Below are 144179 nucleotides of genomic sequence, written 5' to 3'. Positions count from 1 at the left end.
TCCAGAAGGCGACAGAGTTGACATGCAAGGGAGGAAGGGGCTATGTTAGAGAATTGACTCTTCCTAGAGCAGTCAAATACAGTATCAAGTGTTACATCAACATATGCAAATAATTGCCATTGAAAAGGTACAGGAGCATAAGAACAACAAGCTCAACAGTACCTGTATACATATTTAGAGCCAATACATATCTTTACAGATTCATGACACAGGTTTACACACAGCGAATACACAGAGGTACCATTATGTGAAGAAGAGATTATTTTGTTAGCTCTGCTGCAGCCAAGCAGCAGGGCTAAAGTTTTTTTCTGTTTTTAGATGTTAACCACTTCTATGTCGGGCACTTGCACCCCCCCCACCCATGCTGTCGCACTGTGAATGACAATTGTGCAGTGTATTTTTGAAGAGGGATATCTCGGTAACGGCAGCAGCTGCTGCCACAACCGAGATATCCATCTCTTCAGGCGGCGGTCGGCTGTAGGATAACGGTGGTCTCCGCGGATTCGCCGCGAGATCACCGCTATCGGCGGCGGGTGAGGTGCCACCCCCCTCCCGCACCTTCCGCCGCTTACCGGAGCCGTCGGTAGCGGCGGAGGCGATCGGGTCCTTTCGCTAGCTGGTTATGGAGACGAGTGAGGCTAAGATGGCCCCCACTCGTCTCTATACCATAGGAGGGCGGAAGCGACGTCAAAACGTCACTTCAGCCCATACCTCTTAAAAGGTATATTTTTTTTTAAAATGTCATTTTTTATTTTTTTTTCTTTTCTTTTTTTATTTTTTTTGCATTTTAGTCCAAATATGAGATCTGAGGACTTTTTGACCCCAGATCTCATATTTAAGAGGACCTGTGATGCTTTTTTCTATTACAAGGGATGTTTACATTCCTTGTAATAGGAATAAAAGTGATCCATTTAAAAAAAAAAAAAAAACAGTGTAAAAATAAATAAAATCAATTAAAATAAATAAGAAAAAAAAAGGTTTTTAAAAACACCCCGTCACGACGAGCTTGCGCACAGAAGCGAGCGCATGTGTGAGTAGTGCCCGCATATGAAAACGGTGGTCAAACCACACATGTGAGGTATCGCCGCGATCGGTAGAGCGAGATCAATAATTCTAGCCCTAGACCTCCTCTGTCACGCAAAAAATGCAACCTGTAGAATTTTTTAAATGTCGCTTATGGAGATTTTTGAGGCTAAAAGTTTGACGCCATTCCACGAGCAGGCGCAATTTTGAAGCGTGACATGTTGGGTATCAATTTACTCGGCGTACCATTATCTTTCACAATATAATTTTTTTTTTACTGTTGTCTTATTTTTTTATTCAAAAAAGTGATTTTTTTTCCAAATAAAGTGCGCTTGTAAGACCGCTGCGCGAATACGGTGTGAAAAAAAGTATTTCAATGACCGCCATTTTATTCTCTATGGTGTTAGAAAAAAAACAATATAAAATGTTTGGGGGTTCTAAATAATTTTCTAGCAAAAAAAAACTGTTTTAAACATGTAAACACCAAATCTGAAAAAGAGGCCTGGTCCTTAAGTGGTTAAAAAGATTTTTTTTTCTTAATTACTGTTAGCAAATGTAACAAATAAGTATTTTTTCTTCACTGATGGGCACTGATAATCAATGTAAATGTGTGTCCGAATTGCCGGTTACCGGCTCTACTTTCCTCACGCTGTGAAAATGCTGAGGAAAGTACTTGCCGATAACCGGCAAGTACTTTCCTCACGCTGTGAAAATGCTGAGGAAAGTACTTGCCGATAACCGGCAAGTCTGTTTACAATGTGATCAGCTGTGATTGGACACAGCTGATCATATGGTAAAGGGCTGCTGTGATTGCCCCTTTACCTCGATCACAGAGCACGCCTGATTTACAAGATGGCAACCAGCTGCCTGGCCCCTTGAACTTCATGTCTGGTGTGTCGGGAATGGGATGACAAAAGCCCAGGTGCCAGATCCCAATGGCGACCTAGTGTCTGGGATTTTTTGAGTCCTGGTATAAGTAATGAGAGAGCTATGGAGCATCTTGGTTAGAAGTCATGCCTCCAGGAAGGATTCCAAGTAGTCCCATTTTCCAGCGTTTATAAAAAGGAGAGACACTGAAGTAAGTTTTTAATATAACTTTATTTCAGTACGCATTAAAGTGAATGTAAAGGCTAAATTTTTTTACTAACATAACAAACATGTTATACATACCTGCTCTATGCAATGGTTTTACACAGAGCAGCCCTGATCCTCCTCTTCTCGGGTTCCCTGCTGGCACTCCTGGCTTCTCCCTCCTTGGGAGTGCCTCAATAGCAAGCCGCTTGCTATGGGGGGCACTTGTACATACACATGCCTGAGCCCCACTCTGTGTCCATAGGACACACAGAATAGGGCTTGTCTCTGCCCCCCACTCCCTCCTAACTGCCTCTGATTGACAGGAGTGGGAGCTCTAGTGTTTGCTGCAGACACTAGGGTTATGAATTAAAATTCAAGGAGGCCCATCAGTTGTTCCCATCACAGTATTCCCTCATATCCGTTATTCCCATCAGAGTGGCCCAAACATCAAATTTCCCCATCAAAGTCCCTACTTACATCATGTGTCCTCAGAGAGCCCCCATACATCTGGTGTTCCCATCAGAGTGCCCCCATAGATCTGATGTCCCCATTAGTGCCTCCTTACATAATGTGTCCTCATCAGAGTGCTCCCATATATCAGATTGTCCCATTAGAGTCTCACTATGGCTCTGTAGACTCCAATAGAGCCAGGCTGGTAGGGGCGGGAGCTAGGATGAGAAGTGTGCTGCAGGGGGCAGGGCACACGTGACATCATTTCTGTGATGCCGGCGGTCCTAGCAACCAATAACTTCAGCTTAGTGAGGATCCAGCTAATTGTAAAAGGAAATATTCCTGCGCCTAATCAGAAAGTAATCTAATTGTTGTACCGCTGCACACACTGAGATGGGGTACTCGAACCCCAATTAAAGAAAACAGAGGGTAAAAAAGTAGTGGTGCGCAGTACTATGGTGAAGAATCTTAGTCAGAACAGGTTTAATACATTCAATAAGTGCTCAAAAGATTAGGTGATAAATATAATGTCGTCTCCACTAAAAGATAATAAATAGAACGTAGAAAAAGAGGAAACAATATATGTATAAAAAAAAAAAAAAAAAAAAAATATATATATATATATAGTGAGGAACTCTCACTACTATGCCGTAGTAGTATTTTGAGTGATGAACAAGTGGATAAGGGAAAATTACTAATAATTCAAGCTGGTGATTCCCAATGTCTCCGCCTAAAAAAAAAAAAAGAAGCTCTTTGTGCACAGGGTGATTATGGTGTGCCCAGGCACACCCCATGCTCAAGCATATGCGAGTACTTCATGGTATGTGTATATGGGGTTGATTTACTATAGGCCAATAGGCTGTTTATTGTGCAAGGGAAGCTTCCCCAGAGCTTAGCAAATGTGGTCAAGCTCTGCTGATTTCAATCATTTGCAAGCAAAATGCTGTTTTTTTTCTTTCATTTTCCTTGCATGTGATTGAGTATTCTGTTTAAAGTGAAATTTCACCACATTCGCTAAGCTCTGGGGAAAATTCTCTTGCAAGGTACAACTTCCCTTGCAAAGTGAACAGCCTATTTTCCCTTAGTATAGCAACCTAAGCTTTGATAAGCATGGCATCTGTGTACTCTGCAGTACATGGATAAGCGCTGCATTCCCCAGTGGCAATGCTTGGAGACATTCTTTGACTTTGCAGCAATGTCATGACTGCTGCCGAAATTAGACATCAGCTGTGATGTGGGTCAATGCAACACAATGTGCAGACACTACAAATCACTCTGGCATTGTTATGATACCTATCATACAAGTCAACTATGTAGTAGTGTCAGTATTATGTTTTTTTTTTTTTTTTTACAAAATATCCTTTTATTGTTGTTGTATAATCACAAGTGTAGTGCTACCCCCATAGGAGCTGTTAGTAATAACCAGTTCTTTCTTAAACAGGGCAATGTCCACCAATCACCCAAGCAACAGTCCATTTGTTTCCTGCTCCAATAAGCAGTCTAGGGGTTGACTTTTTATAGTTTATTGCTTGAAGAACTTTAAACAGGAGAGGGGTTAGAGTGGCATATGGGATACTCCACAAACCCTGAATAATAACAGGAGGACACACTTCACTAGGCTGGGCTTCTTTGAACAATCTTTAGGCTGGGGATCAAGGAGAATGGCCAGAACTGAGTGTCTACTGTACTCCTGCATTTGAGTGCCATTCAGCCCTGAAAAGAACAGAACAGCGTGCAATACCATGCTTAGATGTTAGAGGTGCACTGTCAAAATTACAGCAGGCTGTAGTTCTGGGAAAGGGGGAACTTCCCTCCCTCAATCAATATTGATTATTTTTAAAACAGATAGGAAAGTATATCATATTTACTTACTTCCAGGAAATAAATCACCTTCCCATACTCAACATGGCCATGGTCTGCAATGCTAGGGAGTGTTTTTCAAAGTGATTTCTCAGCAAAATAAACCATGAAGACATGGATGGATGGGTGAGATTGCTTTGAATATTAAAAATGAAATAAAAAGCATTTTTTGGTTGGTGGTGCTCAGATGCAGTGTTGTTCTGCTTTAAGGTCAGGGAGATTAGGCAGGAAGGAGAAGTACATTTTATGTAAAAGTTGACTTATCCTTGAAAGTTTCACTTTAGGCCCCTTTCACATGTGGACCATTCAGATCTGTCTGTCAGTTTTTTAGACAGATCTGAACGGTCGCTCCATACAGCTCTATGGAGCGACGGATGTCGGCGGCGACATGTCCGCTGACATCCGATCCACTAAATCCAGATGGATGGAAACCCTATTTTCCATCCGTCTGGCAGATCAGATCGGATGAAAACAGACAGGCGATCTGTAATAATCTGATCAGAGTGCAGATACAGACTTGTCATCCGCCGGCTCAGAGGGGATCAATGGAGTGATCCCCGCTGAGCAAGCAAATGCTAAATACGGACAACCCCACGTGAAAGGGACCTTAGGAGCAAGTAGTTTAACGGTTTGGGTAAGGTTAAGCCTAGAGTTATGCAGGCAGCTAAAGTGTATGCCAAGACAAAATAAAATAAAACAAATGTACATCTCTGCAGTACAGGAACATTTCCCCATGTTTAACGTTTTAACCTGCAAGTAGAGAAAATGAACTGCTAGATATTGACTAAGCTCTAAGCCCTCTTGTGGGACAATAGCACACATCCTTTTCATAGACTGGGTAGTGTCAGCCCTGAACTGTCTGTTTTGCTAAACTACTCAGCCACTCCCACTCTTAGATCTCTATGACATAAAGGCTAATCTAGTCCTAGCCTTTTGTGTTAGAACAAAAGCAAAACATTTTTTAAAAATTCAAAATTTGCTGGAAGTGTATCTTAAACCATAACCTAGAAAGAGAAAGGTGAAAAACAGACAACAAGATGAAATCCCCACCGTCACTGGAATAGGTATCCCCCATTTAAAGAGTTCCCCCTTACCTTCCGTTTCTGTAACAACCGTAAAAAGTTTGGCTTTCTCTTTGCTTTTTGTCTCACTGATTTCAGGATGATTAAAGTGGGTGAATTTCCACCAACCAGAACACAAACAGCAATACAAACCCGGCAGAGCTTCTGTTGCCCACTTTAAAAATACATTTGGTTTTAGATGTACCGTAACTTTAAACATTGAAACATAACTCATCTCTACTTTTTTTTTTTTATCCTGCATTAATAGCTTCCAGAGGCCCACACTGGAAAAAAAATATTGTGTAGAAAAGACAAAATTTATATTTTACAGATTCAGGTATAGTGCCAAAAAAATATTGTCTAATCAATTCCCGGGGTGCACCTACTAAAATAACTCTCTACTTACACCTTTAAATGGCAACATTGAGAGAACAAAATATTAAAGACCACGTGTATAGGAAATACGATTGTGGCATTACTCCATCTAAGATGACTAGTGTAGTAATTTCAGTGTTTGATTGTTAAAAAAAAAAAAAAAAAAAAAAATATATATATATATATATATATATATATCCTACTGTGCAAGGAAGCAATGAAAATGCTCAATAAACGCAAACTTGGTTAAGCATTGACTTAACTTTCTGCCATGTAATTGACATTGTCAGAAATAACAGCTTGTGTAATAGAGATGCTTATTTACCATATATTTTCCTCTCACACTACACACCTGTCTTTTATCCCCTCCCTATGTCTGGCAGAGCATCAACTCTATAAACATAGCCCTTGCCCTGAAATGGAATGACGCAGGGTTTCCGAGTTTGGAAAATTAAATAGTTTGGTTTAGAACAGACTTGGGGCTGGAAAAAAAAAATCTTGAGGGGCGAGGCAGGAGAATAGCATTATTCTACACGTATGTTTGTTACATGTTACGTGCAACACAGAATAAAATGAGAAAGTTTGTTGACTGTACTTGATCACCTCTGTTAACTGTTTGGTGAGGGCTTCACAATGTGATGGCTATATATAATCAGGTGATGTAACACACAGTACGTCTGCCATCTTCTTTTCTACTACCTACCTATTTATTTCTAGCCACGTTCCTAGGAAAATAGGTGCATACTTCAACTTTCCTACCTACACTCTCTGACGCTTCTCTCTAGTTACTGTATAATTCTCAGTCCGGTCAGTTCACTTCCTTCTGTAGTAGGCAATCTATAGCCTATCGGAGTTGATGCTTTAGTTTTCATACTGTGTAATGTACAGTATCTCACAAAAGTGAGTACACCCCTCACATTTTTGGGAATATTTTATTATATGTTGTGACAACACTGAAGAAATGACACTTCGCTACAATGTTAAGTAGTGAGTGTACAGCTTGTATTACAGTGTACATTTACTAGACATGTGCATTCGTTTTCGTCCGAATGCATTTTCGTCTGAATTTCAGCTATTTTCGTTTTCGTTTTGACAAACGATAACGAAAGCACAAAATCCGAAAAACGAAAGATCCGACATAAATAAATGCTTTATTTTCGTTTTCATTGTTACAACAGTTCGATATAGAATAGGAGATTCGACATGACTCTGACGATAACAATCTGTCTATAGAACCTGTGGTCGAATGTGCCTAACCTTACCTCTATTAGTCCAAGATTATATAGAGAAAATATTCGACAGAGAAAAAAGATTTGACAGAGAGAAAAGATTCTGCAAGTTACTGTCCTAAAAAGTGTTTGGGGACCCGGGTCCTGCCCCAGGTGACATGTATCAATGCAAAAAAAAGTTTTAAAAACGGCAGTTTTTTCGGGAGCAGTGATTTTAATAATGATTAAAGTGAAACAATAAAAGTGTAATATTCCTTTAAATTTCGTAGGGGGGGGGGTTGTCTATAGTATGCCTGTGAAGGGGCGCATGTTTCCCGTGCTTAGAACTGTCCCTGCACAAAGTGTCATTTATGCAGGAAAAAAAGTCCTTTAAAATCACTCGCAGCTATTATGAATTGTCGGCTCCCGTAATACAGAGAACACTCATTGAAAGTCATTGATAAAAAAATAAATAAATAAATAAAAAGCGTGGGGGTCCCCCAAATTCAATTACCAGGCCCTTCAGGTCTGGTATGGATATTAAGGGGAACCCTGCCTCAAATTTAAGAAAAAATTTGACGTGGGGTTCCCCCTAAATATCCATAACCAGACCCTTCAGGTCTGGTATGGATATTAAGGGGAACCCCGCGTCAAAAAAAAAAAAAAAATTGACGTGGGGTTCCCCCTAAAAATCCATACCAGACCCTTTATCCGAGCACGCAACCTGGCAGGCCGCAGGAAAAGAGGGGGGGGACGAGAGAGCGGCCCCCCCTCCCTCCTGAACCGTACCAGGCCACATGCCCTCAACATTGGGAGGATGCTTTGGGGGTCTGTGACCCCTCAAAGCGCCTTGTCCCCATGTTGATTAGGACAAGGGCCTCATCCCCACAACCCTGGCCGGTGGTTGTGAAGGTCTGCGGGCGGGGGGCTTATCAGAATCTGGAACACCCCTCTGATGTAACACAGGCAGGTTTCCGTTACATCAGAGGGGGCGGGGTCACCCATACGTCACGGGGAACCCCGGGTTTCCCCTTGCGTCAGAGGGGGGCGGGGTCAGGTGACGGGTGGCCCCGCCCTCCGTATATAAGAAACGTCAGCCGCCGGAATCCTTGCAGTGTCTCCTCCACGGAGACAGAAGAAGGATGGACGCTGCGCTGGATGAGATGAGACATCGATGGAGAGATGACCGTTCGTCGCTGGATAGCAAGAGTGGATTACCACCGCTGGAATCTTTTTTTTATTTTTTTATTTTTAATAAAGGAATTTTTCAAAAGTGTGTTTGTTTTATTTAACCATTTTTTACACTTTCTTTGTGAAATGGTAGGGGTACTTTTGTACCCCCTTACCATTTCAAACAGGGGGGGAGCCGGGATCTGGGGGTCCCCTTGTTAAAGGGGGCTTCCAGATTCTGATAAGCCCCCCGCCCGCAGACCTCCACAACCACCGGCCAGGGTTGTGGGGATGAGGCCCTTGTCCTCATCAACATGGGGACAAGGTGCTTTGAGGGGTCACAGACCCCCAAAGCATCCTCCCAATGTTGAGGGTATGTGGCCTGGTACGGTTCAGGAGGGAGGGGGGCCGCTCTCTCGTCCCCCCCTCTTTTCCTGTGGCCTGCCAGGTTACGTGCTCGGATAAAGGGTCTGGTATGGATTTTTAGGGGGAACCCCACGTCAATTTTTTTTTAAATTTGAGGCAGGGTTCCCCTTAATATCCATACCAGACCTGAAGGGCCTGGTAATTGAATTTGGGGGACCCCCACGCTTTTTTTATTTATTTATTTTTTTATTTTTTTATCAATGACTTTCAATGAGTGTTCTCTGTATTACGGAGCCGACAATTCATTATAGCTGCGAGTGATTTTAAAGGACTTTTTTTCCTGCATAAATGACACTTTGTGCAGGGACAGTTCTAAGCACGGGAAACATGCGCCCCTTCACAGGCATACTATAGACAACCCCCCCCTACGAAATTTAAAGGAATATTACACTTTTATTGTTTCACTTTAATCATTATTAAAATCACTGCTCCCGAAAAAACGGCCGTTTTAAAACTTTTTTTTTTGCATTGATACATCTCCCCTGGGGCAGGACCCGGGTCCCCAAACACTTTTTAGGACAGTAACTTGCAAATTAGCCTTTAAAATTAGCACTTTAGATTTTGAACGTTGGAGTCCCATAGACTTTAATAGGGTTCTAAAGTATGCTATATACTAGCTCCGTCGAATCTTCTTTATACATTCGACAGACACCATAAGCCTTCAAAGACAGATTCGACCGTAATTCATGTGGATTTTTGGACGAATGCAATTTTTGAACGAAAAACGAAATAAATAAAAACGAATTTCGGGAGTAACTAAATAAATTAAGTTTTCAGACGAAAACGAAATTCCGAAACGAAATATTTTACTCTGCACATGTCTAACATTTACTATCCCCTCAAAATAACACAAAGCCATTAATGTATAAACCGCTGGCAACACAAGTAGCAAAGTGTAATTTCTTTACATTGTAGCAAAGTGTAATTTCTTCAGTGTTGTCACATGAAAAGATATAATAAAGTATTTACAAAAATGTGAGGGGTGTACTCACTTTTGCGAGATACTGTATTTTATATTGAGTTATATTTTGGTATCATGCATTTTTAAAGTGTCATTAAACCCACATCATAAAAAAACTATTAATAAATACTTTACACACTATGAGGTTTGTTTTCTATACTCTGCAAAAAACCTGGTTGATCCACCTGTTCTCTGTCTACTCCTTTTATCCAAGTCCTCAATGCAGTTGGGGGCGTTGCAAAGCAGTGTTGGGAGCATTGCATATGCTCAGTTTTCAGCGAGTTTCTATACTGAACATTTCCTTCCCATTACATCTGAGCAGCACATGTGACAATAGACACAATTTACACAGTAGTAAATGACAGCCCACTCCTTTCTGCCTTCTCCATGCCCGTTAACCAGCTAAACACAAGCGGGATGGGATATTACATGTAGATTGATGAAGGCTTCAGCTTCCGGTTATTCTTAGACACAGGCTGGAGGGGTGTGACCCAGCCTGCGACTGGCAGAAATGCACCCACATCATGACATGTTATTGCCAAAAATAATAAAAGCTTTGATTTCAAATATATATTTGTATGACAAATTTAAAACAGTATTTATATTTTTACTCTGTATTTCAGGCTTTTTTTCATTTTGACCAGCAGCAGAGGACTAGAGGCTCCTCCTGCTTATGTTTCCCTGCAGACAGGTTGGGAAAGAGCTGGATCATGTGGCAGCTGTATATTGATTAGGGAAAAGGTATTTAGATGTGTTTTTTTATTAAAATAATTAATTAATGTCATCATCCATATACATCAATAGAAGGGACGATGTAAAATAAACAGTGTGTGTGTGTTTAGTATCATTTTAAACATTTGGCTGGTTTTGTAAAGGAGTTCCATTTTCTGCTTAGTCATTCCTCCTCTGGTGTATGTGTAACTTTCCACTTGTGAAGGGCATATATGCCAGCAAAGACAGTGTCTGGCACACTGTTCAACATGGGAATGGAAGTTAGAGGATTGGTTTTAACTTTGCTGGAAACAAACCTTTAAGCGGGACGCGATTCCAGGTTCCAAAAGCATGAACTGATAATCTCTGTGGACATTGCCCCTATCTTATGGTGCTGACTATACCTTATTTTGCAAAGAACAGCCAATAACAGCGCAGCCAATTGTAAAATCGCCAGAAGTATTGCACAGCTAGAATGTGTTGATGTTCTGTGTGTGATGCAGCTATCTCAACATGTTATGTGGAGACATTTATTCGGTAAATATAGTTTGCTTAAATGAACAGTTGCCTCGTATGAATTCTTATGAATTGATTAAGTGCATTACAGAAGTGTATATATAAGAACTGGGATCTACCAGCAAGCCATGTTTAACCCTCTGAGTTATGAAAAACAGTACCTATGTGGAAATTAGGTTAATCCTTGTAGTTACCAGTCTACAAGTGAATGTTCCAGTCAGCCTTTATGGTTGAAGAACAAAGATGTAACAAGGACTAGACAGTGGGGGAACAGTTAGTACTTCATGTTCCTCACTCAGTGGCAGGGCCTTCATATTGGAGCCCACTGTGGTAAAAGTCTCACCTGTGGACCAATCCTTTGGTCACGGCCTGCAAGGCCTTTGTGAAGCGAAGTACAATGTCTTCCCTGTGTGCCCAAGGGTGTATTGTGTCAAGGCAAGTGTCCAGTAAAGATGTGAGATAGGCTGGTGGAGTTAAGGACATACATGGTATTACTTTTTCAAAATGCTACAAGGTCTATTGTCAGAGCAGGTAGAAACAGACCTAGCCGACATTTTGGAGAGGAGCAGTCCTCCTGTAAGTGTGTCGGGCTCTAGTGTCAATTGGCCTCTGATTTGAGTGTTAATGCCCACATTAAGTAATCCAAGTCTACACATAACATAGCTTGCAGTATTCCTAGTGGCCGCTACGGGGCACACGCTTACACATTCCAACATGCCTGCTTTTACTGGGAACTAGAAGGCTGAGAAAAGTCCTCCCACTCTAACAAGTGGGAGCACACCTTCAATGGGAAGAGGGCTTAGAGCCAACTTTAAGGTCCACATCTTCTGGGTGTGCTCCAGACTTGCAAGGAAAACATTTCCTAATCTCAGGAATAGACAGGCATGCTTGCAGGAGAATGAGACACCTTTTTCTGAGGGAGGAGCATTTTCTTACACTCCTGTGATCTCCTTGATGTACTCGTCCAGGTGGTTTCCATTGAAGTAGCAACGAATAGATCTGCTCTCTTATGAATTACCAATATATGACGAAGAAAAAACAAATATAATATATACATACATACACCATATGAACCAGTGATAAGGAATTTGTACATAGTATAGTATTAATGATAATCCATTACATGCTCATAACCTATATACCAGTGATACATGAATCTATAATAGGGATATTGAGAGTCCACATGAACTGATATAGGCTAAAAAAAAATCCTTAGTGGGTAGCATATAGAAACATCACGCCACCCGTGCAGGTAAAAGGTGCATATATTCATTAGATAGGAATCCTCCTAGTGAGGATAGTGAATCACGCTGACACACAAGATGTTTATCCCCCATCACATGAATACCGCACTTACCAGCTAGCACAAGCTGAATTACCTGCGGCTAATACCCAGCCAGGGCCTTTTCCTCCAAGGATGCCGAGCAGATGGCAAATTAGACCAGATGAACTTTCATAACACACTGGCAAAGCAGATGATCATATCCTTCCACTAGGTACAAGGATCCTCCCTCAGACACCATATTCATGGCAATCCGAAAAAAAGAGATACTCGCCATAGTGTAAAACCAAACTATGCATTAATAAGGTAAAAAAATAATGCACTTACATCAAAGTGGAATGTATAGACGCAAGTGTAAAAAGCCATCCGGCAAGTTCCTTTATGGAACTGATCCTTTCCTGGGGCAAAAACACCCTCTTCTGAGTTGTATCTATGGTCAGCCCCAAGTACTGCAATCTCCTTGATGGTTTTAAGGATTTTTAAGGATTTCTCTAGGATGAGAATCCAACCAAGGTATTCCAGGTAGCGGACTGTGGTGACCAAAGCTTGGTTTAAGCGTGGAACCGATTGATCTATCAAGAGTAGATCGTCTAAGTAGGCTAGTATCGTTAGAGCGCTTAGCCTGGCTAAAGGAGCACTTGAGCCCTTAGCCTGGCTAAAGGAGGAGCCAGGACCTTTGTGAACACTCGAGGTGCAGTAGCTAGACCGAAAAGGCAGAGCTACAAACTGGAAATTAAGATTTTCTACCTCAAAGTGTAGAAATTTCTGGTGAGCAGAGAAAATTGGCACATGGAGATAAGCATGCTTGAAGTTGATTGACGCCCGAAGTTCTCCCCCTTGAAGGACTACTGATCGGATTGACTCCATTCGAAAAGAACGGATATTCAAAAACCGGTTTAGATCTTTGAGATCTAAAATGGGTCTGACATCCCAGTTTGGTTTTGGAACCGTGAACAGGTTTCAATAAAACCCCAAACCTTGCTCTTCCAATGGGACCATGATCTCACTCTTTGAGACAAGAGATGATTCAAAGCTAGAAAGAGAGACTTCTTTTTCACTGGATCTCTGGGAACGTTTGATCTAAAATGAGGAGACGGGAACTCTCGAAACTCTAGTTTGTAACTTAGAGAAATTGAGGAAGCTACCCATGTGTCTTGACATTGTTCCTGCCAGACTTTTGAAAACTGTAGAAGTCTTCCCTGCCACTTGAGCAAGCGGGGGCGCACCTTCATAAAGAGGCTTTAGTATTCTGTTTTGTGCGTTTCTTCCCCCAGGTCCTTTTTTGGCCCTGGGTGTGACCCTGAGGTTTAACTCTTGAACCTAACGGTGGAGGCCGTCATGACTGCCTGGAGGCTGATGCCCTTGGCACTGGAGAAGCACGTTTAAAAGAAAAATGCTTCTTAACCGGTAAAAGGAAACTTTTCCCATTAGAAATGCTTTGGATATACTTTTCCAGATCGTCTCCAAACAACCGTTCACCATAAAAAAGGGAAACTGGCCAATAGCTTTTTTCATGGCGCTTCGGCTGACCAATTTTTCAACCATAAGATTCTAAGCACATGTACCAGCCCTAGCATGAGCCGTGAGGCTTGGGGAATAGAATCTTTCACCGCGTCTACTGTAAAACACAACGCTTCTGCTATCCCGGCCAAATCCTGGGCCTGCTGATCAGGAATAACTTTGAGTACCTCTATAAACTGGTCCTTTAAGGACTGAGATACTCCAATCGCTGCCAGCACAGGCTGCCTGTGAGCGAAATAGTTTTTAAAAAGGAACTCCAACTTCTTATCTGTTGGATCCTTTAGCATATGAGCATTGTTTACTGGACAAGTCAGGTTTTTATTTACAGAGGATATAGCAGCGTCAATTGCTGGAATTCCCCATTTCTTATAAAACTCTTCCTTCATAGGATAAAGTATTATCTAGGTGCTCCCACTCAGAATACATTAGCTTCCTTAGCCAGGAATGTATAGGAAAAGAATGAACAGATTGGGGAAGCTTTAGTGAACCCAAACCAGAAGTGGGCTCATCGACAGACTGCGTTATTGGCAGTAAAAATGTGGAGCAGACCAATTCAGCGAGACTGTACCAACAATCTTTCCTGTAAAGCTGACACTTCCGTATAAGATTCTTCGGAAGAGGAGACTTCAGCCTCTTCCTGGTCTTTTGAAAGGAATTTGTCATTTCTCCCTTCTTGTTCCTCAGCAAGAAGGGTCCTGACTGATGGATAGGGACCTGCTGTGCTTAGTGCCACTCTGGGATGCAATTAAAGCATGCATTTTTTGCTCCATGCTTAAAATGGTTGAAGAAAAAAAAAAACTCCCTAGTAATATACACAAGGGCTGCAGTGTTAAGAGCAGCTGCAACACTTGTCCCTCCTGATGGCTCACACTGACCAGCCATATTACTCTCAGGGGAGGCTGTCATCTTTTTTGAGATGGTTCTAGGCTTCCATGTGACTGTATAAGTCTTTCTATAGCCCTTTTTTGAGGTGTTTTTACCCCCCTTCTGACCATAGCCCGATGGTGTGTTCAGGGTGATATAAAGTGATAGTTTTCCGCCACACATAGCGTTTTGCTTTTAGGCCAAAATGTTCAATTTGGTCTCGTCTGAACAAAGCACCTTCTTCCACGCGTTTGCTGTCCCCCACATGGCTTCTTATGGCTTTCTTCTTGCCACTCTTCCATAAATTCTAGATTTGTGGAGTGCACGTCTAATAGTTGTCTTGTAGACAGATTCTCACACCTAAGCTGTGGATCTCTGCAGCGCCTCCAGTTACCCTGGGCCGCTTGGCTGTTTCACTGAATAATGCAATCCTTGCCTGGCCTGTCAGTTTCGGTGGACAGCCAAACCTGTCTTGGTAGGTTTGCAGTTGTGCCATACGCTTTCCATTTTCAGATGAAGGATTGAACAGTGCTCTGTGACATGTTCAAAGCTTGGGATTTTTTTTTTTTTTTTTATAACCCAACCCCTGCTTTAAACTTCTCCACAACTTTATCCCTGACCTGTCTGGAGTGTTCCTTGGCCTTTATGATGCTGTGTGTTCACTAAGGTTCTCGAACAAACCTCTTCACAGAACAGCTATATTTATACTGAGATTAACCACTTCAAGACTGACCCACAGTACATTTATGTCATTTCTTTGAAGTTAAATACCCCAATATTTTCTTGTACTGTGGATTATTCTGCGTCTAAGAAAAGTGGTCCCAGCCGCAGATGAGCCACGGGATCACTTATAAATGGCGGCAGGTGGGATTTCCTCCCTCCTGCTGCTTCCTGGTCGTCTCCAGGCTTACCAGACCTTTCGGTTAGCTTGGAGCCGATCCTATCCTCAGTAGCTGGGCAGGAAGCTGAGTGAAGGCAAGATAGCCTCCACTCAGCTCTATGTCCTTGGAGGAACGGAGCGACGTCAGACATCACTTTCGCCTTCCTGCCTTAAAGAGGTTGTAAACAGAGTGGGAAAAAAAAAAAAAAACCTGCAAGACTAAGGCATAATGTGCTAGTATGCATCACCCCCAGTTCCAGCAAGAAGCTCTGTAGTTCTGGCACGCCTTCAGAGCGCATACGCTGCTGACGTCAGCGGCTGCATGCAGGGTGAATATCTCCTGAACCATGTTTAGGAGATATTCATTTTACCTACAGGTAAGCCTTATTATTATAGGCCTACCTGTAGGTAAAAATCACAAAGCAGAGTTTACAACTACTTTAAAAAGGGATGATTTTAATTTTTTTGCTTTTAAGTGTAAATGTGAGATCGGAGGTATTTTTGACCCAAGATCTTGCAATAAAGAGGCCCTGTCAGCTTATTTCTATGACAAGGGATGTTTACATTCCAATCAAAAGATTTTTTTAAATGGACAGCGTAAAAATAAAAAATATAAAAAAATAAAAAATAAAAAAACTTTAAAGCATCCCATCTATCCGAGCTCGCACACAAAGGTGAATGCATATGCAAGTCACGTCCACATATGTAAAGGGTAATCAAACCTCACGTGAGGAATCGCTGAGATCGTTGAGAGCAATAATTCTAGCACTATAACTCCTTTGTAATTCTAAACCGGTAACCTGTTATAAAAAAAAAAAAAATGTAAGCGTTTTAACCACTTCAGGACCGCTGTATTGCCAATGTACGTCAACACAATGGCACAGGCAGGCACAATCACGTAGATGTACGTGCCTGCCTTCCAGCGGGTGGGGGGTCCGATCGGACCCCCTCCCGCTGGATACGACGGTCCGGTTCGGTCCAGGAGCGCTCCGTGATGAGGGGATGGCCGTTGGTTTTCGGCCACCCCCTCTGGATCGCTCCTGGCCAATGAGAAGCTTCCTCCCACTGTGTATTGTTTACACAGGAAGGAGGAAGTGATGTCATTCTCCTCGGGGCGGTCTTTTTGACCGGACTACGAGGAGAAGACTAATAGTAAGTGTGCACCAACACTACACTGACATGTAGGTACACACAGGCACACAAACCGCCCCCGATCCCCCCCCACCCCCCCTCCCCCCCCCAGTCACAGTGTCACTGATTGCATTGATCATTTCTTTACTGATCAATGCATTCAGTGTCAGTTGTGACAATAAAAACTGTCAGGACAGTTAGTGTTAGGTCCAGGGTAGCCCCCTATCACCCCCCAATAAAGATTTAACCCCCTGATTGCCCCTAGAGTTAACCCTTTCACCCCCTTTTGCCAGTGTCACTAAGCGATCATTTTTCTGATCGCTGCATGTGTCGCTAGGTAACTAGTTATTTTTTTAGGTTCACCGCCAGGTTTTTATATCGCTAGGTACCCCGATATACTACCCAATAATGGTTTTAACCCCCTGATTGCCGCTAGTTAACCCTTTCACCCCCTTTTGCCAGTGTCACTAAGCGATCGTTTTTCTGATCGCTGCATTAGTGTCGCTACAGTCGCTAGTTATTTTTTTAGGTTCACCGCCAGGTTTTTATAGCGCTAGGTACCCCAATATACTACCCAATAATGGTTTTAACCCCCTGATTGCCGCTAGTTAACCCTTTCACCCCCTTTTGCCAGTGTCACTAAGCGATCATTTTTCTGATCGCTGCATGTGTCGCTAGGTAACTAGTTATTTTTTTAGGTTCACCGCCAGGTTTTTATAGCGCTAGGTACCCCGATATACTACCCAATAATGGTTTTAACCCCGATTGCCGCTAGTTAACCCTTTCACCCCCTTTTGCCAGTGTCACTAAGCGATCATTTTTCTGATCGCTGCATGTGTCGCTAGGTAGCTAGTTATTTTTTTAGGTTCACCGCCAGGTTTTTATAGCGCTAGGTACCCCGATATACTACCCAATAATGGTTTTAACCCCCTGATTGCCGCTAGTTAACCCTTTCACCCCCTTTTGCCAGTGTCACTAAGCGATCATTTTTCTGATCGCTGCATGTGTCGCTAGGTATCTAGTTATTTTTTTAGGTTCACCGCCAGGTTTTTATAGCGCTAGGTACCCCGATATACTACCCAATAATGGTTTTAACCCCCTGATTGCTGCTAGTTAACCCTTTCACCCCCTTTCACCAGCCATCACAGTATAAGTGTCACTGGTGACGCTGGTTAGCCAGTTAGTTATTTAGGTTCCCCGTCAGGTTTTTATATAGCGCCAGGGACCCCCATATACTACCTAATAAAAATTTGAACCCCCTGATTGCCCCTAGTTAACCCTTTCACCACTGATCACCGTATAAGTGTTACGGGTGACTCTGGTTAGTTTGTTTTTTATAGCATCAGGGCACCCACCATTTATTACCCAATAAAGGTTTAACCCCCTGATCACCCGGCGGGTGATATCAATTAGGTTTTAGGGTCAGGGTCTGCGTCGCCCCAGGCAGCGCTAGGTTAGTGCCAGTACCGCTAACACCCACACGCAAAGCATACACCTCCCGTAGTGCTATAGAATCTGAACAGATCAATATCTGATCTGATCAGATCTATACTAGCGTCCCCAGCAGTTTAGGGTTCCAAAAAAACGCATTGTTAGCGGGATCAGCCCAGATACCTGCTAGCACCTGCGTTTTGCCCCTCTGCCCAGCCCACCCAAGTGCAGTATCGATCGATCACTGTCACTTACAAAACACTAAACACATAACTGCAGCGATCGCAGAGTCAGGCCTGATCCCTGCCATCGCTAACAGGTTTTTTGGTAGCATTTTATATTTAAATCCGGAAGGCAGTGCTTGGTTTTCGGGGTTCCGTACGTGGCTAGGCTCCCAAAAAGTCCCCCACATGTGGTATCCCCGTACTCGGGAGAAGCAGCAGAATTTATTTTGGGGTGTAATTTGACTTCTGCCCATAGCATGTGTGAGCAATATATCATATAGTGACAACTTTGTGCAAAAAAAAAAAAGTTTGTAATATTCCCGCAACTTTTGGCAAAATATAAAATATTCCATGGACTCAACATGCCTCTCAGTAAATAGCTTGGGGTGTCTACTTTCCAAAATGGGGTCATTTGGGGGGGTTTTGTGCTATTTTGGCATTTTATGGCTTTCGAAACTGTGATAGGTAGTGAGGAGTTAAATCAAAAATTTGCACCCTTAGAAATCCTGAAGGTGGTGATTGGTTTTCGGGGTGCCGTGCGCGACTAGACTCCCAAAAAGTCCCACACATGTGGTACCCCCGTACTCAGGAGAAGCAGAATGTATTTTGGGGTGTCATTTCACATATGCCCATAGCATGTTTGAGCAATATATCATTTAGTGACAACTTTGTGCAAAAAAAAAAAAAGTTTGTAATATTCCCGCAACTTGTGGCAAAATATAAAATAATCCATGGACTCAACATGCCTCTCAGTAAATAGCTTGGGGTGTCTACTTTCCAAAATGGGGTCATTTTGGGGGGTTTTGTGCTATTTTGGCATTTTATGGCCTTCGAAACTGTGATAGGTAGTGAGGAGTTAAATCAAAAATTTGCACCCTTAGAAATCCTGAAGGTGGTGATTGGTTTTCGGGGTGCCGTGCGTGACTAGACTCCCAAAAAGTCCCACACATGTCGTATCCCCATACTCGGGAGAAGTAGCGGAATATATTTTGGGGTGCAATTCCACATATAACCATGGCATGTGTGAGCAATATATCATTTAGTGACAACTTTTTGTAAAAAAATTTTTTTTTTTTGTCATTATTCAATCCTTTAGGACAAAAAAAATAAATATTCAATGGGCTCAACATACCCATCAGCAATTTCCTTGGGGTGTCTACTTTCCAAAATGGGGTCATTTGGGGGGGATTTGTACTGCCCTGCCATTTTAGCACCTCAAGAAATGAGATCGGCAGTCATGAATTAAATGCTGTGTAAATTCCAGAAAATGTACTCTAGTTTGTAGACGCTATAACTTTTGCGCAAACCAAAAAATGTACGCTTATTGACATTTTTTTTACTAAAGACATGTGGCTGAATAAATTTTGCCCTCAATGTATGACTAAAATTTAGTTTATTCGATTTTTCTTATAACAAAAAGAAGAAAATATCTTTTTTTTTCAAAATTGTCGCTCTTTTTCCATTTATATCGCAAAAAAAAAAAATCGCAGAGGCAATCAAATACCATCAAAAGAAAGCTCTATTTGTGGGAAGAAAAGGACGCAAATTTCGTTTGGGTGCAATATTGCATGACCGCGCAATTACCAGTTAAAGCAGCGCAGTGCGAAATTGCAAAAAGACCTCTGGTCCTTAAGGTGTTTATTGGTCCGGAGCTGAAGTGGTTAAGTACTGTAGTTTGTCACCATTCCACAATTTTAAAGCATAACGTCATGGGTGTGTATTTACTTGGTGTAACATCTTTACCATTATCCCTTTCATAACTAAGCCTATTTTTGGCATTTGGTGTTTACAAGTTAAAATCCATATTTTTTGCTAGAAAATTACTTGGAACCCCCAAACATTATATATATATTTTTTTAACAGAGACTCTAGAGAATAAAACGGCGATTGTTGCAATATTTTATGTCACACGGTATCTGCGCAGCGGTGTTTTAAATGCAACTTTTTGGGGAAAGGGACACTTTCATGAATAAAAAAAAAAAAAAAAAAAAAAAACAGTAAAATTATCCCATTTTTTTTTTGCATAATGTGAAAGATAATGTTACGCTGAGTAAATAGATACCAAACATGTCACACTTTATATTTGCACACACTTGTGGATTGACGACAAAGTACGGTACCTAAAAATCTCAATAGGCGACGCTTTAAACATTTTTTATGGTTACCAGGTTAGCGTTACAGAGGAGGTCTAGTGCTAGAATTATTGCTCTCGCTCTGACGATCGCAGGAATACCTCACATGTGTGATTTGAACACCGTTTACATACGCGGGCGCGACTTCCGTATGCGTTTTCTTTGCTTCGCGAGCTCGTGGGGACGGCGGGCACTTTAAAAGTTTTTTTTATTTTTTTATTTATTTTAAAATGACTAAATTGTTTAAAAAAAAATAAATAAAAATTTGATCACTTTTATTGCTGTCACAAGGAATGTAAACATCCCTTGTGACAGTAATAGGCGGTGACAGGTACTCTTTATGGAGGGATCGGGGGTCTAAAAGACCCCCCACCCCTCCTTTACACTTCAGTGTATTCAGATCGCCGAAAACGGCGATTCTGAATACCGGATATTTTTTTTAAACCGGCGCCATTGGCAGCCGAGTAAACGGGAAGTGACGTCATGACGTCGCTTCCGTGTTTACTATGAGGAGACTGGAACGAAGCCGATTACGGCTTCGTTACAGTTCCTCCCCAGCGGCCGGAGGCATCGCACCAGGAATCGGTGCTCCCGATCAAGCGGGAGCACCGGTAACAGCGGCGGGAGGGGGGGACGTCCCCTCCCACTCCTCCGGCATAACAGCCGAGCGGCTTTTAGCCGCATCGGTTGTTATGGCTGGATAGCCAATCGCCCGCTGAACAAAACGGTACCGGGATGATGCCTGCAGGTGCGGGCATCATTCCGGTATACCCCCCGGAAGCCGAGTACGCACATCTGCGTACGCTCGGCGGGAAGGGGTTATACAAAAAAATTGGGCTAACAACTTTTTTTTTTTTATCAAAAAAGTGTATTTTTTCCCAAAAAAATGCGTTTGTAAGACCGCTGTGCAATTGCTGTATGACACAATATTGCAATGATCGCAATTTTATTCCCTAGGGCCTCTAAAAAAATTATATTATATTAGATATTTGCAAAAAAAACTGAAAACCATTTAAAAAACTTTCTTTCCACTTCACAATTATGTCACATTGTGTTGCTCTAGCTCATAAAATCTCAATAAAATACATTTACATTTTTGGTTGTAACCTGATAAAATGTGTATAATTCAAGGGGTACGAATACTTTTTCAAGGCATTGTATATACCCAGTGAAGTGACTAGCTTCAAGGGATACAGAGAGGAAACAAATCCTCCTATATATGCTGTACCTGTTTAAATTGGCAGCCATCTCTTCTCTACAGCCTTTCAAACTGCAGAATTTATACAGTACAGCTTGTCTGAGCTTTCAGAAACAAGAGGGTGAGGAGCTGAAGTTACACTCCACAGAGCTCAGCGAGAGCTGACTGGAGGGAAGGGAGAACACCCCTTTTCACACAACACACAGGAACAGAGCTGAGGCTTTCAATCACAGGCTGAATGCTGGAGCGCTCTCCCCTGTCGCCTTTTTACCTCTTGAGGTCAGGAAAACTTGTCAGAAGTGACTCAGAAAGCAGAAGGAACAAGGCAACTAACAGAAAATAGGATTTTTAAAACAGCTTACCTGTAAAATCCTTTTCTTGGAGTACATCATAGGACACAGAGTCTCAAGTAATTACTTGGTGGGTTATAGACCTACCTTCAGGTGTTGACACTGGTATAACCAATACAGGAAGTTGACTCTCCTATATAACCCCTCCTCCTTCCAGGAGCACTCAGTTTTTGTAGCCAAACAATATAAGTAATATACTCTCACCCCATAGAACAGAGGGGCGGGAGCTCTGTGTCCTATGATGTACTCCAAGAAAAGGATTTTCCAGGTAAGCTGTTTTAAAAAACCCATTTTCTTTATCGTATATCATAGGACACAGAGTCTCAAGTAATTACATGGTGGGATGTCCCATAGCAATGCTACTTGAGGGGAGGGAGACACAACCCGTAGGGTAACCCCCAGACCTGAGGACTTATACTGCTGCCTGCAGCACACTGCACCCGAAGGCGATATCCTCATTCCATCGTACATGCACTTGATAAAATCTTGCAAATGTACGTACTGAAGGCCAAGTCGCGGCCTTGCAGATTTGAGACCTGGAGGCCTGGCGACGCACTGCCCTAGAAGCACCAACCGCTTTGGTAGAGTGCGCCTTAAATTGAAAAGGGGGAATCTTTCCCTTTAAATCATAAGTTTGAATTATAACTTGCCAAATGCACTTAGCGACAGTGGATTTTGACGCTGCCTGTCCCTTCTTAGGACCCTCTGGCAGAAGAAATAAGACATCAATCTTACTAATCGGAGCAGTTTTCTTAAAGCGGAGGTCCACCCTAAAGTGGAGCTTCCGCTCATTGGAACCCTCCCCCCCTCCGGCGCCACAATTTGCACCTTTCAGGGGGGAGGGGGGTGCAGGTACCTGCACCCACTTCCGGCGTAGATTCTGCAGAAGCTACGCCCCTTTCCGAAGGTCCCCCGCTGTCTGCTGGGAAACACACGGATCCCAGAGACAGCAGGGACCATCCTTATTGCGCAGCGCGACTCGTGCATGCGCAGTAGGGAACCAGGAAATGAAGCCGCAAGGCTCCACTTCTTGATTCCCATTCCCAAGATGGCGGCGGCAGCACCCGAGAGACGATCGAGAGATCGGCTTCGGGTGCCGACATTGCGGGCGCGCTGGGCGGGTAAGTGTCATTATTTTAAAAGTCAGCAGCTGCAGTATTTGTAGCTGCTGGCTTTTATTAAAAAAAAAAAAAAAAAAAAAAAAAAAACACACACGGCGGACTCCCGCTTTAAATACATTTTCACTGCTCTCACCACATCAAGACAATGTAGTGACCTTTCTTCCCTGGAACAAGGTCTTGGGGGAAAAACCCTGGCAGGACAATATCTTCATTCAGATTAAAGCCTGACACCACTTTTGGAAAAAAACCTGGACGGGGGCTTAACACCACTCTGTCCTCATGAATAATCAAATATGACTCCTTACAAGAAAGAGCAGCCAATTCTGAAATCCTCCTTGCTGAGGATATAGCAAACGAAAATATCAGCTTCCTAGTCAGAAGGACTAAGGGAACATGCTGCAACGGTTTGAATGGCTGTTTTTGTAACACTGACAAAACTAAATTTAAGTCCCAAGGGCTTAAGAGTGATTTAACTGGAGGATTAATCCGCAGCACTCCTTGCATGAAACCCTGGACTAAAGAATGCATGGCAAGCAGTCTTTGAAATAAAAATTTATAAGGCTGAGACTTGGCCCTTAATAGTACTCAGGGCCAACTTCACCTCTACGCTTAATTGTAGAAAGGTAAGAATTCTGCCTATGATATATCTCTGATGGTACCAACCCTTGGACTCACACCAGGAAACATAAGCTTTCCAGGCTCTATAATATATAGCTCTAGAAGCTGGCTTCCTAGCATTAATCAAAGTAGAGATAACTGACCTGGAAAGCCCACGTTTATTCAGAATGTGGGTCCCAAATAGCCAAGCCATTAAATTTAGCATTCGTAAAGTAGGATGGAATATCGGCCCCTAAGAAAGGAGGTCTGGCCTTAGTGGGAAGAGCCCTGGACCCTCCACTGCCATCCTTACGATCTCTGCGTACCAAGACCTTCTGGGCCATGCTGGTGCTACCAGTATTACCGATTTTCTTTCCAGCTTGATCCTGCAAAGAACTTGTGGTAGCAACTGAATCAGGGAAAAGTGCATAGATCAGTAAAAACCGATCCCACGGGGTCGCCAACGCATCTGTTTCGTATGCGAGTGGGTCCCCTGTCCTGGATTCAAAGTTGACTAGCTTAGTGTTGAATCTGGATGCTAGAAGGTCTACGTCCGGAGTACCCCATCTTCATCAAACAGCCTGAAACACCTTGGGGTGAAGAGACCATTCTCCTGGGAATAACTGCTGGCGACTTAGATAGTCCACTTGCCAATTCTCTACCCCCGGAATGAAAACTGCCGATAGGTATGGGACATTCTCTTCTGTCCAAGTTAGAATCTGTTTCACCTCTCTCTGAGCTGAGAGACTCTTGGTGACCCCTTGTGATTGATATATGCCACAGCCGTGGCATTGTCGGACTGGATCCTGGCAGGACAATTCTTTAACCTGGAGGTCCAGGTTTCTAGAGCCAGATACACTGCCGAAATCTCTAGGATGTCGATGGGCAAGGCTCCTACTCCCCGGCCTGAAAAGGCTGGCATCTGTCATTACTACCTTCCAGATAATTGATCTGAAGGACTTTCCCTTCAGAAGGTTCCAAGATAGTAACCACCAACTGAGGCATTGGGACATTCATGGGGACAGCCACATTGGCAAGTCCAAAGCTTCAATCGTTTTGTTCCAAGCAGACAGAATACTGCTTTCAGTTTCGAATGGAATTGAGCATAGGGAACTGCTTCGAATTAAGCTACCATCTTCCCTAACAACCTCATGCAAAGGCGAACTGAAGGATTTCTCTTTGACCTGATTATCCACACCAGCTCCTGTATGGAGCTGATCCTTGCAGGAGGCAAGAACACCCTTTTTCTGGGCTGTGTCTATGATCAGGCCCAGATACTCCAGCCTTCTTAGTGGCTTTAAGGAGGATTTCTTAGGTAACTGCTTGTGATGGCTACACCTTGCTTCAAGCAAGCCACTGACTGGTCTATTAACAATAGATCGTCTAAGTAAGCCAAGACAGTTATGCCCTTAACCTGACTAGAGGTGGGGCTAATACCTTAGTGAATACCCGAGGTGCTGTAGCAAGCCCGAAGGGCAAGGCTATTAACTGAAAATACTTCTGTTCTACTTTGAACCGCAGAAACCTCTGGTGAGGAGGAAATATATGGACAAGCAGCTATGCATCTCTGATGTCGATGGACGCCAGAATTTTTTCTCCTTGCAGGATGGAAACGACTGACTTGATTGACTCCATGCAAATGGAGGGGATTTTCAGGAATCGATTTAGATTACGTAGATCTAGACTTGGTCTGATATCCCCATTTGGCTTTGGCACCGTAATTAGGTTTGAGTAGAACCGCAAACCTTGCTCGTTTGGGAATCTGTCTGATCACCCCTTGAGCCAATAATCAGTCTAATGCTTGCAACAGGGATTGCCTTTTCCCTGGATCCTTGGGAACGTTTGATCTCAGAAAACGAGATGGTGGAAACTCTCAAAGCTCCAGCTTGTATCCTAGAAACACTGTGGAGAGTTCATTTGTCCTGAATCTCCCTTTGCCAGACTTCTGAGTACATCAGAAGTCTTCCCCCCCCCCACCTTGGTGAGGGGAGATGCCTCTTCATAAGTTCTTGTATTCTGCTTTGCAGACTTGTAGCCCCAGGTCTTCCTTTATGCCTGGTCTGAGGGCAGAGGCCGAACAGTTTAAATGAAAGACGCTTACATTTTCTTTTGACTGGCAAAAGAGTACCATTTCCGCTGGAAATTGTTTGAATGTATTTATCCAAACTATCATCAAATAATCGTTCTCCCTTAAAGGGGAAACTAGTTAGAAGGTTCTTACAAGGCGTCTCAGCTGACCAACCCTTTAACCAAAGGGTCCTTCGCATATGTACAAGTACAAACGCAAGGCGTGATGCCTGGTGAATAGAATCCTTCATAGCGTCTACAGCAAAGCATAATGCTTTAGGTAGCTCGGCCAGTTCCTGTGCTTGTTGTGCAGGGAGCTCATCTGAGAGCATCTGTAAACTGGTCCTTTAAAGACTGACAGATGTCTTTAGCTGCAATTGCAGGCTGAGCAACAGTACCTGCTAAGAAAAAAAAAGGAATTTAACAGACCTTCCAACTTCTTATCTGTTGGATCTTTAAAGCATAAGCGCATTGTCCACTGGGTAAAAGAAAAAAAAAAGAAAAAATTTCACATTGGAAATCGCAGCGTCAACTGCTGGAACTTTCCATCTTTTAGTGAATCTTTCTTCCATATGATAGAGCTTTGCGGGTCTCTTTGGAAGGGAAAAAATGCTTATCCGGCACTACCTGTCCCCAGCCCTTCAGCTAACTCTGTTATGGGTAGCATGCAAGTAGAGCGAACCATCTTTGCAAGCCTCTGTACTTCAGATTGTAAAGTAGGGATCCTTGGGAACTTCAAGTATTGTTTCCTCTGCAGAGAAATAATCACGTCTTTCCTCCCAATCATCTGAGGGCAATACCCCATCCTGTCCCCATAATTCTCTTGGACCCTCCACTGACTGTAAAGAGTCTAGGGTGGGCGAGGGGGATCTAGGACGCTTCCTATACACTGGATGGAGGATGCGATTAAAGCCGCTAATCTTCCAAGCCTTGCAAGGCAGAGGAAAATGCACCTTCAGTCACCTCTACAGGGGCTGAAGTGTGTGAAGCAGTCACACCACCGCTAGCTTCCAATGACACACCTTGGCTTGCCATGTCTGATCTCTCCGAAGAGGAAGACAGTATGGAGGCATAACTGGGATTCCCAGCGCCTGGGGGGGGGTGACAGCTTAGGTACCTTTACGGTAGGTCTGGAAGACATAGTGCAAAGCACAAGCAGAGGTACACACAAAATAACAGTTCTTTTGCTACTAACAATCTGTCTGGAAATGCCTGTTTACACCCTTACGTGCCCAGCGCTCTGGTGTCTCTTCTTGCCGGCCACCGTGCCTTCTTCTAGCTCTTTTACAGGCGGTGGCCCGGTCTTCTGTCGCCGCTGTCGCCATCTTCTGTTCTTCTCTTCTTCCCGAGCGCCCCCCCTTCCCCAAGGCAGCCCCCCATGTTGAGGGCACGCGGCCTGGTACGACTCGGGGGGGGGGGGGGGGGGGGGGGGCGCTCGCTCGTCCCCCCCTTTCCTGGCTGGCCGGGTAGCGTGCTCGGACAAGGGTCTGATGTGGATCTAGGGGGCCGATTTTTCCGGTGTTGGGGTTCCCCTTTAAGTCCATACCAGGTGACGCGCTCAAAATGAGCAGACTTTTCTCTGGGCGGGAAAAGTCCGTTCATTTCAAAAGTACGGCGGACTGGCATACACACGGCCGGATTGTCGGCCGAAATGCGAGTCCGACAGAAAGATTGGAGTGCAAACCTACTTTCTAAGTCCGCCGTACTTTTGGGTAAAAAAAAAAAGTCAGCCGGAGGCTACACAAGGGGGGATTGTGGGACTTTTCCACCGGATTGTTTGATCATGTGTACACGGCATTAGTGTGACAGACTGCCTCTCTTCAGTTAAAAAGTCTTTCTGAAATGAGAGTGTCTGTGATATAAAGCCTCAGGTGGAACCTGATTGGCATCCTCAGCACTTCCCCTCAGCTATGCAGCGAGTGCTGTGTGTGGACGTTACATCCATACACAGCGCCACGTGACCTTGCGGACATGCCCCTCTGTGTTCTCAGGCCCTGCTAGGGACCCGGATGGCCAACACAAAGTAAGGCGAACGTACTATACACCTCTACGGGGGGGTTCTGTCAGCAGATTTATAGTTTTTTTTTTTTTTTTTACCACAGAAGCATAGGGCATTTCCTAATGTTACTAGGTGGAAGTGCTGGGTTGTAATTAAACCATGCAGCTAAAGCAGCTGCATCAACCAATTAGCCACCGCCTATATAGAAGTTTATACACATCTCTGTATTAGCAACTGCTGTATTTTTTACCAAATCCCACAAGATCTATAGTAAGAACCCCCTCTGCCGCTGGGACCACACATGTTCTGAGACAGAGCTGCACTAAGACACATCATAAGTAGTGTAAGTTACTCCTTATAGAGGAGACATTTATAAGGCATATAAGGAATATTGAAGGAAAAAGCAAAGCTTCTTCCCTTACCTTGTCCTTGCTGCAGGATACTGCTGATTTAACAGACAGATCCAACTTTCACCCAATCACGGCGGGCTGCGTTTAAACACGCTCAAAGACTGGGGCCCTTTTAAAAGGGGTTCCGCTCCTTTGGGCCTTGTATAGCACCCCTCAGGACAACTTTAGGAAATGTAGCAACACCGAAGAGTCCTGGTTCCTAGGGTCCAGCTCTCAAAGAGAAGCATTACAGGCAAAACCTCGTTCTTGCATCGAAGTCCAGGTACCATCCTATGGCCTCAGTGGCGAGGATAGATCTGATTGTGGAGGTTTATTTAAATCCAGCAGGATCCCTAGTGGAGCTCCGCAGAGCACATCTTCACTTGTGACCAACACCTTAGACATTGACGAAAAAACTGAGTGCTCCTGGAAGGAGGAGGGGTTATATAGGGGAGTCGACTTCCTGTATTGGTTATACCAGTGTCAACACCTGAAGGTAGGCCTATAACCCACCAAGTAATTACTTGAGACTCTGTGTCCTATGATGTACGATAAAGAAATGACATTTAGTGTTTTGGATTGAAACAAGAAAATATTATAGGGGGGTATGTTTTGTTCATATTTTATTCGACAGGTTCACAACCCCTTTAAAGCAGGAACGTCTAAATGCAGGTGTTACGTAGAGAAGTGCCCCATATGTACTGTGCATGCGCCGTATGGAACAGCTGATTTGCCGATAAGCTGGGCTGAGGTAACCAAGGCGCATGTACACATCGTAAGCGGTATCTCTCGATGGGAGATACCATCTCACCGACACAATTTAAACCTATACAAACAGTGGGGGAGACTGTAGTTCTCAGATTGTGCATCGCTGCTGCTGTAGGGCAGCTAGTGGCTGTGTTGAAGAGTTGGTTTTGTCTGTGTTGCAACCCGCCTTATCACACAGGCAAAACTGCTCATTCAACACAGCAAACCCACCCTGCAACACAGACATAACTAGACCATCAGTACTATAAAGCAGCCCCGCAACAGCCAGGCACAGTGTTAGAACTACGGTCTCCACCTGCTGTTTGTACAGGTTTTAATTGTGGCCGAAATGGCATCTCCCATCAACAGATGTCTCCTACGATGTGCACTTGCGCCCTGGTCGCGTCACTCCAGCTGATTGGCAAATCAGCTGAAGTGCAGCTCCATCCTGTGCATGCGTGGACCCTATTCAATGGGGGGCACTTCGATAGAACACAGGAAAGTGATCTAGGAAGCAAATGTTGTTTACACTTCCCAGATAACTCTTCTCCTGCATTTAGAAAATCAAATTTTCTTAAGTTCAGTAGGAAAGCTTCCTTGCACATTTACAATGCTCTCCATCAGAGAGGTCCCACCCCCCAATCATATATTGACATATTCCTTTTAGAACAGCTCAGCATGTGTCATGAATGCAAATATTGTTTACCTAAGCAGAAACATTTGCACAGCATGTGTAAATATCTGCAATGCGGAAATACAAGACATGAGACAACTTTATTCCATGTTAATTTATTGATAGAAATATTCTTTAAACAATAAGGAAAAAAATCCTCATTTTTAACATTTTATCATATTTTTCAGTTTTCCAAGCACTTCATCCCAGTCCCTTCCAACCCCCCACCCGACCAAAAAAAAAAAAAAAAACCCAAACACTCTGCACACTCATCTCATGCATGTCTGACCCTGAGCACACACCCTACCTACTGAACGCTCACACCATAAAAAAATACATGAAACAAGGAGCTTTTTATCCCAAAATTATATCTATTTTTATATATATTTATATATTTTCCTTTTAGGAGGCAGGGCTGGAAAGCATGTTTCTACAATAATACCTTCAGTATGATTACCAAAATGTTGGTTGCCAAGCTCCTCAACAGTACAAAAAGCATGTGTTCTTGATCCATACATTGATAACTAGCCTACTTGTTTACAAGAGAAGACACAAAACATGCAGTGGGAAATTTTGAACTAGTTTTAGAAAACTCAGTCTTGGTTTTAACAGCAGCTACAGAAATGTGCTAGTATTACCAGAAACAAATGGCATTTTAAAAGCATACATCAATGGCAATGTGCCAAGTGTTTCTCATCATAGAAACATGAAAATGTCACTAAACAGAGGTTGAAAAACTTGGGAAAAATTGGTGCGTTGTGTAATTGTTTAAACCATTAACAATTTGGAAAAGTGCGTGTTGACAAAAAACAAACAAAAAAAAAAACTGCCACAGATCTATAAAAACTGGAAGAAAGTTAAACGACAGATTGCTACTGTCATTCTGCAGCAAATAAAATCAAACAGATATCTGGCTGGCTGCTAAGATCAATACTGAAAACACGTTCCTCCAACTTTTATAAAACTGCCCTTAGTGAGCAAAGAACATCTGACAGCCCGAACCTACACAACCTACAAATACGTAGTGTAATATTTTGGGATTTATCGTACTTGAATTAAAAATGTCACTTTAATTACAGAGTCATCATTCATAATCTATGATGTTTAGAACTATAAGATACATTTAAACAAGACCAACTTAATTTAAGACTGCCCACCAGCTTCTGATCCTTCTGTGTCAAAGCCTATGTCAAGGCAAATAAAAACACATATTTAGTGCATCTCGGGAATAGATAAACAATTCCATCTTTTTTTCCTTTACGTATAGATGAATAACTGTTGGTGTCACAAATATAGTATGCTCCTTCCTTCCTCTTTGACGTAACACAGCACTGTATTCTTAGACATATGATATAGAAATTGGGAGCCAATGTCTATGTCATTTGATTCCTGGATGATGGTACAAGTTCCTATTATTCCTATCTTGGTATTTTAGTATAAGAGGCCACACTCATTTCTTAAACATGTGGTGTCAGCTGTGATTTCTCCATTTCTGATGGATTACAAACAATGCAGACTTCTCATCTACGCCTCCTCTTCCTCTCCATAACCCCTCTTTATGTGCAGGCAGCGAGCACAGGAAGAGATCAGCTCAGAAGAATCCTGGCAAAAGTAACAGGTATTTTTTACACTTATCGAACTGCTATAACAATTTTAGTGGAATATTTTGACGAAAAAGGGGTATGGTTTACATACACTTTAAACGAATGAAGGAGTTGTCTCTCCCACAGCCTACTCAAAAAACAGGAGCAAGATACTAATCTTCAATCACTAGCTGCAATGGCACCCCTAATTGCCCGGGTTTAACCTGTATTATCTGACGTTGCCCTTCCTGAGCCCCAATAAGTTGAAGAAAGTGCAGAAGGGGGCGCTCCAATTTTCTACACCGAATAGTCAAAGCAGCTGCCACCATCAAGCAACAGAAAAGAAACCTCTGTATACATAGGTAAATACAATGAACGCATGCAGCAGAAAGTATACAAACTTATCAGTGAAAGTTAACTTATTCAACCTCCTTCCAAAGAATTCATAATTGTAAGCATTTAAAACATCAATTCCAAATCGGCAGCCGAATTAGCCATGGCACTGCCATCTTCCTAGAGTAATTACTGTAACCCCCCCCCCCCCCCCACCTCCCCATTAGCTATGACATATAACAATTACACTGTACACGGAAGAAAGTAGGAATGATGGAATTCATGTGTTTTTTTTTGTTCATTCCTAATTACCAATTAATAAGCAGTTTTAAATATTTTCTAATCAACTACAACATATACTTTCAGCAGTATATGTTTATTATCTGTATGTAGGCGCATGCAGCCATTTATACCAGGATTCTTTATCTTGTGCTGTTGCCTTTTACTTCTTTCTTTCATATCACTCGAATGCTTTAGAATGATAACACCTACTCTAGTTGCTTTGAATATTAAGACAAGAAAAACAAAACTCTCCCTAAAATGGTATAGCCTATTTAAGCAGGTTAGCAGATATGCCTTGCCTTGATTGAACACGTATAAACCTAACTATTATTCACAAGCAACTCCTCCAGAAAACAAAAAGCTTGGGCCAGAACCTTACCTATAGTATCATGGAACACCATTTGTACGCTGGAAATCTACTAAACATTATGAGTATTTTTTTTTCTCTTTTTAACAAAGCATAAGCAGAATACATCTTTGCAACCTCCCCCTACAAAAAGGAAAAAACTCCGATAACATTTACTTCTGCAAAACTGCTGCCAGTGATTTAAAAAGTAATCAGAAACTAAACCAAGCACTCTAGCAATTAAAGAGAAACAACATTTTAGCAACTTTTTATCTAAATTTGGTTTTTAGGCTGCATTCGAAAAAAATCACACAAGATTGTGGTTCAGGTTTTTAAACATGAAACTATTTGCAGCTTGATATCAAATTGGAAACCATGGCTTTTAAGTGAAAAAACACAAAAAATCTACATATTAACATTTGTATCCATGTTCTTGCTGTCTATTCTTAGCTGGCGTGCAAAGGTTGTGAGAAAGAAAAGAGGAAAAAAAAAAAAAGAAAAAAAAGGGAAACATCTCTTAAAAAAGGAGCAAGAAAGGCAGCACCCGGAGTATAATCATCAGGGTCACCAACACCATTATTCCCCAAGTGATCTTCAGTAGGTAACTTGCAGAAGATGTCCTATTTCATGGAGTGGGAAAAGGACACAAGGCATGGGACAAGAATAAAGCTGCTTTTAGGATTCTCCAAAGGGATAAGGCCCATGCATACTCTGAAAGAGAAGAAAGATTTATAAGAACATACGTTAAGAAAATTTTACAGTAAGTATGCAAGTCTGCATCAATACATTTTTGATGTGACAATATACAAGCTATTGAAAAGTTTTTTGTTTTTTTAAAAGCTATGCCATAGAAAAATAAAAAAAAAGGCAGTCCCTAAGGCCCTATTCACACCTGAGCAATTTTCTGCTTGAAGCTCTAGAATGCGCAACGAGGCAAATCCCATTCATTTCAATGGCCCCTGTTCACATCAGAGCGTTCAGTCGCTTGCAGAAAAATGCCCGTCGCTCAAGAAAGTATATGAGCTTCTTTAATGGGAACGCATTAAAATGTGCCACAAGTGTTTTACAGCACATTTTCTGCTTTGACCCCTAATCTCCTCCACCCCTCCTCCCCCTAGTGCTTTCTATTGGCTAAACAAAACACCTGAAGCACCAAGAAGCTTGTAATATATTCAAGTGTTTTTAGAAATGTGTCTGAATTTGACCTCCTCAGGTCTGAAGTTTCACACAAGTGATTTGCTTAGATTGAGAGTAAGGATGAGCTCCGGCATGTTCACACAGCCCACAAGCAGAGCCCGCCAGGAAGTTGGCACTGTGCTGATCACAGGCAGTGAGACATTGTCCCGATGCGCGGCTGCAGAGATCAGGAAATGTCTCTCTAGCTGTGATTAGCGCAGGGCTTCCTGGTGGGCTCTGCGAACACGCCGGAGCTCATCCTTAATTGAGATGTCTTAACCCTGCCGGCCAGAGGCCTTTTGCATGCACATACTAAAATGGAAATATACAGTTTGTTTGTTTTTTTTACATGAAAATGCATTTAAACCACAAACACATTTTGAAAAAGCAGACACCCTGTAGAATAAAATGGTGGTAGTTGCCAACTGATCCCGTTTGTCAAATCTGTATCTTCGTACAAATGTAAACACAAATACATTTTAGTGTACACACATTTTTGGCGCAATATAAATCCTGTATAATAAAATTATTATTATCCCCAATGTTAGGTAAAAGAAGAAAAAAAAAAAAAAAAAGGAGGATGAGTCACAAATATCAACCCTCAAAATAGCAAAAAAAAAATATATGGTACCCAAAACCGTCCATAGCTTGGGCTTTCAAAATACTTTGACCAAGAAAATAATGGACATTAAGAATGTGGCTTGGATTACTTAAAATGAAACAGCAATATTTATCTACAATATCTCCAAGGAAATATACAAAAACTATTCCTGGTTTATTTGATTCTGAACTATACGTGTAAATTGAAAGAGCGGATCACATTGGCCTCTGTACAATGTAAGGAGACTGTCTGCTACTAGGGGCACCTGCTATTGTGTAAAGGTGTGCTGTGTTTATGTTTATGATAATGTGTGTTGTGTCTTCTGAGTTAAAAGATGGCAAGTCTGCCCTGAAAGGTCATACCTCTGAGTCACCTAGGCCAGTGGTCATCAACCTTGTCCTCAGGGCCCACTAACAGGCCAGGTTTGCAACATAACAGAAATACATCACAGGTGATATCATTTGTTGCTCAGTGATTGCAGTATTCTAGTCTGCATCTACCCAGGGTAATATGTAAAACCTGGCCTGTTAGTGGCCCCTGAGGACAGGGTTGAGGACCACTGATCTAGGCTGTTTAACCACTTTAATACCATGCACTTTCACCCCTTCCAGCCTAGGACAATTTTCAGCTTTCAGCACTGTCGCACTTTGAATGACAATTGCGCTGTCATGCAACACTATACCCAAACAAAATTTTTATCATTTTCTTCCCACAAATAGAGCTTTCTTTTGGTGGTATTTGATCACCTCTGGGTTTATTTTTTGCTAAACAAACTAGAAAACATGTTTAAAAAAATAAATAAAATAACATTTAAAAAATGTTCTCATAAACTGACAGGTGACACTGATAGGCAGCACTGATGATTAGGTAGTGATGTGTTACCGACAGGTGTTACTGCTGGGCACTGGCTGTCTTATTATGGGGACACTGCTGGGCACTTATTGGCATGTGATTGACACATCTGAGGGGGCTGTGCTAATAAACAATGTGCGGATTACTAGCACTTCCTGGTTCACACGATGATCAACTTTGATTAGTCACAGTTTAGTTCACTTTAGCACATTTTTGTATTTTTCACTAGACAGCACAACATGTGATATGTGTGCTGGATTTTCAAGTTTGATTTCACTACCAAACTATTGGGTGACTTATATCCAGTTTTGATGTTTTTGGTTAAAATTTTTTGACATTATAGCGCTACATTGTTTGTTATCATTTGTTATTTAGACTTAGTTTGTTTGTATGTTAGCTGCTGTTTTGTGTTATATCACAATTTTTGTCATTTGCATAGGGAGCACAGTGTTTTCCCCCTCTTTTGATTTCACTCTGTCCCCCATGCGAAAGGATTCATGTCTTGGGTAAGTACAGACTTTCTGATTGTGACTCAATGTGCATGAATTCAGAGAGACTCAAACCTTTAAGCCGGCCATAGACAGCAGTTTTCTTTCCGGCAACCACGGGTTGCAGAAAAGAAAAACGCTTGATTACACCATAAACACCATGTTAATGATTACACCATGAACACAATAATTATGGCTAGCGGCTAGAATAGCGACCAGAGCGAAGAACTACAAAATGTAACAAAACAAACAAAAAAAAAAAAAAAGAAGGAAGGAGAGGGGGTATCGAGGGGGAAAGAAGTTCAATTTTTAGAGTTTTTTACTTTAAGTTACAAATCCACAGGAATATTATGACAGAAAGGTGACATTCATTCTTAGGATAGTTCAGTGACATGGTACACATTTCTCCCATAGATTTATTTTTCCACAGAAGCAAGAAAGGTGCACACATTCACATCAATCAATAACGGTTTTTGACAGTGCATTTTATTTTTGGATATCCTGTTGTCGCCCGCATAACACATATATGCAATAGCAAAGAGGGTGGGCAACCACATGTTGCACAAAATCGTTTATGTATCCGTTCAGAGCTTTCTGTGCTGACAGTGCGCTGTGTGCCCCCAACACAATCACAGTAGTTACATGATCAGCTGATCATTCCCACCCCGGGGGAAAAAAGACCCTACTAAAGCAGTGCTGGGGCTGGGCAGAAAAGGGGTCAAATTAAAGTGGTATGAAAACCCAAAAGCAATCTTTTTTTATAATGCTGCTTCCCAGTTCTTAGATGTGCTGGGTGCTTTTTTTATTTTCACCTGGTGATCCGGCCAGTAAGTGTTGTTTTTCAACTAAAAATTGAGCTTTACTTACTTTCCCTACAATGGTTCCCGTCCCTCGCCATATACTTCTGTGTGCTGGTCTTCGGCTGTCTTCATTTGCTCGGCGTGGGATGACGTCAATCGTACCTACGCACAGGAGCCAGTTATCCCAGCACACAGGAATTGAGACTAGACAGTTCGATTTACATGCCAGAGAATGCTGAGAGCAAGCAAGCAAGCAAGTAGGTGGATTTTATTGCAGAAGAGATATTGAATGTCCTGCCTGCTTACACTTTAGTTCCACTTTAACACTGACAGGGGTGCTTACAGTGGTCAGCTTTAGGTTATTTATGCAAAACTTTTATCCCAAAAAGGAAAAGAAAAGATTGCTGTAACTGCTTATAAAGTGTTAGCTGGAGTTTGGCTTCAGTTTGTTAGTGTACTTAGATCTGCTAGCACATTTAACAAGTGTCTATTGCTCCTTCATTCAGAGTGGGGGCACTAATACAGGAGGTGCGTTACTGGCCAGTTCACCCCTTGAGAACAGAGGGGGAAAAAGCCAAAAAAATAAAACAAATGCAGCCACCACACCTAATGACTGATGAGCTACAACATATTACATTTTTGGTTTTGGGTTTAATACTGCTTTAAGGTCATTGATGCATTTGACCATCAGTGTTTGGCTCAAAATAAAGCACAGTTGAATCAACCTGCGAAAAATAAATATATGAAAAAGTCAGTAGGAAGGAAAGTAACATAAGGCAGACTATTTGCTATACAAATGTTAGCATTAAGTTTTCTTTGGTTTGCATTCTCTTTCTCTGCATTATGTTGCCGTTTTGTTCCTGTTGGCTTTTCTACATTGAAATTTAATGAAAAAAATAAAAGAAATCACTTTCTTGGAGTGCATTGATGTCCACAGTATTTTATGTTCATAAACTGTGGATTATACTGCCACCTGCAGGAGAATTGGACAACTAAACCCTCTCAACCAACATCAACTATTTTTAATCCTTACGCTGCTGTCAAAAGTATATAGCTAAGGAGGTATATTTACTTGTTTTAACTACTTGTTGCCTGCGCAATAGCTGAAAGACGGCTACAGCGCAGGCCCTAATTGCCGGGAGGGCGTCCAAGGATGTCCTCCAGAGCAAGCGCTGTCTGTGCATCCCTGCGGCAATGCTCTGTGATCACAAGGTCTACGAGACTCGGCTGATCACAGTAAGGGGTCAATCCCGGCCCCTTACCATGTGATCAGCTGTCAGCCAATGTAGACAGCAGCTTGATAATCTGTAAAAAAAAAAATAAAAGCTGATCACTGGCTTCTGTCAAAAGGGACATCGGTCCCTCACACAGAAAGCCACGGCTGCATTTTATGCGCTGACCAGTGTCAGCTGCCAGTGCCCACTGTGCTACCTACCAGTGCCCACACTGCCACCCATCAATGCCCAGCAGTGCTGCCAATCAATGCCCATCAGTGTCTCAGATTAGTGCCACCTGTCAGTGTCACCTACCAGTGCCGCCTTATCAGTGCCCATCAATGGAGAAAAATTTGCGGTTTTCAAAAAAATGTAACTATGAAACAGTTTTGCTTTTTTTTTTTTTTTTTTTTTTTTTTTTTAAATGATCTTTTTTTTGTTTTATTTAGCAAAAAATGTAAAACCCAGCAGCAAATAACCACCAAAAGAAAGCTCTATCTGTGTGAAAAAAATAATACAATCATTTGTTCAGACAAAGATTACATTTCAGGCTAATTTGTTTGCACCCTTCCTTAGATCAGTCAGAACACATCTGAAGGTTTTCACCACAGTCATCTACTTTATATGTGTTTCACAAGCATCCTCACACATGGAATCAATATGGTTAATCATTCTCAGTTTCTATCCAATCAATGTCAGTAACAAAAGATTTCCAAAGATTTGATTGAATAAAGCAACACATTTTTAAGTGCAGCAACCTTTGAAACTTTACTCTTATATATACACAAGGTTGGTGAGAGGACTGGTTTACTGGCACTAGATTGAAAGCTGTGTGCGGTTCTCCTCTACACTTCAACCCGTATAATATATATTACAAATACACACATTGATACCCAACATGTCAGGCTTCAAAATTGCACCCACTCGTGGAATGGTGACAAACTGACCATTACAAAATCTCCATAGATGATGTTCAGAATTGTTTACCGGTTACCAGTTTTGAGTCATAGCGTAGGTCTTTTGCTAGAATTATTGCTCTCGCTCTAATGATCGCGGCGATACCTCCCATGTGTGGTTTGAACACCGTTTTCATATGCGGGCGCGACTTACATATGCTTTTGCTTCTGCGCACAAGCTCTTCCGCACGGGGGGGGGGGGGGGGGGGGGGGGGGGGTTGGGGGGCTTTCAATTTTTATTTTATTTTTTTTTTACTTTAAAAAAAAATTAAAATGCAATTTACATCGTCCTTTTAAAAAAAAAAAAAAAAAAAAATTGTGAGTCACTTTAATTTCTATTACAAGGGATGTGCACATCCCTTGTAATAGAAAATAAGCATGATAGGACCTCTTAAATGTGAGATATGGGGTCAAAAAGCTCAGATGTCTCAGAGTGGAGAGGACCCGATCCACCGCTACCGAGGGCTCTGGAATGCCGCGGAGAGGGCCGGAGAGAGCAGGAGGGCCCCTCTCCCACCCCCCATAAAAGCGAACTTGCCGCGAAGACCACTTTTATCTTTGATCAGAAAGAGGACCGTCCGCCATCTAAGACTATACCAGGGTTATGGCAGCTATCTGCTGCCATAACCCCGGTATTCTACGTCAAAGTACCGACATACATATAGTCAGTGGTGAAAGCTCCTAGTGACTGAGTGGAGAAAACAGGACATAGGCTGCCTCGAGAGTCCACCAGCAGAACCTGAAAGAATTTATCACGGAGGAGCAACCCAGGCATGCAAATAAAAGGAGGTTCCTGAACATGTGACCAGACAAAAAAAAAAAAAAGAAGATGTAATTAAATGAGATTGTGAAAGATGTCGGGATTAGACTAAGGTACCCCAGATAGTCACTTTGTTAAAAAAAAAAGGTACCCCAGATAGTAACAAGGTAAGGGCAGGAGCCCAAGAGGAATGCAGGATCAATATAGATAGACATCACACATGTGGGCATATATACAGGCTGTAGTGGAAATCTCCTCCTTCCTGATCTCTCAGCACTGGAGAAAGAAACTGTGCAGTTTAACATGTGCCTGTGGTATACAGATCATCCAAAAAGGTATACAGTGGCAGTATTTTAAATGTAAAAAGATGATTTATAAGCTTTGGACACTGTTTGGGGGGGGGGGGGGGGGGTTTGAGGTTTAAACATACCACAGACACAGATTTAGCTAATGTGATATAGGACATCTTTATAACAACTTGTAATGCGATTTGACAGTTTCACCCTATTGGCCACATTGGATTTTCAATGTAGTTCCTGCACTACTTTTTTCAAGTTCAGGTGCGACTTGCATAGACATCTGTGCATGAAGTCGCACAGATGTCTTCCAAGTAATAGTGAAATGCTACTTTGAAATTTTGCACAATTTTAATGTCATGATCAGTGTGATCGGGGGTTGAAGTATTTAAAAAATAAAAAAAAAAATGACAAGCCGCAATGCCATTGCATATATTACATTTTATATTGTGGTGATGTTTTTCAGCAATGTTTTACGCTGATGTAGGGTATATAAACCCATCATGCTGTGTCTGCTATTATTGTTAGAAAAACTGTCATAGTTTCATAGTTAGTAAGGTTAAATAAAGACACCAGTCCATCCAGTCCAACCTGAGTGAGTGTCTACAATTGTCCCTATCCCTTTACATTGCACACTCACATCAGTCCCTACCCTCAAGGAGCCCACAATCCAAGGTGCGCATTCATATACTAAGGGCATTTTTGGACAGAAGTCAATTAACCTACCTGCATGTCTTTGGAGTGTGGGAGGAAACCGGAGTACCCGGAGGAAACGCAATGCAGGCCCAGGGAGAACATGCGAACTCCAGGCAGGTAGTGTCGTGGTTGGGATTCGAACCTGCGACCCTTCTTACTGCTAGGCGAGAGTTCTAATCACTACACCACTGTGCTGCCCATACGGGAGATATAAATGGAGGGTCTACAGGAGACCCGACAGAAGTTTAGCTACTGCAGTAATTAGGACAGATGGTGCACAGCCATCATGGGACGTGTCAGTAAAATGGACAAGGGGTCCTGTGCAAGAACTGGAAGGTCCTTGTAATCCTCCCTGAGTCTGGGTTCACACTTAAAACGGATGTGGCCATCAGCAGTCCCTGTTCTCCGTTTCAGGGACAAATTGGGCACAAATTGTTGTCTGACTTTGGACCTGAAACGGAGCCAAAAACACACAGGACCCCTGTGCCGTTTGCTCTGCACCCACAACAAAGATGTATGAACCGGCTCCATAGAGAGCCGGTCACAATCTCTTATCATGCAAATTTGAAGCGGGGAAACTGTCATCCAATTCGCACTAGTGTGAACCCAGCCTAAAAGCTGAAGGAGATGACAACCCCTTATAACTGTGAAGATGCAAGGAGGTGTAGGGAATCAGTCTGCTTTTTGTAAAGCAGCAAATAGGAACAGGTAGTAAAGAACAGAGTGGACAGCAAGAGACTTTGTGTACATCTCAAAAGGACAGAATTAAATAAATGGTCCAGGATATCTCTGCTCTAAAGTGGAGCAAACGTCAGTAGACATCCCCCCCCACCTCCATGAGTGGGGGAAAAAAGCTTCATTGTGAAGGTTTCTGAACAGGTCCAGTAGGCTTAAAAGGGAAGAGTCTCATGATGGATCTGCAGCATATTACACTTGGAGTGGGGTCAACAGATAGTACACATAGGGCAAGTCCATAAAGAGCTGCATTTGTGGATAGTGGAAAAGGAACCCCCTTCCCTCTGTAAAGACCTTAATGTATTCCTCAAGGGACTTTCCAAAGTGGAGATGACCTTCAAAAGGAATGTGCATAAGGCACCCTTTCCCCAAGCAGGGTGAGCAGATCAAGCTCTAAAGCCATGAAGTTCTGTGCATATGCACAGAAAGGAAGAAACGTTTTGGAGATTTGACAAATAACATTCTCCATTGCATATAAACAAAACTGTAGGGCCAAGCCAAGAGCTGTAGTCTTGCAGAAAGAAGAGGAGAACGTTCAAGCGGTATTAAACCCAAAGGCAAATGTAATATATCGCAGCTTACCAATCATTAGATGTGGTTGTCGCATCAATACTCCGTTTTTAGTTTTTGTTTTCACCTGGTGATCTGGCAAGTAACACATCCCCTGTATTAGAGTGCCCCCACTCTTAATGAAGGAGCACAGGGGGCACCTTTTGACAGCAGCATTGTCAGTCTGGGTAGAGTGTAAAACGTACTAGCAGATTTTAAAGCCAAACTCCAGATAACACTTTATAAGCAGTTACAGCAACATTTTTTTCCATTTGGGATAAAGGTTTACGTTGGTGGTAAATGGTTTGTCTCATCCCTCTAACTGCAACATCTCCAAGATTAATTGTTCTAGAAAGAAAAAATGACTTACTAGCTGGATCATCAAATTAAACTAGAAGGGAAAATAAAGCCAAAAAAAATAAAAATGCAGCCATCACATTTAATTGGTGAACTGAAAAATAATAAATGTTTGCTTGGGTTTAATACTGCTTTCATCGTTAAGTTCTCCAGTCCAGTTCGCCATAGTCTGGACAACTGACAGGTGTGACAAAGGCCTATCAAATGATTTCTTGAAGGAGGGAATACCCCCAATAGGAACAGTAGATTTAATATTTAGTGCAAGAGTGGAAACAGTCTATTTCTGAATTTCTTTTCCATAGGGCAGCGTTTCTCAACTCCAGTTCTCAAGGCGCCCCAACAGGTCATGTTTTCAGGATTGCCCTCAGATGAAATGGCTGTGGTAATTACTAAGGCAGTGAAACTGATCAAATCACCTGTGCAAAATAATGAAAATGCTGAAAACATGACCTGTTGGTGTGCCTTGAGGACTGGAGTTGAGAGACACTGCCATAGGGTAAACAGCAGCAAACCTGTTAGGAGGAGTGAATAACCTTAGTGTTTGACCAATCGTATATAACCCAATTAACTTGATCAAGAATAGGGCAAGGCTTTCTAGATATTGCCTTCCTTTTTGTGCCCAACTGAATATCTAGATGCTGTGCCGAACTAGGTGTATCTGGCCAGAGACTAGTATGCACTGCTTTAATCTATCCACCAAATCCAAGGCTGAAGGATTAATGTTTCACAATTTTGGTGGTGAAAAATTTTCAGCAGCTTTTGCCAAAATTTCAGCACCCCCTTGCCTTCACCAAATGAAAGTGAGCCAGGCAATTTAGTTCTAATGCATAAATAAGGGGAGGAGAAGCAGAATACCGTTTACAACTGATGGACCCTGCCCTTTCCAGAAGCGGAGATGGCCTTTTAAATTGATCATAGGCCCCTTTCACACTGGGGTGGGAGCGGCGTCAAAACAGCGCCATTTTTAGCTCCACTTTACTGTCGTTTTAGTGGCGGTATTCGGCCACTAGTGGGGTGATTTAACCCCCGCTAGTGGATGAAAAAGGGTTAAAACCGGCGCAAATCGCCGCCACAGCAGCGATTTGCCGGTGGTATAGCTGCGCTGCCCCACTGATTTCAATGGGTAGGAGCGCTCTAAAGATGCTGCTGGCAGGAACTTTTTAACGTCCTACCAGCGCACCGCTCCAGTGTGAAAGCCCTCAGGGCTTTCACACTGGAGACACAGCAGTGGCGCTGCAATGCCTGCAAAGCGCCCCAGTGTGAAAGGGGCCTTAGTCAAACAGGCCACATGTTGCGTGTTTATGAGGGAGCTAGATTCAGGGGGTTTGAGTGGTGTCAGTGTAAGACCTTGCTCCAAAACAAGGGAAAAGCTATGAATGTGGGAGCCATAGGATGGAGCCAGGATCTCAGACCTAGACAACACCCTGTGGCTAACTACACTCATCGTATCAAGTGCCAAGAAGTGTCTAATCCTGGATCCAGGGTCAAAGCAAACATTGCCAAGCTGGTTCTGTTTCCACTGAGCCCAGGTACGGGCCCCAGAGTATACACTGAGGGTAAGCAAAATTGGGACCAGTTAGAGAGTCAAAAAGGCAATAAGCAGTCAGATCTTGATAGAAGTGTTAGTTGAAGGAGGAAAGGAAATCTGGTGAAAAAAAAATGAACCACTTCTCCTGTAGGAGAATATTTTTTTCATCACCCAAGACACCAGCAAAAGATTGAAACCTCACAGAGCGGGTGGGGTTATATGCATACACTTGGTCACAGCAAAAGGTTTTGACATTGTCTAATCACCTGGAGGTAGTGGCATATAACCCATGGCCCAAAGCCCTGAATACACGCACGGCCCGAATGTTGGGAGATATCAGCCGGTTCCAATAAAAAAACTTTCAACACTCGGCTTGTTTGTCAGTCAGTCCCGACAGAAGCCGTTTGGTTGCCTTCTGTTGGATGAGCACGCTGGAAAACCAGCAGCCACCTGCCACATGTTAGTACAGCAGCTCTGACCGGGTTTTTGTTCGTTTACCCGCTGGGTTGAACATGAAAGAATGGTTAGTGTGTGCCAGGCTTAAGAATCAATGCCTGTGTCCTATAATGTATATGATTGAGATAATGTTGGGATAATTACTGTATGTGTGGGCTTCTGAAAGCACACCAGGCAAATCAAAACAGAGTTTCTACTAAATATGCTATGACTAATAGGACAAACAAATATATCTGCCAGTGATTAAGACCTCTTGCACACGATACTCCTGTTTGAGCGTCTACTTTTTCAGACCTTACTTTTTTGTATTTTCGCGCATATGCGGTCATGCAGTGAATGTCTCACAGTGTGCATTAGAAGCTGCTCTTTCCCCTCCACCCTGACATCCCTGGCGCACCCCTTAAATTCACAAGGTTCCTGTTTTTGTAATTGTGGAGGGTCAACATTCCACATGGGCGTTACCTAGGGCAGTCTACATGCAATCGTATATATATATATATATATATATATATATATATATATATATATATATATATATATATATATAAAAAAAAAAAATAGTGCTGGAGTCGTTAGTGGTATTGCTAGCTTAGCTTTAGGTATTGATGTAGGTAACCTGGCTCTTGGGCAGGCAGCGTCTACACCCCAGAGTATCTCCACAATCTCCTCGGCTTGTAGTGTAATGTACCAAAAATGTAAATTTGAATGCCACACCACTGCTAAAAAGTCTAGATAGGAATTAATTCCAATAATGGTCAGGTGGACAATTGAAAGAGTACTCAACGGGATTCGAGGGTCCAACATACTCCCTTAATTTCAAAGCCCTGATGAAGGGAGCACGTTGGACCCTTTAACCACTTGCCGACCGCCTCCTGTACATATACGTCAGCACTTTGAAGAGGGATATCTCGGTAACGGCAGCAGCTGCTGCCACAACTGAGATATCCATCTTTACAGGAGGCGGTCATGTTTACGATAATTGTGGTCTCCGCAGCAAGTTCGCCGCGAGATCGACGTTATCGGCAGCGGGAGAGGTGCCACCCCCCCTCCCGTGCCCTCTGCCGCTTAACGGAGGCGATCGGGTCCTTCTTGCTGCTGGGTATGGAGATGGGTGAGGCCAAGATGGCTCCCACCCATCTCTATACCATAAGAGGGCGGAAGCTACGTCAAAACGTCACTTCCACCCATACCTCTTAAAAAGGAACATTTTTTCAATGTAATTTTTTCAAACTACATTTTTTTTATTGCTTTTTTTTATTGCATTTAAGTCCAAATATGAGATCTGATGACTTTTTTCTATTACAAGGGATGTTTACATTCCTTGCAACAGGAATAAAAGTGATCCATTGTTTTTTTTAAACAGTGTAAAAAGAAATAAAATCAAGTAAAATAAATAAGAAAAAAAAAAAAACACTTTTTTTTTTTTTTTAAACACCCCGTCCTGACGAGCTCACACGCATAAGCGAACGCATACGTGAGTAGCGACTGCATATGAAAACGGCAGTCAAACCACACATGTGAGGTATCGCCGTGATCGGTAGAGCGAGAACAATAATTCTAACCATAGATCTCCTCTGTAACACAAAACATGCAACCTGTAGAATTTTTTAAATGCCGCTTATGGAGATTGGGGGTAAAAGTTTGATGCCATTCCACGAGCGGGTGCAATTTTGAAGCATGACATGTTGGGCATCAATTTACTTGGCGTAACATTATCTTTCACAATATAAAAAAAAAAAAAAAAAAAAAAAAAATATATATCAGGCCAATTTTACTGTTTTACGATGTGAAAAAAAGTATTGCAACGACCGCCATTTTATTCTCTAGGGCAGGTGTCTCAAACTGACGGCCCTCCAGCTGTTGCAAAACTACAAGTCCCATCATGCCTCTGGGACTCGTGCTTGTAACCGTCAGCCTTGCAATGCCTCATGGGACTTGTAGTTTTGCAACAGCTGGAGGGCCACCAATTTGAGACCCCTGCTCTAGGGGGTTATATAAAAAAAATATATATAATGTTTGGGGGTTGCAAGTAATTTTCTAGCAAAAAAAAATAAAAATAAAAAAAAGTTTTAAACATGTAAACAGCGAGTCTGAAAAAGAGGCCTGGTCCTTAAGCGGTTAGCCACTTGTTTACTGGGCACTTAAACCCCCCTCCTGCCCAGATACATTTTCAGCTTTCAGTGCTGACGCACCTGGAATGACAATTGCGTGGTCATACAACACTGTACACAAATTACATTTTTATCTTTTTTTTCCCCTCACAAATAGAGCTTTCTTTTGGTGGTATTTAATTACAGCTGGGAGTTTGTTTTTTTTCTAAACAAAAAAAGATGCAAAAAAAAAAAAAAAAAAAAATCATGTTTCATAGTTTGTTATAAAATTTTGCAAACAGGTAATTTTTCTCCTTCATTGATATGCGCTGATGAGGCGGCACTGGTGGGCACTGATAGGCACAGCTAAGGCGGCACTGATGGGGACAGATAAGGCAGTACTGATGAGCACAGATAACATGGCACTGATAGGTGCAGCACTGTTGAGGCAGATTGTGGGCATGGATAGGTGGCACTCTGGGCACTGATGAGCAGCACTGTTGCCTATTCTTAGGTGGCACTGGCAGGAGGCACAGGTGGGCACTGATGAGCTGGCGCCAGCTCGCTGTGATCGGGACTGGTGCGTCTCTCGCGGCCGCCGGTGATTGGCTTTTTTTTCCTCCTCACGCTGTCAGCGCGAGGAGGAATAGCCGGTTACCGGCTCTGTTGTCATCACATGATCAGCTGTCATTGGCTGACAGCTGATCACATGGTAAGGGGTCGGGATCAACCCTTTACTCCGATCTGTGATCCAGCGAGTCTCAGACTCGCTGATCACAGGGAGCGCAGGCCGCTCGTGCACAGGACGTCGTCATTCGGCTATAACGTGGATCTCTAGTGGTTAAAAAGCGCATTTTCACTTTTGTAGCAAAATTGTGATGACACCTACTTTGGATTCGTTACCATAGCAAATTATTTACATATAGTATCTCCCCCTCTCTCTCCCTCTCCCCCTCTCTCTCCCTCTCCCCCTCTCTCTCTCTCTCCCCCTCTCTCTCTCTCCCCCTCTCTCTGATATATCTATCCATCTATATACACATACATACACACTTTAATGGCATCCCAGTCTTACTTCATGGGGTTCAATATTGAGTTGGCCCACCAGTTTGTTGCTCCTGTTTGTGTGTGTGCGCATCAAGGGATTAAAAGGATTAACCACTTTAGCTCTGGAAGCTTTTACACCTTAATGACCAGGCCATTTTTTTGTAATACGGCACTGCGCTGTGTGACGCTGTATCCAAATAAAATTGATGTCCTTTTTTCCCCCATAAAAAGCTTTTATTTTGGTGGCATTTGATCACCTCTGTGTTTTGCGCTATAAACAAAAAAATTTTTTTTTACTTTCTGCTATAAAACATACTAGTAATGGTGGCAATCAGCGATTTTTAGCAGGACTGTGACATTGCAGCGAACAAACGCTACACTTTTTGGAAACCAGTGCTAAAAATATGCAGCACTGTTACTGAACATTGCCAGGGAAGGGGTTAAAATCAGGGGCTTTCAAAGGGTTAAATGTGTCCCTAGGGGGTGCTTGCTAACTGTGGGGGAGGGGGTTGTTCTGACTGGGGGACAACAGAACCGTGTTCTCTATCTTCTGCCTCGTTAGAATGGCGATCTGCCTAGTTTACATAATCAGGCCGCTGTTCTCGCTCTCTTGGGAACATTGGGTCCCCCAGACCAACGGATTGGTTTCCCCCTCTGTTCAATCAGCGCACGATCGCGCCCCTTAGTAGATATTGGACGAAATGATGTACAGGTACACAATTTCATGCAATAGAGCAGATCTGCTGCAGTACATGTACGTTAGGCGGTCGGCAAGTGGTTAAAGCACCACCTAGTGGGCAGTTTAAACAGGTTAGAATTCACAGTACATATCTGGCCACATGCAAAATAATATACATTCCACTGAGGGTAGCAAATCAGGGCCAATTGAGGGGCTCACATGGCTGGGGGAGACGTTCCAGGACCCCGATTTGCTACCAATTTTTGGCATGACTGGGACACCTATGTAGATTATTTTGCATGTGGCCAAACATGTACGGTGAGTTCTAATGTGTTTTTTAAACTGCCCACTAGGTGGCGCTTCAATCCCTTTCAATACAGGCACACAGGAGCAGTAGGGGGGAAATGAATGCAAAGATAGGAATCGCACCACATTCTTGTTCACCCGCATGCGATTCTTTGCACTGCTATTTGTGGCCATTCATTTTGTATTGACACAAATCACACTGCAACGTATCGGTTTTTGTAACGGGAGCATTTGGGCGAGTACAGATACTCGCTCAAATGCTTGATATCAGTATCTGTGCAACCCTATCTAAAAGACACATGGAATCTTGTGAAAATTGATGGCAAGATGAAGGCAGCATGTTATTAGAAAATACTGGCACAAAATTTGCATTCTTCTGCACGAAAGCTGCACATGGGACACTCTAAACACAAGGCCAAATTGACCCTCCAGTAGTTACAGCAGAAACAGGTGAAAGTTCTGGAGTGGCCTTCAGTCTCCTGACCTTAATCTCATCAAGCCACTCTAGGGAGATCTCAAACATGCGGTTCATGCAAAACGACCAAAGACTTTGCATGACCTGGGGGCATTTTGCCAAGCAGAATGGGAAGCTATGCCACTTGCAAGAATTTGGGTCCCAATAGACAAATAATACAAAAAAAAATGCACATTGTTATTGGTGCTGAAGGGGGCAATGCACAGTATTAAGAACTAAAAGTATGCAGACTTTTGAACAGGGATCATTTAATTTGTTTACTTGTCGCCATGTTTTGATTTAGGATTGTGCCATTATGCTACGACCTAGAGTTGAATATGAATCCCAAAAGAAATAAGGCCTCATGCACATTGGTTTCTTGTAAAGCGTTATAAACTCAAATATGCTCCATTTTTCAAAACAGTCTAGGTGAGTTTATTAGCGTTTAAAAGAGTTTGGGAGTTTATTAATTTCATTGGCCAGAATTGTTATTTATTCTGGCCATTGTAATAAAACAGCACTAGTGCTATCGGTGCCAAGAGTTTGAGAGTTTAGCTTTTTTTTGTGGTCAGAACTTCCCCTCTCAAACACTATTTTAGGGCATTTATAAAACAGCCTATAAACTCCCCTACTGATAAAAACGTCCATGTGTGCATGGACATGTAGGATAAAGAGGGGAGTTTAAGGGTAGCAAAAAGAATGCCCAAACTCAAAAACATGGGTTTAACAGCAGCAAAAGAAATGCGTTTTGCCTACCTACTCATGCTCGCTCTAAAGATTGGTACATACTGTACAGTCGTGGCCAAAAACTTTGAGAATGACAAAGATTAATTTTCACAAAGTCTGCTTGCTTCAGTGTTTTTAGATCTTTTTGCCAGATGTTATTATGGTACGCTGAAGTATAATTACAAGCATTTCATAAGTGTCAAAGGCTTTTATTGACAATTACATTAATTTGTATGCAAAGAGTCAATATTTGCAGTGATGACCTTAATTTTTCAAGAACTCTGCAATCTCCGGCCTAGTATGCTGTCCAACCTCTAGGCCACATACTGACTGATGGCAGCCCATTCTTGCATAATCGATGCTTGGAGTTTGTCAGAATTTGTGGGGTTGTTTTTGTTCACCCGCTTCTTGAGGACTGACAATTTCTGGGATGTTTCCTGGCCATGGACCCAAAATTTCAATGTTTTGTTCCCGAGCCACTTCGTTATCACTTTTGCATTGTGGAAAGGTGCTCCATCATGCTAGAAAAGGCATTGTTCGTCACCAAACTGTTCTTGGATGGTTGGGAAGATGTTTTTGTACCACTTTTTTTTTTTCACAGCTGTGTTCAAAATTGTGAGTGAGCCCACTACCTTGGCTGAGAAGCAACCCCACACACGGTCTCAGGATGCTTTACTGTTGGTATGACACAAGATTGATGGTAACACTCACCTTTTCTTCTCAGGACAAGGTTTTGTTCCGGATGCCCCAAACAATCAGAAAGGGGATTCATCAGAGAAAATTACTTTACCCCAGTATCAGTCTGTCCCTGATGATTTTTCCTGGAGAGAAGTGGCTTCTTTGTTGGTATTCTTGACACCAGACCATCATCCAAATGTCTTCGCTTCACTGTGCATGCAGAGGCACTCACACCTGCCTGCTGCCATTCCTGAGCAAGCTCTGCACTGGTGGTTCCCCCGATCCCACAGCTGAATCAACTGTAGGAGATGGTCCTGGCACTTGCTGGACTTTCTTGGGCACCCTGAAACCTTCTTCATAAATGCAGGGGAAATGTTTTATTATGAGATTAAAGTGGGTGTAAATCCTCACATATACCCAGTGAAGGGAACAGCCTCAGGTGCTACACAGAGATCAAACAAATCTCCCTACATAAGTTTTACATCTATATCTGCTGTCGTAAGCTTGCTACATTCTTTAGAATGTGCACATAGTATTATAATTTTTTCTTCCTGTACAGCAAGTCTTGGCATACAATGTGCGATAGCCAATTGGAGGAAAGGCACCCCCTCCCTCCACATAGGCAGAGGGAGGAAGGAATTGCAGAGCTGTGCTGTGAATAGACCAGCTCTCTGCTAATCCATTTATAGCACCCACCCCGACACAAATTTCAGGCTGGTTTCATCTGGGTTGTCGGATAACTTGTCAGAAGTTATCATGCTGATAACAGAAGAACGGAGCAGCCGAAAGACACAGGACTTAGGGCTTTGGCGAGCGAGATAAGAAAACACAACAGATATATGTGCTTAGGTCGAATTTCATGAATCAGGTTTACATCCACTTTAAGTTAATTTTCATGGCAAAGAAAGACTTTGCAATTAATTGCAATTCTTCTGATCACTCTTTATAAAATTCTGGCGTATATGCAAATTGCCATCATAAACACTGAGGTAGCAGACTTTGTGAAAAATTATATTTGTGTCATTCTCAAAATCTTGAGCATAACTGTATTATATATATATATATATATATATATATATATATATATATATATATATATATATATATATATATTTACATGCTCTTTTCTGAAATTTCCGGGACCGAAACACAATGTGTCAAATATGTCACAAATTTGACTGCAAATGTGAAAATGTACATTAACACCATATTCTTGCCTACAGTGGAACTCTGGCAAGCATACCGTCAATGCCAGTTTAATTTATTTTTACCCCATATACCTTTTCACTTTCATACAGGAGATCCTTTAAATGCTCTTTGATCCAGTGGCACACTACAGCACCTCACCTCTCTATACGTTGCTACAGAATGGCTTGCTGGACGATCCGTTGCACATATATTTACAGAGGTCTGAGATAGTCCATTCTGTTCTTTTTCAGGAGTCTCTGTTTCAGGCCAGGTGCCCATGTTTTCCCCTTCTGGGGAACGATTCTTCTGCGGCGATGCAAAGGGGTTGTAGTCACCACTTACGTTGCGATGAGGCTGAGTGTTGAACTCCGTGTCGAAGGAAGAGAGCTGCTGGGTAACACCCAGGAGGCCACCAGCTTCCACGCTCAGAATAACCCAGATGACATCTGAAAGAAATATAAAGATGGTAAAGTCTAATGAAGTCCAAAATAAATCAATCATAAGATATGAAATATATATATATATATATATATTCTCATAAGTAGTAAAATAAATGTTTCAGTCTTCATAATGATCTATTTTAGAAAACTCCACCTTTCAAGCAGGGCTGACATGATGCAGCACGAGTAGCAAAGTTTAAAAACTGCAAGGGGAACTTCACAGTTACGGGTCTTCACAGTGAAGTGCCAAGGCAACCATCATTTAAATTGAGGTCTGTTTCCAAATTTAAAAAAAATAAGCGTAGGTGATATTTAACCACTACAATACCGGGCACTTTCGCCCCTTCCTTCCCAGCCCAATTTTCAGCTTTCATCAGTCTCGCACTTTCAATGACAATTACGCGGTCATGCTAAACTGTACCCAAATTAAATTTTTATCATTTTGTTCGCACAAATAGAGCTTTATTTTGGTGGTATTTTTTGCGATATAAGCGCAAAAAAGTGGAAATTTGGGAAAAAAACTATTTTTTCTTTTTTCTATTTTAAAAGAAAACCAATAAAATCTAATTTTGTCATAAATTTAAGGCAAAATGTATTCTGCTACATGTTTTTGGTAAAAAAAATTCCGTTAAGTGTATAATAATTGGTTTGTGTGATCACGGACATATGTACGCAAATAATCATGTACAGATGTGTGCAGGTGATCACGTACATATCTGTGCAGATAATCATTGGAACATGTGATTTTAGTGGGACATATGTGGGGGACATGTGTTTTTTTTATTTGGGGACATGTGTGTTTTTGGGAAATGTGTGGTGACATGTGTATTGTGATGACATGTGTGTTTACACTGTGTGGTGATCAGTTAGTAAAAAGCTGTAAAAACAGCTCATACTTACTGATCACCAGCCGGCTGCAGCGATCTGCTCTCCTCTCCTCTCCTCAGCGATGACTTCTGTGTGAGGAGTGGAGGAGCCGATTGCCTAGCAACCGTCTGTTTGTTTACATCACATGACGGGCGTGATTGGACACGGCCGTAATGTGATCAGGAGGGCCAATCACAGAGCCCTCCTGCCAATCCGAGATGTGCCGTGTCTGGGTGACATGAGCAGAAGTAGAGCGTCTGAACGTCCTCTCAGAAGTAGAGAGCTCCCACCCGGCCGTATATGTACATTGGCTGGGTGGGAAGTGGTTAAGATACTATATGGGATTTTCCAACTTACAAAATAAGAGGTTCAGAGCAATGACAACTGAAACCAGTGAAGAATAACCCACAGAATATTAAATTGTAAACTATCAAATTATCAAAGAGGGAAGGGCAGGGGGTGAGGGAATGGAGATAAGGGAGAGGAAAAAAGAAAGGGCAGGGGGTGAGGGAATGGAGATAAGGGAGAGGAAAAAAGAGAGGAGGGAAGAGGAAAAAAAAAAGGGGGGGGGTGTAGATGAAAAAGAGGGAAAAAAAAGGTGGGGAAGAAAGGGGAGGAACCAATGCTAAGGTCTTATATAAGTGGAGCTATCAATGAGCATCAAGCATTTAACCAATATCAGTAAAATAGTTAGCGCTCAACACTGGGGGCAATGATATGTATCATAAAACTAAATTGTTAGTCTCGGTAGCGTTTTGCTTTAAGCTTCATGTACATGGGACGTTTTTACAACCTCTCCCGAATGATTTAACTTGACAAATATTAACATTAAAATGTCAGTTTTGACACGTTTGCATTTAGAAGCATTTTTTTTTCTCCAAAATAGCCAAAAATGACAAATGCCTGTAAAGGGAAAGCGGCTAAAAGCGAGTTACCACATTTTTAGAGGCATATCAAGCGCCAAATGCTTCTACCCAGCTTCTGAACCCATTTTTTTGCGTTCAAAAAAAAAAAGAAGACTCTAAACTCAACTGCTTAGAAATGACTGTAAACAACCCAGTATACCTGTACTGATAAGATAACAGAGGAGAGTTCAGGAGCAGTGGAAAAAAATGCCCAACTGCTCCTAAACGTTCGTATAGCACAAGCAGTGTACATGAGGCCTTAAGGAGTATTGGAATAAGTAAGATGAAGAAAAAATGAAAACTTATTTTGCTCACCTCCGAAATACAAGCCGGTAGCAGTACACATTCTCCACTGTCCCTGGTACATGCCAGGCTGATTAGGGCTGCACATTGGCACACTGACATCTGTCATTTCCTGCGTGTCTAAAGAACGCACCAATACCATATTTACATGGCCAAACTGATCACCTCCCACATACCGCAGACATACACCTGGGGGCCATGCTTCAGATCCTAGGAGAAGAAAAAAAAATTAAAAACTTAAAGCTGAACTCAAGGCAGATATTAAAATTAGTGAGGAATACATCATCATTAACTGTCTTTTTTTAAACACAAGCTGTGTGTAAGTACCTGAATTTGACCCAATATCAGCCACTTGCAGACCCTGTACAGAGGAACAAACATTCCATTTATGTGCTGACAAAAAGCATGTCGATAAGAGGAGAGTGACCAGAGTGACGAGAGTGACGAGAGTGACAGAGAGAGAGTGTGACAGAGAGAGAGAGAGAGAGAGAGAGAGAGAGAGAGAGAGAGAGAGAGAGAGAGAGAGAGAGAGAGAGAGAGAGAGAGAGAGAGAGAGAGAGAGAGAGAGAGATGAGATTCTTACTCTGCTGCTTCTCCTTGTACAGTCTGGGGAGGGTGCAATGACCTGGGCTCAGAGGAAGTGGGTTGATTGATGCTAGCCATCAGACTGTGGCAGAAGAAAAAAAAAAAAAAAAAGTACTACGGGGGAAATCTCTAAACTGAAGGTGAATATTGTAGCCAAAACTGGTTTTAAAATGTGTATGCATGTCAAAAAAAAAAAAAAAAAAAAAAAAAAAAAAAAAAGGACTCCCTCACCACCAGGTTTCAAACAAGGTACCCAAAAAATAAAACAAGCTTGAACTAAATACTCAAAAGCTTTTGGGGTCTAAAAAAATGAAAATAGAAGGGTGAGATAGTTTGGTACACCGAGGCTCATCCCAAATGTTTTAGTCCTTGCATTAAAAGACAACTGCACTAACCTATCAGCTTGATATGACTAAAAACATTTTCATTCAAGTCAAAACGAACTCAAACGACTCATACCGTCATAACTAGTAATCTCCACATTGTCACGCGGTAAATAACTGTAGTGTTCCAATGATGAAATATTAATATAATGTATGACAAATGAATGCGGTTAGTGAAAATCTTTATGTGGGTATATAAAGTTAAACAATATATGTACCTTACACAACCTCAATTCCAAAAAAGTTGGGACACTGTGTAAAAATCGTCATAAAAACAACAAATCAACAATTTTTAAATCAACATAAAAACAGAATGCAAGGACAAATCTCAAACCCATATTTTATCTACAAGAAAACATCTCAAAGGTTTCAAGTGAGAAAATATCCCTTTGTAAGGGGAAAAAAAAAAAAAAAAGTAATTTTGAAATTGATGGCAGAAACATGTCTCAAAAATGTTGGACAGGGCAGCAAAAGGCTGGTATTAACAAGGAAGAGCAATAAAACATTTTGCAATTAAATTAGGTTATTGCCAGGTCAGCAACATGTTTGAGTATAAAAAGAGCATCTTGGAGAGTCAGGGTGTCTCAGAAGTAAACATGGGTCGAGGTTCCAGCAATCTGGGAAAAGCTGCATCTAAAAATTGTCAAACAATTTCAGAATAATGTTCCTGACTGTAAAATTACAGACTTTAAATACATCATCATCCACAGCAGCCTTTTTTAACCAGGGTGCCCCTTGAGGTTTCTTCAGAGGTGCCTTGGCAAAATTGCCTAAGGGCCAGTTCATACCATTGAACAGTCTGGATGCGTGCCAGGTGCTTTTCTGCATGCACTTTTTTGATGTGGTCCCGTGCTTTTCCCCCCTTTTTCTTAACCTTAAATAAGGATAAGTGTGTTGCAGTGCGTTTTTGGCACATTAAAGGTGCATTTTTGATGCATTTTACAGCGTTCCAGTACAGTCTAGGAAAAATGCAGCATGTTCTACTTTTTTTTCTGGAACACACTGGAACTGCAAGTACTGGTGTGAACTATGCCATTGAAAACCATATACCTTCCTCTCCATGCGTTTTTGATGCAGAAAAACAAACAAACAATGGACTGCATGTGGTGTGAACTAAGAGCCAGTTCACACCATAGAAAAGCAGTCCATATGCTCTTCTGCATGCATGTTTTTGATGCGTTCCAGTTCGTTTTTGGTGGGTTTAGGTGCGTTCCAGTGCGTTTTTGATGCTTTCTCAGCATTCCAGTACAGGAAGAATGCAGCATGTTCTACTTTTTTTCTGGAACTGGAACACACTGGAACTGCAAGCGCTGGTGTGAACTATGCCATTGAACCCCAATATTATCTACTTTACAAGCGCATTTGATTCAGAAAAAAAAATGCACTAGACTGCATGTGGTTTGAACTGGCTCTAAAAGTTCATCAAAAACCGTATACAAGCCAGCAGGTGCATCAAGCCTGCCTTTTATTTACACAAAGCCACAGGTTTTCATTATGCACCATTGCAATTTTCTAGACACTGGCATCCCAACAACCAATGATGTTATCAGTTAATAAGGAGAAGGTCTGTTGTCTCCACAGCATCCTTGACCAGCCTATGCCCCTCTCCCTCGGCACTGTGGTCAAGTAAGCTGACCAATTATGAGAAATTAAGGGAGAAGAAAAACATATGATCACTAGTCAGTACCAGTGTGCAAAAGTGTATTTTCTTTGGAAGAATAAATCACCCCTAATGTTGGGTGTCCTACATGTGTGGATGTTGCTGCATTATGTGAAACTATTAGAACAGTTTTTTACATTTTATAATAGGGTGCCTCGAGAGACTGTCCATAATTTTAAAAAGGTGCCTCAACTGAAAAAACATTGAGAAACATATCATCAACAGTACATATCATCAAGTGTGGAAGAAGAGGGGAGGCTACACTGTGGTAAACAGGGCCAGGTCTCAACTTTTATGGAGATGTGTTGCTGCCATCAGTTTCAAAATGACCTTATTTTAGTCCTAAAAATAGTAAAAAACAGAAGAAAGGGACAGATAGGGTAGGGGGTATAGATATACATTCAGTGCGACTGTGGTTTTCCACAACATAGATGAGCTCAAGTGGTAGAAGGAAGTTCACCAGTGTGAGGTCATCATGAGATCTGGACCATCTACACCGATATTGTTCCGGCTGTCAATTCTAGGTTGTTCTGCTCATCCTTTAGCAATTCTATTCAATAGTCTATCCGATGCAGAGTAGTGTACCCAGACATGCTACAGTAACTTGTGTTCATCTCAGTCCATTTTCTCAGTTTAAACATTTAATATGTTTTCTATTTTCTGCTGTGAATAAAATCATTGCATTCTGTTTTTTGCAGATTTTACAGTGTCCCAACTTTTTGGGGAATTGGGGTGGCACAGTGGTGTAGTGGTTAGCACTCTCGATTAGCAGTAAAAAGGGTCGCTGGTTCAAATCACAACCACGAAACTACCTGCCTGGAGTTGGCATGTTCTCCCTGTGCCTGTGTGGGTTTCCTCTGGGTACTCCGGTTTCTTCCCACACTCCAAAGACATGCTGGTAGGTTAATTGGCTTCTGTCCAAAAATTGTCCCTAGTATATGAATGAGGATCTTGGATTGTGGGCTTTTTGAGGGTAGGGACCAATGTGAGTGTGCAATGTACAGGGATAGGGACAATTGTAGACACTCCCTAAGGCTGAACTGGATGGACTGGTGTTTTATTCAACCTTATTAACTATGTAACTATGGGGTTTTTACTTCCTTATTGCAGGGGGTGACATTGCCATCTTTCGAAATTCTGGGGAAAGCGGAGGGCCCCAAATATTGCAAGATGACCCACCAGCACAGTGTATTCTTTCACAGGATTCAAGTTACTCAGCACTTCCTCAGATTGTTTGCCTATACTGGATTTTTATCTGTTAGAAATTTAATCAGCCCTGCCAACTCTCTGTGTGGACTAAAGAACACCTCTCATTTATATAATGGAGTAGAACAGACGGAGGGGAGTTATTCTGTAATCCTAAAGTACTTCCTATCCCAGGGTAACAACATTGCTCCTTTATATATTCACCAGGATAAGGGAGCACCATCATCATAGGACAAAAAGGGTGTTAGTAGCAGGATCAACAAATGAATAAAGGGGGAAAAAAAAAAAAAACTCAAAACATCTAAGGACTGGTAAGTAGGGATGCACTGAAAATGGAAATTTATCAGCGAGTACGGGTACCAATGCTTTCGGTCAAGTACTCGCCGATACTTTGTGGTGCAATTTGCGTCCATACAAAATGAATGGGTGCAAATCGCACTGCAAAGAATCGCATGTTTTTTGAACAGGAATGCAGTGCAATTCTTGTCCAAATTGCATTTGATTTCCCCCACTGCTGCAGTGTGTGAGAACCCACTAAAGAAAGCAAAGTGCCATATAGTGTAGCAATCGGCAATTTATTAAAACATCATACCAACTCACAAAGTGAATATCTAGTAAAGTCCTTATCTGCGTGTCCCCATCCTGCCGATGATAGCAAACCATGGCTGCTGGAGGTGAATGAGGCTGCTCTGTGCAAAACCAATGCACAGAGCAGGCAAGTATAACATATTATTTATTTAAAAAAAACACCATTAGTATGACTTTAATAAATGCCCTGGCACCCGCACCTGAAAAAAAACTCGCAGGACTTTTGGCAAATAATCATAGGCTAACCTGTGTTTTGAACCCTCCAAGTTTTAGTAAACTGGGTGTCTGGGGGAACAGACTCGCCTTCACCAATAGTTACATCTTCTACAAAAGACATGCAAGGGATGTTGACATTTGGACTCTCAAAGTCATAATATGCTCCGATTGCTGCCTGTAGGTTCCTGAAAGATACAAAAAGTACACATTTTTTTTTTAAAAGAAAATGCAACTAATAAACCACAATACAAAAAAGAACACAAATTTTTTTTATAAATTAAAAAACACAAAGCATCTTTCTCAAAAACTGACACATTTTCAACCCAAACTGCTTGGGTTGAAAGAGAGCCCACTTTAATGACCTGTCTTAAATAAATCATAAGCTTGACGAATTTATGTTGCTAGGATGGGCTCAAGAATGCGTATTTTGATTATGAAAAAAATAAGCTTGGCAGTGGTGTGAAAAAAAACTCCAGGTATGATTTTTATTCCAGATACATCAGTCCAACGTAAGCATGCATGTCTCATATCGCTGTGTAAGCTACTACAGTGATAGCAGATTCCCTTGTGCAGGAAAAACATTGCAGCTTACCAGTAATATGTGGCAATTAATGGCACAACTACAGCACTAAGAGGACTGCTTGGTGCAATTTGCAGGGACTGAACCTACTCAGTTAGTCTCCACTGCTTTGATTATTCAGCATACTACCGCTTTGATAGTGGTAGATAGTCCCCTGGGTATGGAAGGTGCAGGCGTTCAGTAAATCCAATAAGCCTTTCCCCACTTATGCATTCATTTCAGCAAGTTTTGGGTTTCACCGTGTACAGTCCAATCTAGTGTAACACAGCGTATCTGGAATTGGCCAAACTCCAACATGGCCGTAGGTGGAGGGAGTTCAGAATCACGCACTTACATCACATTGCGGATGGCTCCCTAAAGGCCTTTTCTGATTGGCAGAACAAATTTGGTCTGTCACAATGTTTTTCTACTATCTGCAGCTACAACATGCAGTCAAGGCTCAGGATAAAAGCAGCTACTATATTAGGCGTCAATCCCCAACTCAAATTTAATACGATGCAGAACACTACGACTACTAAGGGGTTAATTTCTAAATGTTATACCATGCTACTAGTTAAAGAGGAAGTAAACCTTGATGGGTTTTACTTCCTTCTTTGTTCCCTGTAAAGTAAGGCTTACCTGTAGGTAAAAGTGGTGTAACAGGGTTTACAACCACTTTAAGGATTCACTACTGTTTTCTTTGTATTGCATTTTATTACTTAAGTTAGCAAGGCATATTACTTACAGAGTTATTTTTCGTGTGCGTTATCCTGTACATTTTATACATTTTTACATGCGTTAATCGAGGTTAATTTAATTTTGCCATTTGCGCGGTTTTACTTTTTGGTTTTGCGTTTTTCCCTATTTGCTAATAAAAAATAAAAATAAAAAATCAACCAAAGCACCCAAACAACGCTCAAAAATGCACATAGAAAGGCAAAAAAAAACAAAACTGAAAAACCACTCAAAAACACAACACTCAGATGTGAATGCATCTGAGTAGTTCATTTGTAGTTCATGCAAGATAACTGTTTTTAGCTCAGTCCACAGAAAGTTACAGGAACACAAGATTTCAGGCAGGCTCTACAGGTATTCATTTGTATTTGCATACATTGCCACAGGTCTAATACATTAAAATATTTGCCATTGATGCAGCTACTGCTCTAGTTATCCACCTGTGTGGATCACTAAGAGCTCATGCATACTACAGCTCAAAGTGCAAAGAAGCTGCTACTACAGGCTTTTGTACTTTTTCAAGCTCTCATTTTTTCTGCCTGGAAACTCTCCTCTACGATAGCCAAAGTGTCCATGCACACTATGGCTTTTTTAGGAGTTTACAGGCATATGCTCTTAGAAGCTTGAAAACACGCAAAAATAAAAATAGAAAAAAAAATTGCTGAGGGGAGGGCATGTGGAAAAAAGAAAAGCATTTGCTCAAAAAAGATCAATAACAACATGAAAGAGTCCAAAAAATTACAGGCTTTTTAAAACTGAAATAAGAGCTCCAATGCCTGTAAAATTCAGCTTTTGTTGAGCTGCGCTGAGCCCAAAAGAAAAGAATCAGGAAACGCAAACATGGACCCAAATATACCCAACGAGCCCTTGAAGGGCAAACATGTTGACAAGCTGCAATATACATTACATATCTGGACATATATAACATACAGAAAGAAAATACCAGTGTAGATGCACATCTATGTCAGGTATCTGCATTATGAAAAAAGTTTACAGTCTGCAAGTTTAAGACATAAATTGGAGTGGAGAAGCTTATTAACCACTTCAGCCCCAGAAGATTTGGATGCTCAATTACAAGGCAATTTTTGCGATACGGCACTGCATTGCTTTAACTGACAAATGCGCGGTCATGTGACGTTGAACACAAAATAAATGCCCTTTTTTCCCCACAAATAGAGCTTTCTTTTGGTGGTATTTGATCACCTCTGCAGTTTTTATTTTTGCTCTATAAACAAAAAGTGGTGGACAATTTTGAAAAAAAAATAAAAATAAATACAATATATTTTACTTTTTGCTATAATAAATATCCATTTTTTTTTTTTAAACAAAAATTTCTTCCTCAGTTTAGGCCGACTTGTATACTTCTACATTTTCTATTTATTTTTTTTAAACAAAAATATCGCAACAAAATGTACATTGATTGGTTTGTGCAAAAGTTATAGCGACATAAGAGATAGATTTATGGCATATCTATTTTTTTTTATACTAGTAATGGTGGTGATATGCGCTTTTTATCAGGACTGCGATAATTCGGTGGACAGATTGGACACTTGACACATTTTTGAGACCATTGACAACTATACAGCGATCCGTGCTATAAAAATGCACGGATTACTGTATAAATGTCACTGGCAAGGAAGGTGTTAACACAAGGGGGCGATCAAGGGTTTACCTGTGTTCCCTCACTGTATTCTAACTGTAGGGGGGATAGGAATGACTAAGAGAAGAGAGAGATCGGTGTTCATAATAAGCCCTTGTACACGCGGTCGGAGATTCCGACAACCAAATCCGTCGGATTTTGTCTGTCGGATTTTGTCCGAAACTGTTGCATACACAAGGTCGGACAAAGTTGTCGGAAAATCCGATCATTCAGAACGTGATGACGTAATTTCATTACGATGGGACTACGTTCAGGCTAGTAGCCAATAGCTTTGATGTAGGAATTTAATCTGAGCATGCGTGGCACTTTGTCCGATTGGAATTCTCTACACATGATCGGAGTATGTCCGATCGGAGCATTTTGTCGGAAAATATTTCCGGCAAGTTGGAGAATTTGGTCCGACAGATATTCCGACGGAAACAGTCCGATGCAGACCACACACAGTCGGAATATCCGACAAAACGCTCCGATCGGACACATTCCGTCGGAATCTGCGATCGTGTGTACAAATGCTAAGTATGAACACCGATCTCTCTCCTCTCCCAAGAGAGAACCGGGTTTTGTGCATTTGAACACACAGATCCCAGTTCTCGCTCTGTCATGAGCAATTGCAGGTGCCAGATGGCCATCACGCCCGCTGGGCACTCGCATTGGCACCGGGCACACGCTGCGGGCCTCATACTGCATCTTAAAGGGCCGACGTAGCATTACAGCGGCTCGCCCAGGGGAGTCAACCTGCCACAGTGCAAACGGACAAAAAGTTAAACCGTTCCGGTTCTTGGATGACTACTTGACATATACCTTAGCAACTTCCTTCAGCAGAGTTTGAAGTCTTGAGCCATCAACCCCGCCGAAACTCTTTACCCCAGGGGTTGACAAATTTGCTTGGAATCTAGGAGCCAGCTAAAAAAGTTAGGAGCCAGGTCCGTGACGGCGATCTGGACCTGTCCCTGGCCTGACATGGAGACGAGTGAGGGGAAGATAGCCCCCCACCTGTCTCAAAGTCATTGCCCATAGCTCTTAGAGGGACATTTTATTTGTTTTATTTTTTTCAAATGACGATTTTTTTTTAAATTGCATTTTAGTGTAAATATGAGATGTGAGGTCTCTCTGACCCCAGATGTCATATATAAGAGGACCTGTCGTGCTTTTTTCTATTACAAGGGATTTTTACATTACTTGTAATAGGAATAAAAGTGACACACATTTTTTTTTTTTTTTTTTTAAAAGAACAGTGAAAAAAATAAATTTTATGTATTGTGGTTTATTTAAATGCGCCCTGTCCCGCCAAGCTTGCGTGCAGAAGCGAACGCATATATGAAAGCGATGTTCAAACCACACGTGAGGTATCGCTGCGATCGGTAGAGTAAGAGCAATAATTCTAGCCCTAGACCTTCTCTGTAACTCAAAACGTGCAACCTGTAGAATTTTTTTTAAACGTCGCCTATAGATATTTTTAAGGGTAAAAGTTTGTCGCCATTCCATGAGCGGGCGCAATTTTGAAGCATGACATGTTGGGTATCGATTTACTCGGCGTAAGATTATCTTTCACAATATAAAAAAAAATTGGGCTAACTTTACTGTTGTCTTATTTTTTTTTATTAAATAAATTATTTTTCCCCCCAAAAAAGTGCACTTGTAAGTCCGCTGTGCAAATATGGTGTGACAGACAGTATTGCAACGACCACCATTTTACTCTCTAGGGTGTTAGAATAATAAAAAAAAAATTATATATATATATATATATATATATATATATATATATAATGTTTAGGGGTTCTAAGTAAAGGAGAAGGCTGGCAGGCAGGGTAAGCTCCATTAGCATTGCTGGTTGTAATTCCAACGGCCACCACAAGGGGGCGCCAGATTCCAGAAGGAACCATAGGATCACAGAAGGCCTCAAAGCCGGGGGCTCAATTACCGGCCGCCGGCGGCGCAGCCTGACGCGATCACGCCGGGGGTGTCCACGGAGACAGGATACCCCCAGCTGTGCTGACTCCAGGCGTCAGGTCGCTAATTCTAGTCGCAAATGCGACCTGGCGCCCGGGTTTTGTCGAGCCCTGCTTTACCCCCCCCCCCCCACTGTTTTTTTTTTCAATTTCCCTTCTTGTCGTCCTTTTTTCTATATTACCCAGGAAAAATCTCCCGTTATGCGCTGACCAATTGGTGCCACTCCTGCAAAGCCAAGGCTGAGAGCCTTGTCTTGTACACTATCCACCTTTTGTTCCCTACCTCACAATGGCTCCGTACCTGCTAATTAGGGTTATTTCCGTTTTATCTTTTATTTTTTTCTTACTGGTATGACCAATAAATATTTTTCTATTTCTTTGGGGTTCCGACCCCATTACAGGTTGAAAAACAGGTTATATTTGGCATAGAGGCTATTGCCCACCGTTTACAGATACCTCATATTGCTGCAATGGAACTTTGACTGTTACCCATTGATCTCCATTGACTATCTGACATGGTGGTTTTAATGTCTATTAATGGATTTCATTGATTATTATATGTAATGCCATACCGTTTTGTTCAAACCGCATAGCTTAGATTAAAAAAAAATAAAAATAAATAAGTTAAACTGCAAATCCGCAATGGTGATTGATGCCTGTCGAAATTGTAGAACCAGTATTGGAAGCTTTGGGAGGTTATTCACTGACCCAGAAAATAGGTGTAGAGAAAGAACAGAAAAAGGGGTCTGACGACAGTCTTGGTGGACCCAAAAGGAGAGAAGAAGAGGAAATACTTGCAGGCGACACTGAAGAGGATGCCGAGATAGGCAAATAGGGATGTTGATCATACCCCTTTACACTCCTCTACCCGATTCAACCGGCCAAATTTCTATCCATGAATGGGCACTGTGGTTAAACAGAAAAGTCAATCTACCAATCAGCTTTCAAACATCTGTTGGCTTTTGTTGGATTTTAGCCACTATAGCTGCAGGCTATAGACTGCAGCACTGATCAGTGTATTCTGATGGCAAAGAAGTGTTCCCGCTGTCAAACATTAGCATATCAACATACATTAGCTCAGCAGGGAGGATTCCCCCTATGCACCTTGAATGTGTGGATTTGGGAAATCGAGTCAGTTTTTATGTTTGAATCGCTAGCTAAAAAAAAAAAAAAAAAAAAAAAAAAAAAAAAAAAACACAACAACAAACAAATAAGAAGAAAAAAAAAAAAAAAAAAAAAAAAAAAAATAAAAACTACCCAACTCCCAATCAGCACTCTCTGCCAATCTCAAAACACAACAGCTCAGCAGGGGTGATCGCTATACTAACTTTTCTTAGTTAGTAGCGGCTCCGACCAGAGCCAACAGTATTTATTCAGTGTGTAGCAGAGGCTTAAAGTGGTTGTAACCACACTTTGCCATTTTCATGCAATCCAGTCTTCCATATTGCTGTGTGCCCCAGTGTATGTGCCTATTAAAAAAAAAATGCCTCTGTATACCTCATTTCAGAGTGCCGTTCAGCGCTCACATGTCCTGCCATCTACCTCCTCTCTCACTCTAACAGCTACAGCGGGAGACGCCAAAAAATGCCCCGCTGACGTCACCCGGGAGGAGAGGCAGCTGGTGACATGAGCGCCGCTAGGAAATTAGGTAAAGAACGGCGTGAGAGGAGGAGAGGGGAGGGCTGCGGATAATGGAGGCATGTAAACTGACCAGTGTCAGGGCTCAGCAGCAATGAAATCATGGTCAGTTTACAGGGGGGAGGGCACAATCAGGAAGGATCAGCCAGGTATTTCAGGTGATGGAAGGGGTCAAATGACATAGAACAAGCACTGTGCTGTGTAACCTGCTTTAAAAGAAACAGAAACCTTTTTTTTTTTTTTTTTTTTTTAAGGCTAACAACTGCTTTAATGCATGAGCAGTTTGAAGAGGAGGTCCAGTCATTTATTTATTTTTGTAAATAACACCGCCGTGATTGTCCGTTTATCTAATGGAATATGGTATATGCTGTACATGTAACCTTTGTTGTTATTTAGTTATTAAATCTACTCACTGTAGCCTCTGTGACATACAAGCTTCCATCTTCATTGTGGGCATCTAAAGCCCACTAGGAGTATCCTTCCAGGTACGGTACTGCTCCCACTGGTGAGAGTACCTCAGTTTTGTAGCAAAGCAATACACATGTATACCCAAAGAAGGGAGGGACCTCTGTGCCCCGTGATGTATTTCAAAAGAAAATGATTTTACAGGTAAGCTGTTCTAAAAATCCTATTTTCTTATCATATATCACGGGACACCGAGCCATAGTAGTTACTATGTGGGATGTCCCATAGCAATGCCAACTGAAGGGAAGGAGACACAAAAAAAAAAGTAGGGCACCAAGAGTCTAGAGGACTCAAACTGCAACCTGCAGTACACTGCGCCCAAAGGTGATATCCTCATGATCTTTTACATCCACCTGATAGAATCTGGTAAATGTATGGACTGAAGACCAAGTTGCGGCCTTGCAGATCTGAGCCATGGAGGCATGGTGATGCACTGCCCAAGTAGCACTAACAGCCCTGGAGAAGTGCGCTGCCTGTCCTCTTAAATGTTTTGTCTGGCAACACAGACAAAACATTTGTTTTATGAATCTAAGCAGACACCTTCATTAGACTTTGACCGCTCTCACCACCAAATCAAGAAAATGTGGTGATCTTCCTTCCACAGAATAAGGTTCTGGAGAAAAAAAAAAAAAAACAGAACAATATCCTGGTTTAAATGAAAAACCAATACTGCCTTCGGTAGGAATTCAGGATGAGGCCGCAATACAACCTCATTCTTATGAATAAGCCAATATGGCTCTTTACAAGAAAGAGCAGCCAACTCTGCCACATCTACTGCAGGAAGAGTATCAATCAAGAAAATTTTTCCTCGTCAAGAGGACCAAGGGAATATCTTGTATTGGCTCAAAAGGCTGCTTCTGTAAAGCTGACAGTATCAAATTTCATTCCCAAGGGTTCAGGGGGTGACCTGACTGGAGGATTAACCCTCGTTACCCCCTGAATAAAGTTATGAACCAGAGTGTGAAGCAAGTGGTCGTTGAAAAAACACCTATAAAATAGACATCTGGCCTTGATAGGATTAGAATTGAAGCTGGCCTTGAGTACTCTCTGTAGGAATTCAAGGATCCTACCTATGACATATTTCCTGGATTCACACCAGGAGATATAGATCTTCCAGATTCTATAGTATATGACTCCAGAGGCCTGCTTTCTAGCATTAACCAAGTAGAAATTCCTGAAGCAAACAGCCCACTAGCTTTTAGAATGTGGGTCTCAATAGCCGAAGCGCAAAATTTTGCGTTTGTAAAATAGGATGGAATACCGGACCTTGCAAGAGAAGGTCTGGCCATAGTGGTAGGGTCCAAAGGTCCCCTATTGGCAAACCAAGATCTCCTGGGCCACAAGAATCACCTCCTTCCCTTCTTGCTTTATCCTGCAAGAAGGCACAGAAGCAGCAGAACAGGAGGGAACGCATAGATCAGTGAAAAACTGATCCCACAGAAAAACCAAGGCATCTGTTCCGTATGCCAACGGATCCCTTTGTCCTTGACACAAAGTTGTCAATCTTGTTGTTGAACCTGGACGCAAACAGATCCACATCCTGAACTCCCCATTTTTGGCATATTGCAAGGAGCTGTCGAGGTGAAGGGACCATACTCCCGGGAATAATTGTTGGCGACTCAAGTAGTCCGCCCGCCAATTCCTCATCCCTGGAATGAAAATTGCTGATAGGCAAGGAATTTTGCTTCCCAAGATAGAATATGATTCACCTCTCTCTGGGCTGCATGACTTTTCACACCCCCTTGGTGACTGATATAGGCTACAGCTGTGGCATTGTCGAATTGGATCCTGACAGGACAATTTCTTAGTCTGAACATCCAGGTGTACTGCCCAAATCTCTAGAATATTGATGGGCAAGGTCATCTCTGATTTGGACCATTTTCCTTGGACAGACGCTTCTTCCAGGACTGCTCCCGAGCCCCGAAGGCTAGCTAGATATCAACCAACAATTGAGGCTCTGATGCACTTTGAGGGATAAACGCATTGGGAAGTACAGAGCTTGGACCTTCTTGTTCCAAGTTGACAGGATACGGTTTTGCAGCAGTCTTGAATGTAGGGGGGGGGTAAATCAGCACATGGAGAAAGGCATCCTTGATGTCGACGCCAGAAGTTCTCCCCCTTGTAGGATGGAGACTACTGATCGGATTGACTCCATGTGCAAAGAACGGTATTCAAAAACAGGTTTAGATCTTTGAGATATAAAATGAGTCTGACATAACCGTTTGGTTTTGGAATCGCGAAAAGGTTCGAATAAAAACCCTAATCCTTGCTCTTCCAAGGGGACCACCGATATCCCTCCTTTAGACAAGAGATAATCCAAAGCTAGAAAGACTTATTTTTCACTGGATCTCTGGGAACATTTGATCTGGAACTCCCGGAAACTCTAGTTTTTTTAACCTAGAAAAATTGAGGAAGCCACCCATCTGTCTTGACATTGTTCCTGCCAGACCCTTGAAAACTGTAGATGCCTCCCCCCACCCCCTACTCGAGTGAGCGGGGGTGCCCCTTCATAAAGAGGCTTTAGTATTTTGTTTTGTGGGTCCTCTTTTGGCCCTCGGACTGACCCTGAGGTTTTACCTCTTGAACCTGATGGTGAGGCAGTCATGACTGCATGGAGACTGATGCACCTGGCACTGGAGAAGCACATTTTAAAAAGAAAAAAATGTTTAAACTTCTTTTAACCGGTAAAAAGGGAACTTTTACCATTAGAAATTCTTTGGATATACTTATCCAGATCGTCTCCAAATAATCCCATGTAATGGGAAACTGGCCAAGAGCTTTTGCATGGTGCTTTGGCTGACCAATTTTTCAACCATAGGATTCTACGCACATGTACCAGCCCTAGCATGAGCAGTGAGGCCTGGAGAATAGAATCGTTCATAGCGTCTACTGTAAAAACACAACGCTTCTGATATCCCAACCAAATCTTGGGTCTGCTGATTAGGAATAATCTTGAGTACCTCTATTAACTGGTCCTTTAATCGCATGCCGACCAGCCGTCGCAGTTATACTGCGGCACCATGGTTCAGCTGCGCAAATCACCATTATGCTATGGCGGCCATCCACTTGCTCCCCGAGCCGATTTGAGTGCCTGGCGGTCTCGATCGCCGCTGGGCTCCCGTGACCGCTCGGGGCACACGGAGAACCAGGAGCTGTATGTGTAAAATGCACAGTTTCCAGTTCTCTAAGCAGTGAACTGACAGATCGTCTGTTCATACAGAGTCCCTGCACAGTCCCACCCCCACATACTAGGATACATATTAACCCCATTCACTGCCCCCTAGTGTTAACCCCTTCACTGCCAGTGACATTTTTACAGTAATCAATGCAATTTTAATTGCACTAATCGCTGTATTAATGCCAGTGGTCCCAAAAACGTGTCAAAATTGTCTGACATGTCTGCCATAATGTCACAGTCATGATAAAAAAAAAAAAAAAAAAAAAAAAAAAAAATCGCTGATCGCCGCCATTACTAGTAAACAAAGAAAATAAAAAATAATAAAAATGCCATAAAACTACCCCCTATTTTATAGACGATATAACTTTTGCTCAAACCAATCAATAAATGCTTATTGCAATTTTTTTACCAAAAATATGTAGAAGAATACGTATCGGCCTAAACTGAGGGGGAAAAAAAAATTATATATTTTTTGGGGATATTATAGCAAAAAGTAAAAAATAACGTGTTTTTTCAAAATTGTCGCTCTTTTTGTGTTTAAAGCACAAAAAATAAAAACCAGGAGGTGATCAAATGCCACCAAAAGAAAGATCTATTTGTGAGAAAAAAAAAAAAAAAAGACGTCAATTTTGTTTGGGAGCCACGTCGCACGACCGCAATTGTCATTTAAAGCGACGCAGTGTCGAATCCCAAAAAGTGGCCTGGTCTTTGGCCAGCCAAATGGCCCGGGGCTTAAGTGGTTAAGAACAAGATACTCTTATCGCTGCCAGAGCAGGCTGAACCTGCGAGCGAAATATAGCTTTTAAAAAGGAATTCCAACTTCTTATCTGTTGGATCCTTTAGCATAAGTGCATTGTCTACTGGACAAGTCAGGTACAGAGGATATAGCAGTATCAACTGCTGGAAAAACCCATTTCTTATAGAACTCTTCCTCCATAGGATAAAGTACTGAAAACTTTTTTTGGAGGAAATTTTTTTTTATCTGGGTGCTCCCACTCAAAATAGATAAGCTTTTTAGCCATGAATGGATAGGAAAAAGCATGAACAGATTGAGGAGGCTTTAGTGAACCCAAACCAGAAGTGGGCTCATCGACTGACTGAGCTAAATCGGCAGTGAAAATGTGGAGTGTACCAATTCCGCGGCACAGTGGTGTAGTGGTTAGCACTCTTGCTTAGCAGTACAAAGGGTCGCTGGTTCAAATTCCAAAAGTGACACTACCTGCCTGGAGTTTGCATGTTCTCCCTGTGCCTGCATGGGTTTCCTCTCCGGTTTCCTACCACACTCCAAAGACATGCAAGTAGGTTAATTGGCTTCTGTCCAAAATTGGCCCTGGTATATGAATGGGGACCTTGGATTGTGGGCTCCTTGAGGGTAGGGACCGATGTGAGTGTGCAATGTACAGGGATAGGGACAATTGTAGACACTCACTTAGGTTGAACTGGATGGATTGGTGTCTTTATTCAACCTTACTATGTAAATATGTAATTCAGTGAGAGACTATACCAACTCCATGCGAACCTGATCCATTTTTATTAGGTTCTTTGGACATCAGTCTTTTTCTGGTCCCTTGAGAGAAATTCATCATCTCTCACCCCTGGTTCCTCAGCATGAAAGTCCTGAGCAATGGACGGGGACCTGTTATGCGATTAAAGCATCAATCTTTTGCTCCAAACTTAGAATGGTTGGAGAAACAAAAATCCTTAGTCATCTATACAGGGACTGCAAAAGCTAAAAGCAGCTGCAAAACTTGCCCCTCCTGATGGCTCATTCTGACCAGCCATATTACTCTCAGGGGAGGATGCCATCTTTTTTTTTTGAGATGGGTCTAGGCTCCCCTCCAGGGACTCTGCCATCTTAGTGGCAACCATTCACTCAGACTGCTGCCAATCAAAGCCACTGAACCAATCAGGAGTGAGAGGGGGTGGGGTTGAGCCTTGGTTCTGTGTGTGAATAGACATGTAGAACCACAGCTCGGGAGCAAACCTGCTTGGGTGCCCCCACTGCAAGCTGCTTGCTATGAGGGCAATAGGCAGGAGGGAGGGGCCAGGAACAGTGGTGAGGGACCCGGGAAGAGGCAGATCAGAGCTGCTCTGTGCAAAACCACTGCACAGAGCAGGCAAGTATTACAGGTTTGTTGAAGGGTGGGAACCTTGCGTCAAACAAACAAACAAATTCTAATATCTATAGCTGCTCCCCAAAAACAATGAAAAAAACACTGCAATTTGGGAAATGAGTGGTAGGGGCGCTGTGTGATAATAAGATGTGCCTTCTCTATATGACCATATAACATGGAATAAAGTGGCATGTGCAAATAAAGTGCAAAATAAGGTAATTAATACCCAACTAGAAATACTATAGACCATATATTAATAAATCAGTGAAAAATATAAAGTGCAATGTTTAGATGAACAAGTGAATAAAAAAACCTAGTGAAAATTAGTGATGACAGAAGAAATCCTTCACCATACAACATGATACAACACCAAAAGTGCTCAGATATGAAAGCTGCTCACCAGATGGCTATGACCTCTTTATTTAAAAAGATGGTCTAATGCGCTGTAAGGATATCCTAATAGGAACCCTTAGTTAATGGATGAAGCCTCTGTGTCCTCCTCTCCTCCAAATTCTCCCATAAAGGAAACAAAAACACAATCCATAGCACAATACTATTTTATTAAAAACTACACAGAAATACAAAAATGCATACATTTGTAGGTGCCTTAGCCTGGTACTGAGAATAGTTTGCATGAATTACCATAGATCACCGCTGGGCTCACGTCCAAGCTTGTGTGCATTCCACTCAGGCTAGGAGAGAAACCGGAAGCTGGGATCTGGAAATTGCATGACCGGAAATGCCTCGTGTGTTTCGTAAGGATTGCGTCATCAGGAAGCGTAGCGGTCACTGGGCATGCTCGCCCTATATGGTTAGGAAGTGACTGATTGGAGGAGTTGTAAGTCTCTGCCTTCCACAGTCATATGAAAACAATTCACGCAAACTATGTGCCAGGTAACCATACAAGGAATACACATTCAACGTAGCCCTACCGTATTTTTTAAGCAGTTATTACCATAATGATTAATGTAATATATTTCAATCGATACAAAATATACATAAAACTAAAAAAGATTTAGAAAATGAATGCAAGTTAATTGTTGAATACCAAACCCATTTTTAAAATATAATATGACCACATACTTATATGGTGCAAACCAGGATGCCCCATAACATGGACATCCAATGAAACCTCAAAAATCTATTTTTCCATAACAGAGACAGATTTTATTTGTTCATTAAAAAACAATTTAAACCCAACTATGTTCATACCGGCGGGCTGCATGGTGACCAGTCGGCATAACCGAGTTTCATTTTTGGAGACCTGTTTGATGTGTGTGCCTCTCCAATGTTTAGATATTTTATCTATCCCATAGAAGGTCAGTAACCGATGATCCCCATTATGGTATAGTCTGAATTGTTTCGATACACCGTTTAGCAAAGCCGATGTTTGTTAATCCTAGTACGCAACTTGCGCATTGTCCTCCCCACATATTGCTTTGGGCAGGGGCACTCCAACAGGTAAATTACGTACTCTGAGCCACACGTAATAAGTGACTTTATTTTGTGTTCTTGTTTGTTGGTTACTGATTGGAACCTATTTTTATACTTTTCCTTTTCGTGGTATTGCAAGCCCTACATCTAGTACAGTAATGGAAGCCCTCTCTATCAAAAAAAGGTGCTCCGTTTTTTTTGGGGGGGGTGACGGGTTCTAAGACGTTGGGTGCTATTTGTTTCTGAGTCCTGGGGCCCTTCTGTATATAAAAAAATGTTGGTTCTGTTGGGAGGAGGGCTGTCCTTAAAGTGGTTGCAAACCCTTACAACACACTTTGACCTACAGGTAAGCCTAGATTAAGGCTTACCTGTAGGTCCAAGAAATATCTCCTAAACGTACACGGTTTAGGAGATACTAGGCGAAAGACAGGCACCGCTGTCTACGGCGCATGCACCGTTGACAGCGGCACGAAGGCGCACTGAGTGCGGCACCATCAACGGCGAGTATGCTATGCGTGGCGACTCCCGTACGCATGCGCGGGAGCGACGTCATCGCGGCTTCGCCGAATGACAGCGGCGGAGCAGCAAGACCCACCGAGAAGATGGATGCGCCGGACAACGGGACAGCGGTGACATCGCTGGCTCCTGTGTCAGGTAAGTGACACATAATGGACTACTATGCGATGCATAGTAGTCCATTATGCTTTACCTTTGCAGGGAATGAAAGAGGGCATATAGCCCTTCTCAATGAACCTGGTAATCAGAATATCCGATTGAATTTTAAAATCCTGCAAATTGTCAGTTTCTTCTCACTCACATTAATTGGCTATGTGGTATCCCTCTAAGCCACTGCGGGTGGTGACAACTTTGCAGAGGCACATAACCATTTCTGCCGGTTTCTTTGAAGAATGTTTTGCTAAGTACCAGATCTACATAATTGACCGTCCGTATGAAACTCTGCTGTAAATTTCAAACGGTGCATATTTGTATTTAGCATCCTAATAAAAGATTCTAGGCCCTTTATGGGCCCCTCCCACAATAATACAATCTCATCAATCAATATTTTTGTTTTTTTTTAGCATATATGGTTTTCTCCTTCCCATTGGTTGAGTACTATATTCGCCACACTGGGGGCATAATGAGCCTTTGATCTGTTTGTAATACTGGTTATTAAACCAGAAGTAGTTGTTAACCATCGCTGTTTTTAACCCTTCAAATAAAAAAGGGTTGTGTAGGAAGTTTAGGTACTCTTGGAACTGCAAAAGATAGGAAGTCTCACTATAGAGATCCAAAGAATCACTGCTCAAAACTGGATTCTCACAGCTACCGGATAGACCTCCTCTCACTAGGCCTAGCAGCCAATAGAGTGTTTAAGTAAAGAAAAGTCTCTGCCACAGACTTGAATGTAACTAAAGGATGCAGATAAATTTAGAGAGAGCCATCATACGGTACCAGTATCTCGCAGCTGGTCCGGAGATACAGCATGAGTGTAGATTTGCTTGGTGTCCTTCAACTGAGCCTCCAGGCTCTGAGAAGCCAACCTGGTTGCTTCTCCAGTTGCTGGGCCCTCTCCACAGATGAGACGGCACCGGACCACCCTTGAATCCTCCTTCCAGTTACTTTGCTTCGGGCTAGCCAGCCCCGAGACTTGGAATTGGATGGATCCACACCCCAGGCCATGAGGACCACGGGGCTGGTTTAGGAGGACCAGGGCCATGCAGACAGAAAGATCTTCTGGACTGGAACCCAGAAGCATGTGATCTCAGTACCTTAAGTACCCTCTCCCAGAATGCACAGCAAGATGACACTCCCACTGGGCCAGTTCCAAGAAAGAATGGCACTCAATACACCTAGCTAAACTGTGTTCTTACACTGGTAGCGACACCTGTGGCCAAGCAGAACCCAGTGCAATCCAGCTAAACTGGTACTGAAAAAACATAATTTGGCATAATTAACCCTAAAACCAAACTGTGGCTTAGGAATTAAAAAACAAACAAAAAAAAAACAAACACATAGCATGTGCTCTTCAGGAGCTGGCGCTACACACAGATTTTTTAGTCCACTATGCACGAACTCCTGATCTCCAGTACCTACAGATGAAGGGTTAGGCAAGCTGCCAAAAAATGTTTTTTTATATTAAGCTAACATTTTTCCATGTCAATGAAAGCTTTTAATTTATCAAAATGTTTATCTGGTGCAAATTTTATAATCCTTTGGCTAGGACCTCCATTTCTTCCTCTGAGAAATGGATCTCTGCCAAATGAAAAAGGCCTGTATTTAGTTGTCGCCTTTTCCTATATGGTCCCATACATGTTGTTGGGGAGGTGCAGGTGTGTTCTGATAAGGTTCCCTCTATCCCCCCCCCATTCCCCCCCCCACGCCCGGCGGTAATGATTCTGATAAGGTGTTGGTCACCCCTCAAAAGTTACTCCTATTAGGAGGCCGACCGATATGGGTTTTTCTCTGGCCGATGCCGATATTTAGAAATCGCAGTGGCCAATGGCTGATATGATGCCGATTTTTTTTGGTCGATACGTTAGGCCGATTTCCCCCCCCCCCCCCCCCCCCAAAATCAGCCGATATATCGGTCAAGCTCTAACCCCTATACCCACCTCTAGGTGGTCAGGGTGGATAATGATTCTGGCCATACTCATTGGTATTCTGGGGTATGATTCCCCAAGGTTTCATACCCATTATGTATAGGGACAGAATATTGAGGGGTACATGGGTGGTAATTAGACTGATTAGCTGTGTTTTTAGGTTTATTCTGCGATTTTTTTTTATCTGGTTTGGTTTGGACTGCATTGCTCATCTGTCCTATTACATTTTGTATCTCTTTCTTTTTCCACTGAGGATTTTTTAGACCCAGGAGTTTGAATATCTTCCTGCCATTTGTATACTTTGTTTTCAGTCAAATCTTTCAGATCCCTTTGGTATTTTTTGAGCTTCTTTTGTTTGATTCCCCCATCGTATTTAGCTAAATAAAGTTGTAATTTTTTGGCTTTTTCTTGATAAGCTGAATTATCCAGAAAAGGAGGGGACACAGAGGCTTTTATCCATTAAAGTGGTGTTGCCACAAAAAAAAAAAAAAAAAAAAAAAAAAAATTTGAAAAAAAAATATTTTACTCACCTTTAAATGCCTGTTGCTAAGGGGTCCCTCGTAGTTTGCCTTCTTCAATGCCCGGGCTGGTGACATCACTTCCCCTCATGCCGCACAGTCACCTGGGACCTGTCACGTGTCCCAGATGACCATGTGGCGTATCACTGCGCCTCTCGTGCATGCGCAGTGGGTGCCCGGCTGTGACGCCACAGCCGGGTGACCACAGTAAGAATGCCGGCACCGCGGAGAATGAGGGGGGCTTCGTTCCCCCGCAACGCTGGACCCTGGGACAGGTAAGTGTCCGATTATTAAAAGTAAGCAACTGCAGTATTTGTAGTTGCTGACTTTTAAAAAAAAAAATTGGGGGGGGGGCACCCCACTTTAACTAAAGGGTACCCATTAGGATATCCCTACAGCGCATTAGACCATTTTTTTTAAATAAAGGAGGTCATAGCCATCTGGTGAGTATCTTTCATATCTAAACACTTTTGGTATTGTATCATGTTGGAAAGGAGGAGGGAGGACAAGCCAGCAAAACACCCCTGCAATGGGCGGCACCAGGGGGCGGAGGCCCGCCCAGGCCCGCCCCCATTATCGGCAATTTGCCGAAAACACCATTTTCAGCCGATATGTTTCGGCGGCCGAAATTTCGGTGCATCCCTAGTGCAATCTAAGCATCACATGATCTGTCATTACACATACACGCCTTTTTGAAAGGTCCCAGAGGCTGCAACACCTAAGCAAGAGGCACCACTAACCAAACACTGCCATGAAGACCGAGGAACTCTCCAAACAAGTAAGGGACAATGTTGTTGAGAAGCACAAACAAAGTTATAAAAAAAAAAAAATAATCCAAATCTTTGATGATCCCTAGGAGCACCATCAAATCTTTCCATTTGGTTATGATAGAACATGGCACAACAGCAAACCTGCCAAGAAAAGGCCACACACCAACAGTCACGGAGAGGCAGCACAGAGACCTAAGGAAACCCTGGCGTTCCACAGCAGAGACTGGAGTATCCGTACATAGGACAAAAATAAGCCGTACACTCCAGAGTTGGGCTTTATGGTAGTGGCCAGAAGAAAGCCATTACTTTCAGCAAAAGACAAAATGGCACATTTTGAGTTTGTGAAAAGGCATGTGGGAGACTTCCAAAATGTATGAGCTTTTTGGCCAAAGAAAATGCTATGTCTGGCACAAACCCAACACATCACATCACCCAAAGAACACCATCCCCGCAGTGTTTTTTTGCAGGCTAGCTGGTAATGAAGTGAGCTGGGAATTTGTTTGTTTTTGATCAGATTTACTCATACAACAGGACAAAATTTCCCCTAGCTAGATGCCGGGATGTTAAGAGACGTACATCTTAATTTGCTTCTCTGCTCATGGCCAGTTCACATCAGAACATGGTCTGGGAAATGTGCGTTTCCTGCTCTGCCCTTGCGATCTGCATGCAGGTATCAATTAATTGTTAACAGCACCCTAAACACAGATCATAATGCACTGCATTTGCAGGCACCAAATTGCATGGTACCATCTAGTTTGGTGTGGTGCATTGTTAGAAGAAATGCCATGCATGTGAACTGGCCTTCAATCTTCTCCTTTCAAGCAAGCACATAATAGTATGCACCAGCCATCTCATTGCTCAGAAAACTACCAATGAAATGGGAAAGGTGGTGCCTGGGTATAACATCCCCTCAAAAATGGGGTATTGAGAAAAAAAAAATGCCTGAAAATATTGCAGCTAATGCCGCGTACACACGATCAATTTGTCCGGCGTACTTAGTCCGCCGAAACGCATTTCAGCGGACAATTTGATCGTGTGTGGGCTTCAGCAGACTTTTTCAGCGTGAAGTCCGGTGGACTAAGAAAGTATTTTTGCACTTCAATCTTCCCGTCGGACTTGGGTTTCAGCGGACAATACGTTCGTCAGTATGCTAACACGGCGGACTAAGAATAACGCATGCTCAGAAGCAAGTACGAAAAAGGAAGCTATTGGCTACTGGCTATTGAACTTCCTTTTTCTAGTCCCGTCGTACATGCTGTACGTCATCGCGCAAGCGAACGTCGGACTTTGTGTGTGGCCAAGTCCATTCGGTAGAAAGTCCGCCGGATTGTATGTCGGACTAAGTACGCCAGACAATTCGATCGTGTGTACGCGGCATAAGACACACCTAAACTCATTTACAACTATCTGCAGGAAAGATTTTACTTTTTCAAGTGCAGATTACCGCCGTTTAGCTTTTGTCAGATACAAACATCCATGTGAATGTAGCCTAAGGGCTGGTTCACACCAGATGCAGTCCAGGGTGTTTTTATTCTACATCAATATGGATTCCAATTACCCTACTTCACACCAGTGCAGTGTGTTCCAGTACAGTCAACAAAAAGTACACAATGCATTTGCAGCAAAAAGGGGGGGGGGGGGGGGAATGCAAAAACAAGCATGCAGAAAGGCATCCAGAATGCAGAAATAAGAATGTTTTCATACCTTCAAAATAATGCTGTGAGCAATAATTTACCCAACGATCCTCTGGTGCACTATTAGGGTAATTTCAAGCTGTGCATGGGTGCAGCCCAGTGTACTCGCAGTTTTTGTGCAGGTTACATGCACTTTCCTATAGACTTCTTATTAGATCAAGCTTTTTTTGGTGCATTTTCTAAAAGCGTACCAAAAGTCCTGTATGCTGCATCTTTGGTAAGCTTTCAGAAAAAAAAAATGCGCTGAAAACACCCGATCGAATAGAAGTCTATGGGAAAGGGTGGGTAACCTGCACAAAAACTGCATGTACACTGTGCTGCAGCTGATTCGATTAATCGGCTGATTATTTTTTACGAATAATCAGATAATAAAAAAAAATAAAAAATATAAGCCATTTTTTTCATTTATTTAAATGTAATAATGAAAAAAACTGAGTGTGACACTCAAACTGCAGAATAAAAAACACAGATGGGGCACTATTCCTCCCGGCAACACCAACGATGGGGCACTATTCCCCTCCCCCTCCCAGGATCACTAATGATGGGGGAACTATTCTTCTCCCCCTCCCGGGAACTCCAATGGAGCACCATTCCCCCCTCCCAGGATTTTAATGGACGGACAGGGAAGAAGTTGCCGAACAACTAATCGATAATGAAAATAGTTGTCAGCGATTTTTATTATTAATTATTATCGATTAATCATTTCAGCCCTACTTTAATGCATTTATTAAATAACGTGTTTTTTTTTTTCGTGAATTGACTACTTTGCTTTAGAAATGCAGCATAGAGAATGCAATGACTTGAGCTCTACAACCTTTACTGGTGTATTAAATGAAACTGAAAAACTAAACTTGGCACACACACCAAACTGGTTCAAAGTGGAATGATTCACAGAGTCAAGGTAACATACTAGAAAAACAGACCAGCCATGCAAATATAATTTAGCTAATCATCAACACAATCGGTAAATGAAGGAAGAATATCAGTTAGGAGGGGCTTCAAGATGAGCGAGACCATAAAACAAAGGCCCCTGAAACACATCTAAAGCCAGCGGAGCACAATGCACATTTGTTCCGTTTTCTCCCTGCTTTCCAGGGAGAAGAAACAGCCAAATCGCTGTTCTGTGTACAGAGTTACGTGCGTTTTTTTTTAGCGCAGAACTCTGTTCTGCGATTGGACACAGCTGATCAGGATTCCTTCAAAAACATTGGGTGAAACCTGTTGATTAACTTGTGCCATGTCCAATCACAGCATGGGTTGGCAGTGGGCATGCATGCCCCAAAAAACAGGTAGACAGGTGGTGATGTACAAGTATGTTGTCTATCCTGCCTGGGCTGCTTACCTTCAATAAAACTACAGGAGCATGGGTAGCAGTTAAGGTATATTTTACACCAGATGTAGTGGTACTGTGTTTGGTGGCTATTTCAGCATAATAAAAAAAAATAAAAAAAAATAAATAAATTAAAAAAAACAATATGTGATGCTGCACTCCAAATAAAATAAAGTGCTTTAGTAGTTCATATACAGTGCTACGTGTTCAAGATCATAAACACTAAAAGTAATTCAGAGATACCTATTAAATTCATTACACTAAAAGCAATGCATAACAGATTTACAGTGATGAATAATAAGTGATGGATATTTACATGTGCAATGAGTAAAAATAGGATTAGTACAAAAATCCTTTTCGCTGAAGTTCATTGACGGACACAGCACCTTTAATCTTGACCTTAGGGTTATATCGCCACCTTCAGGAGAGGACTAGGCAGAACATGTAAAAACTGCACAGTACCACCCCAGGGGGTGATCCTACTGACTATAGACCCTCACTCTGTTTCCAACAGCCCAGCTTGTAAAAAAACAAAAAAAAAACAAACAAACAAACAGTACAAACATAAAATAGGAGGGGTGGGTGCTGTGTCCGTCAATGAACTTCAGGAAAAAAGGATTTTTACGGTGAGTACAAAAATTCTATTTTCTCTTTTGTTCCTTGATGGACACATCACCTTTAATCTTGACCTTAGGGACGTCCATAAGCAGTGTCAAAAAACGAGGTGTGGGAACATAAGAAAAACTCCACCCATAACAATAAGAACTTAACAGAGGAGCTGCAACCTTAAACGGCTGCCTACAAAACCTTGCAGCTAGAGAATGCATCCAAAGATGCGCACACATCAATCTTATAAAATTTTGTGAAAGTGTGAACAGACGACCAGGTCGACACCTTACACACCTGGGAAACAGACGCTTGATGTTGGAAAGCCCAGGAGGCACCAATTGCCCTGGTCGAATGTGCCGTGACAGGAAAGGGGGGCGCCTGCTCCATTATGGCATAAGCCTGAACCATGATCTGTCTGATCCACTGAGAAATGGTGGCCGACGAGACCGCCAGGCCCTTCTTCAGACCAGCCACCGATACAAACCGCGAGTCCGACCTCCAAAAAGGAGCTGCAGCAGACAGAAACACCCGCAGAGCCTGGACCACGTCTGAAGAATGCAAAGCAACCTCATTGGGATGTGATGGCTGAGGACAAAAAGGACGGAAGCACAATGGCAGCACTATGTCCTCATTTAGATGAAAGGCCAAAACAACCTTTGGAAGAAACGAAGGCTGCGGACGCAGTACCACCTTATCCTTGTGGAGGATCAAGTAGGGAGACTTGCATGACAAGGGCGCCAACTCAGAAACCCTCCTTGCAGATGTAATAGCCACTAGAAAGACTACTTTCTAAGGGAGTGTCAATAAGGGAATCTCCCTAATGTTTTCAAACGGCGGTTTCTGAAGCACAGAGAACACCAGATTCAAATCTCACGGAGGTAGCAATGGTCGAACCGGAGGGGCCACATGTCGAGCCCCCCTGAACAAATGTAATCACCAATGAATGAGTCGCCAAAGGTCGCTGAAAAAAAAAAAAAGAAGGGTTAATGGTGGTTAATGCAAGTTGCTGATCCACACCTGCAAAAACGGGAGGAGTCTGGGGGGGGGGGGAAGAGGCATAAATCCATCGCTAATGCCCCCATGGAGTCACCAACACATCTGACGCGTTCGCCCAGGGGTCTCTTGACCTGGCCACAAACCTCTGTACCTTCCGATTGGCCTCTCGGCTCAAGAGATCCACATCTATCGTGTCCCACCTTAGGCAAATGAGCCGAAATACTTTCGGATGCAGCGACCATTCCCCCTGGTCCAGCAGCTGACGACTGAGGTAGTCCGCCTGCCAGTTTTCTAAGCCCAGAATGTATACGGCCGACAGAGCCGGCATATGCAGCTCTGCCCACTGCAGGATGTGAGCAACCTCCAGCACTACAGCCGAGCTCCTTGTCCCTCCTTGGTGGTCGACATACGCCACCGCTGTAGAGTTTTCCGACTGGATGCCCCTGTAACCTCTGTGACCATGTGGAGAGGCACCGCCTGATAGCCTGAAGTTCTAGCACATTGATCGGCAGGCTGGATTCTTCCAGCGACCCTGCACCAACTGTACGCTCCAAACTCACCCCCAGACAGTCAGGCTGGCGTCCGTTGTGATCACCGTCCAATGAAGAGGACTTCCCGGAAGGGCCAGAGACCTCAGCCACCAGAGCTCACCCAAATCTGACAATCCAGGGTTGACAGAGATTTGCCCCATTTGGACAGGATCTCTTTCAGCAAGAATTGTGGAATTGAGCATACAGTACCGCTTCGAAAGTGGCTACAATGAAACCCAGAACTCGCATGCAGAAACACTTTCACCTGCGGGACATCAATAACTTCACCGCAGATTGAAGAGTCTGCAGTTTGTCTGAAGGGAGAAAGACTCTCTCCTCTGAGGAGTCCAGAAACAAGCCCAGGTATTCCAGGCGTTGAGTCGGCACCAACACCGACTTCTGGAGCTTCAACACCCAACCAAACTCCCGGAGAGTCTGTATGGTGACCGCCACATTCTCCCTTAATTCTGAGGCAGAAACTGCTCTCAGGAGGAGGTCATCCAGGTAACCCACGATTGCGATCCCCCGTTGTCTTAGCAATGGCAGAATTGGGGCCAGCACCTTGATGAAGACCCATGGCGCCGACGCGGGAGAGCTACAAATTGGTAAGGCTCGTCCACGACTGCAAATCATAGAAATCTCTGATGCCTGACACATATGGGGACATGCAAGTATGCGCCCTTGATGTCCAAGGATGCCAAGAAATACCCCTAATGGAGTGCAGCGACCATGGAACGAACCAATTCCATCCTGAACCTTTGCACTTTCACGAAGCCGTTGAGGGCTTTGAGATCCAAGACCGGACGGACCCCTTCCTTCTTTGGGACTACAAACAGATTGGAGTAGAATCCCTGAAACCTTTCCGATGTTGGTACAGGTACTATCACTCCGCGCAGCAGCAGGTCTGTACTGCCCCAAACAGGGCCTCCCGATGAGCCGGAAGAAGATGAAGGTTGGAGGGAAAAAAATCTGTTTGGCGGACAAGAAAGAAACCCTATCTTGTAGCCTGACAAAACCAGTTCGCAGACCCACTGGTTGGAAAGGAGGGAGGGTCCACTTTATGCAAACTCCCGAAGGCAACCCCCCACTCGAGAGTCAGCGGGGGCAAACCTTCATGCAGCAACAGATTTGCTCGCAGGCTTGTTTAGCTTGCGAAGCCTAGGACGCCTTTGTCCCTCAGCAGGCACCACTTACCTGCTGACCCGGGCAGACGAAAAATCCGCTTTTGAGAGGAAAAGGAGGGCCCCTGCCTATGGTGTGGCTCCTTACCCTTTCTGGACTGTGGGAGCAAAGTACTTTTTCCCCCAGTAACATTCTTAATAATGTCATCCAGCGAGGCTCCAAATAGCCCCTCACCTTGGAAAGGCAAATCCGCCAATGCTTTCTTAGAAGCCTGGTCCGTAGACCAGCATTTAAGCCAAATAAGGCAACGCAGCACTACTGCTGACATACTTAAGGCCATGCACCAACTGCTCTGCCAGTGCCTTCACCAACTCGTGGTATAACAACTTAGCCCATTCAGTAAGCTTTTGCGACACCAGGGCCGTGGCTAACACTGGCCGCAATGCTGACCCCACCCCACCATAACCATGGACCGGGCAAACGCCTCAGCCCTTCTGTCAGCAGGGTCCTTGAAAGAGGGGGACCCCTATACTAGAATTGTTGTTACCTTATTTAACCTGGATACCAGGGTGCGTCAACAACCGGAGATGTCCATTTTTTCAGAAAACGCTCCTTAAAGGGGTAACGCACCGCTATCAGTCTCGGGACTGAAAAGGCCCTCTGCGGGCTTCCCCACTCCTTGTAAATAAACTTATCAAAATAAGTTAAATAAGTTAAATACGGAAACACCTTAGCAGTGCGGACCGGCTTGTGGGACCCAAAAGTCCGCTCTCCCCTGTGCCTGCCACGAGGTGTTCTGTGTCAGTTTCTAGCTGTTCCAGGCTGAACCAGCCACCCAGCGCTAGAGTAAAACAAACCTGAGGCTACTAGAAAATGGGCGCCTCAGCAAAAAACGTCAGAGTGCCGGGAAAATGGTCACGGCTACAAGAAAATGGCTGAGGTTCCCGCGGCATCAGCTACCAGTCCCTACATGGCAACATGCAGACACTCCAAAAACGTCCTAAAAACAGGGAGAAAACGAGCGGATCACCAACTGCCCAGTGCAGCCCCCTGCCAGGACCCAGAGACCCCCCAGAGGAGACCTAACCAGGTACATGCTCCGCACCCCCATGCCCAGTTACACAGTGGCCTCTTAGCATGGGGAGCAGGGAAAGGGACATGGAGAGAAGAAAGGGAGAAGGGAGATAGAGAGATTGCCTAGTCGTCCTCGCAGGGAATGCACAGATGTTCTATCCTGCCGGAACAGGTGGAACCATACTTACACTCTTGCAGGGACTGCTGGATGCATTCCACAGACAGACCCATCACCCGAGCAGTAGGGGGTGGCTGTCGCCCACAGCACACCGTGACACAGACAGCAGAAGCCCGGTCATATGTGTGCCCCGGAGCATATAGCGCACCAACCGCCCCTGGATCAGACGGGGCATGTAGTGGTCGACTCAACGCGTAGCTAAGGTCTGCACATGCTCGATGGCCAGGCTGGGGAGACTACCAGGATCTATATTATCCAGCCTTTCACCCAGCCCCGCTGTTGATTGTAGAGCACAGGAATAAAAAAAAAAAAAAAAAAAAAAAAAAAAACATTCCAAGGACCATTGGTCCCCACAGGGAGCCAGGTCCTTCTAGACTAGCTAGAAAAAAAACTGAGCTGCTGGAAGCAGAGCGAGGGATTATATAGCCAGTAGGACCGCCTCCTGGGCGGTACTGTGCCTTTTTTTTGTGTTGTGCCTAGTGCTCTCCTAAAAGGTGGCGATATAACCCTAAGGTAAACATAAAGGTGCTGTGTCCTTCAATGAACGAAGGAGAAATTGGGCCTTGGGTGGTGGTGGTGCCCAAGACCATAAATATTGTTGGAAGCTAGCATCAAGATTGAGGAGGAATAGGATGATCAGTCTTCAAGGGATCCCACATCCATAGCAAATTCAATCAGTTACATCAGCATCAGGTGATTTATAGCTGCTAATCCAAGACCGATTCATTTTTATGAATGTGAGCCCATCAATGGAGTCTGGACAGGTGCACTCTTCAATCTGTTACAAACCCTCCAGCAGCACTGAATCTGCGTTCAGAAAGCATGCTAGATGCAGGACAGGCCAGTAGCTCAACTGCACATTGAGCTAATTCTGGCCAGTAGTCCACCCTCAAGACCCAGTAACCCAGTGGATGCTCTGTTGGAAATATCTCCAAGTCTGCTCTTGCCCCTAGATATTCCTGCACCATGCACAATGTCGTTCCAAGGACCAATTGGTCCCCACAGGGAGCCAAGTCCTTCTCCTATACTAGGCAGAAAAAAAAAACTGAGCTGCTAGAAGCAGAGTGAGGTGCTATAGCCAGTAGGACCACCCCCAGGTGGTACTGTGCAGTTTTGCTGTTTTTACAAGTTCTGCCTAGTCCTCTCCTGAAGGTGGCGATATAACCCTAAGGTCAAGATTAAAGGTGCTGTGAACGAAAGAAAAATTTTACAATATGGTATGGTATCCAAAGACAATATAGATCTAAACGGAATAAAGTGCAAGTGGCATAAAATTTCAGTGAATATATATCTTGAAAGAAGGTGCTGGTGATTACAGTGTTAAGTGCTGGATTTCAACTGGCATATGTGACAATATGAATTGAGTGATCCTTTTCTTTAGTGCGATTGCAAAAAAGGTGCAGTGGCTCCTTACCTTACCACTGTAAGGTAACAGCATAAAGATAGCCAGGGTTGTTTCAGATTATAGGGTCCTACAATTGGTCTTCCTGAGTATTTCCTTATGAATGGCAATCTGTATGGAGCCTGGTGAATGCTTCTTATATATATTTATTATGTTTCCTTTATGTGGATTATTAGCAGTGGAGATCCTCTCGGATAAAAACATCAGCAGATGGAGAAAAATCTTATCTTTATGCAGCTTCAGTAAATATTATCTAAGGTGAACCCTCCCCCCAGACCGATAATTAATGGGATAGATTCCCTCACTGCCAGAATTGGACAATACACAGACAACTATTTACAGGCAACCGTACAAAAGACAAAAGTGTATTTGAGAGACACGAAGCAAGTGCTAAAAATCCTAGGAGGGATACCCAAGGAAGAAGGCCACAGCGGACGTGTCCTCACTTTATACAGTAATACTTCACCATTAGGCGTGTGAAGCTACAAAATGAGGCCTAAGAACACATAACACACTCAGAGAAAAGTGCATTTAGAGAAAATTTCTCGTCAAATGTCTAGACTTTTGCTTAAAGAACAGCTACTTCTAGTATAATCGCAATTATTACCATCAACATTTCCAAGCAATTTAAGGATTTGCTGTACTAAAGCAGGACACTCCCAGTTTCAGAATCTGAAGATACATTTTAATAGGCTGAATTGGGCATTCCCATCCAGCGGGCAAGTGTTTGGGTGTTCCTGGAACACCAAGTTACCTTTAACCATATGGATATGAGGATTAAAAAATTATCTATTTTATTAAATCTAAGAAAAAGTTCTGGACATGTAGGTGGTGGATCTTTTAGACCCCTTTCACATGGGCTGTTTTTTCTTGGAGTAGACATATGTCCGCTGACACCTGCCGCCATCAGATCCTGTCCGCCAAAAAACAAACAGACGGATAGTGGTCCTATTTTCCATCCGTCTAGCGAATTGGATGTCATCAGATGGAAAAAGACAGGGGGTCCGTTTCCATCTGATTGCCCCATAGAGAGCGGGACAGTGTCTGCTGATCCCCGCTATGCAGAGCGGACACAGACCTGTCATCTGCCTGCTCAGCGGGGAACAGCGGAGAGATCACCCACCAAGCAAGCATATTCCGCATAGTAGAGGCACCCGTGTGAAAGGGCCCTTACATGTTTACATGCTGAGGTTAACCACCTTCAGACCGGACCATTTTGCTGGTAAATGACCAGAGGTCTTTTTACAATTTGGCACTGTGCTGCTTTAACTGGTAATTGCGCGGTCATACAATGTTGTACCCAAACAAAATTTGCGTCCTTTTCTTCCCACAAATAGAGCTTTCTTTTGATGGTATTTGATTGCCTCTGCGATTTTTATTTTTTGCGATATAAACGTAAAAAGACCGCAAATTTTGAAAAAAAATGATATTTTCTACTTTTTGTTATTAGAAAAATCCAATAAACTCAATTTTAGTCATACATTTAGGCCAAAATGTATTCAGCCACATGTCTTTGGTAAAAAAAAAAGTCAATAATTGTATATTTATTGGTTTGCGCAAAAGTTGTCACATCTACAAACTAAGGTACGTTTTCTGGAATTTAGGCAGCTTTTAGTTTACGACTGCCTATCTCATTTCTTGAGGTGCTAAAATGGCAGGGCAGTACAAAACCCCCCCAAATGACCCCATTTTGGAAAGTAGACACCCTAAGGAAATTGATAAGTGGCATGTTGAGCCCATTGAATATTTAATTTTTTTGCCTCAAGCGATTGAATAATGACAAAAAAATTTATTTTTTTTTTTTTTACACAAAGTTGTTACTAAATGATATATTGCTCACACATGCTATGGGCATATGTGAAATGACACCCCAAAATAAATTCTGCTGCTTCTCCTGAGTACGGGGATACCACATATGTGGGACTTTTTGGGAGCCTAGCCACGTACGGGGCCCCGAAAACCAAGAACCGCCTTCAGGTTTTCTAAGGGCGTAAATATTTGACTTCACTCCTCACTACCTATTACAGTTTTGAAGGCCATAAAATGCCAAGATGGCACAAAACCCCCACAAATGACCCCATTTTAGAAAGTAGACACCCCAAGCTATTTGCTGAGAGGCATGTTGAGTCCATGGAATATTTTATATTTTGCCACAAGTTGCGGGAAAATTACAAACTTTTTTTTTTTTTTTTTTCACAAAGTTGTCACTAAATGATATATTGCTCACGCATGCCATGGGCATATGTGAAATGACACCCCAAAATAAATTCTGCTGCTTCTCCTGAGTACGGGGATACCACATATGTGGGACTTTTTGGGAGCCTAGCCGCGTACGGGGCCCCGAAAACCAAGCACCGCCTTCAGGCTTTCTAAGGGCGTTACAGTTTTGAAGGCCATAAAATGCCAAGATGGCACAAACCCCCCCCAAATGACCCCATTTTGGAAAGTAGACACCCCTAAATTTAGGGGTACACTAGTGAGACTAGGTAATAAATGGCGGGTGCCCTGAAACTATAAAAAAAATAACTAACCAACCAGCGTCACCTGTAACAGTTATATGGTGATCACTGGTGAAAGGGTTAACTAGGGGGCAATCAGGGGGCTTTATGCGGTAGTATATGGGGGTCCCTGGCGCTATAAAAAGCTGCGGCGAACCTAAATACCTACCTGCCTAACTAGCATCACCTGTGACACTAATACAGTGATCAGAAAAACGATCGCTTATTAGGCTGGGTTCACACTGGAGCGATGTGGGAACGCCACAAATGCGCGGCGGGTTCCCGCATCACATGCCTCCCGGCGGCAGTTCAGACTGCCCTATGCGAACTGCTGGGAGTGTCAGTGAAATGTTAAATGACACCCCCAGATCAGTTCGCATATCGCAGTGCGATCTGCAAACTCGGATCGCATGGTGTGAACACCCATGCGATCCGATTCTGCTGCGGACCAAAAAAAGGGTCCCGTGCGAGTTTGCGGCGGGTGCGGCGGGTGCAACGCGAATTCAGCCATACTATCTGTATGGCTGAACTCGAATCGCACAGAGATCGGATGTGATTTGCACTGCAGTGCGAATCACATCCGTTCTCATAAACCGCTGCAATGTGAACCCAGCCTTAGTGACACTGGCGACGGGGGGTGATCACGGGGTTAAACCTTTATTGGGGGGGTTAGGGGGGTACCTTAGAACTAAAGGGGGCTAACCCTAACTGCCCTAACAGTTATTACAGTCACAAATGACACCCGCCGGGTAATCAGGGGGTTAAACCTTTATTAGGTAATAAATGGCGGGTGCCCTGAAACTATAAAAAAATAACTAACCAACCAGCGTCACCTGTAACAGTTATATGGTGATCACTGGTGAAAGGGTTAACTAGGGGGCAATCAGGGGGCTTTATGTGGTAGTATATGGGGGTCCCTGGCGCTATAAAAAGCTGCGGCGAACCTAAATACCTACCTGCCTAACTAGCGTCACCTGTGACACTAATACAGCGATCAGAAAAATGATCGCTTATTAGGCTGGGTTCACACTGGAGCGATGCGGGAACGCCATGAATCCGCGGCGGGTTCCCGCATCGCATGCCTCCCGGCGGCAGTTCACACTGCCCTATGCGAACTGCTGGGAGTGTCAGTGAAATGTTAATGACACCCCCAGATCAGTTCGCATATCGCAGTGCGATCTGCAAACTCGGATCGCATGGTGTGAACACCCATGCGATCCGATTTTGCTGCGGGCCAAAAAAAGGGTCCCGTGCGAATTTGCGGCGGGTGCGACACGAATTCAGCCATACTATCTGTATGGCTGAACTCGAATCGCACAGAGATCGGATGTGATTTGCACTGCAGTGCGGTGCGAATCACATTCGTTCTCATAAACCGCTGCAATGTGAACCCAGCCTTAGTGACACTGGCGAGGGGTGGTGATCACGGGGTTAAACCTTTATTGGGGGGGTTAGGGGGGCACATTAGAACTAAAGGGGGCTAACCCTAACTGCCCTAACAGTTATTACAGTCACAAATGACACCAATGCAAAAAAAAAAAGCAATTGGTGTCACTGTGACTGGGGGGGGCAGGGGTAATTGGGGGGTGATCGGGGGGTAAAGGGGGGGTGCGAGTGTGCCTGGCATGTTCTACTGTGTAGTGTAGTGCTTGTGCAACTCACCGATGCTCTCTCCTCGGTGCCGGAACAAAAAATACCGACACGGAGGAGAGAATACATCACTTCCTCTCCTGTGTTTACATTACAGGAGAGGAAGTGATGTCACGGGACATTTTCATTCGTCGGGAGCGATCGCGAGGGGGTGGCCATGAATGAATGGCCGTCCCCTCGTCCGGGATCGCTCCCGAACGAATACCGACCGCCGCAGGCACCGAGCGGGGGCCCGATCGGGCCCCCGACCCGCGGGCAGGCAAGGACGTACATGTAAGCCCTTATGCCTGCCCGTGCCATTCTGTCGACGTACATCGTCGTGCGGCGGTCGGCAAGTGGTTAAAGAATAAGTTCACCTTTTAACAAAAAAATAACAAATGTGCATTTAATATTTTTTAGTTTTGGGAGCCTGGAAAGCAATGCAACAGCTCAGCAGATCACCGATACCATGCAGGTCTCCTGCAGACTGACAGTGTAAGCTTTCTGCCCGTATATCTTACGGGCACTCAGTTTTTTTACGCTGACAATAAGATTCAATGAAGTACCACAGCGATCAACAGTGCCGTGGTAGTTAAGAACTACAAGCAGACACCCATAAAGGCTGTTGGTAGCTGTAGTCCATTCGTTCACAGAGCCCAGCATGGCCACGTCTTCTTTAGATTAAGGCAGTGGGCAGGGGGAAGACTATCCACACTGTAAAAACAGGGAAATGTGGGTGGGGCAAGTACATTTGTAACATGTTAATGTTACACCCTGAATATGGGCGTAACATGTTACAAAAGGTGAATTTATTCATTAAACAAGAGGGCTTATTCACACGAGAGTGGAGGGCCATACAGCATGCACGTCCGTGCAGAACCCTGCACTCAGGAGTAAGGATGAACTCCGGCTTGTTCGCACAGCCCACGTGCAGAGCCCGCCAGAAAGTAGGCACTGCGCCGCTCTAATCAAAAGCAGTGAGGCATTGTCCTGATGCATGGCTGCAGAGATCGGGAAATGTCTCACTGCCTATGATTAGCGCAGTGCCGACTTCCTGGCAGGCTCTGCACATGCGCTGTGTGAACACGCCTGAGCTCATCCTTACTCAGGAGTCACAGGTGTTTTGCGTACAATTGCCTGTACAAATCAATGACATGATGCGGATATATGCTGGTAAATGCAGATTCAAGAGCATACATGCTTACAAGTTCAGATGTATGCCCCTGGACACAGACTGTTTGCATCCAGGGGTGTAAATCCATACCTGTAAGAATGTATACTTTTAGATCTGTGTTTACCAGCATACAGACGCATCTTGTCATTGATTAGTATTGAAGGCCTTACACAATACCTGTGACTCAAGCGCAGGATTCTGCATAGACATGCATGCTTTTATTTTGTACTCTCTTATGGCCTGATAATATAGCATTGAAAGAGTTTTGTTATAACCGTTTGGAAAACAATCCTGACAGAAATCTGAGGAGCTTGCAAATTCCTGTGCACTCTGCAGTGATATGTCAAACCCCATGTTGTATCAGCCCTATGAACAAAACCTGTGAACTACTGAACACCACTCCCACATGCTATGGAAACGAAGAAAAACACATAATACTAACGAAATCCTTTATAAAACTGCAATCACTGTTTTGTGCGATGGGTCAACCATGTCTGGCACTTCATAAATCGAATCAGAAATTAGCCACGCACACACCAAAACCATGCAGGAACAGACTAGTCATAACAGGCACTGTATTTCATAGTGGATTTTAAGGACAAAATAAAGCTTTGGTTGGAGTTATACTTTAGGAAAGGGCATAGACAGAAAAAGGGGGTATATGGCACAATGAGCGTAGAGTGCATACCGATGATATAAATGAGTTCAGCAAAAAGTCAATAGGTTCAATTGGAACACCCAGAGCAGCTTCTTGCGGGTCTCATGCAGCACCTATTAGAGACTGAGGTGGCTCTGGATAAACAGATAAAGCAAGGAGGGGACGGATCTAAGTGTAATATAAAATGTATTAAAGTGATTGGTAACTTACACAAACAGTTAAAAGATGAGCGAGCGCTTAACATTGTGTAGGTTGTCAATTGTCTTTCACTCAAATAAATGTTTTATATTTTACTAAAGCCTCTTACACATGGGCCAAATGATGGGAGATAATGACCAGCAAAAAAAAACTCATCAAAGAGACATTGCCAAATTGCGGCTATGACCGTAGCAGTCAATTTTCCGTGCAACTCTTGGTTTGTACCCAGCATTAGATTGCACTCTATTAATAAAAAGGCAGCTTGACTCCTTACAATAAAATGGATCATGAATGGTGGGTCATAAACATGTGAAGGAAACCAGCAAAAAGTAGCATCATGTTGCTTTTCTGAATTTCATGACCATTTCTATTTGCAGTGTAGGTGTAAGGCAAAATGAAGAAAAAACATTTCTATACATATTTGCAATGTATGCACACTCTCCCATGGTTTGTCTCTGACTAATGCTGTAAATACCTGTTAATCCTGACAGTAAAGGACACAGCTAATTTTCTGTAGTGCCTCTGCTGCAATGAAATCACAAACATAGTTGTCATTCCTACAAGCTGTGTATAAAATCTGGCAGGGATAACTGTTAGGGATTTCTGCACTGTGTTGTAAGACCAGAACAAAGGTTTAGAAGCATTTTCTGTACTTGCAGAGATTCCAAAGAAGCAAAACTGTGGAAAAGTGTAAGCAGTGCAGAGATATACTATGTTTTTTTCCCCCCGCTGACATACACTTTAACCATTTACATTTTGCAATCATAGTTTCATTTTCACTTTTAAGTTTTAGGCTAGGTTTACAGTGCGATTTTGATCAGATTTTCAGCGCGATTTCAAGTGCAGTTACAGTGCGATTCCGATATGATTTTGCTGCGCTTTCTGTGCTGGGAAGGAAAACCTGCTGGAATCATATGACAATAGAACAGATACTGTAGGGCTCATTTAAAATTGCTTCGACTTCAACACACATTAAAGTGCCTACCGCTTCAAAATGCTTATTTGCTGTGTTGTTGATGCTTCTGCGACGCTTCGATTGTGCCTTTTTGAAGCTTTAATGAAGCTTGGCAGATGCCCTGTGTATGCGTGTTGACATCTCAAACCTGCGATACCTCCAAAACAAAGTGAAGCTAAAGCCGAATAAAAGCCTCCCGAAAGCTGCAGATGCTTCAAGCGAGCTGTCATAGACTTCTTTGAAGTTCTATTAAAACGATAAGTGGTATAATTTTTGAAGCAAAGCAAAAAGCAATGTGTAAACAGGACTGTAAGCTAACCATTTTATTTAGCGATTGGTGCTTTGATAGGCGTTCAGAGTGGTTTCAAAAAGCGTGCCCCATGCCATGTTTTGAAGCACGAGCCCTAATCAATTTGAAAACATTTCCATTGAAGTCTATGGGCCACAAAACCATACCAAAGTAGTACAGGATCTTTTCCCAAAGTTGGATGTCAGCTGCTCATCACTGATGTGAACAGGCTCCATATGAACGAATGTTAACAGAGGTAGTTTTTTTTTTCCTTTCCCAGAATCATATCTACCTAGGTGGATGCTGCATCTGTCCCCTGCCACCTCTACACTGAGAACTGAGTGATCAAACACCACTGATGGCTCAGTTCTCACATCCCCCGCCCCCCCCCCCCCCGAGCAGAGAGCTGCTGACTGTTAATCAGCAGCTCTCCGCTCTGCTCCTCCACGCTCACTGGAGCGCTGAGCTGTGGAAGGGCAGGGAGCTGCTGAGATGGGCATCAGTCCAGGCACTTGGCAGACCCACACTTTATTGTCATGATGACATGGTGCCTGGACCGATTCCTGCGACGTCATCAGAGAATGGTTCACAGGAGTGCAAAACGAATTGCACTCCTGTGACCGATAGAAGCCCAGCCAAACGAGCTCAGGCTGGACTTCTCCTTGAATTCCCTTATGTGATTCAGTACAATCCGATTTACATCTGAAATGGCTTCAGTGTAAACCAGGCTTATACTCCGAACTCGCTTACACAAAAGCGCCCCTTTCTACTCTTTGTAAAGATGGTGAAACGAATGCAAGCAGCATGGCTCATCCAAAATTAACAATGCAGAACACCTGCACAGCTCTGGTGGATTTCCCATACAGACAGTTAATGGAGAGCAGGAAGGTCAATGAACTATGAGAGCACTTACCAGCGCCCTCACAGTTCATGGAGAATTGCAATCCATCTGCCGCAGTGGAAGATGGTAGTTGTAGTTCATTCAAAGATTGTTGTGATTGAATGTTGTGACCATGTGGAGAAGATTCCCCCACCCGATGTCACAGCAGGGAATCACAGCAGGTGCTCTTTGGTAACATGTAACACCTTAAATAACCCTGTGCATGTCTATGGATGCACAGAGCTTGGCACACATTGGTGCCCCTTAGTACCCGACTTGCAACAGGAGGTTGCCCAAGGGATGAGAGAAGCCTACACTGCCAACAGGGACTGCGAGAAGTGGAAAGCGATGTTTCAGTCAAATAGCATTGTACAGTGCAGGTGCTACTTTTTTTTCCCTAAAATTTGACTTTAAAGCATTAGCATGAAAAAACAAAAAGGTAAACACCATACAGCAGGGATATGCAATTAGCGGACCTCCAGCTGTTGCAAAACTACAAGTCCCATCATGCCTCTGCCTCTTGGTGTCATGCTTGTGGCTGTCAGGGTCTTGCAATGCCTCATGGGACTTGTAGTTCTGCAACAGCTGGAGGTCCGCTAATTGCATATCCCTGCCATACACCCTTCTCACCCCCTGCTGTACTTACCTCAAGGGATGCTAAGCTGTCAGTGCTCAGCAGTCAGGGATTTTAAAGCCCCACTTTTCTCCCTGTTCTATGTGCAGCGCTTCTGAGACAGACCAACGCTATTATGATTGGTCAGCGTCTGCACAGTGAATCACTCTGATCCACTTCAGAAGCCCTACAGAGATAAGAGGGAGAAGAACCGGGATTTCAAATCCCCAGAATGCTGAACCAGAAGTGTGGGCACTGACAGCTCAGCATCCCTGGAGGTAAGACAGCAGGTATGGGGGTTGGAAGTGTAGGGAGTTACTTTGCCTTTTCATTTTATTTTATTTTTTTAAACGGAAATACCTTACAGCGGAACTAAAAGTTCTGTCAGTCACTGAGCAGGCAGGCTGTTTATTGCAGAGACAATGAGACAATAAATGTTTCTTCTGCAATAAGATGCACCTACCTGTCTGCTATCAGCGTTCCCTGGCATGTAAACTGAGCTGCATATGCAAATTACATCATCGGACTGTTCCCTGTGTGCCAGTGTTCTGCCTAATAGAGTCCGCCTATCAAATGCTGTCCGCTCCGTACTGCGCATGCGCAGTACGGAGAAGACGAAGCTTCGGAAAAACTCCGAAGTTGAACGGCGCCTGCGCCGTGAGTGGAGGAGGTAGCCCCACTATCCAAGCGGACATAGGGTTAAGAATTTTAGAGGGCCCCTCGTGGGCGAGCTTCGCTCGCCACGCTTCGGGCTCGGCCTCGCTCCGCTCGGCTCTTTTTTATTCTAACTCTATGTCCACTTGGATAGTGGGGATAGAACCTGGACTCACGGCGCAGGCGCCGTTCATCCTCGGCAATTTTCGGAATCTGTGTTCCTGTGTACTGCGCATGCGCAGTACGCAGGGGACAGCATCTGATGGAGGACCCTATTTGACAAGACACCGGGACGTGTAGCTCCTACACAAGCACAGGCGGGAGGTCATCCTGCACCAGCCAATGAAGATGGTTGAAAGCCGGCACACAGGAGAAGATGCAAGTGCTGGTGACGGACACAGACCATTGGACAACAAGCTCCCTTTAGCTCTGCTTTAATGATGCAACAAAATGGCAAATACAGGCAAATTCAGCTATAGCATGGTTAATGGTTAAAACGCTAGTGTTTACAGTGGTCGCTTCCCCTTGGGGGGGGGGGCGTAGAGGTGGTGAATCGGCAGCATTTTATTGGGATGTAACGCATGTGAAATGTGTCTTAAAGAGGAAGTAAACCCTGATGGGTTTACTTCCTCTTTCATTCCCTGTAAAGGCAATGTATAATGGACTACTATGCATCGCATAGTAGCCCATTATGTGTCACTTACCTGACACAGGAGCCAGCGAAGTCACCGCTGTCCCCTGTAGTCCAGCGCATCCATCTTCTCGGTGGGGTCTTGCAGCTCCGCCGCTGTCATTCGGCGAAGCCGCGATGACGTCACTCCCGCACATGCGCACGGGAGCCGACACGCGCGGCAGCTCCATTGTTGGAAATGCCGCGCTCAGTGCGCATGCGCCGTAGACACCGGTGCCTGTCTTCGGGCAAATATCTCCTAAACCGTATAGGTTTAGGAGACATTTCTTGGACCTACAGGTAAGCCTTAATCTAGGCTTACCTGTAGGTCAAAGTGGTTTGAAAGGGTTTACAACCACTTTAAGAGTAGGTTATACTCTTAAGACACATTTCACATGCGTTACATCCCATAAATGCTGCCCATTCACCACCTCTGCGCCCCCCCCCCCCCCACCTCCAAGGGGAAGCGACCACTGTAAACACTAGCATTTTTTACATGTTCAACTTATGTCTTTAAAGCATTGCAATTGAATTTAATGGAGGGGACAGGCTACAGCAAAGCCTAGAGAATGTGGCATGTCAACTCTCATGCATGAATTTTACCTATAGGTAAGCCTTATTATAGACTTAACATACTATGAGTATCGCCTCTGATCTATATCATTATAATACCATATAAAGTACCATCATCCAGAAATTACAATTTTAAAAGGAAAGCTGGAATGGAAATGCCGGGTAGTCGCTCACACCAAACCCAGTTCCATCCAGTCATATAGTGAATTGGACTATACCGGTACTTGATAATGAACAAAAACTAATGAAAATTTAAAAATGTATATAATTTTAATAAAAAGACACAAAACAAAACAATGACAAAATATCACTTAAAAAGTACAGTAATATGCACATCACAGTTAGAGCATTCCTGACAGGTTCTCCACAGGAAGAATTCGAACATAGAGGTGCACAAAATTTCCTCGACTAGTTTCGCGGGAAAAGGCCCGCTTCTTCAGGAGGATATCTATACAAAAACATCATGAACATTAGATAATACATACATAAAAACACACATGAGCAAATCGGTTATCATAAAGTTATTCATTTCACATAAATTCCTCATGTATTTAAAAAGGGAGATCAGCTCACCATTCCAGCTTTCCTTTTAAAATTGTAATTTCTGGATGATGGTACTTCATATGGTATTCTAATGATATAGATCAGAGGCGATACTCATAGTATGTGCATATTACTGTACTTTTTAAGTGATATTTTGTCATTGTTTTGTGTCTTTATTAAAATTATATACACATTTTAAAATTTTCATTATCAAGTACCGGTATAGTCCAATTTGCTATATGACTGGATGGAACTGCCTATGGGTTTGGTGTGAGCGACTACCCGGCATTTTCATTCCAGCTTTCCTTTTAAACTTATTATAGACTTACCTATAGGTACTTTAAATATCTCCTAAACGTCAGACCCCTTTCACACTGGGGCGTTTTTCAGGCGCTTTAGCGTTTAAAAAAAGCGCCTGTAAAGCGCTTGAAAGAAGCCTCATCTGCAGTCCAAATGTGAAAGCCCAAGTGCTGCCCTTTCACAATGTCAGCGCCCGAAAAAAGCTCATAAAGCGCCGCTTAAACTAGCAGCGCTTTACCAGCGTTTTTCGAGCGTTATTGGGGTGCTTTTAACCCCAGCTAATGGCCAAATAAAGGGGTTAAAAGCGCCCACAAAACGCTGCTGCCAATAGCGTTTTTTCAGGCGTTTTACAGCGCTTCCCATTGATTTCAATGGGAAGGGGCACTTTTGGAGCGGTGAATACAGCTGCTTGCAGGACTTTTTTTTGACGCCCTGCCAGAGCAGCGCCTCAGTGTGAAAGCACTTGGGCTTTTACATTGGGATTGCAGTTGCAGCTTCTTTCAGGCGCTTTAACGCTAAAGCGCCTGAAAAACACCCCAGTGTGAAAATACTCGGGCTTTTACATTGGGATTACAGTTGCGGCTTCTTTCAGGTGCATTTTTTAACGTTAAAGTGAATGAAAAACGCCCCAGTGTGAAAGGGCTCTCACCGTTTAGGAGTTATTTACTGTACATGCGCCGGTGACATCACCGGCGCATGCGCTCCGAAGGAGCGGCATACCTTTGCTATTCCTTCAGAGTCATGTGCCATAAACAGCACTCCCACTCACACAACCAAAGTCCATAAACCCAAAAAGAAGACTGGGTGAAGATGGCGACAGCATGCCGCTGGAAGGCTTAGTTTTCAGGTAAGTTTCACATAATGTGCCAGCATGCGATGCATACTAGCACATTATGACATTGCCTTTCAGGTTTACATTAAAATAAAAAAACAAAGAAAAACACCCAGCGGTTTACTACTGCTTTAAAGTAGGATTTTATGCTAGAACTAAGCTTTAGGCCCCTTTCACAAGACCTTTCCAATCAGGTCGGCCTGTCAGTTTTTTACGTGGACCTGATCGGATGATCCCTTCACCCCTATGGACCAGCGGGTGTAAACAGACTTGTGCTTGTTTACACCCGCTGGCTCCACCCCTATCTCTTGGCTTTCCTCCTACACACCACCATCTTGCCAGCCAAGACGACTCTACCTGCAGACTAGTGCCATGGATAAATCACCGAACTCTACACATGAAGATGTGCCCATCATCAGGTATTAAAATGTGAGTTTTTACTACTGTGGTTTACTGTATATGTTACAGTCCACATTAAGAGGTGCCTCCATTGTTTTTTTTTTTGCTTGTTTACATCCACCTACCCCTAATATGATCCACAAGAAATATGGAAGGGGGTCTGTCCTCCACCTTGGCGGATCGGATGTAAACAGACAGCGGAGTCTGTATACACCCAGCCACCAGTAGAGTAGAGTGGGCACTGTCCGTGTCCACTTTCTCTGCAGAAACCGAGCGGACACCGACCTGTCATCTGCCTGCTCTAATCAGAGGACAGGTCTCATGCTGATCAAAACTGAGTCTGCCCCGTGTGAAAAGGGCCTAAAAAACTGCTCCCGCCAAGCTTCTAACTACCCTGTAGAACAGGGATATGCAGTTAATGAACCTCCAGCTGTTGCAAAACTACAAGTCCCATCATGCTCTACCTCTGGGTGTCATGCTTGTGGCTGTCAGTCTTACTATGCCTCATGGGACTTGTAGTTCTGCAACAGCTGGAGGTCCGCTAATTGCATATACCTTGAACAGAAGGAAGATGCTTAGATACTTACCTATTCTCAGGGCACTCCAACCTGGGCACGCAAGTGGCTCCCAGCAGCGGCTTCAAGGGAGAGATAGGACAGACGACAACTGATTTCACATAGTAGGCTTACTGAGGACATATCTGCCCGTTGGCACCTTCTCCTCTCGCCTGCAGCTGCTGCTTGGGGGGGGGGGTCACATGACCAGAGCACCACGAGAATAAGTATATGCATCTTCCTCCTACAGGGTAGTCAGAATAGGGGTTAGAAGGAAGGTGGGAGCAGGTTTAAGAGGAGTAAGTTGTAGCCTAGAACCTCACTTTAAGCCCCCGTGTAAGAGCCATCAGGGAAGTGGAAACCAAGCATGTGCAATCCTGATGGACAGATGTAGAGGAGCACTTACCAGTTGGTCATGTCCAGGAAGAACGCACAGCCCGCAGGATTGAGCTGAAAGCCCAGTAGCCTCTGGAATTCAGAGATGAGCACGTCTTTATCGGTGGTCCCCAGACAGCTGAACTTCTGCATGAGTTCCTGATCCAGGTCCACGTCCATGCCCTCCATGACACCAGGCCGGAGCAGGGAGCCTCCTCACAGAGACTAACACGTCTAGGTGTCCTGTGTCCGGCCCGCGTTCTGGCCCTCGGGTACCACTGACATGGGCGGACTCCGCCGCTCCCGCTCCGCTCAGACCTCTCCCGGGTTCACCCCCCTCCCGGGAGGCTGTGGTTCCTTCAGCGACACCGGCAGTGACCTTTGACCCCCGCGCCGGTGACCTTTGACCCGATAAACTCAGCCCGTACGTTCCGCACGTGCCACCGTCACCGTACCGGGACCTTTACTCAAGGGCCCCGGTCTCCGGTTCCGCAGCAGGCCACTCGGGGCCTCCCCGCTTCCTGAGCGCTAGACACGTCATGACGTAACGGCAGAGACGGTTGAGACGCATTTCAGCTGACGCCCCGCCCCCTCACAGATTAAACGCCTGAAAGAGAGGCTTAGCTTTAGCAAATATGTACACAGTGGCTGTGAGAGTCACAGTTGTGTTTATAAACATTTATTCAGGGCTGTATGACGTTATTTGTTGCCTGGTAGTGATGGGATTAATTTGCCCTTAGGGAAGAGGAAAGTCGCAGTTAAAGTGCGCCCTCCGACGTCACTTCCGGTAAACTTTAACCTCGGCGGGCTGCTGCGCGCATTGCTTCCGGTGGAGACAAAGGTGGCGAGTTGGTGTTCGGAACCATGCCGAAGTGAGTGTATGAGCCGGGAAACCGTGATTGTCGACGGATTGCTTCACATATTTGGGCGAGTGTGCTTTATATACACGCTGTTGGGTTTACATGTGACGAAGTTAACGTGTAAAATGCTTTCTCTGCAGGTTTTATTGCGACTACTGTGATACCTACCTCACCCATGACTCGGTAAGTTGATCATACTTTACCATGGCACATTTTATACATTCATTTACTTAAGCAAGTTGTCTCTTACGAATTGCTTTTAGTGTGTATTTTCTAAATGAGTGCTAATTGCTGCTGCAATATGTGAGGACTTTATATGTAGCCCCATCCCGCTGATTAATCAGGAAACCAATGTGCATGTATCTAGGGTCCTCTTGCTAAACACTGTTTAGCTGGCCATAAGATATGCTATATGTGCAGTTCTCTTTAGATTTCCCAAAAATACGTGAAATGGCTCTTATTCCTATTACACTGAGGAGCTTTTTGAGCACTTTGGCAAAAAAAAACCTTTAAAACCTATTTCCAATTTAAATCAATGAATGCTTTCACACTGGGGTGGTGCTCTGGTGGGGAGGTGAGAGAACTCCTGCAAGCAACATCTTTGGAGCACCCCTCTATTTAAATGAATGAGAAGCACTTGAAAAGTGCTTCGAAAATTCCTCGAAATGGTTCTTGAAGAAGTTTGAGCTACGCGGCCTTCAAAAATACACACCAACACCTTTAAAAGTGCTTGGCATTTTATGGCCGGTTTTCAAGCACCTCAGAGTGAAAGCGCTCTTGACTTGTATTAAAAAAAAAAAGGAACTAAGGGAAAAAAAAAAACATGATTGTGAAACAATGTAAAGCAGCCGGCGCTATTCCCAGATGCAGGGTACACCAGAATTCAAACTACACATGTGCTGTGCCAAATAATATGCAATACCCCCCCCCCCCCCCCGGGTGCCACATTTAACACCTTTTGTGGGGGCAGCGGTTACCTGTTTTTTTATAGGTACTCTGACCCCACCGCAGCAAATTACATTAGTGCATTGCGCAAGTAGGGTCCTGGCTTGTGAAGCTGAAGGGCTACACTGTCGAGTTCCCTGAAATAGCTGCAGTGCTGACATCACTGGGCGCCAGGACAGGTAAGTGTCCTAATGTTAAATCAGCAGTAGCGGGCGATACAAAAATGTGTGCATAAGGTTGATGAATGATGAAAGTCACAAATTGTTATATAAAGGCTGCCGGAGAACCAATTGAGTTTCAAAAATGGAGTTAGGAACACAAGGGTTTAACCACTTGCCGACCGCGCAATAGCTGAAAGAAGGCTACAGCGCAGTTGTGTTTTTCCAGGTGGACGTCCGTGTACGTTCTCCCAGAATGTTGCTTTCACGCCCCATGTGAGGCGCACACCCGCAAACATCCAGGTCCAGAATACCCGGCGCATCACGGATAGCGGTAAACAGCCACTGGTAGTGGCTGTTTACCATGTGATTGTTCCGTCAAATGATGGAGATATCACATGTAAACCCACCTAAATATTTTCCCAGCGGTTTCTGCACCTGCAAATGCACTGCGTTTTTAAGATGTGTGGGAGTGCCGTTTAAGAATAAATGGCAGCCCTGCACATCTTTAACTACAATACAGGGCACTTTTGCCCCCTTTCTTCCCAGCCCAATTCTCAGTGCTCTCGCACTTTCAATGACAATTGAATTGCGTAGTCATGCTACACTGTACCCAAATTAAATTTTTATCATTTTGTTTGCACAAATAGTGCTTTATATTGGTGGTATTCGTGGAAATTCGTAAAAAAAAAAAAAAAATTCTTTCTATTTTAAAAGAAATCCAATAAAATCGAATTTTGTCAAATTTAAGCCAAAATGTATTCTGCTAAATGGAATTGGTTTTTACCAAAAAACATGAAGTGTGTAATTGGTTTGTGTGATCACGGACATATGTGATCAGATAATCATTGGGACATGTGATTTTAGTGGGGGACGTGTTTACACTGTTTTACACTAGACTGATCATTGAGTAAAAAGCTGTAAAAAAAAAAAAAACAGCTCATACTCCCTGATCACCAGCTGGCTGCAGCGATCTGCTCTCCTCAGCGGCGACTTCCGTGTGAGGAGAGCCAATTGCCTAGCATGCGGTGATTGGACAAGGCCTTTGTGATCAGGAGGGCCAATCACAGAGCCCTCCTGCCGATCCGAGATACACCGTGTCCGGGTGACACGAGCGCATTGGGATCGCGCCGCTGCGTCCAGGCAGGACAGAGCTCCCACCCGGCAATATATATACATTGGCCGGATGGGCAGTAGTTAAAGAGCATTGTGTTTTGGTTGTGGATGCAAGCACAAGTGCGATACCTGCAATAGTGTAAACCTAGACTTGGGATTCGTTCACATGGGGAGTATGAAGCCATACCCCATGTGAGGGCCTTGTTTACCCTCATGGGGATGCATAGGTGTTCCATGCGTCCCCGTGTAGGCGTTCACATTGCTCTTAATTGGCACACAGCAGCTGCACAGATACAGCCACTGCTTCCAATGTGACATTGATGCAGGTGCACAGCCCTGAACAGACCCTAGGACTGCATGTATAGGGATACAAGTAACACCCATGCATGTAAACATGGCCCTCTTGATTTTGCTGATGTTCCAAATGACATTCTTGTTGATATGCTATGTAATGTGTTGTGTGTGTGTTTTTTTTTTTTTTTTTTTTTTTTTTTTTTTTCTGATATAAAAAAAAAAACATGGCCCTCACATGGAGTACAGATTCATGCGCCCTAAGCTTTACCAACAACTAGTGCATTTTTGTTTTATAGAGATAAAGTTGCCACCTAATATTCAATGTCACGCGTGTGGTTATATTTGCTGACAAAGGTTTAATTTCAGCAACAGAATGGCACAAGTCTTGTACTAGTTGTGTAGTATTTGTATAGCAACTTGCACAGGACTTTTGTGACTCCTTGGCTGTTGAATATGCTTGGCAGTGTGTCAGTGATTGAGAACACTTCATATATTTGAGTGGAGGGTAGAGCCCAGCTATTTAGATGTTAAATCCTCTCCTGTCAGCTTTTGCTGCACAATTCCTAAGCTTCTATACCCCTATAACTCAGTCACAGCAGTGGTTCTACTGGTAAACTGGCTAATTTGTGTTTTTTATTCTCCAGCCTTCAGTTCGTAAGACTCATTGTAGTGGAAGAAAACACAAGGAAAATGTAAAGGATTACTATCAGAAATGGATGGAAGAGCAGGCGCAGAGTCTTATTGATAAAACCAGTAAGTGGGGTTTTTTCCTTCAACTTTTGTACTGCCTTAGGAACTTGGCATGGATTATCTGCATAGAGAAGTGTCCACGTAGGCATATTCGTGCATTTGCCCCTGGCAAATTTTATTTTTTTAAGGGTTTTTAAGGTCAAGTTTAAAATAAAAATTAAACACATTATACTTGCCTGCTCAATGTCATTGCACAGCGTGGTCCCTTACCACCTCTTCTGAGGTTCCCTACTAGCGCTCTGTTCCCCCTCCTTCTACGTCTGCCTCCATAGCAGGTTGCATGTGTCCATAGACACAGAACATGGCACCAGTGGTGAAGTGTGTGTTGGGTTGTTTTTTTTTTTTTCCACTAAATGCAGGGACTGCCTTGCAGTAACTTTAAAACCACTTTAAGCTAGAGCTAAAGTCTCAAGGTTCTAATAACTGCAAGAAGGCAGCCTCATTATTGCAGAAGAAAAATGCAACGTCTTTTGCAATGAAATAAATCTGACAGTTTCCATTCGTGTGCGTTTTGTTTAAATGTGTACTGAGCTGCCCATGCACAGCTCGGTTTACATTCCAGCACAGATCACGTACTCTATATCGGGGGTGGACTGAACCTTCTGCACATGTGCATGAGTGATGTCATCCCGCGGTGGCCAATGAAGATGGCCACAGACTGGCACCTGAAGGAAGCCAGGTAGAAGATGCCAGGGACCAGGCCATGTGAGGGACGTCGCACTGTTGGAGAGGCAAATCATCACAGGCTTAATTTCTCCTTTTCAATATATATTCACACCACAGCAGAATGTATTACTAGTAATTTTGAATGTTTTTGGGGGGTATTTTACAAGCTTTGTACAGGTGTTTTTGCACATGTAGCAACCTTCAGGCATTTGTTTCCTGGGCTGGGCAAGGAAGGAAGCATTCTAGGAGAGAAGTTTTTCAGGCAATAATATGCATGTGTTGCACAGTTACAGGGGCGTCATTTTAAGCATATGGCGGTATAAACGCCTGAATACAATATTTTAAAAAAAGTCCATGTACTTTAAGCGTGGGCGGACTGTGTGTGTACAAAGGTGAATAGGGAAAATTGGATTGGGAGTCCATGTTGAGCCTAGTTTGGCATAAGGGTAATGAGCCGAAACATTGTTGCGTTAGAATGGGGACCTACGATGATATGGGTGTTAGAACCTCTGGTGTGTGTGTAGGTATTTCTTTTCCCCTGTCTAGCCTCAAAGTGTGCTGAGGACCTTCTTTTTGCTTGTTTGTATATTGCCTTGCATGTGTGCATTTTTCCTTTTCTAGTTTCAATAGCTCCCATCTTTGCTTTTTGGATTTTCTGCAGACTCGCACTGAGTCCTCAGCTACCTTGTAAAAGCAATGTTTGGGTTTCTGGTGTTGTGCTTTTTTCATGTAGAAAATGGCTGCCTGCAGGTGAGCCTGCTCTGTTTGTGGAATGCTTTATATGTTCCCTTAACTGGGAAAATCGTTTTTGAGCTAGGGAACTCATTTATAAGAGATGCCTATAAGCAGCTTTTTTTGAGGGGGGGTTTGGTGGGCTCCAGCTCCCACTTCCTCACAAGCCACTGCGGCGCCGGAGGGAAGATCACGTCTCCCCACTCCCTCTCGGCAAGCCTCTTGGATATGTCACAGATCCCAGATGATTGCTGGCACATATGCAGTGCGTGCCCGGCTATGAAGCCACAGCAGAACGCCCACAGTGACAATGCTGGTGCTGTGTAGAGGCGCCGGGTTGCCCCTGCATCGCTGGACCCCGGGACAGGTAAGTGTCCGATTATTAAGTCAGCAGCTGCAGTATTTATCGCATTTTTTATTTGTAACTCCGCTTTAACACCGCAATGTTGATTCCACATATTACCAATATTTAAAAATTACAGCTTTCCTTTCTTGATGCTTGTTTCTGGAGCTGTTTGTTATGAGGGGGCTGGGAAGGTGTGTTTACTATAATTAACCTTGTCTGGAGGCAGATATCTGACCGGTTTTACTAGATGTTAACACCACTGTATTAACAAAAGGTTAAAGATTTTAGGAGATGGACTTCTCCATTGTATGTCAATGAACTGGATTTGAGCCCATCCCCGCTATTGGGACACAATGCTGAGCTAGCTTAGAATGCTTGTCAGTCATGACACTTTATCAGAAAACTATTAAGTCATTTTATAATATAAAGTAAACTATATTGTGTGAATAGGAACACATAGCATGTCTTGGGGATGTCTCAAATTTGACTAAAAGTAGAAAAAAAAAATAGGTGTTTTACTCTACGTATTGCTGTCATTACTTTAAGATTTACACTATATACTTCTGGCCTGCTGCTGCAGTTTTCATATTGGAATGTTAAAGCGCTTTGTCTGCGCTTTACAGAACGCTTTGTATTCTGTGAATAGCTCACAGGATACATTGTGTTCTGTGAATGGAAAAGGGGAGAGTAAGAGTAGACAACCACAGTATGGCTTCTGTGTATGAGTATTGCAGCGCTGGAATTATAGCAAGAGCCTAACTATATCAAGGCTACTTAAAAGTGTAAATAATAAAGTAACGGCAAACGCCTCACGAAAGCGTAGGATCCAAAAAATAAACGTTCATACTTGCCTAGATAGCCGTATCTCAGATTGACATGTCAGCTGCCCCCCACCAGCTTTACACGGAGTTATTTGAAGATCGCTCAGTTCTTGGGTGTGCTCTGAGCAAGTAGTGACTGTCTGTGCTCTGCCCAGGACTTTGGAGGGGCAGGAGTGGTTGGCTCAGGCTGTCAGCGGCATGCTGAGGCTGAGCAAGCTTCTAGCCTAGCATCTGGGTGGATTCTGATGACATTGTCTGGATCGGCTATGTGATGTCAGCTGATGGCAGATTTTAGCCTGCTGCCAGCTGAATCTGGGTCACAGCAGTGCAGAACTAAGTGCACTCCTGTGACTATCAAAAGAGCTTTGGCCATACTTCTCCTTTAGCCTATTTTTATATTGCAGATTTCTTTTCTCTTTTTTTTTTTAATTTTGCCTGGAGTTCAGCATGGTAGCCAAACCATTTTCAGGGGTAGAATACAGCAAATGGCAGTTTCCATTCTGTCATAAGCAGGTCATTTAGAGACCCTGTCACCACAGTATAAGTGTGTTTCTTGGAAAATATTTGATAATGTCCCAATGACTGTGCTGCCATTCTGTGGTCTTGAGAGGTTCCTGCCTAAAAACTCAGCATATTTCTTGGATTGTAGGATCCCTAAATGCCCCTCTGCACTCTGGCATTTGCTGACCCATACGTTACTTTAGTACACAGTAGTAAGGGCTGTCAGAAGGAACCACAGCATGCAGTGAGAGATGGAAATCTAGCCAACCTGGAAATGGCAGTCTTAAAGTAGTGATAATTTTGGGGTGACATCTGTGGAGGTATCTGGCCAGGATATCTATATCTATATCACATAGACACAATTTGCATACTGCAGAGACAGGCCGGTAATTGTTTTTGAATAAACCATGTATCTTCTGTGCCACCACTCCACTTCCAGCTTGCTCATTGGACTGGGAATCTGCATCATAATTTTTTGTCCAGTGAGCAGATTTAGGCTGACTAACAAAGCAGTAAGGCACAGCAATCCATAGCAGGCATGTATCAATGGAACGGCTAGCCAAAATGACAAAGGTTTTTGGCAGGTAACGTAGTAAACGCAGATTAAGGCTTACCTGTAGGTCCAAGAAATATCTCCTAAACCTACACAGTTTAGGAGATATTTCCTGAAAGACAGACACCGCTGTCTACAGCGCATTCGTCGTAGACAGCGGTGCACTGAGTGCCCTGTGGTCAACGGCGATATGCAGCGGGTGGCGGCTCGCATGCGCGGGAGTGACGTCATCGCGGCTTCGCCGAATGACAGCGGCGGAGCAGTGAGACCCACCGAGAAGATGGATGCGCCAGACTACAGGGGACAGCGGTAACTTCACTGGCTCATGTGTCAGGTAAGTGACACATAATGGGCTACTATGCGATGCATAGTAGTCCATTATGCTTTACCTTTGCAGGGAATGAGAGAGGAAGTAAACTCATCAGGGTTTACTTCCTCTTTAATAAATCCTCAACACTACATGCTATGGAAACAGCGACTTCATCGTTACACACACGGCCTTACTGAAAGTATTGGTATAAAATTTATATCAATGAACTTAAAAATGTGGCCATGTCAGCGATTTAAAAAGGTTGGCTGTGTGTTTTGCTGGAATTTTTATACAGTACAGTCAATGGAAGAAAGTGTAGAACTCTTGTCATTTGGAAGCTCAACCAGCCAAAAGTAAAGGGCATATCGCAAAACTGAGCACATTGCCTAGACAAACTAGACATCAAAACCTATGTTTTGATGTATAAATTGTGTATGACAAGTAGATCTTCTGGGCGTGAGAGCAATTTATAGAGAAGGATATTTTTTTTAAGGCTCTGTGCTCTAGGTATGACATCCTCCACCTTAAGCAGCCCAATACACTGTTTAATCGATAAAATCTCCTGCAATGCTCACTAAACTTTAAACAGCTTTTTCACAAAAACTGTAAAATATATCAAACTGAAAAGATATAGCCAGATAGCTGAATATTTTTTGAACATTTTAAAGTTTGGCATCTGTAGGTGAAAGTGTGAAGGAGCTGAAACTTTTGGGAGCGGAAGAAGATTTTAAGGATTCGAAGCATGCTCATATTCATTTTGATGTTATTAAAATATTAAGCTTTTTAACACTTTAATTATAAATAGTAGAAAAATTATAGTCCCATCATTAGCTGAAAGAGCTGAACATTTTAAAAGTTGAATGGTTTTAATAGCTAAAAGTATGCGGAAGTTATGCAGAGCCAAAAAACGTACGGAATAATGAAATTAAAAATGAACAAATAACAATGGTGGGACTGCCGAAGCATTCCCACTAAATATAATGGATTATTTAGGTGGGCTGTCAAATAAAAGGATACTGTAATGTAGACCTGAACCCAAAATGTTAGGATTTGCTATATCATAGGAAACATGCGCTGAAAATTGGAAGTTTTGCACTGCATTTAACCACTTCCCACCCGGCCAATGCATATATACGGCCGGGTGGGAGCCGTCTACTCCTGATAGGACGTTCAGGAACGTCCTTCAGGAGTAGCGGGATCGCGCGTGCCCGCGCAGCGGCGCGATCCCGATGTGCTCGGGTCACCCGGACACGGCACATCTCAGATCGGCAGGAGGGCTCTGTGATTGGCCCTCCTGATCACATGACGGCCGTGTCCAATCACGGCCGTCATGTGATGTAAACAAACAGCCGGTTGCTAGGCAATCGGCTCTCCTCTCCTCACACGGAAGTCACTCCTGAGGAGAGGAGAGCAGAACGCTGCAGCCAGCTGATGATCAGTGAGTATGGGCTGCTTTTTACACCTTTTTACTCACTGATCATCAGTGTAGTGTAAACACACAACACACCACACAGTACAAACAGTCCCCACACATGTCCCCAAAACACACATGTCCCCAAATAATAAAAACACATGTCCCTAATAATAAAAACATGTCCCACTAAAATCACATGTCCCAATGATTATCTGCACACATATGTACGTGATCACCTGCACACATATGTACACGATCATTTGCGTACATATGTCCGTGATCACACAAACCAATTATTATACACTTAACGGAATTTTTTTTACCAAAAACATGTAGCAGAATACATTTTGGCTTAAATTTATGACAAAATTTGATTTTATTGGATTTCTTTTCAAATAGAAAAAAGAAAATATTGTTTTTTTTCCAAATTTCCGCTATTTTTGCGCTTATATCGCAAAAAAAAAAAAAACGGAGTCGTGAATAAATAACACCAAAATAAAGCTCTATTTGTGCGAACAAAATGATAACAATTTCATTTGGGTACAGTGTAGCATGACCGCGCAATTGTCACTGAAAGCGCTAGAGCGCTGAAAGCTGAAAATTGGGCTGGGAAGGAAGGGGGTGAAAGTGCCCTGTATTGTAGTGGTTAAAAAAAAATTATCTGAAGTCATGCCTAAATGCTTATCTAGAAAATGCACACAGCATTCTGACCATCTAAAGTAAAAGGAGGTATCCCGTTTCAGAAGTATTAAAGATACTGTGTCCACCAAACCTAAAAATAGACCCGTTTCCCTGCTATCACATTTCATCTAAAAATATGCCTCTTCATCTGTACTGCTGAGTACATTTTGAATCTTATCGAGCTCTACAATAACATTCGTTATTGTGATGGCGTAATTGTTGAAATTGTTTTGAGAAGGTGGTAGTACATTTGATCATCTTTTTCTTGCAGTGAAAACAGGTCCGTATACAGTCCATATCCTTGTATGGCCTTTAAAAATTATGCATGCCAAGAGCACTATCTGCAAAGTAGATTTTTAGCCAGATGCTACTGCTGTTTACCTGGATACCCCACTCATTTTAAACTGGTCATCCTGGAATGCATTTACTGGGGATGCTTGCTGGAGTTTTCTTTCAGCAACCAAATTGTTTCAAACCTGTCTTTTTAGGTGTGCATGTAATTAATGATGCAGGGAGCAGAGAAGGGAAATTGCACAGCTCTTCAGAAAGTAAACTTCTGCACATGCTTATTCCACACGATTACAGACTATGACTACTTCCATAACAAAGAACGTCATATGATGTCCTGGGCTTTCAGTGGGGATATCTGAATGATGCCTGCAGTTAAAGGCATTCGGATATAAAAAAAATTTCAGCCGGCGATTCCCTGCACTGTAAGAACATTCAAATCAGCTGTTCAGCTGCTTGATCATTCTTACAGGCGGTGAGAGGGGACACCCGTTCCCCTTGCTGTCCTCCAGGGCTTTTATCAGTGAGCCCATGCGATTGGTAAGCTAGGGAAGGAATGCGTCACAAGTTGGCCATAGAGAAAACTGAGGGCCAGACGGTCCCCAGTGTTGTGTCAAAATCGCAAATTCATCAAGATCTTCAATTACGTCACTTCCGGTTACTGTGCACCATTTTTAATTGGAGAATTTGATGAATTGTTTTGACACACCGGCAACCATATGCACTCTGGTACAAGGTATTATGAGTGGATATTGTTACTCCGCTCTGATACTAACCAACAAAATGGCCACGTCCAGTGGAGGCAACTTTTCCTTGTTACCCGCTGTTGTATCAAAACAGCAAAGTCTTTGTGTACCAGTGTACACTCTTACTGGTGTTGTCAAAATGACGTGACATTGAAATCTCCAGTTACTGACAGTTTACAGTAACTGGTAGGGGTGCAACAGATAGTCACCGATCCGTGATCCGAACGGGTTACCCTGTTCGGATCAGCACATGCCGCGGTCTGTGGAGTGCTCCGTGGCCCCGGCCTTGGGAAAGCTTCGACCTAGCTCCGGAGCGGCAGCCATCTTTGTATACCCGGAGGCCATTTACAATGTGATCGCTCTGTCAAATGACGGAGCGATCACTTGTAAACAAACCGGCGTCCTGTCGTGGTGCCAGTTCCTCTCTCCCCTCTTTGTACCGATCTGCACAGTGGAGGGAAGAGATCGGATGGCAGCAGCGCTGTGGGCTGGATCTGTAGTGCCCACAGCGCTGCTGTGATAATTGCAGTGACAGCCATCTGCCTATACTCTGCCCATACTCTAGTGGGGGAGATCATGTAGATATTATGGTGGGGACTATATGGTGGTGGTATTTTCACAGGTTTTTGCAAATGCCATTATTTGCTGATCTGAAAAATGATCCAATCCGTGAGTTTTTTTTTTTTTATTTATTTTTTTTTTTTTTATCCATTGCACCCCTAGTAAATGCAAGTTAGAGATCTTGATGGATTGGCTATTTTGACAGAATGGCAGTCCCTATGACTCTAAGGTAACGTCGCATCTGAGCTGGCGGAAGTTAACAATGTTGGGGACTTGGCTGGAAAGCCTAAGAACGCGTGTGGGGTTTTTTTTTTTTTTTGTCTCCTCCCCCCTCAGGTTTTATTGACCCCACATCTCTCCATAAAGAGGGACCTGTCATGCCCTATTATTACAAGGGAGGGTTTACATTCCTTGTAATAGGCATAAAGTAATATTTTTTTTTTTTAAATAAAATCAAAAAAATAAATAAAAGCTCGCACGCATACATAGGTCACGTCCGTTCAAACCACATATGTGCAGTATCAACGTGAGAGCAATATTTCTAGCCCAAGACTTCTAACTTGAAACGGGTAACCTGTACATTTTAAAGTGTCGCCTATGGAGATTTTAGGCACCAGTTTCACGCCATTCCACGAGTGTGCGTAATTTTAAAGCATGATATGTTATCCTATTTACTCAGCGTAACATCTGTCGCGTTATACAAAAAAATTGGGCTAACTTTGCGGGTTTTATTTTTTTCTTTTCTTTTCCAAAATTGCATAAAAAAAATTGCAATGACCAACATTTTATTCCCTAGGATCTCTACTAAAAAAAAATGTTTGGGGGTTGAGTAGTTTTCTACCTAAAAATGATTGGTAGGACATGTAGGAGAAGAGTGCTATAATTTGCGCAGCATGGAAGTGGTTAATAAAATTCTTAAATCCGGTCTCTGGGAAAAACAAATTCTACACTTGCAGTGGGACAACCCCTGCACTTCACGGGCTAAATGTTTTATGCCCAGGAGAGCAGTGAAATGCATTATTACTCTCAGCAGGTGCGGCTCAAATATACATTCTGGTCTGTGGATGGTATCTTGTCATCTTGTACAATGCAGGGCTATTGGTAGTGCATTGTACTTGATGACATCAGTGCCATCAACCGCTGAAGCATGAGGGAGAGGATGACTGGGCAAGGCTTAACAAATCCCAGGTGCCAAGTCACCATGGCAACTAGAAATTGCATCCTGGTGCCTGGGCTTTTGTCAGCCTTCCGCATCTGCCTCCCACTTGCTGACCCTTCTATAGCCAAAATACTACTATAGAGCGGTCATCCAGTTCTGGGAGGGCAGCCCTATCAGTGCAGAATATCGGTGCTGCCTCTCTAACTGCACATCAGTGGAGAAGAAAATTGCTTATTTGCTGGGAAGGAATTTTGTTATTTTGTTGGCTCCTAGATTCAAAGCAAGTTTGTCAAGCAGCTGCTGGATATGTGAAAGCTGTCACATTTCTTACCAGATACAATTTAAGCTTTGATCTTCTGGATGCTGTTGCTGCAACGTTTGCCTAGTACAGTTATGATAGGGGGTCACTAACTCAGCGTCTTCTTTAGAAAACGTCTTGTATTTTCAATGAGTACACAGCAATCTGTGATTGTGGAGGTTATGCAGTGTATTTGTTTGAGGTCACTTAGTGAAATGGATCTTTTGATCCACATGTGTAAAATCAAGGCGAGCATTCTATGATCGTGTGATATTGGGATATGATGGTGCGCATATTTGGCTACCTCCCAATAGTGCCTCCTGTTGCACAGTATGTTCCAGTTTTCTTTTAAACGCCCATAACATTATTTTTTTTTTTTTTTTCCTAGCTGCTGCATTTCAGCAAGGAAAGATACCACCCACTCCTTTTGCTGCACCACCAGCTGGAAGTGCCATGATTCCACCTCCACCTAGTCTAGGTAAGTGAGTTTTATTTAATTTCTTAGCAGTGGCTTTTAAACGCTTGATTTGTTTTATCGCTTTACCCCTGTTTTATCCTTTTTTTTTTTTTTTTTTTTTTTTTTTTATAGGTGGACCCCCACGTCCAGGTATGATGCCTGCACCGCCAATGGCTGGGCCTCCAATGATGCCAATGATGGGACCTCCTCCACCAGGGATGATGCCAGTAGGCCATGGTGAGCTACTCTTGCTTTAAATATTCTCAGCACTTAAAAATAGGATTTATTTTTTTTATAATTTTTTTTTTTTGCATTTAAAGCAGTTGTAAAGGTTACTTTTTTATTTTTATTTTCCATTTATTTTAATTTTAAAACCATAAACATGGTATACTTACCTGCTCTGTGCAATAGTTTTGCACAGTACAGCCCTAACCCTCCTCTTCTGGGGTCTGCCGCTGGCGCTGTCCGCTTCTCCTCCTCTTCTGTGTCTGTGCCCATAGCAAGCTGCTTGCTATGGGGGCAGACATGTGGGCTCGCTCCCAAGTAGAGCTGTTTGCGTCCATAGACGCATACAGCACCACTCAAACCCAGCACTGGTGCAGCTGTCCAAAGAATCGGCCTTCCATGTCTTTTGTCAAAACGTAATTTTAACAAGCTGAAGTTAGACGCTGATCGGCTACCATGCAGCGCTGCACCAGATTTTGCACTTGCCAGTTTATCTAAATCTACCCCTGGGGGGGGGGGGGGGGGTTGTTTTTTTTTTTTTTTTTTTTTTTTTTGTGTACATCTGGGCAAAGCTGGTGAGGTTGAAGTAAGCCAATCCCCTGTGAAAAATTAAAGTGTTACTAAACCCACAACAGTAATATCTGTCTGTATATGCAGTAAAGCATGCTTGTTATATTCTCTGTGGATCCTAAGGGATTAATCCTCTGCATTGTGTAAAAAGGCTGTTTAATCTTGTATGCGCAGATCCTCCTCTTCTTCCACTGACTCCAGAACATGTCCGGATAAGGCAGAGCCTTTGGAGTCAGGCTGCACAGGCTCAGTTTGGTGTGTATTGCTAGAGCGTTTTTTTTGTTTTTTTTCTTGGGAGATTGAATGTGATTTAGCTAAGGCACTGTCAAGACAGAGGGTCAGGGGTCCTGGATCCTGGTAGGACAGCTCCTTGCAGTATGTAAACTTCTACAAGCTTAACCAGGAACTGATAGTCACAAATCTGCTATATACTGCTGATAAAAGGTATTTAGTAGAGCTGCACGATTAATTGTTAACATTTTTTTTTTTTTTTAATTGCGATTCTTGGTTCAACCCCCCACAATGTTAATCCAGCATTTCCAAAATTCATCCATGTAACAAGTGCAGAGCCGTTCTCTGCTCAGTTGTTAAAAAGCAGCCAACTGGAAAATGTTTATTAACATTGCTCGGTGCTGGGAGATAAAAAGGAAACCTTGTAACATTTTAGTTTTTTAGATCAAAGGGATGAATTTCTGTCTGAAAACTAGGTCAGTTTAACCACGTAAAGATCAGACCTTTTTCTTTCACTTGTTGCTTGCAAGTTAAAACCAGTATTTTCTGCTAGAAAATTACTCTAGACCCTAGAGAATAAAATGACGGTCGTTGCAATATTTTATATCATGCTGTATTTGCACAATGGTCTTTCAAACGCAACCACTTCAATGAATGAATAAAAATAAATAAAAATAAACTGTAAACTTAGCCCCATTTATTTTGTATAATGTGAAAGATGTTATGCATCGAGAATCGTAAGAGAATCATGATCTTTATTCTAAGCAAAAACCAATCGTGATTCAAATTTTTTCCTGAATCGTACAGCTCTAAATTATTTAGCAGTTTTATATTTACTAAAAATAATTGCATTTCCATGTACTGTGGGAGACCAGATATAGTGAATGGAGGGTGCTGGGTTTAGTAACACTTTAAACCACAACTTCTGTGACCATTTTAGATGACTAAAATGGCCACTCGGTGACCGACACTGCAGTGACAGACCTTTACTTAAAACCACTAGCTCTTACTTGCCATAGCAAGTGAAAGTGTAAACTGTAGTGATTTTTATATATAATCTATAAACCCTGGGAAATACCACACATGCATACTTATCCACAAATTGTTGACTAAAATAAAAAAAATCCTTTGAAGGTGTTTACTAGCCTCCCCTATTTGATGCAGTCACTACGATCTGAAATTGAAGAATTTTGGTGTGGCTCGCTCTGCAGAAAATTAATTACTAAATGTCCCATAGCTAATAAGGGCGCCCATAAATCTTTTTCTGACCTTCACAGTTAACTTATATACAGCACTTTTTTGGCAGTGTTAAAAGTGGCCAGCAGACTTTCTGAAAATTTAAACCTCAGATGTTTTCAATGTTAGCAATATGTGCAAAAAAAAGTAGTTCTTATTTGGTACACTTAACCCCCGGTCACACTGGTGCAACTTGTCATGTGTTTTTGATATTTTCAAATTGCATGACAAGTCGCAGCGTATTGTCTGCAATGGAAGTGGTCAAATCAGTGCAACTCTGACTCCAGCGGAGTTGCACTGATTTTTTTTTTTTAAATGGTACCTGCACTACTTTCTGCAAGTTCAAGTGCAACTTGCATTGTCATCTGTGTCACACAGTCACACAGATGTCTTCCATATTGCATGATTTTAAAGTTGCAGTTAGTGTGACAGAAGTTACTATATTGTGCTATTGCTGCAACAAATTCATAACTAGAAAAGTGTCAAAGACCTCTTCTTGTTGCAGTTATTTGACCAAGTTCCTCTGGAACTGATATATTTGATACATTTCTATCTTGCCGTCACATAAGAAATGCTTGGGACAGTTGTCAGAGTTGTAGCCGATTTCATATACATCCTAAAAAAGCGTACCAATTGTCACACTTCTGAAAGACCGACTTCTAAAGAGTATAACACACACACACACACACACACACACACACACACTCCCAGGGAATATACTGTACCACTAAATGTTCTTTGCTTACTTCCAGCTGAAACATATTTGAGGCTCTGAGTACGTTTTTGGATGTTTCCCTTCTTACAACTTATACAAGTCACAAATGGTTCAGTTCTCAAAAGCAGTACAGGCTAGCATGTTGGTTATAAATGTGATGGTGTGTAAGTATTTAAATCCTTATGAGTGATGCTTTCTTTGTGTCCCATTTAGGTCCTGGTATGAGACCACCAATGGGAGCTCACATGCAAATGATGCAAGGTCCACCAATGATGCGTCCACCATCCCGTCCCATGATGCTTCAAGCTCGTCCAGGCATGGCACGCCCTGACCGATAAAGATCTTTACATTCCTGTAAATGCTGTTCAAATAGTCTGTCAATAAGGGGTCACAGAGCCTACTGGCCAAAATACTACTTACCAGATGCTATTTTTGTTTTGTAACTGCCTTCAAAATTTTTAAAACATGGTAAAAAAATATTGTGGAATGTTTTTCTGAAACTGAACTGTTAAGGGTCACACCATCCAAAAGTGATATTTTAGTTATTGGTGGAATTTAGTAGGTATCGCTTGGGGAACTACAACACCAGGATTCCCCTTCCACGGTTCCAATCTGTTAATTTTTACCTTGGCGTCCCATTCCTTCTATAGCAGGGGATGGGATGTTCCCCTTTCTCCTGTGTTTTTTTTTATTTTTTATTATTTGGTGTCAAATTAAAAATTCAAGATGGTGAGTGGGACCTGTTGCTTCCATAGCAAACATGCAGCCCTATGAACTCATTCGCTGAGATTTTGCCCTCAAACTCATTGACAGACACCTTTCCAGAAAAGTAATTTAGTTTAGGAGGACTGACCCTTAACGTAACAGCACTGTTAGCATGCATGTTGGCTGCACATGTTGACCTTTTTATATTCCAAAGGTTTACGGGTTTTCGTTCCTTATTTAAGGCGTTAGACTTATTTCCCTGACGGGCAAACCGTACCGCTTTTACTATTTTTTAAAAATCATCCCAGTAGTATGACAACTTATTTTCCAAAATAAATCTAGGATTGGAAGTTGCACAGATTTCCACACAAGACAGTTGGACTTTGTGTTTAAACAAACTTGTTTTATGTACGTTTTGTATTCTTTCCTAGAAAGCAACTGTTTTGTAAGAACTGCTTTTTTTTTTTTTTTTTTAAATTAAAAGATTGTGTTCGACCTGTTGCATTATCTTTTTACTTGTTCCATTGTTTAGATCAGGGGGTCTCCAGACTTTCTAAACAAATGGCCAGTTTACTATCCTTCAGACTTTAGGGTGGCCAGTGGAAGTAGAAGTCTGTAGTCGAAGGAGAAATTGTCTCATCACTGGTGTCAGCAGAAGGAAAAAAGCACTATCGTTGGTGTCAGTGGAAGGAATGGTGCTTCCTTGTTAGTGTCGGTGGGAGGAATAGTGCAAGTGAATGAGTCCACTGTACTCCAGTGGCCTCCAAAGTCAAGTGATGTGGTGGAACAGGAGATTTGAATCATGGATGTGCAGCTGACAAATCTGCAGCAACTGCATGATGCTATCATGTCAATGTGGACCAAAATCTGAAGAATGTTTCCAACACTTTGTTTAATCTATGCCGTGAAAATGTAGGCAGTTCTGAAGGCAAAAGGGGGTCCAACCTGGTACTAGCAAGGTGTAACTTATAAAGTGGCCAGTGAGTGTAGATGTTAAATAGGTTAAACATAGTAACCTATTGCCAAAATGTGGTCCTTTGCTAGGTATAAGGCCTGTTTCACACTAGTGCTATTTTGGATGGGACTTAAGTCGCACGGAATCGCACGACAAGGGAAACTGCATTGCTTTTAATGGTGTCTGTTCACCTTGATGCGTCTTGGCACAGAGCGATTGTTGGAAAAGGTTCCTGTACTACTTTGGTGTGATTTTTGGCACCATAGAATAGACAAACCTTATCCAAGTTGTATCGCTATGTAATTGCACTGAAAGTCTGTTCAAAATCGTATCGCAGCAGTGTGAGCCTAGCCTTAGCCCTGTTTCACACTGCTGTGACTTGAGAGTTCAAAGTCACATGACAAGTTGTGCACCATTAGTGCCAATGGAACCATTCTAATTCGCGCATATTGAGTCACTCCGACTTGGAAAAAGGTTCCTGCACTACTTTTGGTATGACTTGCATTGACTTCTGTTAAAGTGATTGTAAAGGTGTGTTTGTTTTGTTTTTTAAATCACAAACATGTTATACTTGCCTGCTCTGTGGAAGGGTTTTGCACAGTGCAGTCTTGGCGGTGCTCCTGACTCCTCTTCATCAGGTGCCCCCACGGAGAGCCGCTTTCCATGGGGGCACCCGTGTGGGTGCACTTACGAGTCCCCCTGCTGCCTTCATTGACACAGACAGCCAGAGTCGGCCCCACACGCGTGTCACTGGATTTTATAGCAGTTGGAGCCAATGGCTCCTGCTGCTGTTAATATATCCAATGAGGACGGAGACAGTGGCTGGGCTTGTGCATATCGCTTGAACGGATGGACTCGGGTAAGAAATAGGGGCTCTGGGGCCAGCTGCAGCACAGGTTTTTCACCTTCATGCATAGAATGCATGTATATAAAAAAACAGGAGACTTTACAACCCCTTGAAGTCATATGCAAGCCATGATGAAGTCATGTCTGATTCAGGGGCACGGCATGTGAATTGGGGCTAAAGGATAAGTTCACCTTCTGTAAAAAAAAGAGAGTGATTTTTGCAGGTAAAAATGCCCATTACAATTAGCATTGGTTACTGTTGCAGAGATTCAGACTCATTAAGCAGTGTGTTTATGCTATTTTCTTGCTGCAGCTTCCCCCAGCCACCCATAATGGGCTCTAAGGGATAATAACAGACTTTATGAGGATAAAGGAGCAGTCCATTTTTCTTCAGCTGAGTCACGTACTGGCTGGGAACAATTGCTACCAAGAGAATGATGTAAAAGGAGATAGACCACTTCTATATCATAACACAGTCAGTCTTTATTCCTTGCATAGTTATAGTAGGTGAGGTAAAAAAAGACACAAGTCTATCAAGTCCAACCTATGTGTGTGATTATGTCAGTATTGCCTTGTATATCCCTGTATGTTGTGGTCGTTCAGGTGGTTATCTAATAGTTTCTTGAAACTATCAATACTCCCCGCGGAGACCACTGCCTTTGGAAGGGAATTCCACAACCTTGCCGCTCTTACAGTAAAGAACCGTCTACATAGTTTAAAGCGGTTGTGTAGTCGAAATGTTAACTTTTACCTACAGGTAAGCCTATAATAAGGCTTACCTGTAGTTAAAAATAACTTCTTAAACCTGTACGGTTTAGGAGATATTCCCCTCACAATGAGCCACTGACTTCAGTAGCGCATGCACACAGGGGATTCTCGGCTGAAAGCCCGGCGGACTCTGGATTTTGCCAGAAAGAAGTCTCCCACTTGCGCAGGGGTGATGACATTGCAGCTCCAGACACTCGCATCGCTGGAGCTGCGATACCCGGAAGACACTCTGAGCCAACATGTCGGCTCCCTCGGCGTGGACCAGGTGAGTTACCGATGCCTCGTTCTAAGGTAAGTATTTCATAATGAGCTAGTATGCGGTGCATACTAGCTCATTATGCCTTTTGCCTTGCAGGGTTATTTAAAAAAAATAAAATGAATTTCGGTGTATACAACCGCTTTAAGGTTAAACCCATTTTCTCATTTTAACGAGTGGCCACGTGTTTTATTAAACTCCCTTCCTGTTCCGCTCTCCTTAGTGGCTTGAAGAAACTGCTTAAAGTGGGGATTAAACTCATTATTTTTTTTTTTAATCCCTGCCAGGGTTTTCATTACAGAAGAGACACTAGTGATCTCTTTTGTCATACGTGCTTCCCCTTGCCTGTCAGGAGTAATGAGCACTGAGCCATACATGCGTCTCTCAGAGTACATTTACAACACTGCACAGCTCTGTGCTGAAGTGACTCCATGCACAAGTGTGGGAGTGACATGGCGGCACAGCTATTCAAGCAGTTGAACAGAGTGAACCCAGAAGGAAGACTGGGAGAAAATGAAAGTGCCAGGGACCAGCTGGAGGACTTGGTTTTACAGGTGAGTCTGATCTATCACTGAGTTAAATTCTGCTTTAAAGTGGGGCTAGGTAATTTTTTTTTTTTTCCATCTTTCCCCCAAGTTAGGTACACACTATGAGTAAATTGGAAGAAAAATTCCACACTAGGTGCGATAGTTCGATTTTCGTGTAGTGTGTACACCACCTTCAACAACCAGACTTTCCAACCAAAATATGCAAAGGGACAAACTGCCAAAAATATTCTCGCATGTGCCAAGGACCATTTTCATTTAATGTGTACTGTATTTGTATGAGGAAAAATCTGATAGGAAAGACTGCGCTTGATTAGGTACAATAAATAAGCCTTGGTCTGAGAATTTTTGTACAATTAGTACCGTCCTCTGTTTTGGCTTGCCGCAAAACATTGAAGGAAAACTGGACAATCGTTTGCTTGATTTTCTTAGTGTGTACCCAGCCTTCCATTGGACCATCTTGGGTCAATGTAAGTGTGCATATCTCATGCCTGAGGTCGATCGCCAACAGGTAGAATGTGTCAACCCCTGGCCTAAACTGCTCCTGTCTGAAATTCTTTACCCTCTGTGCATGCTCCTGAGAAGACAGAAGAAGTTGGGTGCCGAGTCGGGCAGAAGAATTAGGCAGAAAGTGAAAGCAACTATGTTGGGCAAGAACAGAGGCATGAGGGTACACAAGTTTCTTGGCGCGATTGAGAACTATGTCCAGTGTAACAGCCAAGCAGAGATCCAGACATGCCATTACTTATACCAGAGGTAATCTCCCGGGTATACACAGAATTTTAAGGGCAGTCTGTATAAGGAGATGGGAGCTGAGTGACCACACAGATTTAACTGTTTGCCTGACAGAGAGCCAAGTGGCTGGCTCACAATCCCTGAATTGCCAGGTACTTAAAATGCAAATCTTTTGCTTTGAAACAGTACTTTCAGCATATAATCAATAGTAGTTTGTATGTGAAATAATTCTATGTCACTCGTAGGGGGGAAAAAAGTGTATGGCCATCATGGGACTATATTTCAGCAACAACCATCCTGTTTGGGATTTTTGATTACACTTTCAGCTTGATATTTGGAAGGCATTACTGTTTTTCTTTATAAGGCGTGTCTTTGTTTTTTGTTTTTTTCTTTCAAGTTTGTACAGGTCTTTCAGGCTGATGCTTTAATACTTTAGCCAATAGAAAGCTAGTCACTAGAAGGAGAGGCAAACAATGTATGAAAAATTTGCTGTTGTGAGGTACTCCCTTTGAAGTCTATAAGGGCTTAAAAGTGTGACTGCCTTAAAAAAAAAAAATGAATTTCTTTTCTTGCATCAGGGGACACAGAGCCATAGCAATTACTATGTGGGTTAGATCGGGCCGACAGGTGCTGGACACTGGCACGCCCCCTAAGGCATGTACTTCCCCCATATAACCCCTCCCATTACTGGGAGTCCTCACTTTTTTCACCAGTGTCTAAGGTGTTGGGCGCTAGAGATGGCCTTTGCGCTTCGCTCGGCGGTCGGTTTGTGGCAAATTTTCCTTGTTTGCGATTCGCCAAACCGGCGGACTTCTGGCGCTGTTCATGGTGGCCATATTTGTTTACATTGTGAAGAACTTTGACCCATGACACATCCATCATGGGGTACAGGACAGCCAATTGAGACATTTCAGCACATGGACAATTGGACATTCCCCCCTACCTTTATAAATAGACCTGATCTGGTGGCCATTTTACATTCTGTCTTTTGTCGGTGTAGGGAGAGGTTGCTGTGTGGAGCAGGGACAGACTGTAGTGACACAAATTGCTGGCTATTAGGTCCACAAAAGTGCTTTTAAGGACTGGTATAGGTGTACAGTATATAGGGTTCTGGTGCACTGCTGTGCTGGTAATTGCTGAGTGCACTGATGACCGATTCTGCAGCTGTCTTTTGTCGGTGTAGGGACAGGATGCAGTGTAGAGCAGGGACAGTCAGTTTAATCACTAGCTATTACTATTGGGTCCACAAAAGTCCTTTTAAGGACTGGTATAGGTTCTACAGTATATAGGGTTGTACACGTATAATATACTTTCTTTCAAATATACAAAGTATATTGTGGTGCGCTGCTGATTGCTGCCCGATTCTGCAGCTGTCTTATCAGTGTAGGGACTGTTTGGTATTCTGAGCAGGGACTGTCTGCAAATCACTTGCTACTAGGTCCACAAAAGTCCTTTTTATAGGTGTACAGTATATAGGGTTGTACACATATAATATACTTCAAATATAGAAAGCATATTATAGTGCACTGCATGCAGTGCTGCTGACCGATTCTGCAGCTGTCGTTTCTCAGTGTAGGGAGGGACAGTTTGGTTTTTGAACAGTCTGCTATTCACTAGCTACTATTAGGTCCACAAAGATCGATTTAAGGACTGGTATAGGTGTACTATTTGGTGTGCAGTATATAGTGGTGTAATATACGTATAAAATACTTGCACATATAGAAAGCATAGTATAGTGCATTTCCACTGTGCAGCATTGTGACTGCTGAGCGGTTCAGCAGTGATACTACGAGTGACAAACGCAATTAAAAAGTATTATAACTGGTGTGATAGACCAGTGGCCCCCAAAAACAACAGATTGAAGTGGGGTGTTGTATACCTTCTTCCACATACATACTGCACTTCTCTAGAGACTTTTGTCACAGGGTCATTTAAAAATGACAGGCAGAGGAAGAGGCAGGCCCTTCTGGAGGGGTGGTAGGGCAGGAGCAACAGACTTGAGCCAAAGTGGCAAATTGCAGAAGGTGTGTGCGATTACGTCAAAGGACGCACCAGACTTGGTTAAGTGGCTCACTCAGCCTTACTCTTCTTTACCCTCCTCATCCTCACGATCTGCACCCTCTTCTTCACTCTCTGCTGTTTGCACCCCCAAAGACACCACCACCACCACCATATACCTTCCACTTGAGTCGCAGGAATTATTTTCCGGTCCATCACAAGACATTGCCGATGCGCAGCCACTCTTGGCATTGGATCAGGAAGAGGAGGTAGCAACAACCGCCACTCAGCAGTCTGATGACAGTACCCAGATCAGCCCGAGGAGGTTGGTCCCCGGTGTTGCTGCCTACTCCGAGATCTCTAATAGCGGTGGGGAAGGTGATGTTGATGACGTGTCTAGTGATGTCACGTGGGTGCCCACAAGAGAGGAAGAGGAGGGGAGTTCAGAGGGAGATATGGACCAGCAGATAGGGAGGAGAAGCAGGCAGAACTTGGATTGCACAGGAGGGACAAAGCAGACTGCTAATGTATCAGGAACGAGGCATCAACCATGTACGGTCACATCTGGTGCTCCCAGGATGCCGGCACATGGCTCCGCAGTGTGGCTTTTTTTTTTTTAACATGTCTGTTGCTGACAATAGTGTTGCCATCTGCAGCCTTTGCAGTCAACGCATAAGTTGCGGGAAGCCCAACACTCACCTAGGGACGACCGCCTTAAGAAGGCACATGAGCTGCCATCACTGAGCCCAGTGGAAGCAACGGAAGCCACACTCCAGGCTCTCGCTGTCCAGCCTCGTCTTCTACTTCTCCTTCTCTCTCCTCACAATTGTCGTCCACTCCACCTTCCATCATGCCACCCTCACGTTTTTCTGCAAAAAGGCAGGCTTCCGTCGGCCAAATGTTCGAGCGTAAAAAAAAAAATGATGCCCGATAAACCCCTTGCCCAATGGTTGATGGCTGGCTTGTCAGAACTGATAGCCTGCCAACTACTGCCATATAAACTGGTGGACTCGGAGGCCTTTCGAAAATTTGTGGCCATTGGAACACCACAATGGAAGGTCCCAGGAAGGAAGTATTTCTCACAGAAGGGCATCCCAGAGCTATATGGCCATGTTCAGCGGCAAGTGAATGTATCTCTGGCACACAGTATCGGTGCCAAGATACATCTGACCACAGACACGTGGTCTAGCAAACACGGGCAGGGAAGGTATTTAACGTTTACTGCCCACTGGGTGAACCTTCTGACGGCCGTCAAGCATGTAACCCATGGCACCCGTGTAGATTTGGTTTTACTGCCACGGATTGCATGCAGGCCTGCCTCTTCTCCTCCTACTCCATCCTCCTCCCTCTCCTCCTCGGCTGACTCCTTTTCCGCTGCTGGCGTCTCTTCCACTGCGCCGCCCAAGCTCCCCAGAACCTATTCGACGTGCCAGGTGAGACGTTGCCATGCTGTGCTGCGTCTGTTGTGCCTGGAAGCCAAGAGCCGCACTGGCCCTGCACTCCTTTCAGCTTTGCGTTCACAGGCAGATCAGTGGCTAACACCGCTCAATTTGACAGTTGGTAAAGTGGTGTGTGACAGCGGTGCCAATCTGCTTAGCGCATTGAAACGGCAAAATTACGCACGTGCCATGCATGGCACACGTCTTAAACTTGGTCACGCAGCGATTCGTTGTCAAATACCCTGTGGTCCAGGACATCTTGCGGCAGGCAAGGAAAATCTCGCCCCATTTCAGAAGATCTTACACGGCCATGGCTCGCCTTGCTAACATTCAGCGGCAACACAATCTGCCGGTCAGACGTCTTATTTGTGATTGCCCGACGCGATGGAACTCAACCTTCTATATGCTTGATAGGCTGCTCCAGCAGAAACGTGCAGTTAACGACTACCTGTACGAACTCTGCGGCAGAACAGGTTCTGGGGAGCTTGTTTTTTTTTCAATGCGCCAGTGGCTGCTCATGCGCGGTGCATGCAGACTTCTGCAGCCATTTGATGAGATCACCAAACTGGTCAGTCACAGCCATGGCGCCATCAGTGACATCGTACCTTATGCCTTCTTTATGGAGCGTGCATTGCGTTGTGACATTGATCAAGCCATGGAGGAGCAGGAAGATGAGGAAGTCGCAATGCTGGATGAATTCCCAGGGGGGCTACTCTATGTGAGACAAGTCAACAACAGGAATCTGAAGAGGAGTCAGAGGAGGATGGTGCCGGGCCGGATGAGGAGGAGCAAAAAGAGCATGCTTTAAACCTTTCTGGGATCCCTGTTGTTGTGCGTGGATGGGGAGAGGAGAACGAGGAGGACGACATTATCCTGGATGATGAGCAGGAGCCAGGCCACCACACCGCTTCCAGTTTAGTGCAAATGGGGGCCTTCATGCTCCAGTGTTTTAACAGGGACCCCCGTATAAAAAGCATAAAGGTCAAGGACCAGTACTGGGTGGCAACGTACTTGGACCCCCGGTACAAACACAAAATGGTGGAAATGTTACCACCATCACAGAGGGCTGTCAGAATGGAGCACTTACAGACCTTGCTTCGACAACTGCATTCTGCTTTTGCGTGCGCTGGCAGAGGAGCAATTCCCACTCCCAGAGAAGGAGTTGCGGGTACCAATCCAACAGCGCCTGCAAGAAGAGGGCGGTTTGAAGATGTGTTGGTGACTTCTGATATGAGGTCATTCTTTCACCTGACCCATCGACAGGTGTTATCCGGATCCAGCATCAGGGAACGCCTTGACCGACACGTGTCCAACTACATCGGATTAATGGCCGATGTGGACGCTCTGAGGAGTGATGAACCTCTGGACTACTGGGTGGGCAGGCTTGACCCCTGGCCAGAGCTTGCCCAATTTGCAATGGAACTGTTGGCTTGCCCCTCGTCCAGTGTCCTGTCCAAAAGGACGTTCAGTGCAGCAGGGGGGATCGTGACCGATAAGCGCACTCGCCTAGCTTACGACAGTGTTGACTACCTCACGTTTATAAAAATGAATGAGGCATGGATCTCGGAGGAATTCAACACATGTGACCAGTAGACCATGTATATGCATAATTCTATAAACGATTTATTTAATCGAGCACACAGACCTTTTTTCTACCTTTTTGGCTCACTTCCTTGTACAAAAAAAAGCACACCGTACTATATGCCGTACCCTCCTGTTTAAAGAGGTTGAGCGGTGTCATATTTTTGGGTCCCGCAGCGAGTTGCTGGTATCAGTGCTGCTGTCAGTTCTCTCTCTCTCTCTCTCTCTCTCTCTCTCTCTCTCTCTCTCTCTCTCTCCTGGTGTGTCAGTGCTCTCTATTACGGTGCTGGTGTCAGTGCTCAGTCTCTATTGAGGTGCTGGTGTCAGTGATGGAGATAGCAGCGGAGAAGCCAATCGGCAGGCAGTGCCAGCACCCTGCTGAGGATCAGCACTGGACTGGCACGTCTGGACCACCACAGTGGAGCCCTGCATAGGTGGGGGTAATGGCCGGGCAGAGGGAGGGGCTCAAGCACAGGTTGGGACACTGACACAGGACTGCGCTGCCCTGACTGTGGCACTGATCATCTGCTGAACCCCCTTCTTAGCCTGCCCTGACCTTGCCTCTCCTCCATGGCCTTCATGCGCTCCTGAATTGTCAAAATTTCACAGATAAAAAAAAAAGAATGCTTGTCGTTGTCGATCCCAGATTCACTTAATACTTTTCTTATGACAGTGTCCATGTTGTGGGACTATGTGCACAGCTAGTAAGTATTTTGTGGCTGAAAATATGACCTGGAGGTTTTTAAGGTTCACCTGCCATTAAAGTGAATGGGGTCCGCCGCAAACTTTGCGGTTCACAAACTTTTGTTTGCGAAACGTCCCGTCGGAAGTTCGTCCATAACTATTGGGCACGAGTAAAGATGTGCTGTGCTAAGCTCCACAGGCAGTAATCTGTTGATGAGAGCCAGCCATGCTGACCGGATCCGTTCTGATGTCTTGTAATGGGCTAAATGAATGGTACCTGGGCCTTGTAATCCGTAGAAACAAGGTTATGCTTGCGAATGCTTCTCCTTGAGAGCTGGGCCCTGGGATCCACTACTTTTTGGTAGTAAGGCCATAAAGTTTTACTGGCAGGGTCCTGTCGCAGGGTCCTCTCTGATAAAACCCTGCTGCGAGGACAAGGTAAGGGAGATTTTCTCAGGAATTTCTTCTTCTATGCATTATGCTGTCATGTCTATGTCTCCACTTGGGACACCTCTCTTTCAGCCGGCTGCTCAGACCCTCTGGTAAGAAAAGGCGGGGGTCTGATCTCTTCCTGTGCCCCCAGATTGGCGTTTTTCTCTTGAAGAGAAATGCCAGAGGGCAGACCGCGGCCGCTTGAAAAAGCGGAGGATTTACCCCCTACACCCCCCCCCCCCCCCCCCCGCCATGCTGCAGATCGGGAAAATCAGCTCCTAGGAAAAAGGGGCGTATTCCACGCAGGCCACACATCCAGCAAGTGTTTGAAGCACTGTGAAGGAAGCTGCTGCCTGGCGGTGGAGGGACAGAGCAGAGAGGTTGGCTGGATCAGGTTTGGTGACACGGGCATTTCCCTTTGACAACATTGTACTTTAAAATCTAGGATTAATAGCAGCTATTGTACTGTACTATAGCCTAGAAAGTTTGCATTCTTTTGCTGGTAGTGCCTCTGCTTTGTGTTGTAAGCTATGAGTGGCAAAGGGACCAGGAACTCCTCTAAGGGGTCAATGGTATACAACAAGCTAAAACCTCTTTCCAAAAGAATGTCATCCTCCCCTGAGAGGTATAAAGCTAGTCAGATGAGCCGTCAAGGGTAGAGCACTTCAGTTCTTGTATATATCATACAAACGTTTTTTTTTTTTCTTCTACGATTAAAAAAAAAATAATATATATTTTTTTTTTGAAAGATTAACTACTTGCCGACCACCTCCTGTACATATACGTCGGCACTTTGAAGAGGGATATCTCGGTAATGGCAGTAGCTGCTGCCACAACCAAGATATCCATCTTTACAGGAGGTGGTCATGTTTACGATAATGGTGGTCTCCACAGCGGGTTCACCGCAAGATCACCGTTATCGGCGGCGGGAGAGGTGCCACCTCTCCCGCGCCCTCTGCTGCTTACCGGAGCCATCGGTAGCGGCGGAGATGATCGGGTCCTGCACACTGTTGGATATGGAGACGAGTGAGGCTAAGATGGCCCCCACTCGCCTCTATACCATAGGAGGGCGGAAGCGATGTCAAAACTTCACTTCCGCCCATTCCTCTTAAAGCAAAATTTTTTCAATTTCATTTAGACATTTAAAAACACCCCGCCCCGACGAGATCGCGAGCAGAAGCGAACGCATATGTGAGTAGCACCCGCATATGAAAACGGTAGTCAAACCACACGTGAGGTATAACCACGATCATTAGAGCTAGAACAATAATTCTAGCCCTAGACCTCCTTTGTAACGCAAAACACATACAACCTGTAGAATTTTTTAAACGTCACTTGAAGATTTTTGAGGGTAAATGTTTGACGCCATTCCACGAGCAGGCGCAATTTTGAAGCATGACGTGTATCAATTTACGCGGTGTAACATTATCTTTCACAATTTAAAAAAAAAAAATTGGGCTAATTTTACTGCTGTCTTATTTTTTCTATTCAAAAAAGTTAATTTTTTCCAAAAAAAGTGTGCTTGTAAGACCGCTGCGCAAATATGGTGTGAAAAAAGTATTGCAATGACCGGCATTTTATGCTGTAGGTTGTTAGAAAAAAATATATACAATTTTTGGGGGTTCTAAGTAATTTTCTAGCAAAAAAAAAAAACTTTTTAAACATGTAAACACCAAGTCTAAAAAAGAGGCCTGGCCCTTAAGTGGTTAATGATATGTCTCTCCATACTACGACTAAACATAGCAGATTCCCATCTAGTCCTCAGGTCCCTTTTGTTGAGGTGCAAGAGGCTGGGGATCAGGTAGATCTTCCCAAATATTGGAAGATACTTTATAAGGAGAGGAGAGAGATGGGACTTTGAGTGAAGCACACAGCAGTAAATGGATTGGTCAAGTGACTAAAAAAATTAAATTTATTTATATTTCACAAATCATACATTATTAGCAAGTATTTTGGGCAACAAGCCTCTAAAAAATACTTGGGGCAACATGCCTCGTACAAAATAAATCACAGTTCAATAGATAAACATATATTAAGTAGTCAGGAGACCTTAGTTAATAAGTAAATTTATCAAACAACCAAAATGAAAATTTCTAAATATAAATAAAAATTCAGATTGTGTAAAAACTTGATATTCCATGATTACGATAAAAAGGTTATAATTCAAGGCTCTACGCATTTCGCAGCGCTGTAACCGCTCATCAGGAGCAAGTACCATGAAATAGATCTAAAAAAGAGAATTAGCAAAAAATTATAAAAAGAAAAATAATAATAAAACAAAAATGAGCTGAAAATGGGTATTAGCCCATAATTAAAGGCTGTGCGTCCAACTTACATTTGCATCAACACACCATCTGGGTGGCATCAAGGACTGCCAAAAAAAGACCGCAAGGTGAAGCTCCCGGGCAACACGGTAGCCTGCATGGATGATTGCAACCGCCAAGAACACCTCCAGGGTCGGTGAGTGCAATAAGTGTGGTGTGAACATAGTATTTGAAAAAACCCCCTAAGGGGACCTATGTGAGATAAAAAATAAAAATGTATGAATTGTGAACATGTGTTGCAGTGGTGATGAGTGAATGGTGCGAGAGAAAAAAAAAAGCAGATAAAGTGAGAAAAGAACATGATGTGTACCTATGCCAACTGAGAAGGTGGTTAATTTACTTATTAACTAAGGTCTCCTGACTACTTAATGTATGTTTATCTATTGAACTGTGATTTATTTTGTACGTGGCATGTTGCCCCAAGTATTTTTTAGAGGCTTGCTAACAATGTATGATTTGTGAAATATATAAATAAATTAAAAAATTTTTAGTCACTTGACCAATCCATTTACTGCTGTGTGCTTCACTCAAAGTCCCATCTCTCTCCTCTCCTTATAAATTACTGACAGGGATGGAGGCTGGCATCCCTTTGATGCTGGCCTCATTTAAAGTCCCAAAATGCACTTTTCCTATATTGATATTTGAACCAGGGATGGAAGCACACAGCAGTAGTCTATTATTGTAGTACCTTTGACTATACATATTATTGTCTTTAAACAGTGACCTTATTCTAACTCTTTACCAATAATAACATCTACTGTTTAGTTTACTTCATTACATTTTTGAACAAAGCTTTTTTATTTTTTTATTTGTTAATTGGCTTATTGTCACTGTGCCCTGCTTTCATGGCTTTGGCGTGCCTCTGGTTGGGTGTCTGGTCTCACCGATCGGTCCGTTTGTGTTCGCCCCCATTAGTCGCGGTTTGACTGTGGGTCTCCTCCCCCATCCTGCCTCCTTTTGACGTAGGAAGGGCGGGGAGATGGTCCCTGGCCGCCGTAGTCTCGTTATAAGGGTCGGACGGTTGGCGTCCTCGTGGTGCCGCCTCACCAACCGAATTTGATCTTTAGGCGTGCACAGTGCGGGGATGGCCAGGCGCTAATCGCCGGACGGCTGAGCCGTCTAGGTGAAAGCTTTTCCTCCCTCCACTGCTGCATGTGCCTGCGTGGCTCTGGTGACGGGGCGCGGATGGTGCATCTGCCCAGGCATCTCCCGTTCTAGTTCTGCTACTTCCGCGCCTTCTCCGCAGGATTAAGCAGGAACAAAAGGAGGTGATTCTGGCGGCCTCAGCGGGTCCCAGAAGATCTTAATTTACCGAGATCATAAAGATGGCAGTGGGAGTCCTTTGGACTCTATTATAGCCAGACCTTCTTCACAAGGTCCGGTATTTCATCCCATCTTACAGACAAAACGTTTCACAGGTTTGACTGTTGAATCCCACTCTAATAAAAGATTGTGAGGGATCTCCTTCGGTAGTGTCTACTTTGACTAATGCCATGAAGCCGGCTTCTAGAATCACTTACTTTTAGAGTCTGGAATGCATAGGTTTCTTGGTGTGGATCCAGGGGTTGGCACCCCAGGAAGTATGTCAATAGGCAGGATCCCTGATTCCTGCATATAGGATCTGAAATTAAGCTGGCCTTGACTTCTATCAAGAGCCAGATCCAGACCTTGTTGGTGTCTTTTCCTATGGCCTCTTGCTTCCCACTCTGTGGAGCGAGACTACCTGCCCACATCCCTGATACGTTGAACACAAAACCAATTTTTTCCTCAGTTTAATTTAATTATACCCTTTAATTAGGCAGTGGTCTCAAAGATTATTAGCAAAAAAAGTTAAAAAAAATAATTTTTATTACATAGTAGTACATACATAACAATATACACATACGGATGCACAATAATTACTTGAAGATACAACAAATTCCAGTATTTCTAAAACAGCATATTGGGGATGATAGCACCACCGTTGTCGATCACAGATCAATGCTGGAACCAACAGAGGCCCGACGCGTTTCAAGGTTGGCCAGAGATATTAAACCTTTTCCTCAGGGGCTTATGATGCATTGCATTCCCATCTATGGACATTACAGAGAAAACCATAGACAACAATAAATAAACAATGTTTTCATGCAAGTACTCTTTTTATAAAGAAACAAATAGATTGTATTGTATAGTCTACCCAAATAGTGCTGTGTGTTGCTATTCAGAGGGCATCCAGATTATTAAAAACTGGTGGGGAGATGTCTGCCGACCAGGGCCAGAACCGCGACCCACCAAAGACGTCCGGAAAGGCACAATGAACACAGCCAAAATGAACTGTACTCAAAGGGCGCGTCCCACCCTACAAATAATTATGGTATGGCCAGGAGGCTCTATGATCAAAATAAAAATAAAAAAACAACCCATCAGCAACATTGACCGTAATTGGCTAATTGCTAATCGAGACTTGTCGGGCACATAGCTGCATCAATGATTATAAACAAATCTCATACCTATCAAAACTCCTGACACACAGGTGCTGGATTCAGTCATCCATCCCCATACAGCCTTGCTGCAAGGGAGCGGAACATCACCCACAAGGTATTGGTCTCCAGAGGTGTCCACCAAACTAGCAAGTGCAAAGAAAGAAACAAGGAAGAACACAGAGAGGCACATTAGGAAACAGTGTCCAGAAAAATCCCCATCCTAATACAACATTGGTATGTGATTTAAATTACAGGGATTTCGCAATATAGCCATATCCATATATAGGGTCAATATGTATGGACAATGTGATAAGACTCCCTCAGTTATTCCAAAGACAAATAACAAATGAAATGGACTATATATACCTGTGTGTGCAGTGTTGTAACCACGCTGTCCGTCTGATGCTTGCACCGGCATGAGACTGGCTTGCTTCCCACTCTTGGTGCATAGCTTATACAGGGGGTAACACGGTTATCCTTGGGATTTAAATAACGGCTTTGCTGAATCAGCCATTTGAATCTTTACAAGAAATTTCCTTGATTCTTTGATAAGAAAGAGATAATCTTTCTGGTTGCCATTTCTTCTGCTAGAAGAGTATTGGAACTAGCAGCTCTGTCTTGTAAGAGCCATATTTCATTATGTATAAGGATGAGGTGGTTTTATGTCCTCATCCTGAATTCTTACCAAAAGTGGTAACAGGTTTTCATTTAAACCAAGATATTATTCTTCCTTCTTTCTCCCCAGAGCCTTAATCTGGGGAAGAGAAAGCACTATATTCTCTTGATGTAGTAAGAGCGATCAGAGTCTATTTAAAGGCAACCGCTCAGGTTTGCAAACACAGGTTTTGTTTGTACTGCCAGAGGGTCCAAGATGTGGACAAGCATGTCAAGATTCACTATTTTCAAAATGGATTTGTCAAGTGATTATTTAAGCTGCAGCTTGAAGAAAATTCTTCCTTCTCATATTAAGAGTACACTTGTCCAGGGCGATTAGTGCCTCTGTGCTTTAAAAAAAAAATTCTTATTTATTTTAAAATTAATAGTTTTTTTAATTTTTTTTTTTAGCACTTTTATTGCTGTCACAAGGAATGTAAACATCCCTTGTGACAGTAATGGTTGGGGACAGGTATACTCTTTATGGAGGGATCGGGGCTCTAAAAGACCTCCAATCCCTCCTTTACACTTCAAAGTATTCAGATCACCGTTTTTGGCGATTCTGAATACTGTATATATTTTTAAATCTGGTGCCATTGGCAGCCGAGTAAACAGGAAGTGAAGTCATGACGTCGCTTCCGTGTTTACAATTAGGAGACTGGATTGAAGCCGATTACGGCTTCAATTCAGTCCCTCCCTAGCCGCCAGAGGCATCAGATTGTTCATCGGTGCTCCCGATTGAACGGGAGCCCCGGTAAGAGTGCCGGAAGGAGGGACGTCCCCTCCCACTCCTCTGGCATAACAGCCGAGCGGCTTTTAGCCACATCGGTTGTTATTGCTGGAAAGCCGATCGCCGGCTCTAAAAAAACAGAACCGGGATGATGCCTGCAGCTGTGGGCATCATCCCAGCATAACCCCCGCAAGCCAAGTACAAACATCTGCTTACGCTCAGCGGGAAGGGGTTAAAGGTCATGCGGATATTGCCTTTGGGCACAGCATATACTGCAGGCTGCGGTTTGAGTCCTCTGGCCTCCTGTTTTTTGTTCTGTCTCCCCCCCTTCAGTTGCCATTGCTATGGGACAACCCACATGGTAATTACTATGGCTCTGTGTCGCCTGATGTAAGAAAAGAAAATAGGACTTTTGAAACAGCTTACCTGTAAAATCCTTTTCTTTGATGTACTTTGGGGATACAGAGGTCCCTCCCTACTTCTTATACACTTGTATTGCTTGGGTACAAAACTGAGGACTCCCAGTAATGGGAGGGGGTTATATGGGGGAAGTACACGCCTTAGGGGCGTGCCAGTGTCCAGCACCTGTTGGTCCGATATAACCCACATAGTAATTACTATGGCTCTGTGTCCCCTGATGTACATCAAAGAAAAGGATTTTTACAGGTAAGCTGTTTTAAAAATCCTATTTTCTTTTTCATACATCATGGGATACAGATTTAGCCTAATATTCATTACCTGCTGGGTTATACTTCATCTCCAGGTGAATGGACACTGGTAGACAAAAGGTCTTTAGACAGGAAGTGATCCCCTCTATCACCCCTCCCATACAGAAAGTACTTCAGTTTTTTTTTTACCAGTGTCTGCAAGGTGGATGGCACAGTTGTTTGAACTCTCTGAGCTCCAGGTCTCTTGTTCCACAAACGGTTCTTAAATGAATCAAGGGATTGAAAAAACAAAAATGTATCCTAAACAGAGTGGTACTGTGAATACATCAATAACAATGTGCCACATCCTACAATACTATGAAAATGAAAAATAGAAGGGACTATGGACTTTTTAGGCACCGCAGACAGAGAGGCATCATTTATGTATAAGATAATTTTATTTCTTATTAGTATTAAGTATTTATTAAGTATTTTATTTATATAAAACGTAAAAACCGCATTACGCACCAGTAGTCACATGAATATACAACATCTGATATAATTACCGCTACCATACCCTGACCAATTTTCAAATGGAAATTGTAGACATATAATTCATTGTTTTTTTTAATTTTTTTTATTTAGTAGTATGCGACATACAATGCAAAGGCATCTTCACAGAATGTGTGATACAGATAGTTACATACAAACAATCATATTGCATGGGTATCAGAGCCAATGGCAAGACAACCGAGAAGAATAAAACATAAACAGCTGTGTGGGCTATTCGAGAGGAGATTAATGCTCCATCTCGTTTAGGATCCTCTTTTACTTGAGCTATTATTAATACCAGCCCTGTCACCCTCAAAGGGTTTGAATATCCGTAGGTAGGGGAAGCGTATTGTGTAGTAATCAAATGGGGTCGGAACATACCGTATTTTTCTATTATTAATTTAAGAAGGGGAAAAGTAGAACTGAAAACAGGGAGAAGGGGAGAGAGCAGAACGGGGGATGAAATGGCAGAGACGGAGAAGAAGAGGTAAGGAATAATTCATTGTTAAATCAACATTCCAACAAGAAAATGGAGATACAGAATTTGCGGTATAGTAAGTATATTTCAAGAAGAATGGCTTGACATGTTTCGGGTGCAGACACGCTTCTGCTGGAGCTCGTATTATTGTGACTAACGGAAAATAGAGACAAAATCAAATAAATACATACATATTTATATACATAAAAACATGTAATAATTCATTAAAGACTATACAAATAATATATGGTAAAGGTGTCCGAGGTATTGAAGGACATTCGGCACTCCTTAGGCAAAGGGGGGAAGGGAACAAAGGTCACCATGGGGGCATTTATAACATGGTATGTATTATAATATGATGTAATCAGTTATTGTAGAATTAACTTACTGGGTAAACTGCTTATTGGTGTATGAATAAGAAAGTTCCTAAAATTCAATACCAGGGGAGCTCAATCTCAATGGACATCCAATGGCAGAAGCACCGAGTCACAAGGTGTTCAAAAAGTATATCAAGCACCTGGTCCCGAGATTCTATGAATCATCTGGATAGCCTATAAAAGAAAAAGTTTTTTGCATGATTGTATTTTATAAATATTTTTTTTTAATATCCTATATTTTATTTTATTTCATTTTTATTTGACTTTCCTTATTACAATGTATACAAACATAGCATCAATGTATTATGCCATCCATTACCACGTAGTCAACCAACATACTTAATAAAAGCCACCTGCCCAGATGTAGCCAAATCTAATAAAGAACTCATTGGGAATAAAAGCCAAACGGTGATAAAAATTAGCCCCCCTGGATTTTAAGTAAAACGGAGGTATAGCCAATCCTGGAGCGACAGATCCAGGAACCACAATAAGGGCGATGCGGTAAGGATGGGATAATATCCCCACCAACATCCAAATGGTAAAAGGCCAGCCAACCATCTGAAATTAAACATAACAGACAATGAGCCAAACTATAAACAGGGCAAGCGGCCACTGTGCTCATAAAAATAATAATTAGCCATGTCACGAAAGGCTTACCTGTACAGCCTTAATAGATAGTAACGTCCGTGCAGTAAAGAGAGCAAGGTATATAGCAGCTGTGGAGAGCTCGAGCAGAGCGTGCTATTTGTATACACATCCTGCCCATAGTCACCCAATTGGCAAAGAGCCGACGTGACGTCATCCGGACTGGCCGCTGAGTCATTGCGCATGCGCCCAGCCAAAACAGCTCGCATCGTGCTGACCAGCAGAGCGCACGGGGTGACAGGCATAGGTCAAAGGGGCAGCGGTAAACAGCTCTACCAAAAATACACAAACATCCATTGAGACCCCCAGGAAGACCAATAGTCTCAGGGATTGTCTCTCTTACCGAAAACGCTAGTCGTCTAATAGATTCAATCCTTATGCCGCATGTGTTTGCGTTGCCATCTTATACAAGAGATACCCTTGACTTGCTAAAACAGATCGAGTGAATGGTCGTACCTCCCGATGCCCTGCTTGTGACACTAGATGTGGAAGCGTTATACTCAAGCATCGCTCATGAGCAGGGCATCAGGACAGTACGTACCTTCCTCCGTCCGTGAGCAAGACCATCATAGATGGGAGTACTGTGAATTTGTTCTTTATCTCTTACAGTTTATTTTAACATGCAATTGTTTCACCTTTTAAGGAGTCCCACTTCCTCCAGTTGCAGGGAGTGGCCATAGGCACATGTTGTGCACCGGTCTATGCCAACCTGTACCAGGGGGAGTGGGAACGTACCATCTTTTCAGATGAGCGTCTGCCTTGCCTTAGCTAAAGCTTCATCGATACCCTAAATGAGAACCAATTCAATCTTAAATTTACGATTTCTAGTGATTTATCCAGGTTTACTTTCCTGGATCTCACTATCTTTAAGGACGAGACTGGCTGTTTATCCTCTACCCTTTACAGAAAAGATACAGCGGGAAACACCTTGCTACATGTGAACAGTGCTCACCCAGTTACACTGATTCGTAGTATACCTTACGCTCAATACCTGAGGCTAAGACGCAATTGTACCTGTACCGATGAATTTTTTTGGAAAAAAACAAAAAAAAGAGAAAAACACAAAAAACCTCAACAAAAATTGTTGACCATACTGGACTTTTTAGGCATAGATCTATATATAAAAAAGGAAAAAAGAGGGGAGGAAAAAAGGATGTTAATTTAAAACAATTTTTATTTTTCTAAAAAAGGGGGGAAAAAAACCACACACCCGATTTCACTACGTGATCGTTTGGTATCTAGTTTCTATCCTGCAATTACACAATGTGAAAAGAGATGTAACGGACTATACAAATGTGGGAATTGTGACTTCTGCCTCTGGGTCAACCAGGGTACGGCAGTCACACTCCCAGATGGGGAATCCTTTCACTTAAATTTCAGAGCAGATTGTAAGACACAAGGTTTAGTCTATTTAATGGTTTGCACCTGTGGAGCTTTCTATGTCGGAAAGACGATCAGATGCCTATGGCAGCACATCAAAGATCATGTATATGTATCAATAAATGGGAAAATGTTAACAACGGTCAGTAGGCATATTGACTTGTTTCATGCGTTTGATGCGACTTGTGTCACGTTCAGTGTTCTGGAGACTATACCCAAAGATCCACGTGGAGGTAATTGGGATAAGCGGATTTTACAAAAAGAAACTTTATGGATTGAAAGACTTAATGCCACTCAAGCTCCAGGCCTGAGCAAGACACAATCGTAGAAGCCGTTCCTTTAATGAACATTTGTTTCTTTCTGTTTTTTTTAATTATTATTTATTTATTTATTTTTTGGTTCGTTTACTAACCCCTTCTGTCAGTACGGCTTCTGCTGTCCATGTTATATAATGTGAAATATTGTAGCTGACACATTTGACATTAGGGATTTCTATTATACTATGGACTTTATGTTTGGTGTATTATTTAATATTAATATTTAATTTCTGTTTTTCCTTTTATGGTAATAATTTATTTGATGTTATTGTAAAAACTGCTCCCAGGTTTAGCCTTTGTTAAATTATAATATATATATTTTTTTTCCCTGTAGGTGGAATTGATGACAATGTGCGGCCACAAAAGCGCCACCCTTGTTGGCCCATTTTGGGCTGTCTAGGTGGCGCTACCTCACTAGGGGATTGGTTTGCCTGTTCCCTGGTGGGGGTCCTCCTGTAACTGCGGGTTCCTGGGGGCATTTTTGGGGGGAAGGGGGGGTGCGGTTTTCTTGCCTGGGGGTTGGCGCATGTGATTGGTCGGTGGGCGGTCTGCTTTTCCGCTGCCTTCCGACATCTGCGCCGACCCTCTGGGCCGCCCGCTCCCTCCCCGTGGCATCCGAGGGATTGACGTCAGTCGGGGGGGTGTGGCCGGGCTAGTGAACGTCACTTCCGCTATATGCGGAGTGACATCACTACCGAGCCGGCTGTGCATAAGGCGGACGCGTTGGATCGGTGTCCTTGCACAGTAGCCCTACGGTTGAAGGAAGAAGGTGACTGAGGGGTTTACTGCTCCCCCTCTCCTTCAATAATACCAGAAAATTTGGACTATACCCAGTGGGAGAGGCACTTTTGGGATATTTTAACCAGATTAATAGAAGGTATTTGGTGGATCTATATTTTGAAAAAAATATATATATATTTTTTTTCACTGGTGTTTATTAAACTATAGCCAAAATTAACAACAATTAATTCAATTAATGAGCGAATATATATATAATATTGATTAACCATTTCCCGACCAGCGCACGATGATGTACATCAACAGAATGGCACGGGCAGGCATATTGGCGTACAGGTACGTCCAATATTCGATGCCGCCCTGCCATCGGGAGCGCGCCGCCGGCGGCGCGCTCCCGCGCTGGTCGGGACCCCCGTGAGTCCGGTCGCGGGACCCGCGGACTCGATCACCGCGGGCATCCCCGCGATCGTCTCACGGAGCGGCCGAATGGAGGAAATGCTGTGTAAACAACATTTTTCCATTCTGCCTAGCAACTAGTGACGCTGATCTCTGCTCCATGTGATTGGAGCAGAGATCAGTGTACACTAAATGAAAGCCCAACCCCCCCACAGTTAGTAACACACCCCTAGGAACACTTAACCCCTACACTGCCACCCACTGGTTAACCCTTTCACTGCCAGTGTCATTTACACAGGAATCACTGCATTTATATAGCAGTGATTACTGTATAAATGACAATGGTCCCAAAAATGTCCGATGGGTCCCCGACAATGTCGCAGTCACAATAAAAATCGCAGATCGCCGCCATTACTAGTAAAAAAAAAAATAATAAAAAATTATTAATAAAAATGCTATAAAACTATCCCTATTTTGTAAACGCTATAACTTTTGCGCAAACCAATCAATAATCGCTTATTGCGATTTTTTTTTACCAAAAATATGTAGAAGAATACGTATCGGCCTAAATTGAGGGAAAAAAATGTTTTTTTATATATTTTTGGGGGATATTTATTATAGAAAGAAAAATTAGTGAAAAATCGTGCTACTAACTACTAATCAGAAGAAAAAGAGAAGAACAAACGAAAAAATGTGTCTTTGTGCACACATTAATACTGCTGCAGTCCTGCTATATACCCAAAAATATACCTACTCACATGAATTACAAAAAAGAACCGCGCTGTCCTAAGTGTGAACTTAGGTCGTGTATAGTCCCAATAAAAAAAAAATATATATATATATAAATCAGATATTTTATCACCTCAATTCGTGAAATTGTATCCGTAACTAATACCACAGAAAATAAAATCTAATGATAAAAGGATTAATAAGTATATATAAAGTACCGTCTGTAACCACAACTTAATAGGTGTAAATGAATACCCCATAGGTTTTAGCTGACAGATAATAGTGAACAAAATAATACACATAAAAGAAACATATTAAGTATTATTAACAAATTAATAATAATCACATAAATTGTCCAATTGGTTAAATCAGTCCATAAAAAGAACACCACCACGTGTCGAAAGTATAATTATAACTTATTCGGAGATTCCAGTAGTTCAACAACTGTGAGCGTGCACCACCACCATAGATAAAGATGGCTCCTTACCAGATATTTATTATAACAAAAAGTAAAAAATAATGCGTTTTTTTTCAAAATTGTCGCTCTATTTTTGTTTATAGCGCAAAAAATAAAAACCGCAGGGGTGATCAAATACCACCAAAAGAAAGCTCTATTTGTGGGAAAAAAAGGACGTCAATTTTGTTTGGGAGCCACGTCGCACGACCACGCAATTGTCAGTTAAAGCGACGCTGTGCCGAATCGCAAAAAGTGGTCTGGTCTTTGACCAGCAAATTGGTCCGGTCTGAAAGTGGTTAAATAATGTAACTGCAATACTATACACTAATGATATTAGTTAAGTTTATATTCAATTAATTGTAATGTCACACATGTTTATAAATGGATATCCTACATTTATAGCACTAATCCAAATTTAATCGCATATAAACGTATAATCTTATAATTATTAATAAAGTATATATATATATGGGAAATACTAAAAACTATTTTGTACCTCTTTTATCTATACAGATTACGGCTTATACCATCTCCCTCTGTCGTTATATATATATATACCCTTGGAGTTCCTTGTTCATCTGTGGGCTCCCCTATATACAATAGCCTGATGCTAAGATTATATACCATTCTACCTCTGTAGAGATACCCTTTTCTTTTGTTCCTTTTTTTTGGGCTATCCAAAGAAATGTAAGTAATCTATCTAATTTAGACATATGGATATAAACTGATTTTAATTAAAAAATGAAATATATATATTTTTTCTTTTCTTCCCTCTTTTGCCTCCCTCTGTTCATGTTTTAATTAGGTTTTTGTTTTAAAATGTCACACCCGTTCCCATGTTGTCCCAATTCGGAAGTTTTCCTACATGGAAAAGGTTTGTTAACCCTGGGAGCAAGTTTGTTATTATCTTTTATTGTTAATATTTGGGGATGAATTGTAATTTTTATGGATTCTTTTTTATAAATTATCTTAATTATATACTTTTCTACTTTTAGAAAAATGTTAAGCTCCTGAGAAAGCGTTATGATGAACGCGAAACATGTAGAGCATCAGAATACCTTTAAAACTGTTCTTCAATTATTATCCTGTTTATACAAACTGGTTTCTGTATTGAGTGTTAATTTTTCTTTAATGCTCCTAATATTGGATGTGTATAGGAATATATACAGAATTTGCTAGAATTTACTAATATATTAAACAGGATATGAAATATTGAGATCGGGTGTGTGTTTTTTTCCCCCCCTTTTTTAGAAAAATAAAAATTGTTTTAAATTAACATCCTTTTTTCCTCCCCTCTTTTTTCCTTTATATATATATTTAATTGTTGTTGACCATACTGGACTTTTTAGGTATATATATATATATATATATATATATATATATATATATATATATATATATATATATATATATATATATATATATATATATATATATATATACCTAAAAAGTCCAGTATGGTCAACAATTTTTGTTGAGGTTTTTTGTGTTTTTCTCTTTTTTTGTTTCTTTCCAAAAAAATTCTTATAAGGACGTGGCATGTGGATTTTTCTGTAGTGTATCTCCAGGACCACCCTGTGGTAGATACACACCAAATTTTAATTTAAGTGTACCGATGAATTTATATTACAAGCCAAGTCACTTCGTGACCACCTTAAAGCTAGGGGCTATAGAAAATCAATTCTGCGGAGCGCCTACAATAAAGCTCTCCAACAATCACGTAATTCACTGCTAAAAAAGAAGATTGATAAACACAGTGAAACAGTAATGCCGCGTACACACGATAGGACTATCTGGTGGACTTAGTCCGGCGGACAAACCTCCGGGCTTTGAAACAAGCGGACCTGCTCACACACGACCGGACTTTTCCGGCGGACTAGGTGCGGCGGACAAACCGCCGGACTATGGCCGGACTTTTGAAATGAACGGACTTGCCCACACACGGAGGAAAGTCCGTTCATTTTGAACGCGGCTCCAGGTAGATGGGACTAGCGAAGGAAGTCAAGAAGAGGCAGCGGCGACAGAAGACCGGGCCACCGCTCGTAAAAGAGCTAGGAGAAGAAAGCGGAGGCCCAGCAAGAAGAACCGAAGAGGGGGACAAGACCCCTGAAGTCAGAAGAAGACTCCCGGGCGGCGACGAAGAAGAAAGCTGGGCCCCCTCGCTAGTAAAAGAGCTGACAGAAGATAGCGGTGGAGTGCGGCGAGAAGACCCCCCCAAGATGGAAGAAGACCCCCCGGAGCTGTGCAATAAATTATTTTAAAACCTTGTATTGTGTTTTATTTACACTTTTTTCACCAGGTGAATGGGTAGGAATAGCAGGGCCCCCCTTCCCCAAAGCACCCCCCAATGTTGAGGGCACATGGCCTGTTATGGCTCAGGAGGGGGGGGTGCTCGCTCATCCCTACCCCCTTTCCTGACTGGCCAGGCTGCGTTAGGGTCTGATATGGACCTTGGGGAGACCCCCACGCTGTTTTTTCGGCGTAGGTCTTCCCCTTTAAGTCCATACCAGGTGACGGGGCCGGCGAGGAATCAATCTCACCGCCAAAGGCGGCGACATTGACTTCCTTCGCTAGTCTCGTCTACCTGGAGCCGTGTTCAAAATGAACAGACTTTCCTCTGAGTGTGGGCAAGTCCGTTTATTTCAAAAGTCTGGCGGACTAGCACACAGACGGCCAGATTGTCCGCCGACTGCTGAGTCCGGTGGACAAATTTGAGTCAAAACTTCTTTCTGAGTCCGCTGGAGCCCCCACACGGGTGGATTGTCTGGCAGATTCTGTTCTGCTGGACCAAGTCCGCCAGATAGTCCAATCATGTGTACGCGGCATAAGATACATTACTGGGTACTCTAAACATAATTTGGAACTGCGAGAGATTCTTACCAATCATTGGGCCCTTTTATACGGTGATCCCAATCTCACTAAGTACGTAGGCCCCAGTACAGATATAACTTTTAGGCGATCAAGATCTTTACGTGATAAACTCACCTCTAGCCATTACTCTACTGATTCAAGGTTTAGACAACGACCATATGGCATTACTAGATGTGGGAAATGCGCATATTGCCCATGGTTGAATATAGGCACTCGCTTCATTCTCCTTTTCTTCTACTTTTGTTCCCACCTTTCATGCAGACTGCGATACTCAAGGTGTGATATACTTGATGTCGTGCACATGCAACGCTTTCTACGTTGGCAAAACTATCAGACATTTTCGCTCTCGTATTAAGGATCATGTATATTATTCCTCAGGGGGTAAAATGGTCACATCAGTGAGCAGGCATTTGGACCTGTATCACAAGTTTGATACATCTGTAATTTCCTTCATTGCCCTCGCTGTGGTACCTAGGAACCCACAAGGAGGTTAATGGGATAAACAAATCCTTAGAAAGGAGACTACCTGGATAGAGCGACTAAAGCCCCTGGTATTAATGAGGCTCAATCATACAAACCGTTTCTGTGAAATGTTGTGGTCTAAAGTCAATTTTTCAGTCTATTAACTTCATCTTTGTTACATAAAATATTAACTAACAGAATCACATTCACATTTAAAACTAGAAACAATAACTAAAAAAAAATCTCCTTGTTCTCGTTTTTGTCGGTTCTGTAAATGTTCAATGATCCTGTCTTTCTGATATTTCCCATTCTTAGCTGCCTATTTTTCTAAAAAATAAAGTGATTCCTATATTTTAGGTAATAAACTGACATATTTGAATGTTATCTTAATTGATCTATCTAATATATTCATATTCACCTCTTGGTGGGGTCTAACTATAGGATGAATGAATATACCTTGAATAATACAGTATTATGTTTATCTATTGAAGACATGTTACGTTGATTATTTAGAAGGTGTCCCCTAGGTTGTTGAGTGTTTTGGCACTTTGTGGCAGTGGGGAGGTTGGAATTTGGCACCATGCGGCCGCCCAGCATCACAGACTGCAACATTGTCTGCAGATGTGGCGCAGGCATCGGTCCACTAGGGGGAGCTGTTTACTGCTGCCCCTTTGACCTGTGCCTGTCACTCTGTGCGCTTTGCTGTTCAGCGCGATGCGTAATTGTACACAGGCGCGCTGCTTGGCTGGGTGCATGCGCAGTGACTCAGCGGCCGGTCCGGATGACATCACGTCGGCTCTCTGCCGATTGGGTGACTATGGGCGGGACGTGTATACAAAAAGCACGCTATGCTTGAGCTCTGCACAGCTGCTATATACCTTGCTCTCTTTACTGCACGGACGTTACTATTTACTAAGGCTGTACAGGTAAGCCTTCGGTGACATGGCTAATTATTATTTTTATGAGCACAGTGGGCCGCTTGCCCTGTTTATAGTTTGGCTCATTGTCTGTTATGTTTAATTTCAGACGGTTGGCTGGCCTTTTACCATTTGGATGTTGGTGGGGATATTATCCCCTCCTTACCGCAACAACCTCATTGTGGTTCCTGAATCTGTCGTTCCAGGATTGGCTATACCTCCCTTTTACTTAAAATCCAGGGGGGCTAATTTTCATCACCGTTTGGCTTTTATTCCCGGTGAGTTCTTTATTAGATTTGTCTAAATCTGGGCAGGTGGCTTTTATTAAAGGGATTGTAAAGAAAAATTGATTATTATTTTTTTAAATAACAAACATGTTATACTTACCTCCACTGTGCAGCTCGTTTTGCACAGAGTGGCCCCGAACCTGCTCTTCTAGGGTCCCTCGGCAGCTGTCTCTGCTTCCTCCCACAGGTACTTCTCACGTTCATGCGAGCTCCCTCGCATGGTGAGAAGCAACTGCGGGCGCGCTTCTGTGATACAGCTGGCGGCTATAGCTGCTCGCTGTATCACACGGCCCCGCCCCCCAGCACGTCGCGTCATTAGATGTGATTGACAGCAGCGAGAGCCAATGGCTGCGCTGCCTTCAATCCATCCACTCCAGCCAATCAGCGGCCAGGCTGAGCGGTGAAGAGGACAGCGGGGGCGAGCGCTGGACTTTTGAGGGGTGAGGTAAGTAAAACGGGGGGGGGGGGGGGGCTGGGGGCGCTGGCACTGTGAGATGTTTTTTCACCTTAATGCATAGAATGCATTAAGGTAAAAAAACATTTACCTTTACAACCCCTCTAAGTATGTTGGTTGACTACGTGGTAATGGATGGCATAATACATTGATGCTATGTTTGTATACATTGTAATAAGGGAAGTCAAATAAAAATGAAATTAAATTAAATATAGGATATTAAAATAAAATTAAATAAAATACAATCATGCAACCATTGAGATTGAGCTCATTGAGATTGAGCTCCCCCTGGTATTGAATTTTCTTATTGAACTTTCTTATTGAATGTTATACACGCCCCCATGTTGACCTTTGTTCCCTTCCCCTCTTTGCCTAAGGAGTGTCGAATGTCCTTCAATACCTCGGACACCTTTACCATATATTGTTTGTATATTCTTTAATGAATTATTACATGTTTTTATGTATATAAATATGTATGTATTTATTTGATTTTGTCTCTCTATTTTCCGTTAGTCACAATAATACGAACTCCAGAAGAAGCGTGTCTGCACCCGAAACATGTCGAGCCATTTTTCTTGAAATATACTTACTATACTGCAAATTCTGTAT

The 144179-nt window shown here is 43.0% G+C and overlaps 2 protein-coding genes across 7 annotated transcripts; one reads left to right on the top strand and one right to left on the bottom strand.

The window, feature by feature from the left end:
- Positions 1 to 29541: 29541 nt before the first annotated feature.
- Positions 29542 to 98682, bottom strand: ILRUN (inflammation and lipid regulator with UBA-like and NBR1-like domains). 5 transcript variants are annotated; one of them, XM_077481435.1, is made up of 6 exons: positions 98148 to 98682; positions 57798 to 57952; positions 53142 to 53339; positions 50774 to 51060; positions 35970 to 36064; positions 29542 to 32696 (listed from the first exon to the last, which is right to left on the bottom strand). In XM_077481435.1, the coding sequence occupies exons 1-5, from the start codon at positions 98303 to 98305 to the stop codon at positions 35975 to 35977; spliced, it is 888 nt and encodes a 295-aa protein (XP_077337561.1). In that variant the 5' UTR covers positions 98306 to 98682; the 3' UTR covers positions 29542 to 32696; positions 35970 to 35974. The 5 variants fall into 5 exon arrangements, with proteins under 5 accessions (XP_077337561.1, XP_077337564.1, XP_077337562.1 ...); XM_077481438.1 differs by having other exon boundaries at positions 50957 to 51060; XM_077481436.1 differs by lacking the exon at positions 35970 to 36064 and having other exon boundaries at positions 50707 to 51060.
- A 150-nt stretch (positions 98683 to 98832) lies between these two features.
- Positions 98833 to 115954, top strand: SNRPC (small nuclear ribonucleoprotein polypeptide C). 2 transcript variants are annotated; one of them, XM_077481440.1, is made up of 7 exons: positions 98840 to 98988; positions 99117 to 99159; positions 102134 to 102242; positions 111704 to 111793; positions 111905 to 112009; positions 112742 to 112822; positions 114963 to 115954. In XM_077481440.1, the coding sequence occupies exons 1-7, from the start codon at positions 98981 to 98983 to the stop codon at positions 115085 to 115087; spliced, it is 561 nt and encodes a 186-aa protein (XP_077337566.1). In that variant the 5' UTR covers positions 98840 to 98980; the 3' UTR covers positions 115088 to 115954. The 2 variants fall into 2 exon arrangements, with proteins under 2 accessions (XP_077337567.1, XP_077337566.1); XM_077481441.1 differs by lacking the exon at positions 112742 to 112822 and having other exon boundaries at positions 98833 to 98988.
- The last annotated feature ends 28225 nt before the right edge of the window (positions 115955 to 144179 follow it).

This window comes from Lithobates pipiens, unplaced genomic scaffold, assembly GCF_037356315.1.
Source record: "Lithobates pipiens isolate NorthernLeopardFrog02 unplaced genomic scaffold, aLitPip1_a1.2 Scaffold_16, whole genome shotgun sequence".
In the NCBI taxonomy this organism is placed as follows: domain Eukaryota; kingdom Metazoa; phylum Chordata; class Amphibia; order Anura; family Ranidae; genus Lithobates; species Lithobates pipiens.
This window is presented reverse-complemented; position numbering and strand designations above follow the sequence as displayed.

What these genes read in the sequence shown, in the direction of transcription:
- SNRPC (XM_077481440.1), top strand. An exon ending in CCTACCTCACCCATGACTCG is followed by an intron (nt 99,160 to 102,133) that starts GTAAGTTGATCA and finishes TTTATTCTCCAG; the next exon opens with CCTTCAGTTCGTAAGACTCA. An exon ending in GATGATGCCAGTAGGCCATG is followed by an intron (nt 112,010 to 112,741) that starts GTGAGCTACTCT and finishes TTGTATGCGCAG; the next exon opens with ATCCTCCTCTTCTTCCACTG.
- ILRUN (XM_077481435.1), bottom strand. Translation starts at nt 98,305, where the DNA reads ATGGAGGGCATGGACGTGGACCTGGATCAGGAACTCATGCAGAAGTTC. An exon ending in TTGGAGGGTTCAAAACACAG is followed by an intron (nt 53,340 to 57,797) that starts GTTAGCCTATGA and finishes TTCTTCTCCTAG; the next exon opens with GATCTGAAGCATGGCCCCCA. An exon ending in TACCGGCTTGTATTTCGGAG is followed by an intron (nt 51,061 to 53,141) that starts GTGAGCAAAATA and finishes TATTTCTTTCAG; the next exon opens with ATGTCATCTGGGTTATTCTG.